General features: G+C 43.0%; 1 protein-coding gene and 1 non-coding gene across 6 annotated transcripts; one reads left to right on the top strand and one right to left on the bottom strand.

Annotated features, from left to right (window-relative positions):
• Positions 1 to 40307: 40307 nt before the first annotated feature.
• LOC137164637 (U6 spliceosomal RNA) lies at positions 40308 to 40409 on the bottom strand. Its single transcript, XR_010923142.1, has one exon. It is a non-coding gene; the product is annotated as a U6 spliceosomal RNA (small nuclear RNA).
• Positions 40410 to 54997: 14588 nt separating this feature from the next.
• ELOVL5 (ELOVL fatty acid elongase 5) lies at positions 54998 to 101261 on the top strand. Of its 5 annotated transcripts, XM_067565464.1 has the most exons (10): positions 58400 to 58477; positions 59639 to 59702; positions 60067 to 60150; positions 83958 to 84023; positions 86642 to 86829; positions 90551 to 90628; positions 93462 to 93633; positions 95476 to 95600; positions 97467 to 97601; positions 99381 to 101261. In XM_067565464.1, the coding sequence occupies exons 4-10, from the start codon at positions 83966 to 83968 to the stop codon at positions 99510 to 99512; spliced, it is 888 nt and encodes a 295-aa protein (XP_067421565.1). In that variant the 5' UTR covers positions 58400 to 58477; positions 59639 to 59702; positions 60067 to 60150; positions 83958 to 83965; the 3' UTR covers positions 99513 to 101261. The 5 variants fall into 5 exon arrangements, with proteins under 5 accessions (XP_067421563.1, XP_067421562.1, XP_067421566.1 ...); XM_067565462.1 differs by lacking the exons at positions 58400 to 58477; positions 59639 to 59702 and adding an exon at positions 54998 to 55481; XM_067565463.1 differs by lacking the exon at positions 58400 to 58477 and having other exon boundaries at positions 59607 to 59702.
• Positions 101262 to 131243: the final 29982 nt, after the last annotated feature.

Below are 131243 nucleotides of genomic sequence, written 5' to 3'. Positions count from 1 at the left end.
ACAAGGTTTGAGGCAGCCCTGGTGTAACCCTTTCTGGCTCACTGGGGTGCAGTGACATAAAATGGCAGCACCATGGAAAGGTTTTTGTAGGAGAGTAAAGAGTTAAAAGCTGGACAAGTAGGCAGGCCTAAATTACAGGGAACAGGGTCAAGGCCAGGGCAAATTTTGTTTCTGTGAATTTTAGTTAGTCTGTTATCTCTCTTCTCCTCCTCCCTTCCTGGCCATCTGCTCAGGGGATAAGTTTATTGGCAAGGTCTTTTGGTGGAAAGAAAGCATTATCTTCCTTTTCCCCCTGGCATGCCTTTACTTCAAAGAATGTTAGTGTAAAATTTATAGGTTTTAAGGTGATGTGCCTGACCTCTCTTTGGTAATCCTGTAAACAACAAATGGGTGGGTATAATTATATTCATTATGTAGTTGTTAATATTCATTTTATAGGTGTCAATGTAACCAAATAAGGGTCTATGGGGAGTTGTTGTTATGGATAAAAGAATTGTAAAGTAAACCCCTCGTTGCTCACTCGCAGCGTCAAGGTGGAACAAGCAGGCAATAAAGGGTTCCATCTCCCCAATCCACCCCTGGGACAACCTGTTTAGTTATTTCTAACAGTTTTCTTTGCCCCTTTTTCAAGGAAAGGCTTGGGGAGCACCTATAAAGTTCAAGACACCCACTGAGGGGAACTATCATAGTTTCAGGATAATGGCACCTGTATTCTCGTGCTGTGGTCCCTCAAGGTCACACATATTTAGACTCCTGACTCCTCAGTCATCAACTCTTCTGGGCAAAGGCCTGTCTCTCTCTCTCTCTCTCTCTCTCTCCTAACAGGGATCTTAAGGCTGCACAGCTCTCTGATTTACAGTGGTATTCCCAGCAAGCCAAACTGTACAGGCTGGTGTCTGCAGTTTGCTTTCTCACCAGAGGATCTGAACAGTGTGTTGCCAACAGTTACAAGTTACTGCACAGCTCTGTTTCAGCAAGCATGTTTATTGTTAAGTTGAAAGCATTACAGAGCATACACAACAAAAACCATAAAAGAACCTACACACCTACTAAAAAGCTTACCAGACATCACCCCAACACCAGCCACAGACCTCGTCCTTCAAAACCCACAACTAGGTTTTCACCATGGTTACAAGTGCATAACTGCCTCAGATTCAGAGCCCTAGGCAGGGCTATTCAGCCATTTCTTTATACTGCTCAGGCCTTTGACCTTCAATCTCCAGGACGAGGTGGTTAGTAGACATAGATCCTGTCCTCAGGGTATAGCTTCAAAAAGCAAGGCTTTTTGTATAAGCAGAGGTGGGGAATTTGCATTGACCTCGCCCTTGGTCTTCCCTAAGAAATCCATGTAATCTTTTATTGTCCTAAATGTCCATTCTTGTCTGGCACTTTCATCATAGTCCTTTAAACACCCAGGCCTCACATCACATCTTTCCCTTAGAGAGGTTATATGCAATCCCTTTGCACAGTAATATATACACTTTACATTTAATACAATGGACTCCAAAAACACTTAACCTTGATTCAATAAGATCTCCCAAGGCTATGCTGGAAATTGCCACATTTTCACTAAGGATTACATATTAAATGGGCAGAGCACCTCAATCTCTCCCATTGGAGGGAGGGATTTGCATATTATGCTCACTCAGTAACTGATCTATTTAGGAAAGAGTAAGACAGCTGTCTCCTAATACATCCTTTGTTTCCATCCATGCTATTGGACATCCTATTGTAATGGAAAGTCTGCAGATGCACCCATCTAGCATGTGGATTATAGTCCTGAGGGAAGCCTCTGTTATTGCAAACTCCTTCATTTTCTTTGTAGGCACTAATATATATATCCTCTGGTAGTTGAGGTAGAATTTGAAGTTGCTTTGCAGTAGAAAGTATTAATTTCTTGTTTTAGCTATTTAACCTATGAATTAAACTTTAATGCATCGTTGAAAGTAACTTTAACTTGCTGACTGGGTCTTTAGCAGTATGGCTCCCATCCTGCCTTGATTGATAGTGGTGATTTCTGTCTCCAAGGAGCTATAAGCACTAATAAAGACACACTGTCATGAATCTGTGGACTTTTCCACTAGCAGAAAGGAGATTTTTGGTAAGATAAGATGCAGTGTCCCAAACAATCTTGAGTGTCTACAGTCTGCTTCAGAAGCAAGTACAAAGCGCTGAGAAGACTTATCATCCAACTTCACTAAAAAGTTCACACGCGTTCAGGAAGGCTTCTCAAACAGCCTGGATCTGCTCCACCTGCACTCACCAACCTATAGTTTCCTGCATTCCTGGAGTAAAGTACATTCACTTACTAAGAAGCTATGGATAACCCAAAGGAATCTCACCCCAAGACTTATGAATTTGACCCCTGCCCTTACTGGCTTGTGAAAGCGTCATGAGTAAGTGGTGCCACTCATGACCAAAATAGCTAATGCCGGATTGAGAGAAGGAATCTTCCCTCCTTCTTCAAATACACAATAGTCTGACCAGCACTGACAAGATCTACCCTGGATACATAGGTTCTAGCCAGCTACCTCTCAATGTCAAAGCTCCCGTTCCTACACAAGGTTATAGAGAAGCTAGCCAAAGGCTAACTACAAGCTCATCTAACTAAAACTAACATGCTACATCCAACACAATCTGGATTCAGGCCAGGATATGGAACTAAACCACTTTAGTGGCATGGATGGAGACTCTCCTGCTTCCAGTGGATAGAGGACAGACGTCTGTTCTCATTCTCCTGGACCTCTCAGTGATATTCAGTAATTAACCAGGAGCTATAACTATCTTACCTGAGATGACATGAGCCAGGTAATGGACTAAAATGGTATGAGTCCTTCCTGGAGGGACACACCCAATGAGTAGTGATGGGAAACTGCACCTCCATTACTAAACTCTTTTCTTTTGTAGTACCACAAGATCAATTCTTTCTCTGGTCTGAGTCAGCATTGACAAACAGCCACGTAGATGAACTGGTAAGATGACGTGGACTCAAATGCCAGCAATATGCAGATATCACACAGCCATCCCTATCCTTCACCACATATGACCATACCACCACCACCAAGATGAGTCAGTGTTTGGATGAGATCATGGCTGAAGCTGATCCCAAGAAAGACAGAAGTGATCCTGGTGGGCAGAGGAAAGCACTTTGAAGCATTCACAACCATGGTGCAGTTTCCTTTGGTTGAAGGTACACATCCACAATTGTTCAATTCAGTCCATCACTTAGGAGTGCCTTCTGGAATTCTCACTGACACTAAGCTCTCGCATAGCAGCATCTCTGAGTAATTATTTCTACCATCCCTGGTTGGCAAGGAGACTCCATCCCCTCCTGAATGATGAACTGGTGTGATAACTTGGGGAATCGCTGTACAACTTATAAATTCTGGGTGATGTTATGAAATTGCTGCATCCTGGATTGCCTTAGTTTGTAGTGAGTCAGCCATGAATTGACAGGGACTGTAGCATGTTCCTCCCAGACCAGGTACAAGGGTCAGTTGTTAAATCTTAATGGCCACCTATTCAGGTGGAAACATCTTAAGACAATGGGATGGCCGAAACCTCAAGAAACCAGCATAGACAAGAATGTCTTCAGGGAAATGGCAAATCCCCAGCAAAAGACCATAAAAAACCAAGGTGTAGATGCTAGCCTTCAAACTACAGAGGGCGGGTGGGTCAGGGAAGACTTCAGAAGGCTTTGAGCAGGACAGAGGGATATGTTTTTGTAGCAAGGGAGAAAGTCCTATTTGACTGCAGGACCAGCTGGGGAAAAGGAATCAAGCTGATTAGGAGCAGAGAGAGACTACATGATTCAGAAAAGAAGCCATGTTCAGGAGGGGGAATGTGGACTCCTCAGAGGACTCTGCCCTGAGTCCAAAGAACTCTCCAGAGTGGTGAAGAAACTGAGGCAGGTAAATGCTTATAGGGTTGTTTATTATTTTGTCTAGTTCTGTTTCTCCCATGCTATATAAGTAAAGAGCAATGATGTTTTAGAATCCTGTGCAAAATCTATATGTGTGTCTGTTTGCTTTTACTATCATGTGCCCCTGAAGAGTTCAACTGCAAATCCAAAATGCCCTTATGGTTGTAGTTCTGGGAAAGTGTATGCTTAAGCTACAGGAAAGTCTGAGGGGGTCAGCACTGGTCCTGAAGGCCTATGGCAGCTGGACTGTGTAGTCCGAGCTGAACAGCCTATGCCCTGTAAATGTCCAGAGATGCCACAGCAAAAGACAGTGCTAGAGGCTACTCATATCAAGGGAAACTTAAAGCACATGAGTCCAGTGGACTGGAACCCAACATAGTAGCCTAGTGTGAGTGTCCTGCGGACTGTGATTTTACCAGGGCTGTGTGTGACACCAGGCCTCAGTTATTCGTGCCTTCGTCACCTCTTGGCTGGACAACAGCAATGCAATATAGCTGGAATCGATGCCTTCAGCACTTAGGAAACTCCTTCTAGTACAGGTCCTGCAGTGCATCTCAGCAACAATGGTAACTTGCTGCAAGTACATCAGACTTGTCCTCCACTCCCTGCACTATCTGCCCATAGAATATCGAGTCAAATTCAAGGACTCAGTCCTTAACTTCAAAGCGCTTGACGGTGTGAGCCCAGGGAATCTAAAATATTGATTTAAGCTCTGGGATGAAGACCATGGTCAACAACTTAGCACCTCTGACACAAAGGAATAAAGGTAAAGCTTTACAATAAAGGTAAAGCTTGTTTGTGCAACAGACAGAACTTTCTTGTGTGCTGGCCCAATACTGAAGAATTAACTCCTCAAGAAACTAAGGATCATCACAAATCTTACCGCCTTCTGCACTGCACATGCTTTTCTCCATGTGGAGAGTATGAGGGAACAAAAACGTAACTGATGTTAGTCACATTGCTTAATACATTACTGGAAGGTGCTCAGATACTACAGTGCTAAGGGCCATATAAGAACCTATATACAATAGAACTGAATTAAAAATGTAGTATAAATGGGTGTATAAAGTCCAAATCCAGAGGCATTTCAAACATAAAAACCAACAACACCCTGATAACTTCCTGGATTTTTTAAAAAAATAAAAAGCTACTTTGCAGAAGGTTATAGAAATGATGTATCTGCAAGTGACCATGTTTTTAAAAAAATCGGCAATGCCTTTTATAAACATAATAAATTAGCACCCACTAGTGATCAAATCAGGTACAATACAGTAGTATCATGTAAATGTACTATAGCTGAAACAGCAATTCAATTATATATTACACAATGGAAACAAATAATTAGGTATATTAGCATTATAACATTGATCACTCATTTAAGTTAAAGCAAAATAGGCTGTCATTCTTGGCATTTGTCAGCCCACATTTGAATTATATTAAAAAATATAAATAGAACAAAGTAAGTTAATTGTCTTGTGCTTTATTCAAACTAATCTCAACATTTGTACTTGGCAGGGTTGTGGTTGGTTTGGGGGTTTTTTGGATGTTCATTTTTTAAAAATGTGTTTAACTTAAACCACAGTTGACTAGATGTTTTATTCTACACTTTGGATTAGCGTTAACCCTGTTGGTATTTATATATTTGCTTGGAAAAAGAGTTTCAGATCATTACTGGCGTCTTCTAAAAGCTTTTCAGTATGCGGTCTGTCTCTGTTCTGAAGAAGATCATAACATATATTGTATATAATATTCTATAATGAATGAGACTTGGTTTCATTTAAATGAGGACTGATCCACAGTTACAGTATTCCTGTCCCTTAAGCTGAACCATTAACGGTTTGGAAAAGGTGGTCTCGATGTGGGACTGATGTACCTCTAATCATCAGAAATCTCTGGCATCGTGAACTTTTCCAGAGCAGCCCTGTTGGCATCCATAAATTGGTCTCTGTGGTCCACAAGGGCCTGCATAATAATGGAATAATTCCCTCTGAGGTTTATGTACTCAAATGCTCCTTGAGGAGCACAAGCTATGGGCACATGAGTCCCATTGATGGTCCTGTCACAGTTTGGAAACCCCATTCTCTCAAACCTAGCAATTACTTCAGGGTTATTGTTTATGCGCAACACCTTTAGGTAAATCACATGCCTGATTGCCTCAGAAACCTCCTCTACCACTTTACCTGCAGTTGACTTTCCAATGCTGAACTGGTTAGCAATGGAACTGTAGCAGTTTGGGTTAGGCAGTTTCCAGAGAGCTATAGCACCCTGCCTCTGGACCAGTAATGCCACCCTCATGTTTGTGTCGTGATGCTGAAGGATTGGGGCAAGCTACTCACAAAACTCCAGAAACGTAGTTTTCTTCATTCAGATGTTCTGGACCCAGTGTAGGCTGGTGTTCTGTGAGCCAGGAAAAATTCCCTGTGTTGTTAATTTGTTTCAATTCTGTTTACTAAAATGTTAGTGAAGGTTGTATGAATGAAGAATCTATAGTATTAGTGCCATGCGCAAAGTTTAGGGCCGAGTGCAGAGATTTAACGCACTGAGTGTAAAAAGGCTTAGCGTGCGGAGTGCAAAATTGGTGTCGTATGCACATATGGAAGTACCATGTGCAGAGGTGGGAAATTGATGCCATCTGATTGGCTAGATCAGGACTACTTAAAAATTGAGACAAGCCTCGCCTGCTGCTATCTGTGCCAGAGGTAGCGTTGTGCTCTGTTGATCTGGAGTGTGGTCAAGGAGTGACAGTGACAGCCACACCCGTGATACCGGCCTATTGCTGAAAGAAGCCTTCACTTACTGTTCCTGTTCATCTTCGTCTCCATTGTTCCTACCTTCGTGTCCGTAGCTGCTTTCCACCTGGTTTCATCAGTCTTCACCTGGGTTGCTTCCCGACTGCTGATTGGTTCTCAACACCTTTAAGGGAGAAACAAAATGGTGATGTACCAGACTTTTCCCCTTGTGGCCTAGGGTTGTGTTCTTACGTATGGAACCTAGGTTTCAAACCTGATTTGCTTAACCCCCAAGCGCTTTATTGTTTATGCTGGCCCTTAATAAAATGTACATGTTTACTTATACGTGCTGTCTGACTGATTGTTGTAACTAAAACTGTACTGGTGACTAAATACAATAAGGGTCTGGGCTTGTAGAGTGTTTGGGATTTAACCTATCCCCAGATTCTTTTAACCTTAATCAGTCTATTCCACTGTTTTGGTTAACATCAGTGCTGGTTATCCCAGGTCTGCATGACAATGTGATTCCACCAGTCTGTGCTTGTGGCCCTGCTCCAGATGTGCTGATCTATTTGGAGTTATCAGCACCTACACCAAGAGTCACGGGCCGCATCTGCCTAATCCATTCTTCCATGTCCTCCTCAATCAGGTGTCTTTGGTAGGTCAGAAACCATCACCAGAATGTCCACCAGCATTTCATGGATGCTCTGCCTGTTTGCTGAAACACGAGTGAAAGTACAAGCAAGAGAAATTCTTCAAATGGTGACTTCTACTTGTTGCTGGCTCCAGTTGCTGGGAGCTTGCAGACCTAAAAAAGTGGCTTGGCAGGATCTGTTGGGAACTGGAGAGGCTGCAACAACTTTCTGTAGCATGTGAAGCGGACAGTAAAATATACCCACACTGCACCACAAACCAGGGACTAGAGCGGCCACACCTGCAGAGGTTAATAGGGAGCCTGGGAAGATAGTGGTTTGACTTGGGTCAGCATACTTCAGTGTGGATGCTGGAGCTGTGGGTTTGTGACCCTGGTCCAGAAATTCTAAACCTAGGGTCAATATGTAGTGTGGACACTCAAACCCCAGACTTGCAAACCCAGAGTCTGCAAACTCAAATCCCACTAGCCCTGGGCTTGAATTGCAGTGTAGACATACCCTCTGTAACCTCCCTGAAGATACTGTCAGTTCCAGAGGAAGGATGCTGTAACTGTGCCACATCAAAGGTAAGGGACTGTTTGGAGATTGGTTGCCAGGTGGGAAATTTGCTAGGGCCATTGTGAATGGCTTGTGTTTGGAAGAATGAAAGCAGCTGTCAAAAAGCCAGTCACCCATCACAATCTAAACTTTAGAGCTGAATAGAGCTTTCTGTTTGGCTGTCAGTATCCAATCCACTTCAGTAACGCCCAATAAAAGCACCTGACCTTTCAGGAATTTCATTCCTTCTCCCAACTCCCCTTTTCATCTCACAATTCATGCTGTGCTCCAGGCAATATATACCGGAGCAGGAATATGATAATTCCTAGTTCTATAGAACTTGAGAAAATAATAGAGCCAACCCCTACTATGTTCTTTAGGTATCAACATGTAAGCAAGGCCTGAATGGCCTCTCTCGTGACATCCAGTGACGCACTGGTGGGAAAAGACTTCAGGAACAGACCGTGTTTGCCTAAGTGCCTACTCTGCCTAAGTGTGCAGCATGATGGAACTGTTTTGCCATAATGACCAGTTTTGGCTGGTTTTGGTTACAAGTCACTCTAATATTCAAATGCAGGGGAAACAAAATGTTATCTGTAGGAGAGTAAAGAGTTAAAAGCGGGACAAATAGTCAGGCCTAAATTACAGGGAATGGGCTCAAGGCCAGGGCAAATTTTGTTTCTGTTAATTTGTGTGAATGTTAGTTAGAGTCTGTTATCTCTCTTCTTCTTCTCCCTTCCTGGCCATCTGCACAGGGGATAAGTTTCTCTCTCTTCTTCTTCTCCCTTCCTGGCCATCTGCACAGGGGATAAGTTTCTCTCTCTTCTTCTTCTCCCTTCCTGGCCATCTGCACAGGGGATAAGTTTATTGCTATTTCTGTGCTAAGTCTTTTGGTGGGAAGAAAGCATTATCTTCCTTTTCCCCCTGGCATGCCTTTACTTCAAAGAATGTTAGTGTAAAATTTATAGGTTTTAAGGTGATGTGCCTGACCTGTGTATGGTAATCCTGTAAACAACAAACAGGGGCGGGTATAATTGTATTCATTATGTAGTTGTTAATATTCATTTTATAGGTGTCAATGTAACCAAATAAAGGTCATTGGGAGTTGCTGAAAATGTATACAGTTACATACTGTTATGGATAAAAGAATTGTAAAGTAACCCCCTCATTGCTCACTCGTGGCTTTGAGATGGAATGAGCAGGCAATAAAGGGTTTCGTCTCCCCAATCCACCCCCGGGACAACCTGTTTGATTATTTCTAATATTATCCTTATTGTATGAGTAAAGGGCAGCAGAACTGTGCTTAGCCTGGCTTGACTGAGGGGGGTCACCCTAAACTGAACCTCATTTGCTAAGCAGGGAATAGGCATGCCAAAGCCTAGAGAAGAGCAGGTATTCCTACTTGGTAGTGTGGACTCTGCCTAAAGAGTGCTACAGCCCATTTGACCTGCTCATCTCTGGCATTTAACGACAGAGCTGATTAGACTGAATTAAGAGTCCTTGCTTCTAGTTAGTTGATTCCTAGACTTGTTTTCACTGCTGAGCAAGTCTAGGGGCTAAGCCTTAGAGCTTGTTTGGGAAGAGTGAAATGCAACACTGAAACTGTACTAGCAATGAGGCTCCCACTACCTTCTGAAATCAGTGAGAGCTGGGTTAAGTGGTGGAACCTCAAAACATGATGTTGTGACGGTGGCAGCAAAGAGACGGTGAACAGCCGCAGCAGTGGTATAAAGCGGCAGCAGAAGGCAGTGGTGGCAGAGACAGCAGCAGCAGAGACATTGCTCAACACCCCGCCTCCCTGTGAATGCACCTCTGAACTCTGGGTCTTTGCTAAGCAAGGACTGCCAACTGTGAGTGGGGTGCCATGGAGGAAAAGGGGGACATGTGTTAAGGGACATTTGTTTGTTGGACTTTCACACCGCAAGGTGATAAACTGAGGCAAAGGACACTGCCCAGTGCACTGTGGGGTGCGTGTTTGCTTATAGTCATGTGCTTTTGAATTATGGATGTGGTGGTCTCCCAAATTAATGTCAGGTTCCCTTTTCTCTTTTAATACAAGTTGTATTTTGTTGCACGTTGTGACCCCCTAGCCAGCCCTCTGTCACACCAGCCCCAGCTAACTAAGTGCATTAGAGCTGGTTAGGAGGACCTGTACCTGATTAGGGAATAGGAGACAGCTGTCTGCCTAACTGGGCTGAGAGATTGTTCATACCTGATTAGCAGATAGGTGGCAGCTGTCAGGCTGACTAAGTAGGGTTTATATGCCAGCCGGGGGGGTGCAGAGGGAGTGAAGAGTTTCTGCTTGCTTCATAGGGAGGAGAGAAGTCTCAGAGGCTGCTAACCCTAGCCAGGCACTGTATGCAGGTGGTGGGTGCATAAAGGCACTGTAAATAAACTGCACTGGTGATAGCTTAAACTAGAGGGTCTTTGAGTTGTTTGTGAGCTAGAGGGTGGCAGAAGTGGAGGGGCTGCAGCAGAGAACCCTTACATACACAGGCTCAGTGCCTGTTAAAAGGGAAGTAGTGCTTCTTAGAGGTGCTCAGGGGTGGTGGTTAGTTTTCTTGGTTTGCTGGGTAGGAGCTCAAGCTGGTCCTATTTTCTGTTGTTAAAAGAAACCCCTAGACATTGAACCTGGGCCTTGTTGCTGCTAGTTTCCCCAGGCAGAAGGCTTCAATGCACTGAAAGTTCAGCCATCCCTTTGGAGAGCCACTTCAGTTCTCAGACATGATTACTTGAATTTTCCAAGGGAGGGGGAGCATTTTAACAGTGGTCAAGAATTCATTTAATTTAATCTTAAACTGATTTCAAACTATAGCCAGGATGAGCAGCCACCCAACTCTTTCTTTGGTGTGGGTGGAGATCATTTTAAGTGTAGGCAGCAGTTTTTCCTTTCTTTGTATTTGATGAAACAGCTTGTTTAATCTCAAAAGTTGTCTTTGCTACAGTTTTACTCTGATTCTTTTCATTTGACTGGTATCAAGATGTCTGATTTCTCCAGCTTCAAGGGGCTTTCTAGCATAGGCTTTACATTTTTATTTTGTTTTATTTTACTTTCACTTTCACTCAAGGTTAAACTCAAGGTACCTTATGATCCCAAGAATCTCCTGATGATGGCAGTAGCAGTTCTTGTTTACGGTGCTATAATAAAGCTTCAGGCATAAGCTTGGTCAGTTTTGTTTTCTCTTCCCCAGCCTCCCCAGGAAATACTGTATAATAAATTGTGAATAATTTGATGTGAATCATGAATATTTATGTCATACAAGTTAAATACCTACAGCCTTTACTCTTAAATTATCACTTACGTGAAGGGGGTCAGATTAAGTGATCCTTTTACATTCAGATGAGTAGCCTCCAGTTCAACATCCATTTTCAACAGCTTACACTCATGCCACCTTCTACTCTGATTTAGTCAGTGCTGACATGTCAACCAGCTGATTGCAGCTATTGTTCTTCTTCCAGTGCTTGCTCATGTCCATTCCACTATAGGTGAGTGCACGCCTCCATGCACGGCTACCGGAACTTTTTCCCCTTAGCAGATCCCGTAGGGCCGGCTCTGGCGCCCCCTGGAGTCTCACACACATGCCATGGTATATGAGGCGCTGCAGTCCCTATGCCCCCTCAGTTCCTTCTTTCCGCCTGTGACGGTTACTGGAACTGCCTGTGCTTGCACTGCAAGCGCTTAATTCCCCATGTTTTGAACTTTAAGTAATGATTTATTGTCTTAATTAGTTAGTTATCTTAATAACTGTTGTTAGTGGTAGTTAGAGACCTTGAGACAGTCTAGCTGAGACTTTACCAGGAGCGGGTATGCTCCAGTTTCATGGCTTCAAGCCGTGTGCTTCCAGCGGGAAGGCTTTCCAGCTAAGTGACCCCCACTGCCTGAAGTGCGGGGGGGAAACCCTTGTAAGAAGATGAATGGAACTGCAAGGCTTTCGGACCTCCAGAAAATCCACCTGAAAGCCTCGCTCATGGAGCCCCCGACTGGCTCCAAACCAACCCACTGCAGAGGGCACTGTTGGCACCAACCCGACTCAACACCGTGAAGAGAGGAAGTCGGCGCTCGGAGCGTGAATACTCTCCTGCACCATCTAAGCATGCGGGATGTAGCACCGATCCATACCGAGGTTGGATCACAGAGACCCGCTTCCTGAGCCAGCGTCTCCAGCCAGGGAGCCTTCCCCGACTCTTGGGAGTGGAGGAGCCCCTCGGCACCTACCGGCACCATCGAACTCGGAGACCATCGGGTGACAAGAGCCTTGTTGGCCGTGCATTCGCCACCGCTGCCCATACCTCCACAAGAGAGAAAGGGCTGGCGTTACAGGGGAAGCCCGTGTTGGGACCCCCTGAATGGCTCAGGAGATCCCCAGTACTGGGAGGAAGATCTCTTGCAGACTAGTTTCCTGGGGTAGAGCAGAAATGCTCCCCTAGAAGTTATCTCAGGTTGCGGTTTCCAGACCAACCTGCATCGAGGCGGAGAGCGAAGTCGCCTGCCCGACACCGGTCTCGATCCCCCGGCACTGGGTGAGGTCCATCCCACCGCTCTGGCAGCGGAGAGTTTGCCCGCAATGATGCGGCGCTGATCCTGGTCACTGGAGACAGTTTCAGTACTAAGGAATTCGCCGGGTGAGGCCGAACCCGGTTGCCGGAGACAGACTCAGCACCAGGAAGTTCGCCCCCAGCACTGAGGCAAGGCGAAACCCGGATGCTGGAGACAGACTTGGCACCGAGGATTTGCCCCGCACCGAGGCCGAGCAGAACCTGGTCGCTGGAATTTGACTCGGCGCTGAGGCATGCAAAGCGCAAAGTCCTCGGTACCGGGATGATGTTTGGGTCATCCCAGCTCGCCGAAGCGTTGTCCGTACACCTGATCTGGCCGTGGCACCCATGTCGAACCTGGTGGTCGAGGTCGTTGACGTCGAGGGGACGCTCTCTGGAGTGCACAGTGAGAACCTTTGGGGCAGCCTTTTGACGGTGCTTCAGTGTCTCTTTGGGGATGTAGTAGCTGGGAGATCCACCATCAATGAAAGGTGCCAGAGCTCCAGGAGCATGTAGCCCTGGATGGCCTCTGAGGCAATGGTCACCCCAATGGCTGTATGGAGGCCTATGGGGTTTCCCAGGTGGGGACAGGACCACAGTCCATCAACCCCTCGGGAATGCAGTCAGTGCCTCAGATACAGGGAAAGGGCCATCATTTGCTCTCGGACAATGACTTGGCCCCATGGGCAGGGACTCCTGTGGGGACTGCCTGTCGATGGGAAGAGGTGCTGAGGCCTGCAGAACCTTCACCCCCCCCTTCCTTCCCGCCGGTTGAAGCACGCTCCCGAGCCCTGGTTGATTCTAGGGCACACTGGGAACTGCTTAAGAAGTGGCCTCCACCTTGGGGCTGGAGGCGAAGGAGCTAAAGGGGCGTCAGTCAATCTCTTTAATGTGCTAGCAGTGGGCCTTCACAGTGCGGGTAGCTTTCCCGGTCTACAAAGGGGTGCTCAAGATAGTGAGGGCCTCGTGGCAAACCTCCTCCTACATAGCCTGATACCTAAATGAGCCGATAAGAGTATTACACCCCAGCCAAGGGGTTTGAATATTTGTTCACCACCCCACCCCAAGTCCCTGGTGGTGGTTGCTGCCAACCACAGGGATAAGCAGGGCAGCCGGGCCCTACTCCAGAGAACAAGGACGATTGAAAGCCAGACTTGTTTGGAGAAAAATTTTATTCAATAGCACTAGCAGCAAGTAGAAGGTGAGCCCTTGGGGGACTCAGTGAGCCGCTTTGCTGAGGCTCTGCCTGGTAGCAGGCACTGAATCTGTATACCTTTGCAGGAGAGGGTACCATGGGAGCTAGAGCAGCACTCCAGGCATCCTCACTTGCTGCTGATTCAGTGGGCAGAGCCATATCCCCCCCCATCGGCATGCTTAGAGGTTAGTGGCTGCAATCCCAGACTGTCCCAAAGGTCCAGCAGCCCATCTGGGGCCCTCCCTTGGACAAGTCAGTCTTGTCTTCGGTTCAGATGGATGTGAAGCTGCATGGTCGGAAGGACTCCAAGACCATGCTCTGTTCCCTGGGCCACTACATGCCACAGACCTTTAGGTGTCAGGCAGGTCCCCAGGGACAGCAGCAGCAGAGCTGTCAGCCATGGCTGTCTTGTGACCCACGGGCAATGGGTCAGAGTCAAGGGGTCTAGGAGACACCATCCATTCTGAGTGGCTCGTTAGGCCCTCAGTAAGGGTCATCTTGGCGATAGGGCAATTGAAAAAGGCCCTTTCTGCTGGTGCGTGCAAGGGCAGCGCCCTAGCCTCTACCCTCCTTCCAGTTCGTGTGGGCCAGGATGCCTGCGGGCCACTGGGTCCGTGATATAGTTCGGCAGGCTAAGCCCCCCGGTGGTCTCTGCCCTCCTCCCCCACCCCACAACACCTCCCCCCTTCCTCCCTCTCAGTGGTAATTCCACATCCAAGAGGTTGAGGCCGCCTCAGCCCGGAGCAGTGCGAAAGGTCCCTCAGGGCATGGCAGAAGAGGTCCTACTCCAGGTACTTCCTCGCCCCCGAGAGAAGGGGATTTAAGGACTGTGTCAGACTTATGTTGTCTCACAAATACCGCGAGGCAAGTCTTGCATGGTCTCCCCAGCTACAGTATTGGATACAGGTGCCTGGTATGCCACCCTGAACGTCAGAGACACATATCTTCAACGCTTCCTTCACCTCATAGTGGTTGGCTCCCTTTAATGCTTTACGGCTTTACCCTGTGGTCTGTTCTCGGCCCCAAGGGTGTTTACCGAAGGCTTGGCAATGGTAGCTGCACAAGTGAGGCAAAAGGGGGCGCAAGATTTGCCCATACCTGGATGATCGGATAATCAGAGGCAGGACCAGGTCCCAAGTCCAGAGCAGGGCGAGCCAATCAGGCGCCACTTGGGGCTGGTGGGTCCTGCCAGTAAACAAACAAAAGCTCACTTTGACTCAGGTGCAGCCTATGAAATGCATCAGTGTGACTGATTGCTTCCCGGGCCAGGCCTCTTTGCCCCAGCCACGCTGTGAGGCAGCGTCCCTCAGGATGGCGGACCTGCACAAATGCCCTACAACAACAGCCAAACGTTGCCGACAGCAGTTAGGTCACAGGGTGGCCTGCACCTATGTGGTGAGGCTAGCTAGCCTGACGCTCAGGCCACTTCAGTTACGGCTAGCCTTGGTGTACAGTCCAAGAAGGTAACTTCTGCACCGGGAGGCTACGGTCCCCTCTTCTCCCCTCCCACCTCCCTAGACTGGTGGACGACTCCTCGAGATGTGTGAAGGGGCGTTCCATTCATGAAGCAGGCTCCTCCAGTTATCCTGATATTGGACGCCTCGGGCAGAGGGTGAAGTGCCGTATCTGCGCTGACCTCGGCTCAAACAAGGCATCTGGCCAAAGGAGGAGAGGCGTTGGCACACCAATGTAAAAATCTGCGAAACGCTTGCAGGGTTTGCGGAAAGTCCCTCCGCTTTATCGAGGGCAGGGTGGTACAGGTGCTGACAGACAGTGCAGTGACCATGTACTACATTGACAGGCGCGGGGAGCCCATTCGTCAGGTTCCCTTCATAAGGCTATCGGTCCTTAGGACCTGGCGGTGATCACCTCCCGGGGCTTAGGAATGACGAGGTGGACCATGTCAAGGGTCACTTTCCCTCACCTTGAGGGGTTGCTGCGCCCACTAAGGGCGTCTACGACCGTCTGGAGGTGGGGATTTCCCAAAGGGAAGTCTGTCAGTATCGGACTGCAGCACCAGGTGTCAAGAATGCTGCTCTCTCCGTGGTCAAGGGGTGGGGGCAATCGTCAACGCCATCCGTCTGTACTGGTCAGAGAGCTTCATATTCACTTTCCTGCCTTTCCCCTGCTGCATACAGTCCTGCTCAAAACAAGGATGGGTTAAAAAGATGCCATCTCGATTGTTCCAGCCTAGCCACACCAGCACGGGTTCAGCATACTGCTGGATTTCTTGATCACCTGCCTCAGGAGCCTCCGAGACAGCGCGATCCCAGATCCCAAGATCATGGTCACTGGCGGTGCCCAGACCTGGACCCTTGACACCTCAGGGCGTGCTGGATCAGTGGCCGAGAGACGACAAGTGAGCCACTCAGAGCAAGTCCAGTGAGTCCTGCTGGGTAGCAGGAAGCCCTCCACGCAGGTTGTGTACCGGGTTAAGTGGAAGTGTCTGTTGCCTGCCTGGAGGAGTCCCGGGGTATTCTGCCCAGCCCCTCGCCAGTGCAGGCAATCTGGGAAATACTTGCCACAGTTAAAGCTCCAGGGACCGACTGCGGCATCCCTGAAGACCCACCTAGCAGCCATATCAGCCTTCCATCAGTCGCTGGAGCGGGGATTGCAGTTCTCCCATCCGATGTCGGTTAGGTTCCTGAAGGGGGTGGGAGGCTCTATCCATAGGTCTGCGACCCAGTGCCTCCCTGGGATCTGAACCTGGTCCTTCCTGGCCCATGGGGCCCCCCCACTTGGAACCCACGGCATCATGCCCTCTACTCCTGCCTTCTGGGAAGGTGGCCTTCCTGGGGGTGTTTACCTCGGCAAGGAAGGTCTCCAGGATCAGGGCTCTGACCTTGGAGCCCCTCCTTCATACTGTATTCTATAAAGATAAAGTTCAATTGAGGTCACACCAGGCCTTCCGGCCCAAGGTGGTTTCCCAGTTTCATTGTGACCAACATACAATCTCCCTATGTTTTCCCTGAACCACACGGTTTGGAGGAGGAGAGAAGGCGGCACTCGTTAAGAATGTGAGAGGGGCCCTGGCTTCTACATCAGGTGTACGAGGCCGTTCCGGAGAGCGATGCAGCTCTTTGTCGCAGCAGCCGACCGGATGAAAGGTTCACCGGTCTCCGCCCAGCGCATTTTCCTTGTGAATAACTTCCTGCATTGTGTTCGGCTACGAGCAGGTGAAGGCGCCGCTTCCGGGTGCCACCACAGGTCATCCTACAGGGCTCAAGCTCCATCTACAGCCTTCCTAGTGGAAGTGCCAGGGCAGGGTATCTGCAGAGCAGCTGCCAGGCTGGCGGTACATACCCTCACATCCCACCACACCAATGGGCGTGGGAAGACATGGGCTTCAGCAGAGCTGTGCTGCAGGCAGCTCACTGCTAACTCCGGCCCACCTCCAAGATACTGCTTGTTAGTCACCTACAGTGGAGTGGACATGAGCAAGCACTTGAAGAAGAAAACAAGGTTACTTACCAGTAACTGCTGTTCTTCGAGATGTGTTGCTCATGTCCATTCCACAACCCACCCCCCCATCCTCACCGCCGGACTTGGCGGAAAGAAGGAACTGAGGGGGCGAAGGGCCAGCAGCACCTCATATATTGCGGCATGTGTGTGGGACTCCACGGGGTGCTGGAGCTGGTCCTACGGGATCTGCTAAGGGGAAGAAGTTCCGGTAGCCATGCGCAGAGGCGTGCAGTCACCTATAGTGGAATGGACATGAGCAACACATCTCGAAGAACAGCAGTTACTGGTAAGTAACCTTGTTTTAACAGTTCCCAGTCAGCTTGAGAGAGAGAGTACCACACAATTTCGTAGGAAACAAACATTTAATACACACGAAATGCTGTAAAATAGAATTTAGAACACTTGTGAATAATTCCTAAACAAAATGTATTAGGTAGTAAATCTACTAGTCCTTATGCAAACCTCCCTACTTTCTTGCTATTACATGTATTTAAATGCAAGACATCAACATAATATTTATACAGCTATACTTCAGCACGCACATTCCCCTCTGATCTTCTCTGAGATGGTTTCTTAGTCTCTATAACATGGCCATAACAGGCAGTGTGTGTTATCTAGATTCTTCAGAGCTTGGGAAGAATGGCAGCATCTCAGTTCTTTTCCAAACACTTCAGAGCCTTGTCAGCAACCACATCCAGGGATTTAGCTAGCAGCTTTGGGCTAGTAGCCGCTTGGACTCTTCAGCTGCTGGGGAAACAGAAATCTGTAGGCTGTATCCAAAGTGGTGCAGGGTTAGGATCAACATACAAAATATCCATTCCCTGGGTTTCTATAAGGTTTTTCCTCTATTGGGCACTATCTTTTTCCCCATAAGCCCAGCTAAGTAAACTCACTCAGCGCTGCCTCTGTTCCCTCATAAACTGAGATAGAATCTCCATTCTCCACCCAGTCGCTGGAGGGGGGATTGCAGTTCTCCCATCTGATGTTGGTTAGGTTCCTGAAGTGGGTGGAAGGCTCTATCCGTACGTCTGCGACCAGGTGCCTCCCTGGGATCTCGACCTGGTCCTTTCTGGCTCACAGGTCCCCCCCACTTGGAACCCACAGCTGAGATTCCTGACTCTGAGGCAGCTCATTTGGTGGGTTGCCGTAGAGCTGGAGATCCTGGAAGCCATAGGAGCTTTGCGGCAGTCTGTCTGGTGGGCTGTCACAGAGGAATGGAGAGGGCGTGAGGAGGTCATTTTTAAACAATACTGGGGCAGAGGCTCACTGTGGACACAAACAGTTAACCATGGAAGGGGGAGGCGCTGGGGACTTCAGCTTCCAAAGAGCAAAGTTCCCTTCCCTGACTTTTCTGGGAGTGAGACAAGGCTTTTACTGTATCTGAATCTGCGTTTCAAACACTGTCCAGTAACCCCAACTACTGAGGACAGAACAGTTCTGTCTGTAATACCTCTACTCTCTTTCTCTCCATATCTCCCAGAGTTGATCAGTGAAGATGCAACTTTAACTGTGATATGGTCACTGAACTACAATAGTATTAACATTGCCTGAAAGGCAAAAAGCATATAGAAAAGGAAACACAAAATAAAAATGGAGTAATCACATTATTAGCACTAGCTGGTAGGCCTGTTCATACTATTGGAAAGCTTTTGTTACAGAAAATAATGAGACCTAGAAATACCCTGTGCAAACCTAGGGCCAGACCTAGATGACACCCTCGGGTTATGTCACAATCACGGGATTTGATTACAGCTTAAGTAAACAGTCCTGAGCTCACTTTAATCTAGTTAGCTCAGGTCCCAGAGCAGTGAAATCACAGCAGAGCATGCTTCAGTATGGGCTAGCTACTCAAGTAGTTGCTCAGGGTTCCAGTTGGGATTAAAGTTAGCTCAAAGATGGACTACTGTACCTTTTTTTAGATATATTTAACAACCACTAAATAATGTAACTAGAAAAACTAGAATGTTTGTGAAACCTGAAGGGGATTTTCAAAAATATCAAAGTGACCCTTGGAAGTCAATGGGAGGTATGCTCCTAAGTCACCTAGGTGTGTCTGACAATCCCACCTGATGTCTGTTTTAGCTCGAGGGTTTTCAAACTCTCAAGAGATTCAAGGTGGCAGAAACTGTAGGGCTGTGTGAGTTCTGCTGCTGTTTTTTCAGAGCTTGAATCTAGCTTTTGACAATGTCATTTATTTGACCACATACAGCCAGTTGATGGCATGTGACATTTCCCCTGGATACCAAACCAAAAGCTAATACAAAAAGTTGTTTTTCATTTTATCTTCAAAAGGCATAAACAAATGATACATGGGAAACCTAGAAGAGTAAATACATGTAACAAAGTAGCTGAAGAAAGGGAGCATGTTGCCCATGATTGTACTGTTCCTTCCTTGCTGGATTACAGAGATTTTTATATCTATATATTTTGGTAGCAATTTTAACTGTAGAAAAGGACACGCTGATCTCAAGGTAGGGAAAGGAATCCCTTCTCCAAGACTGTGCTATGTTTTAAGTAGTGTGGTCTATCGGTGGGGACAGGGAGGGATCAAGAAGTCAGAAGAGCTGGGCTGTTTGTCTTCTTTGTGCCTGTTTCCCAGCTGTAAAAGGGGATCATGATCCTCACTACGTTTGTAAAGTGCTTTGAGATCCTCAGATGAAAAACGCTTTATTGGTGTGTAACACCCTTTTATTTATACCATACATTATTATATATTTATACCATACAGCACTGCGCATTTGGGTCATTGCATTTTAGGGGGTCTTTGCTTTCCTTTGTAACATCAGGTATTTGCTACTGCCAAAGGCCGACTAGATACCTGACTAGAAGAACCCCCTGGCTAATGTGGAAAGGTGAAATTCACATTCCTTAACTTTAATACATTATACAATGTTTGATCTATTTTATCACTTGTACTGTTCTGTCTTTCTGATGGTCAGAACATATAATTCAGCAATACCCAAACTCTGGGGCACCATGATGTGTACGGGTGACATGCAGGACCCCAATGACTGCCCCACATTTGCATATAAATTCACATCTTTTACTAGAAATAAATGCACTGTCACTTTCTTTGCAAGTGTGGGGTGGGGAAGCCCAAAAGTAGAGCATTGCCCACATCTATCAAAGCCAATCTCCTTCCCATAGAATTCATGCGCTCACCTCGCTACTGCTCAATTTTCAGTCTCCTGGAAAATAGTAATAATACATGCAGGAAGGGGGTTTCTTTCACAAAGGAACTCAGCATTATTCAGTTGAATTCATCCTGCAGGACGGGAAACTCCCCACCGGATGGGAAAATTTTAAGGTTCCAGGGTTGTGGAGCTGTCCTCGATAGTACGTCTCCCTCTCAGAACCCAAGTCACATTTTACAGTTGTGGAGACTGTTCAAGCCTGAGAGTTCTAGCAAATGGGCAAAGCCTGGGAGACCAGGATTGGGAGGAGGACAGTCAAATTCTGACAAATTTGCTGGGTCAGGGTTCTGCCCTTTTATGTCCGTCTCTCCATAAAATGCCTGAAAAGCTGCATCTAGCCTTTGTGGCTGAAAATGAGAAACTCTCATGCTTGGAGGGTGTCTTGTATCACTGCCTGCCCCTTGGAGGGATGGCAGCAGCTGTTCTCTCTTACTAGAAAACCAGCTGCACAGTGAAAGTCAAAACCTAGCTTTCTGTTCTTCCAGCAACACTAGTATTCAACCAACTTTCCAGGGGTTGCCAACACTGCCCGGGGAAAACTACAGTTAAATCTATTGGATGTGAGTTTCACGCTGATCACAGTTCTAGAAGTGCTCAGCAGCACTCATTGGACACGCTTTCCAGCAGGAGTTAACTTTATGTGAAAGCTCAGGGCACCCTCTCCAGCGGGAGTTTACCAGCTGCAATAATTGTAATCAGCATTATGACACTTGACAGCGGTACTGGACACACTCTCCAGCTTGAGTTCACCTGCTGTAAATCTAGATCTTAATAGTCAATATACGAAGGAACCTTTAACCTCAGGTTTGTCCCCCCACCTGCATCTGTCATCAGGTGCAAACCCTTCTTAAAACCCAATTACACAATAAAAGGTAAAACAAATAAACATTTATTGAGGTGGACAAATAAAAGTATAAGCTCGGTGGTTTACAAAGGAAGGCTTGAAGCCTAGGTGCAATTGATGCCCTTGCCTAATACAAAATACAGAGAAAAATGAATACGTCACCACTCAGATGACTTCGGGACTAACAGGTAAGGAGAACAGGAGCACCAGGAAGGTCAGGAACAGGAACACCAATGAAATCTCCACTGGATGCGAACAGGAACACACGCTGGAACGCTTCAATGGACATGAACAGAAACACGCGCTGGAAACACAGGAACAGATGAGTTGGAAAAAGCAGGCTCTTGAGCCGATGTCTTAACGATGCAGACACTACTGCACTCAGGTGGACAGCCGACACTACTGGCTGTAGGATGGACAGCCCCAAGTGCTGGCACCCCCAGTCTAGTTATGCAGGCCTTGTTGCCGGGCAGAACATAGGTCAGGTAACCTGGTGGTTCCCCCCTCCTTTTCAAAAAGTGCGCCAAAGCACCATGATGAAAGCCATCCAACATGGATGCTAAAAAACAACATGCCTGAAACAAAATGGTGACTGCACAAATAGGGCCAACACCTCCTGGGGAGGGAATAAGGAGGGACAGAAACCTCCTGGTAGGGAAGGGAGGAAGGGGAATAAAGAAAGTGGCATCCCTAGGGGATCTCCTACTACCTCCCAGAGACATCCAGCCCTGACTGGGTGGCATTGCATTGCCTTTAAGTGCATGTAATGAGAGGCTTAGGACAACAATTTGCTTTCACTTGTATCAGAAACACAGCTTGTTTCACCTCAGAACAAGTATTGCCCCCAAAAGCCTCTTTCCTAGCTGTTCCCTCTGATGCCTTCTCTCCTTTTGGCTTGGTGCCTTTTTCCTGTTACCTGCTGTGCTTGGAACAGACTCCCTTTTTCCAAGGGCAAATTCACATCCTCTCCTCCTTCAGACTCTCTAGCTTTCCAATGTCTGGTATCTCTCCAGTGCTACTGACATCATAGTTTGCTTCTGAGCTTTTATCATTCCTATTGTGTTTATCTGAAGAAGACGGGGAGCATCCTGAGGCAGTGACCTGTCTTCTCCTATAATTGTACGGTGCAAAGTACACCTATGATTAATCTTTGTTCACAGAGTTTTATATCAAAATGAGGCAGGGGGCCAAATTCTGCTCACATCTATGTTGGTGTGAATCTGACTTTCTAAGGAGTTATCACAGATTCATACCAGTGTAGTTGAAAGCAGGATTTCTTCCAGGGGGAGGTGTATGTAATTGGAGTAGCTTATCTTCTCCTGTTATTGTCAGCTTATTCATTCACTAGCAATGTTATAGTTATGTTCAGGGTTCATTTAGACAACAGTAGCAGTGCTCATAAAGGTCATTGCTTACTTTAAGAAAAACTTGTTTGCTGATTTGCTTTTTTTGTGCTTAACATTTTGTAAGGAGAAGTGGAGCAATAGTAGAGCACACCAACCCACTGGCCACTCTTTAGGGAATTGGGAATAGAAATTAATGTCATTTGGATGGAACAATAGAAATATTTCTGATGAGCTCCTTTTTCCCATTACGATGCACCAAAGTGTACAAAATGGCATATCTGAGCAAAATTTTCTTTTAGCAGGGGAGATAACCCCGGAAACCTGAAAAGTTTTATTTTCACAATGTCCTCTGCAAAATTCAGGCTTTGGATGTGTTGTCAGTTACTGGCTACATGTGTGTTTTTCCAGTGTGTATGCTGTCCCAGCCTGTGCAGGTAACCAAGACGCTGCTCCACGATCACATTATTCAATGAGACCACAGATCCTTTCAGCAGTGAAGGCACCAGACCAGATTTATTGTCAAACGAGCATGGTAAAAAGCACCCTGTACATGCTAGAAGTATAGTATATACACTTAATACATGTATGCCTCTGACAATGGTACTGGCTCAGTAAAAGGCAGAACTTTCCAGTCCCACTCGACCAGACAAAGATGCTTCCTCTAAGACCTTCTTTTATACATTGATACAAACAAGTTGAATATTCCCCGCTGATGTGTAGTTGCCGCCCCCCTGGGCAAGGTACTACCCTTTGACTTGGTAAAATACCACCCATACCTTGTACTGGATGGTTCGGTCAAAACATCCTTATTCATCATATTAACAAGACATTTCCATCTATTATAGTGTCATTTGGAGAGGTCAGTAATTCCCCGTTATCTCTGGGGTATTAGGATATGCTGGTACCTTTTTGGAATGTGCTTGTGCCTAGCACTTCTTTGGGATGTGTATTTGTTATACCAGCTCTGTTCTTGCCAGTTACTGCAAGTTTGCCAGCATTCACAGCATAACTTCTGCTCCCTTTGCTTTATACCATTACTTTAGCTCAGGCCTCTTACCTGGCCTGTTATGCTAGGCCTCACATCTCAGGCTCTTACTTTCTACTACAGGGTGTATCTTGGGTACCCCTAGAACTTGTTTTTAATTGTCCTGTCTGCAAGAAATGCAAAAAAAGATAATTTCCAATCACTTCAACAACAAAATGATTATGTGGTTTGTTTAATAGCACCTGTTTGCATACACCATTCTGGTAGTGTAAAACACTCATGTAATGCAGTCGCACTATGAAGTCCCTTTATGCAGTTAGACAAGTGTAAAAAGGTATTAGTGTAAATGAGAATCAGACCCAAAAGTGTTTTAGATCACACCTCTTGGATTATTCTTTTCAGGTGTCATCTATTATTTAAGACTAGTGAGTAGCTCATGATGTTTAAGTAAGAATTGGTCAGTTGTGTATTTTCATAGCAAGACTATGGGGAGCAAAATTTCTTGTCAGGTCTTGAAGACAGAATAAGAAACCAAACAAGAGAATGCATATAAATAGTAGCAGCTCTTTGGGTTTCGGAAAAGTAGCTGTACTATGGACTCATAGAGACTTGTAACCAGATCTTATGTTTGGCTTCTGCAATTGCAGCCTGGCAAAACACACTGAGTTAGTATATCCCTTGTAGCATTATAAAGTGCTACTGCATCAGTTTTAGGAACATGTACAAGTAATATGTTGTATGTATCAGATACCCTTCATCCAAGGATCTCAAAGTGCTTTATAAACATGAATTCCGACATCTTCCCTGTGAGAGAAGGAAGTGTTTTTAATTAGAAATAGGAGCATGTTTAGATAGGTTCTGAATTATCATGTTATCTTAACCAAGGACAAAGAGTGAATCATTGACAAAGGGGGGAAGTTCTGATTCCTCTTTCCTTGCTCCAGGCATTAACCCTTGCTACTTTCCCCTTTGGATGTCATAGTTTTCAAAAACCTGTCTGGAAACAATAGGCAGTTGTTCTTAGTGGCTTAAAATACACAGCTTGCCTCAACTGTGGCAAAGTACTCGTATTCGTCTTGGTTAGATGTACTGTGTTTCTCTCCTGCTCATAAAAACACAGTTGCTTTTGTAGCCCAAGGTGCAGAATGCTTCATCAGCAGCAGCAGCAGTGGGAACTACAAGTTGTGGACTACAAACTGCGGCATGTTGGGAGAACTTCTGGGTCCTGCCAGGAAGCACCCTCTGCCCTCTCCAGCAGGTTGTTTCAACACTGACTGAGGCTGGGAGCATGTAGCAGACATGCAAAAAGGGGGCAGGGGGAGTGTCATCTTGTTCTAAGTTTCCTTGCAGGTAAGACCAAAAGGGGCTTAAAGAGCACCATGAGAGGAGTTTAAATGAGGCAAAAGGACAACGCTGGCTTGTCTGATTCAGGGTCCAGTTATTGTGGGAGTTAAGATCGGTTTGAAAGGGGGGTGCATTATACAAAGCACCTCTGCTCTCCCACCAGGGAGTTCTAGCACTGACCGAGGCTGGCAGCATGTGGCAGACAAGCTGAGAGGAGGCCATAGGACTGTAATCCTGTTCTGTGTTTCCTTGCAGGATAAAACCTTGTTCCTAGTGGTTGGTCTGAGTGGGTCTGGTCTGAGGTGAATACACGCTGACACAACGCGGAGCACACAGAGGAGCCTCAGGCCCAGTTTCCCAAAGCTGTGTAAAAAATCACAAGGCAGACTTCCCCTATCTCGAACACCCTCATGCTGGGCTAGCAGACAGGAGGGGCTTTACACTTTCAGTTTTCCAGTTTTTTTAATGCACTTGTTCCTTGCTAAAGAGCAGAAGAAGTAAAACAGTTTCAACAGTGTATTAAAAATAGAGAGACAATGAAACCCTTCAGATCAACTTGCCTGTACACGTCTGGTTTTTATTTTCCTTGTCTTTTAATGCAACTTGCAGCATGCAAAACTGCTTGAGAGTTTGGAGAATTCAGATGGAGCAGTTTTACAGCAGTAGCTATTGTGTCTGTTTGAAGATTATGGGGTGGATCCTGCCTCGCAGTGTGTGTGTGTACCTGAAAGAAGAACTCGATCCAGTATCTTTTAAAATCATATTCTGGTTGAACCCCATCAATTCAAGGCTGCCTCATCTTGAAATTTACTAGTCCCTTCTTTCCAGCAGTTTTCTCACTGTCCATATTAATAACCATGAACCTGGTGGCTAAAATGGTGGTTCCTCTTCCTTTAATACTAGATGAGATCTATCTGTATTCAGTGGTTTCACTGAAGCCCCTGGGAGCTGAGAGAACTCAGCTCTTCATAGAGTTGGACCCATACTTTTGTACTACTATAGTACATCCAAGAATCTCAAAGCATTTTTATAAATATTAGCTAACTAGCCCTCGTAACAGCCTTGTGAGGTAGGTAAAGGATATATTTCCCACCACTGAAATCCACCTCTTGGCTGGAAAGCAGCAGCCATTTAACAGTGCATAGCAACACTGCACAACAGTTTAGGTCAGGAAATGGGGAAAGATACGAAATCCAGATGAAACTGCTGGGGGCAATTTCTGCAGGCAGAATGTAATTATGCAAGTTGGAAGATAGCCAGGATGCCAGTTAGCACCCTACAAAGAATGCCATGGGATCTTTAATGACCACAAAGGATCGGAAATATTTGATTAAGTACCATCTCTTTATGATTACAGAGGTGCATATTCTCAATCAGGCCTATCAACTCTCCATTGCATACAGTTATGAATTACACAGACACATATTTTGTGCAGGCATGTCTACAGATCTATTCAGCACAAGTTCCTCTTCATGAAAAGAACAACATTAGGAAATGACAGATATTTTCACACATCAGTCTTGCAAAGCAAAATAGACAAAAAAATTCACAGTAAAATGCTGGAGGCGATGTTACAGAGAATGCCATTTCTTCTAAGCCTTTCCTCAGAGTTGCCAGCGTTTAGCTTTAGCCAGCTAACTCTTCATGCAGGTGCTGATTTCGTCTAAGCATTGAAAGAGCTGGGAGAGGGTGTCATGTATATTTGATGTAAAAGAGCTGTAGATCTGGATGTTGTCCACGTGCTGCTGGCATTGTTTCACCAGTTGAATAACATGGAGTGACAGGACTAAGCCTGGTGAGATTCAGGAACTGTTGCCCTCCAGAACCAGTGTTCCCATAATGATCTTCCCAGCTTAGTCTGAGTGAAAAGACCAGAGCCATTTCAAGGTGCTTTTGTTCATTCCTGCAGCTTCTGGAAGGTAGAACAGGAGCAGCTGTAGAACAACAGTATCCAATGCTGCAAAGAGATCAAATAAGAGCAGCATGGATGTATTTCCCTTTCTATGAACAAAAGGAGGTCATCCACCAGAGCAACGTCATTTCTCTATACCATGTCCTGGCCGGAAGCATGACTGAGAATGATCAAGGTGATCAGCTGACAGGTGGTGTTGTGTGTGCGGTGTTGCTGTAGCGGTGTCGGTCCCAGATGTTGCAGACTGTTTTTTGCTAGCTTTCCACTTAGCTTTCATAGAAAAGGGAGGTCAGACACTGAGAGGTAGTTTGTGAGGTCTTTTTTCCAACGTTGGTTGCATTATTAAATACTGGCAATAGGAGTATATATCCAAGTAACTATAGCTTAGAATTTCTGTTACTATTTGTAAAGAAGCTGATGTATTTTCCAGTATATATCACTATTATTCCACAAAAGAGAATTAAAAATGTACTTGATATGGTTCAGATAGTCAATCCAAAATTCCTCCCCTTTCCTGTGTAGTTTTTCCTTTTTATCACCCGTGTACTTGAAACTTTATGTAATTTCTTTATATTGTATTTCTGGTGGGCACATAATACCTTCTCTTCTATTGTCCTTCAGAGGTTTTTGCCTTCCGGTTACTCTACAGGTCTTGTTTTCCTGTGTATTTCTTCTAATTCTGCTTTTTTTCCTCTCTCCTGAGTCCTGTGTGTGTGGTTTCCTGTTCATCAGTCATCAAGCTTTCACCATCTAAGATTTTTTTCCCTCTCTTCCCCATTTATTTGAAAGGTGAACTGCAACCAACATCAGAATTATTCATGCTTTTTATTGTTCCTTTAGGATGTACAGATTCAGTGAGGTTCTGTTTTGCTTGTTTTTGTTTCTTCGAATTGTTTGTACATTAGAAATATCAGGCCCTGACTTCATTGGGTTTTTTTTTCCTGGATTGTTTCGAGGACTGAAGAAGTAAAGCAGTATAACAATATGCTAAAGTCTGGCAGCAGCTTTCCCAGCCCTCAGTTGTCTAAGGCCTATTCTATTCTATTCTATTCTATTCTATTCTATTCTATTCTATTCTATAGCTCTTTCATTGAGTTTGTAATCAGATAGGCTGCATCTACACTACAGAACTGAACTAATGGTACTACCACTGGTGGTTTAGCATTCCTGATGTAAATAATAATGGTGCAGTGTACCCACAGCAGTAAATAATAAAGGTGCTGCGTACCCCGGGTAGCTATCCTGTTTTACTTGCAGTTTTGCCTCTCCTCCCTTCATTCAATCACTCCCAGTTCCGGGCAGAGATATTTGAAGTAGTGGCTGGTGGGAGACTTCAGAAGGCCCTCTGAGAACCCAATAGAATTATGGGAGGAGATATCGTGATGGATCTGCCAAGCAGGGAACTACAGCCCCAGAAGTCCCCCTCCCCACTCCATTTCCCTATCTCCTGACCAGCTAAGGGGAAAAGTCCTGAGCCAGGAAGAGGCTGAGCTCTCTTTGGGAAACTGAAACCTCACAGAGGTTTGCATGTCAATGCATTGTCTGTTGTAGGGGTATGTGGTCACAGTGAACAGTGTGCCAGATATCATAGAGGGACATCTTGGGCTTCCCAAAGATCTGGACCTATCAATGTTACCTGTGTGCCCGTTCCATCTCCCGCCTTTTCCTTCCACAACCAACCCAAGCTTCCATCGCGATGTAGCCCCTAGTGGATCATCACAGCGGGTTCTTGGACATGCACATAGGGTGGGCAGGCGTGGCACAGAATGCCAGAATTTTCAAAAGCTCGGTACCTTCCAGTGCAAGCAGAGGAGTACACTCTTCCCATCAAACAACATGACCAATACCAGCTCCTCGTATATAGGTCTTGCATAGGCAGAGAGGTGGACCAGGTAATCCAATGGGACTTTTCATTTTCTAATTTCTCTGAGGGGGGTTTTGTGTTCATCAGAGATCTCTGTCTCCAGTTCTTACTCTTTTTTACCAACATTTGTTAAGCATTTTGCATCTCTTATTTCACCTCTATCTTGTTCTCTCTAAAAATATACACTTCCTGTATCCATCTTTCTTCTTTTTTTGTTTTTTATTTCACTAAAATATAAATTCACAGTCCGATTCTCATTTATACTAAGGACCCATGACAGAGCAATGTACATTTGCAGTGCTTTGCCCTTAAAGGGAATGCAAAAGGGCCTTAGTGCAAATGAGAATTGAGCCATAAACATCTGTTTTAACTTTCCTCTTCTCATCTCTGACTTAGGCTATGGCTACACTAGAGAGCTTACAGCATAAGTGCCCTAGTGGAGCCACTCTAAGCTGACGGGAGGGAGCTCTCCCATTGACTTAATTAATCCACTTCCAACAAGCAGCGGCAGCTATGTTGGCAGGAGACGCTCTCCTCCCACTGACATAGCACTGTCTACACTGGTGCTTAGGTCGGTGTAACTTATGTCCTCAGGGGTGTGGCGGCTTATTCACACCCCAAGTGCCCTGAGTTATACTGTCCTAAGTGGTAGTGTAGACGTAGCCTCAGTCAACACCTTTGCTCCCTCCTGGTCTGCTAGTGTTCAGTGACACCTGTGTGGCTCATTCTTTTTCCTCATGTCTGGTTCAGAAGCTATCTTGTAAAATAAATAAGCCTGTACACTTACACAGCAGAGGACAGGGGAGGAGCTGGGAGATTCTGGTAAGGAAGTTCCAGGTCAGGGGACCAGACCTGTTTTAGCTGCTGGATTTATGTTGAAGTGTAGTTTGTTCGTTTTTCATTTTGCAGTTGAGTTGAAAATTGTTGGTGCAACCAATAAATGGTGCTCTGAAGAAAGGACCCGAGCAGCCTGTGGGTGTGGTGTCTAATACTTCCTGGGATGGGGGGACAGGCCAGCAGACGAACTGGCTAATATTTTTGAAAATTGGCACACAAAATGTGAGCTTCCTGGCTCAGAGCATGTCCACTGGGTTTACACCTGAGAGACATAAATTCCTTCAAAATGAGATTTACGGTGGAAACCCTGACAGTGCTTCAGACGCAGCACCTAGCAGTAGAACGGGCATTGCCACAGTTACACACTGTTCTCACCTATCGGATTTTCATTTGCTAGGCTATTGTACTCTGGCTTCCAGCTTCAGTGATGCTGTCTAGTGACTACCTGGTTATGCTATAAACAAGAAATCCACTTCTTACTGAGGAGTTCCCAGAACTCCATGGAATATTTAGCACACTCAGTGCAAACTAGCCAAAAAGAAAGACTTTTGTTTGTCATATATGGTCTGGGCAGACCTGCCCCAGAGTGGTAACTTAAAACATTATTCATAGCTCTAGGAATGGATACAGTCAAATCCTTTTGTGTGAAGCTTTGTGTAATGGTAAACACTTGAGAATCTTTGGCAGATATTGACTGCGTACAGTTTGCACTTTGTTTAGTTTTAAAACTTGTAGAACCAGATTAGCAAAGACAAGTGATTTGTCTGTAAATGGAGTTGATAAACTTAACTTGTAACAAGCAGGTGGTGGAGTTGATTGTGCAGAGTGAACTTTGGAGGGTATGGGATGGCTCGGACAATTGGTAATGAAGTGCAGAGTATCTCACCTCAGAATCATCAGGCTGATTCTAGTCCAGGTTGGTATTGACAGTATGCTGTTATGTGAAGGCTATCTGGTGGTCTCAGTTCATTTCACGGTGGGTAAATCATGTCACAAAAGCCAGCACCACAACTGGCAAGAGTTGTTAGTGTTTACAGGGCGACTATACTCTCAACTACCATTTCAGTTTAGAGAAGGTCCCACCAGGTCACAAGTTGAAGTACACTGGCAAGGCAATATGAGGAAATTTGCACAGCTGTACCTCTTCAATGGATAAGCACTAGTCTTATGTCTTCTGCACCATTCAGACACAAAATACCAGTTAGCTTTAAGAAGAGCAAGCATGCATGTCTATCTTCCTTAGACCAGGGAGCTTCATATGGATTTTCTGGTATATTTAAATACATTTACTGACATTATTAATTTACTAACAAAATAGCCAAGAAATGAAAATACAAATAAATAAGAAATGCTATTCATTTTAGACAAGATTTATATTTGACTTTCAATCAGCATTAGAATTAATTGCTATTGCCCAGGAGTCAGCCCTGAATATCTTCTAATTAATTAGTCTCACAGACTTTAGTATGTTAAGAATACACCACCTTGACTCTTTCCCCCACGGAAAACCTCCAAAACACAGGCCCTGATCCTAAGCCTATTGAAATCAATTGGCGTCTTTCCATTGACTTCAATAGACTCTGCATCAGACCCCCAGTAAGGAAGTGAAGAAAAACAAAGCAAAGCAAATAAAGAAAATTCAAGAACCCCCACATTTGAACATACATGAGCCTGATTGTATCTATTGACTTCACTGGACTTCACTCATTATTTAGTGGTCTGAGTTAAATCAGAACCGATCCTCTGGGACGGTGTCTAGTATAAACTCCATCAAATCTTTAAGGCATCTAGAGAAGTGAAATAAAAGCACTTTCTTAGGAAATCCAGAGTTCTTGTTCATTGGTTATCATTCAACAGGATACACAATCCATCTTTCCATCTTCACAAATTATTCTCTCCCTGAAGGAGATGATGTGTCTAAAATTAAATCTGGTTTTGTGTTGTTTTTCACATATGTGATGTAATGTGTGCTGATTAAAAATTCTAAATGTTTGCATAAGAATGATTAGCTAAGTGAAATTTCCGGTTGTTGTTGTCATCCAGACCAAACTTGGGGCTTTGGTTCTGCTGCCCTTCAAGTCAGTGGCAATTTAAGTGTAAGCAGGATCAGGTCTTTGTTTTGCAGCAATACAAAATAGACAATAAATCATTTTTGTTTGTAAAAGAAAAACAACAAACTTGTGCTCAATTTTAAGTTTCACGTTGTCCTAAATACATCATTCTAAAATGTAGTTCCAAAGATATTTCATCCTTCCTACTCAATGTTTCCTTTATATCATCTGCCCAGTATTGCCACACCTATAGAGTTTCTGCAATGGCAAGTGAATTTTCCAAAGTAGATGGGAGAGGGTAGCTTCAATTAACGTTGTTTTTTTAATCATTGCCTGTTCTTTGGGGCTGTAGCCGCCTGCATCTCAGAAACAATCCTGAGCATGCCTGAGACTTTGAGAAGTTGAGCCATAGCTCTAACAGCCAAGGGGACTGTGCCGAGGATAGGTTCAAATTATGGGAGACAATCACGGTGCTCATTGGCTTTAAGGATTCCTTGGCTATTAGAATAAATGATTGAACAGAGGGTCTGAAGAGGCTGAGTTGGCTCCTTATTCCCCGTTCCATATTCATGTTATCAGCTCCTCGTTCATCATTCCTTATTCCAAGGCCCAAATTATTTTAAACTATTGATATATAATCTTGTATTGATATAAGATTAAATTTTTAGAAATGTCATCAAATTAATGAGATAAAAATGTAAAGTGGTTTGATGGGGTTTCTCTCATCACCTGCTACAGAAGGGAAAAAACCCAGTTAGTCACACGCTCCAGACCCATGTGGGGATTGATTGTCTCCTGACAGGAGGGGATGGAGCTGGAACTGGGTCTGGGTGATGATCTGTTAGATACTGGGCCTTATAAGCAGACTGAGGGAAGCTTACGAAGGGGAAGAGAGACTCCAGATGAGGATGCTGGCCTTTTAAGCAGTCTGGCTTACTGAGAATATCACAGAGCTGGCGGGCAACTGTCCAGCCTGGAAAAAACCTGGTCTCTACCCAAAGGAGGTGACAGCTGAGGAGCCAGGAGCCTAGAGTGGGTGCCCTGGGTGGACCACAAAGCAAGGGAGTTACCCTGAACTGTGACAATAGTTACAATTAGCAAGTAGTTAATTATCTGTTAATTAGATAATCAAACAAGGAGCTGGGTTTTAACTGACTGTACATGACAAAACAAGCCTAGAGTCACCCCAGATGACATGTCCCCTCAACCATCAAACTTTTCTAAACCAGCTGGGAGAAGTAACTCCCTGAGCCAAAACTTTTTTCCTGAGCAACATGGAGTTACATCTGACGCTCCTATCTTAATCCATTGTATATACAGAGTTTGAACAAGGAGCTGGGTTTTGACTGACCATAAGAGACAGTCCATCCTCTCTGCAAAGGCAGTGAACGAGGCTGTGCTGGAGGCCTGGGGTGGGGTGGGGTGAGGGAGAAGGCTGCACCCCATGAGTATTGGCCACCTGCTAGACATAGCCCTATCTGAACCCCAGCATTTCAGAGCTGCACCAAACTTAGACAGGAATTCTGTGCAAGAATTCATGAAGAAACTTCCCTTCATAAGAACATAAGAATGGCCATACTGGGTCAGACCAATGGTCCATCTAGCCTAGTGTCCTGTCTTCTGACAGTAGCCAATGCCAGGTGCTTCAGAGGGAATGAACAGAACAGGCAATTATCGAGTGATCTATCCCATCGCCCATTCCCAACTTCTGTGCAAAACAGGGACTTAGAATGCAAATCTTTAGGAACATTTAAATATAGGTGTCACCAATGATCAACACTAAGAGCAACAATTGTTCAATCAACAGATATTTTTATGATAAATAACTTCACTTATTCTACAACTTCAAAATCAAAGTGAACAAGCATAATGGATTAGGTCAGTTGAGTAAATGTCATAAAAAATTTGGCTATTTCCTTCAGAAACTGATGTGCACGATAGCAAGTAAGTAGGAAGTTGCTATATCCAAGAATTGAATGGCTTCTTTTCAAATGCCATCACCAACTAGTCAGAAAATGAAATGTAATAAACCCAGGAAAACCCTGCATCTGCTCTTCTGTGTAGCTCTTTTCAAAGTAATCTGAATGCACTAATAATTTAAATATTTTAAATATTGACTAGATGGAAGTTATTTGCATAAGCAATATATTAAAGCAAAGCTGTTGTAATTACAGATGCAAAGTTTGTTGGCATAACATACAATGGGGGAGGGAGGGAACCATTTTGTACGTTTCCATACATTTGGTCAAGTGCCAGCTGCCATTTTCATGCTGGAATTTTGGAGTTAAAAAGGAAAGGAAATGGAGATATTCCAGCCACAAATGAAGAGTTCTTCATCTGTTCAAGTTCCTTGAAAAGGAAAGTGTACCAAGCTACATTGCAGCTGTACTAGCAACACTAACGTTGATGCTAGCTGGTTCAACTCCTCATAGTGTATGGGCAGGGTAGTATCCCTTGAATTGGTTTGTAAGCCCTCCAGAGGCACTCACTGTGTTCTCTATTCTGGAAGCCACCAGGGAGCAGCAGTATGCAATAAGCTAATTCTTGGACGTTTGTACAAAGTTTATAAGCCTGGTTATCCAAATCTGCCTGGGTACTGTCTTTATACTACTTTTGTTGTATATAAAGGAAAGAAAAACGACACAACACTAATAATAAATGTATTTCTAACACAATAACATTTTGATAAATGTAGCCATTTTCCTGTTCTCCAGTTGTCTAAGAACAAACGAGTTCCTCTGGAATTCCTAATATCTAGCTTTCCATATCATTCCTCTGGAAACATTGCAGATGGATTTGCAACGCGTTACTTGATGATTGCTTTCGGTTAATTTTTACATGCCTTTAGAAAAGGAGGTACAGCATTTGGCAGAGTGCCTCAGCAATGAAGCACAGGCGATGGTTATGGCATATCCCGGCTGATTTCAGAACAATCTGATGGTCATGGGGTCATATTGCTTGGAGTGACCTCAGACTCATTTTGTCATGTTCCATCAGTCAAAACCAGTTGCTTGTTCAAGCCCTAGGTACAATGGAAGTGGGCGGGGGGATGACATTTGGCAGCATATTGTGCAAGAACTAAGCTTCAGGTCAGGGGATTCCTCCAGAACAGTGTTATAGTCATGGAGACATGTCACTCAGGGAGCCTAGAGAACAAGGGTGGGTACTTTTTGTTTCATAATATTAAAAAAAAAAAAAACAGATCCTGGAAGAGGAAGATTTAGTTTGAAAGACCTGTTGTGTGGTGTCCGAGTACCCCAGGGGCGCCGAAAAAGGGAAAACTAAACGGCACCCCAGACAGAGTACAGTAACCCTGTGAAAAAACAGTGCAATATATGGCCCCACTCCAGCAAAGCCTTAATACAGATGCTTAAATTAAAAGCTTTGCTGGCTTGGAGCCTATGTGAGCAGCACGGAGTGTATTCTGAAACAAATACACTATGCAAGTGTAACAACAGATATAACTAACACATAAACCATACAGGCATGTGGGGAACTGGGACTAGCGCCCTGGTTCCATAGCTCCAAGACATGGATACCCTATGATCTGAGCTAAGCAGAATTGTTGTAGTTGATGTAGTACTAGGTCAAGTAACTATAGAGAACAACATCAGCACTACTTAAGGCTTGAGGTGGTAAACTGTCAATAATGTTTTTTTATTAGGGATAGTGCAATAAAGACATTTGCTATGTAAAACCCCCATGATTTTAACCTAATAGAATCACTTTGAGTCCCTTATGATCATCTTTTATTTGTATTTTAATAGCACCTAGGAGCCCCAGTCATTGACCAGGACCCCACTCTGCTAGGTACTGCACAAACATAACTGAGCAATAACTGTGTGTAATACCAACGTTTCCTTGCTGTTCACACATCCTTGGGGCCAACACACAACACAGATGATTCTTAAATGTCAGGAATCAGCCATTCTAACCTGATGGCTCAGAATAATTGACCTTAAATTAAAAAAATGTATGTAGTCGTCTCTGTTACGAACAGCATGGGCTGCTGCGCTCAGATTCCCATAATGCTGCTTTCACAGACTGATCTGATGTCATTGCCATTATAACACAAGTTTTTTTGTTAACTGGATGGAAGCAAATAAATCTGCCATAGCTAATGAATAAGTAGGAGGTTCTTTGAAGGGTGGGGTTTTCTGGTGAGTCTTTGAATAAGAATATGCACAGCTATTCTACTCACAGACAGACGGGCCAGAAGTATATGACCAGTCTTGTGGTTTTTTTCACAGTCTGTTGTTCTCAGCACAGAGCTGGATCAAAAGTCTGATGTTTTGAACCGATATGATTAATGCTCCAAACAAGAAATGTACCAAGGCAACTACCTCGATCTTGGTCAAAGCAAGTGGAAGAACTAGAATCATTTTACTGAGGGTTTTCATTAACATCTGCCTGTGATGACACCTGTGGAAAAACTCTGTATCCTGGCTTCCATTAATAAGTGAGTATATTCTCTGAAGAGCCTTCATTAAATCTCTTGTTATATAATAAAATACAACAAATACTCTTTACTAATAGCATCCACATGCACTAACTTCACATTAAGAGCAACGTTCAAGTAAAGGGTGGAAGTGGTCTGCTTTAGCAGAGAGTACACTGGAGCAGCAGGTTTTGAGTTTTTAATGAGCCAGCAATGACTGTGTTCACAATTTACTACATTACAGCAATAAACTGGAGCATAACACAATTCTTAACTTGTGTAATGATAGCATCAGGTAGTGATGCTACAATTATGAATGCAGACACTTTCACATATTGTCTAGAAGAGCTTCTGGTACCAACCAGGATTGTCTGCAGCTATGAGATTTACACTTTCCTCCATAACTCTAGTCCTTTTGTACAGGTATTTAGGGGACAATTATACATGTACTGTTGCTTTTCTGTAGAAGAGGCTAGGTTGGAGGGGGTGATGTTCTAGAAAGAAGCTCTAAAGTGAAAAAGATACAGAGACACAGTAGCTGTATTGGTGATGCTGTTTTCCTGAGTCTAATAAAGCTTCTTTGTCAATGTTACAAGAAAGTAACTCCTTCTGTGAGCCTCTACTTGTGTCATGAAAGTTATGAGTTCTGTACAATATAAACAGGAGATTCTAGCTTTGCACAGTTGTCAGATTGAAATAAACTATCAGTTTCAATACATCTTGGATTCTTCAATCAACCTTCATGAGGAAAAAGCATCACAGAGCCCCATTTTGGTTTTTGTTATAAAATTTTTTTAGAAAGCACATCCCAACCTCAATACTTTACTTTATTTCAGTTTTAGAAACTGCCTTTCGTGAGTGCCAAAGTATTGTACATTAAATGACACAGAACAATATAATGAGACAAGTCTAGTAAGTAGAACAATAAGTTTTAAGCCTTTTTATTAAATTGGGATAACCAGCCAACTATTTATATGTCAGGAGATATAGAACACCACTAAAAGGGAATGGATAAAAAGCCTGATGTTTAAGGCCAGCAAATGGTAAAAATGTAGGTGCTAGATGTAAACCAGAAAATGAGAACAAGTTCTGAGTAATATACAAAATGTGAAGTGCTTAGCCTCAAATGCGAACTAAACATTATACTAAATACACAGAGAAAGCCTGTTAAAGGCCTTTAAATAATGGAGTCACATGCGAGAAATAAGAACAGTCAAAGATCAAGGACTAGATTGTATAACATTTATTCCTCTGGCAAGCACCTGCTCACGTGAGTGGTACTATTAACTTTTCACCAGCAAGAGTAAAATTTATACTCTGAGGCCCCAGATGAGCTGTATCCTTTTTTAAAAAACTACAGTTGTGCATGTATAAACACTGATGCAATAGTCCAGTTGCTAGCTTACTGTCCTAGTCTTGCCAAGAAGGAATCAGGTCATGCACCAAGGTCCTGATCCTGCAAACACTTACACATGTGCTTAACTTTAAGCAAAAGAAATCCCATCAGTGGGATTTCTCAAATGGTTAAAATGAAACTTGCCTTTAAGTGTTTGCAGCGTCTGGGCCAAAGATTGTGATGGCATAAATTTCTCAGATGTTTAATGAAATAGACAGGTCTTAACAACAGACTAAATGTAGGCCTGAAACCTAGAGCTAGAGCTTGGATAGAAACTTTTAATAAATCTAAATAAGCTGAATAAACAGGAAGTTTGAATGATCAAAAGCTACACTCTAAACGCTGTGTCACATGACCAGGAGAAGTGTCAGGAGCACATACCTTCAAAATACCTCAAAGTGGAAAGATGAGCAAGAGATCTGAAAAACTGGATTTCGATCTTTAAGTGTATTGGTAATGTAAGATTAGGATAAATTAGATGCCACTTGGACAATAAGAAATACAAAGAACCTCAAAGTTCAAAAGAGTGTATATCAGTGTATTGTATGCACACATACAGGATAATTATGTTACAGAAGTGTTATGTGAACCAATTCAGGGTTATTGTTGATTACTTTTATTAATCACTCTCTCCTCAGGACACTGACCCAACTCTCTGTCCACCAGGTTTTGATCTGCCAAGGCACCTGTGGTCATCTCGGAACCATTTTCGAACAGGACAGGGAAACTGTGCAGCCAATTTCTTTATATGGGGTTTTTCTAAAGACCCGCGATCATGGGCGCCGGGTTTATAAGGCCAGGGAAGGCTTAGGCAGGCATGGCCCCACCCACGCTCGGTCCCAGCAGTGGTGGCAGCAGTCTTAGCTGGCCTCTCTGCTGAAGCGGGCTGGGGCTGAAGTACAGGTGGCCACCCAGCTGGGCGGATGGCCAGCCCACGGCCAGAGTGGGTCAGTGCTGCGCCGCTGGGGCAGACTGGGCCTGCAGCTATTCCAGCAGTGGGGGCAGACCGGACACCGGCCAGTCTGGGGGTGGACTGGCACTTGGCGTTATGGCAGGCCTGCACCGTGGCACGGTGCAGACTGGTGGCACTCCGGGGCCTGGGGCAGACCCAGTCAGCCTGGGAGCGGGGTGGGCCAGCGCTGTGCTGTGGCGTGAGCCGGTGGCGCTTTTGGGGCTGGAAGCGCTTGGGTCGGTGGCACTCTGGGCGCGACGGAGGCTGGCGGCGCTCCGGGGGCTGGGGCAGACTGGCCAGCCCGGGGCTGGGTTGGGTCTGCGCTGGTGCTGGGGCACGCTGGCGGGGGAGAAGGAGGGGGGGCGCTGGGGCACGGGATGGCCAGCCTGGGGTCAGGGTGGGTTAGGGCAGGGCAGGTCTAGGGACTCTTGGGGCGCTCCCGCCCTGGGGCCACCCGGCCAGCCTGGCTGGTGCTCTGGCTGCCCAGGGTGGGGCTCTGATGGGAGGGGGGTGGAATGGGTGTGGCTTCTGGCAGAAGGGGCGGGGCTGGAGAGGTTCACCAGTCAACCGTGCCCGCGATGCAGCTGCATCAACTCCAGACTATGTCACATATTGTTGTCGAGTGACCACTGACTTATTTCAGTGGTTGGCTACCAGCTCTCCACCTGGTGGATTATGACGCCATTAAATGGCTGGGCACATTGCACATACACTGATATTATGACTGTTGCCCCTGGCTCTGTGGCAGCCAAACTTTGGATTTCTCTTTAGGTGAGAAATCAGTGACATGGTAATTTGTAAATAATGTAATTTATTTACAAAAAATATACACCAGCCCTGTTTCCTTGAACAGCAGCAGGAGCAAACTATGCACAGGCAGCCCTCTTTTGCAGAAACCCCAGATAAGGTGCTCCGACCCTGTCCCAAGACACAACTGTCTTTTTGCCTCTACTTCTCTTCAGGGATGCACAGAAACTCCTTCTGCTCGCTCACTGCAACTGCTTAAAACACAGCCTTGTTGCAGCCCCCAAACACTGCATTTGGAAGTGGAAAACCTTGTTAGCTCCACACTCCTCCTCTGAGGCCAGGTGGTCTCCAGGGATGAGCTAGGCTGCTTCTGGTATCCTCCGGCAGCTACTTGCATTACACCCAGTCTTTCTATAGAGAATTTCTCCCTGGGTGACTACTTCAACCATCCATAGAGTTTAAGGCCAGAAGGGTCCGCCAGGTCATCGCACCTAATGGGCAAGCCATTCCATACCTTTTTCATAGTGTTGCAGTGCCTAGAGATCTCAACCATAATCAGGGCTCCAATGTGCTAGGCACTGTACAGATACATTGTAAGAGACGGTCCTTGCCACTAGAAGCTTACTATCTAAATGGTCAAGACAGACAAAGAATGAGAAGGAGAGGCATATGCCTTATTTATTATTTATATGTATACACACTCACATATTAAAAAGGAGCACTTATCTCTTGATCTTTGCCTTTTAACAAATAAACTTATACTGAAACACCTTCTATCCAAAATCATCCTGGATTTCTGGCAATGCTGCCACGATGCACATTACTTTTTGTAGACTCAAATGCAACTGTAACAGGTGAACTAGGCAGCTCTTGTTTTCAGGGGTGATATAAGCAGGGTGATCACAGTTCTACAGAGGTGGATTGGGCCTAAGTTATCAAAAGTAGTTATGGGAGCTTCACTTTTTGGCTGCCCATCCTAAGACATTATCTCAAGCTGAGTAATGAAAAATTGAAGCACCCAAAATTATTGGTCATTTTAGAAAGTTTAGGCCTAAACCTACTACTCCATTTCTAACCTGTATGTGGGCCTTTCAATATGTGTGGCATTGGATGGCTTGGTTTTTAAGAGGGTTCAGCTGCAGCAACTACCTGTGCTTGCTGTCCTCCCAGATCATGTACCAGAGGTGACAACAAGGTCTGCTGAGAAAGAGAAAGCAGGATATAAAAAGACAGATCCTGTCCTCCAATATGGAGAGAGGGGTATTTGGGAGTTTCTCCAATGGGAAAGGGCTAAGGAAAGGGTAAAAACTTCCTGGAACCCTGAACCTTAGGAGAAGGACTTTTGAACCTTTGATACAAAATTAAAAGGTCACTTTCACCCTAGTGAATATGTGTCATCCTTGTGCAGGGGCCATACTAACCTTCTTGGTCTTGTTCCAATTTTCATAGTAAGCTGAGGAAGCGTAAGAGGCATTAGAGAGAATTTGGGCAAGACAAGTGAAGAAACTCTGAGAAGACGCAGGTGAAAAGGGATATATTTTGTGTATTAATGAGTCTTTATTACACCAGACCTCAGGAAGGAAGACATCGGGTTTGTCTGAATGGAGAAGTTATTCCAAAATAAGATGGAATGAATTTAAAATGCAACAGCTTTCCTGAATAACTCCCCGTGGAATAAGAGTGTCCACACAAAGGGGGTGTTGGAACAATTTTTAGAGTGGGGGTGATGAAAGTGGAAACCATATATTTGGTTGTTATTACTACTTCAAACCAGGGGATGTTGCCAGACCCCCAGCATCCCTAGGTCCAACATCCCTGTCCATATAGGGAGCAATTGCAGAATACTTACTCTGGTCAATTTCCCTGTGTAGACAAGCCCTTTGTTTTGGAACATTAGTCTTCTGTGATTACATAAGACCCAGGAAGGAAAATGAGGCATGCCGCACTAGGATGTTGGAGAGGGAAACAACCCCTTCACAACATGCTTAGTGATAAGGATATATGTATAGACAAGAATTGGCGTTGGGAAGTTAAGAACAAGGCAAATCTGAAAGCATTTGACAGCTGTTCTTTTGTCTGACTGGTTTCCATTCCTTTTGGCTGCTGTTCCTTGTTGGTATTATGTACATGCTAGGTTTTTTTACAATGAATAAATCAGACCATTTACAAAAATGCTTTTCCCCTAACTCTTCACGTTTAATTGGCATGATTCACTGTTTTCTCCAAGAAAAGGTACTGTCTCGGATAATTTTACAATTAGCTGTGGTTACAAAGAAATGAATGGGAATCAACAGCCACAGACAGTGGCTTTTTTCAGAGATGTAGCTGCCATTGATTTTAACTGAAGATGAGGGTGCTCAGTGCTTCTGAAAATCAGCACTATTACTGTCTCCAGGAATAAATATCCAAAAGTTAGACAGTGACCATCTGGAAAATCTTGGAAAAGGTTGGGTACAGAAGGAAATCTTTCTGATCAGAAAAACAGCATTCTCCCTAGTTGGTGAGGTATTCATTGCATTATGAGCCTGATCCTATGCCCATTGCAGTCAGTAGCGTTGATTTCAGTGGTGCAGGACTGGGCCCTCTATGTCTTCCTCTGTTTTAATTTTTTATCTCCACTCCTCCATCCCTTTTTTGTGTTTGATCTCTTACTGAAGTGTTTTTCTCTGAATTAGACTATAAAGGCAAGGATCTTGTCTTCATAGGTATCTGTAAAATACGTTCACCTATAGCATTGTATAACATGAGTAGTAATACAATATATAGTGCATATGGTTTCAATTTGTGATGTGTTTGTTAAAAGTGAATGCTATAACTTATTGCTCCTGGAGAATGAATTAGAATAGCTGATATTCTTAATGGAAATATAGTGTCATATTCATACCTACCCAATTATTTTATATAATGCAGTAGACGAATCCTACTTCAGCAACTGTTGTGAGCTGAGGAGGTGAAAAAGATGGGGAAGTGCAGCAAACTTGACTGAATTTCAGAGTCTGCCAGGGAAGGCCTACACAGGCACCATTTAGGGAGCCAGAGAGGGGGCTCCTGCCTCTCTCTCCCGACCCCCAACTTTTGTATAGGAAGTCTGATCACAGCACAAGTCCTAGTCCCAGGCAGAACTCTGAACTGCAGCGCAACCTGAGTGTAGAATGCAGAGGAGAGGTGCTGCTCGCAGCTTGTGCCCCTGGGGCAGGGAGTCAGTGTTTTGTTTACTAACGGAGGCAGGGTGATTAAGATAAGAAACGTGATTAAATTAAGGATCTGGAAGTCCTTAGATGAACCTGGGGGCCTTGAAGAGACAAAGATGGAGACTCAGAAAAGATACAGCCAAGCCCTCTGAGCCAAGGTTACATTCAGAAAAGAGGGAGATGTGGAGTGGGGGGTAGGTGAAAAGAAGGGGCCAAAACCAAGGGAAAGAACAGCCGTGGTATAAGTTCCCACTCTACCTATGGTACTTACGTGGCCCCATCATCGTAGTATCTGGCACCTCACAATGTCTGACCTATTTTGCCTCACAGGTGAGGTAGAGCAGTGCTGTTATCCCCATTGTACAGATAGGGCACTGAGGCACAGAGAGACTAAAGGCCAGATTTTCAAAGGTATTTAGGAACCTAATGGGATTTTCAAAAGTGCTTAGAAGGTTGGGTGCTTTGTAAATCCCACTAGATTCCTAGATGCATCTTTGGGTGTCTAAAAACCTAGGAAACCCTGTCCTAAGGCTCTGGCCTGAGGTCAGACGGGAAGTCCTTGGAGGAAGTAGAACCCAGGACTTTCAGGGCTAGTTCCCTATCCACCAGACCAGCCTATCTCTCTGCTGCATGCTGCAAAAACAAGAGGACTCTGACAGATGGGAGCAAAACCAAGAAGGGCAGTTCCCTGAGACAGCTAATGGTCATGGGATTGGGAAGGATGTCATGACTGACAGCATGAAAAGCAGCACAGAGGCCAGGAAGAATGAAGAGAGAGAATGAGTCAGATGAGAGGCGATCACCAAGCGGGGGCACGGTCTATCCCATGCTGGGTTGTAGAGCAATGGCTGCTGTGAAATTTTAACTGAAAACCATTTTGTTTTGTCATTTTTTGTTCTGAATTTGAGAAAAGGAAAGAATGAGAAACTGTCATGTGAGTATCAGATGTGTTTATGCCTCAAATTCTTAGGGTTTCAGCTGTATTCAGGCCAATTCCAGAACAAAGAACAGAAAATGCATCCACAGAGTCCATAAAGTCGACAGTTATTGTCATGGTTTGTATTATTCACTGGACATCATCTGATCTGTGTGCTCAGCACTGTTCAGAATATGCCAGAAAATGTAGTCCCTGAGCTAATGCATATAAAATGTGTAGTCCTGGATAAGATGGCTCAGATATTTAAGTATGAAGTGTATAGTTATTGAGCACATGTTAATGTCTATGAGTGGAGGCACTGATGGCAATAGAAGTTTTACCTGATTAAGGACTGGAAGATTTGACCCTCCTACTTTTTTTTTCAGAGGAGAAGCTGCCCAGAGCACTTGTGCCTGTTTATTTTCCTTTCCTGCCTGCAGTGGCCCTGATATACCTCAGAAGACTCAATTTTTTTCTCAACTTTAAAATGTGGAATTTTCTTGGTGTTTGGTTTTAAATATTCTCCTGTGAGAACCGCAACTCAGGCACTGTAGTGTTGTATTTAAGAGTCTTCTGGAGAGTAAATAGCCTTTAAACAGAAGTGCTGTGTTACCAACTCTCATGGTTTTGTCATGAGTCTCATGATAATTATTATTTTTCTTAAAGCCACAGCTTCTGGAGACAAGTGGATATGTGATTATTCCAGCCTTCATTTTTAAAGGAAAAGTAAGTTTCTAGCCCTAGTGGCTGTGGAGAAAGTTTCAAAATGTGCCTCCAGTTCACCCTAAAGGCTCAAAATGCAGAAGGGAAATAAAAAGAACATCAAATCTAGTATTTTTATATAATCATGATTTTTAAGCCAATCTTATGATTTTTGGTGAGTCTGACTCATGATTTTTGAACATTTGGGGTTGGCACTGTGAAAGTGACTTGAAAGTGTCAGTTTCATTCCTGCTTAAAGTCAGTTTCTAGTTTATTATTTGTAGTATGGAAACAGCCCCTATAAATCCAGGCAGGTGCAGTATAAACTCGCAGGACCTTGCCCTAGTAGAATGTGTCCAAAAGTTAAATGACCTATCCCAAGTTTAGAGAACTGCAAAAAGTAAGTAGACTAAATGACAGAAAGTAATCTAGATTTTTCTACAATTGTTTCAGTTGTTATATTCAAGAGTTTGTAACAAAGTAAGAATGTACATTAAAATTGTATACCTAACTAGTGTCCCTTAAGTGACTAGACACAGATGTCAGAACATGTTAGTATTAGAGGTGAGTGGGTTTAATATTTATTTAATTTTCTTTTTTACATAGGAATCTGATACAGTGCTCCTGTCAGCTAATTTCTAAGTTATTATCTGCAAAACAAAACCTAGAATTTTCAGGTGCCTACGTAGCCCTTGGAATCTCAGCTAAAACCCCCTCTCCCCAATCTGAAATGGCACCCTTGAGAAGTAGGACAAAGCTTCATGGTCTTTCTGCAGTTGCTGCACACCTTCTTCAGTGGGTGGGAGAGGGGTGAAAGAAAGGTTATTTACTGTAACTGATGGTTCTTCAAGATGTGGCTCCCTGTCTGGATTCCAAACGTGCGTGTGCATGTGCCGTGCGCTGGAACTGTTTACAGTAGTGTCTGTCGATCTGCGTGCACACCTTGCATCAGCCACGTGGTACATCCGAGGTTTTATGTGGCTGCGCGGGTCGATACTCCCTCAGTTTCCAATTACTGACAGGCATTGAGCCCGTAGCAGAGCAGATGGGGGACAGAATTAGGAATCCAGATAGGGACCACACATCTTAAAGAACCATCAGCTACAGTAAGTAACTTCCCTGTCTTCTTCGAGTGCTGGTCCCAGTGTGGGGGTGGATGCTAGGGCTCCGCCGATGTGAGAGTTTGTAGGACTGCACAGCGTACTGGTGCATCCATCGCTGACGAGTTGGCTATGGCGTAATGCGCTGTAAACATGTGAATAGAAGCCCACATTGCTGCCTTGCAAATGTCATGCCATGGGATGTCTGATAGGCCAGCATGGTGGCTTGTGCCTTTGTGGAATGGGCTGTAATGCCCAGTGGTGGGGAAACTCAGGAAAGAGAGTAGAATTCCATGATGTAGTGGAAGATCCATTTTAAGATGTATTAGAAGGACAAAGCACAGCCTCGGCTGTGCTTCACTTTCAAAATAAAGAGTCTGGGCGAGGCTTACAAACCTTACAAACGTAGCTGATTCTTACCACAAGCTGGCTGGTTTTCTTTCAGCCAGGCTCTCCCCTTTGGTCAGCACTTCAGTTGCTTCATGGTGTTTGTAGATGGAGGTGGAAGAGAGGGAGAATGATAAATGTTTCCCCTTTTAAAAATGTTCCTTCTCCCATCTGGGGCTATGCCCCCGCCCCCTTCAAGGTCAGGTGACAAACAATGTCCACATATGGTTTCATCCATGTCCTGAGTCAGTGAACATTACCTCATTGTGGTTCTAAGGTAAGGGAGGTGGCTCACTCTTGATTCTTTGTTGATGCTTAAGCCAGTCTTTTGTTCCTGGAATGCTGAGTTGGGTTTGTTCTATACATGCCTTAATGAAGCCACTCTGCTCCTGGAGAGTTTTACCTGGATATGTTTAAGCTATGATGACATATCTTCGGGAATATTACATAGTGAAATCTCATAACCATGCACATGACATTGCAACAAACATATTACTATAGCAATAATGCTCAGTGCTTCATAAGCATTCCAAAAACATCTTACATGACATATTTTACATTAAACAATACACAATCACACTATAATGGTGACCATGGGGGTGCATGCCCATTTTGCCCATTTGGGAACAAGTACTGCTGTGTCAGTATGAGACTTCTTACCTGGCTGAATTCAGCTTGGGGAGTGAACACAGCGCTTAGAGGTGGCCCCTCTCGGGGATCCACCTTTGTGCCTATAACTGTGCTTCTTATGAGCACAATGGGTCTTGATTGGTGCTGCTGGTGTTATCGTGGTGGGGGACGCACTCACTGCCAGCGTGGATGGGCGTTCCGGCGGATCCGGCAGTGCCACCTCAGGGTGTGCATGCGGCTGCATTGCTTCCTCCATGAGATGTTTCTTTAGCCGGAGTTCTTTCACCTCGCGGATTCTCGAGGGGAAGGAGCAGCAGATAGAGCACCGTGCAACAACATGGGTCTCACCAAAGCAGTAGGGATAGTGTTGGTTCTTGTTGCTCACTGAGAATGATTGTGGGCATGTGACGCAGTTCTTGAACCCGGCTTGTCTGGGCATAATCCCCCAAAAAGGGTGGACTGCTGAGGAAGGGGATAACTTGGAGACTACAGAGTACTAAACGCGCTAACTTTATCTATAAAAGCCACTAACTATTCTAAAAGTACTATGACCTATTTTAGCTATTAAAGTACTATAATTCTTTTTTTTTTTTTCCCGCTATGTAGCTTTTCTGAAGGAGAAGAGGAGTAAGAGGAAACTGAGGGGACATCAACCTACGCAGCCACATAAGACCTCGGACAATACCACATGGAGGACACAAGGCATGCACGTGGGTCGATGGACACTACTATAAACAGTTCCAGTTCCGATGCATGGCATGCATGCATACCCACATCTGGAATCCACATAGGGACCAGTGCTCAAAGAAGAAGGGAAAGCTCCATGAGGATCCTGTGCCTCAGAGCTGAGGTACCCTTAGAATCCAGCCCTCTCCACTGTTCAGTAAAACAGCAGAACAAAATCAGTTCTGCTACCAAGGGAGACTCCACAGTTTATACAAGATATGATTTTCCCCAGAGAGAGAGGGGGGCAGGCTGAGCACAGGCCTATGAGTTAGAAGTTCCTGAATGCCAGTAGCAGTGGAGATGTTGATACCTTGCCTAGGCGAGGTCACTTAACCTCTCTGTGCCACTTCTGTAAAATTTGGATAGAAAAACTACTGATGATACCTCCAGATCTCAGAGGGGTGGTGGGAAGTTTAGTTTATTATGTGTAAATGTGTTGATGATGATGGTATCCTTATTTGCCTTTCATCCTTTCTGTGTCTGCAGGCTTGTTGCGTCTTTTTCTGGCTCTAGCTACTCCTTCCTTTTAAAAGTCCTCCTTCTGCATTTTCTACAGACAGCTTTTCTGGCTGCCAACAAGGGCAAGGGGGAATGATATCTGAAGGAAAGATCCACAGAGCTTGCTGTTTTCTCTAATCAGGGCAATCATGAGGTGGCAGGGCTAACATCAATGCCAAATAAATATGTATGTTCCCCTGACTGGCTAGGATAAGAAGTGTTAGTACTGGGAGGTTTTTAATGACAGTTTCTGCCTGAAATGGTAAGGCAGCAAAACATGAGAGGAAGATGTACTAACAGGAATGGTAGAGAAGACTTTAATTATTTGACATGGATTTTAGTTGGCTTGAAACTAAGTATTTTCCTGTTGTAAGGTACAACCTGTTCCACCTACATAGTAGAGCTAGCTCTGGGAATCTACAGTAAATTTTATTTCAACCAGGCTTGAGCGACATTAGCTAGGTCAATCTAATATTTAGGTGTAATCCAGGGCTTTGCCTACAACACTGAGTGCTGCAGTGAGATGTAAAAGAATAAGTGAGAATGAAAATCCTATTACAACCTGTCAGTAGATCTTCAGTTTCTTTTAGGGCAGCAGCTTCTGTTTTAATGTGAGTCACAGGAACTGCATTAGATATATTCAGACAGGGCATGATGATATGTTGTAATGGATGGGAAATTGGCCACTGATTTCAAAGGAAGCAGGACTGGCCCTGACATGAATTACATTGCAATGAGATGGATAACAAAAGCACCCTCAAGAAACAGAGTAAATATTAAAGGTCTAAATGTCAGTAATTGCTCATCTGTAGTAAAGGAGGGTTAGTTTGTTCACAACTGGTCTTGTGCTGTGGTGTTAAAATAGTCGGAACAAAACTTCAGCCAATCATCTGTTTATAATACCTGCCAAGCAAGAAAACCTGAATAAAAAGAAAGTTGGTCAGAAACTTTTCCCACGAGGATCAAGTGATTATGTAGTTGGACACAGTTGTACAAACAGCATGAAGAAACGCATTTGTGGTTGGTACAAAAGAAGAAAATACCGTATTCGGTAAAGAGAGTAGATATTGAAATTTAAACCTAAGACTTTTAGTACAATATTTTATTTAAAGGGAGCTGTAATCAGATCCCTGTTATCTTGCTGATAAAAAATCTGAAGCTGCCTCAGTAAGCCTGGACAGAAGCCAATGAAACACAAGACTGAGGATTTTGCACTAAATAAGACAAAGTGGAAAATAATGAAAGGTTATGTCTAGGACCTTCTAATCAAATAAAATATAGTAATATTTTTAAACATTTCTTTAGCATTTAATGTGATCCATTGCTATCTAGCAGTGCCTAGGGCTTCAAACTGACAAAATTGTAGCAGATGTAAAAGATTGATTAATCCATCTCCATACCAGTGTAGGGTTGGTCCCTGAAATATATCTTTTGATTCTTTGTCCAACCTATTTTAAATATCTCCAGGGGTGGGGCTTCCTCCACTTCTTTAGGCTGTTTCATGGTTTTATAGGTCTTATTATCAGAGATTTCCCCCTGATATTGACAAATTTTTCCTCTCCTTCCTTGGTACTTATACCCTTATTTATTATGCTCTCCTTACTCATCATGTAGCCAAGCTATATAGAACATATTTAAGGAGGGAGTGTGCCTAATGACTACAGAAGTAGACGGCATGTCATGACTCTAGTGTTCTTCTTTTCATCTGGGATGATTTCCTGATTTCCATAAGTGCTCAGCGCTTTGTATAATTGTTATGAGAACAAATGTTTACGAAGTACTTTGAGATCCTTTCATGAAAGATGCTATATGCATGCAAAGGATTATTTTAAACTTCCTCAAGTCTGTCTGTCCAAGTCCCTGATCACTTTTGTTGCTCTGCTCTGAACTTCTCCTACTTTATCTACATCTTTCTGATAATGAGATGCCAAGAACTTACTGAACCCGGCATTCCAACTGCAGTGTCACTAGACTCTTGCAGAAAGGAGCCATCATCTTTAATAAGAATAATAATATCCTCACTCATGGTGCAGTTCTGATGCGTGTTCCACACGCTTGATCTATGATGTCATGCCTCAGTATACACAGTCCAAAATCACACTGACCTCTACCTGACCCTTTGGTTAAAGTATTACTCCTAACTCCTAAGTTACATTCCAAATCCGAAAAGCTCTTAAGTAATTAAAGCACAATCTGTTTGATTGCTTCATTCTGATTACCAGGTAATTCTGAGATTGTATTTCACTTTTAATGACCTTGCCCTCTTTTCCCAACTGATGACAGGACACCCTCTAGAGATGTCTGGGTGAGCAGGGAAACAGCTGCTGATAGACCATTTGCAAACTGTCGCACTGGGAACCTGCTAGCAAAAACACAACCCCTCTGCCCTATCTCCCGCCTTCCCTTCACCAATAATGGTCTCTTCATGCCCTGAGAACTGGCAATTGTGGGAGAACCAGTCAGTCCATAGGCACACAGGGCCTAATGCAAAGCCCAATGAAGCCAATGGAAAAACTCTAGTTGACTACAATGGGTTTTGAGTCAGCCCAAGCTGGTGTATGCCAGTTTTTCACCAGCATGTGTCAGTTTAGTGCCTTTATATCACAGTGACTGGGCACTTGATGGACATGGAGTTCACACCTCATATACCTGCTATGGAAGAGTCCCATTAGCACCTTCATCCTGCCCCAGGAGGCACCACAGAGCTCCACCTATCTACAATTGGAAGCGGTATCTCCGCTCTCTGGCCTTCTGCTTCTCTCCTTTTTACATGCAGCTCTGGAGTGGTATTTTTATTATTTTTAAAAAGCCCACTAGATTGGGTCTTAATTATTTTTCAGATTTTCCAGATTTAGAAAGCTGTTTTGACTATGAAAGTAACACTTTAAGGAAACGTAACTCATCCATAAACCAGAGACCCAAATGTGTTAGACAGAAGCCTGTTGCGGAGTGAGTTTATCTAAAGCACATTTTCAAGCCAATTTTAGCTCTACAGATGTGAAAACGCCTAATACTGCTCTAATTTTATAAGCATGTACAGACAATTTAGCTTAAGTGGAAAAACAGCCCTGCTCCTTCTCCCATTAAAGTCAATAGCAAAACTCCCATTGACTTCATTAGCAGCAAGACTGAACCTATAATGAATAATGAATATTCCTCCAAGGTCTAAAAGAAATAGATTTCAAACTTCACAGCATTTTAAGTGGCAACTCATTTGGGGTGCAGCAACTGAGACATCTTGAGCTTGATTTATCAAAAATGCTGAACATACAGAGTTCCAGGTGAATTCAAGGAGAGATGTGAGTGCTCAACCCCTTGGAAATTATGACCGAGTCTTAAGTCATGCACCAAAATCATTGGATGCTTTTTAAAATGTAGGCCTTGGTCTTTCAGACATAAGGTGCCATGGGAATTTACGGTTCAAGACAAAATTCTTACTCGGATGACAACATTCTCTATAGATTCCTATTAACTTTTCATTATGATGATGCTGTTAATATGAGGGTGGTCAATAATTCAGGAGCAGGTGATACATATATATATATATAGATAGAGAGTATGGAACCTTCAAAGGGAAGATGTCATCCACCCCCCTTTTCTCTTCTACACTTCTATTCATTCTATTCATCTATTTAATCTATTCATCACAATAAAATACTAACTAAATTTGAAATCCATATTACTTGGGGCAGTTTATTTAATAAAGAGATCTACAGTGATATTCCAGTCCAATACCCAGACATGAATTGGCAGATAAAACTTGGACTCTTACCAATGTGCAATTTATATAAATCATCTAGCTAGGAGCCATGATAGAGAAAGTGTTACTGTAAACTGGCTGTGAAGGGCATTTTATAATTACAGTACTAATGGAAATAGTCCAGTACTAACTTACTTCAAAATTTAAGCTGGGTAACAGAATCACAGAACATGATATAAGTAAAACTACTTCAATAAATATCCTATTTTAGCAGATTTTCAAAATTACAGATTTTGGTTTTTTAGAAGCTTCTTAACTAGTAATAAGCAGAAGATGCAGTTGCTATCTCCCTTACCATCCACACAAATCCTAGTTTTTGTTTTGAAATAGTCTGCTGATGATCAATTTGTAGATTATAATAATTGGTTGTCAGAGTGATTTAAGACTGAAAAGTTGAATGATTTAGGTCCTCCCTTCACAGGGGCAAAACCCAGTTTAAAGCTAATTGTGGCCACCAAGGTTAAAACCCCATACGTCCTTTAACCTTTATTTCGGATAAAGCAGTTTTGTTGCTGTTTATTTTTTATTTGTTTTGAAAATGATTGGCCCTTGCCACTCTAGCCAATCAAAATGTGTTAATCTTATTTGTCAGCAAAGGTTTATACTTAGGCATTGTTTACAAGTGGAACTATGTCATTCTATGAAATTATGTAATTATGACATAGGCTCAAACATGATTCCTTAGTGGCTCTATAACCATGTTGTCCCATCCACATAAAAAACTATGCCAATCCAGATGTCCAGCCCAAACTAGTCTTGTGCTTTAAATGGGCCATTAAAGTTGTTTTATCTGTGTAGACTCTGTGCTAAAGGGACTGAATAAAACAGCAAAAACCTTTCTCCTCCAACTTCCTGGTCCTCTTAGTCTGTGGCTTTAACTCAGAGATTCACAAACATTTTGAACAGTGTGGATGTGAAACATTCTCTATTATCTCCCTTTTTACTGTAATTGCATGGATCATTTCACCTCCCATTCATGATTGCATAAAATCATAGCGACTATAGTAATTGCTTCTATGGAGAAGAGCACAGTTTGAGAATCTCTAGTGTAACCACTGAATAACTTCCTAGCCTAGGAGATGCATTTTCCCCTGTACCTGCCCATATTTTCCTGATTTTTCATTATTATTTTCTAAATGCTACAGTGTATTCTTTACTTTGCCCTTCAGTTTTGCCACCATTTTTATGGCTTCTCCACCCCTCCTATTCCTCTAAAAACTGAGCCTCACGAAAGCTTATGCCTGCTAAAATTAAATGTGTTAGTCTTTAAAGTGCCACAGAACTCTCATTGTTTTTTCTAAAAACTAAGAGTTTTCTAAATCACGGCTTTCTATCTGTCTTGGGGATGTAACTCACACCCACCACCCTCATAATGAAGGCCCAGAGCCAAAGGTATTTAGGCTCCTACCTGACTCTTTAGGCCACATTTAGGCACCATTGACATTCTCAAAACTGCCACTCAACTGTTACTTAACCCTGTAGGCACCTAAATCCCGAAGGTGCCTTTGTTCCTGCTGGTCAGCATTACCAAAGCCATCTAAGTGCTGACTCCTCCCCACAGCTACAGGGCTGCCTGGAGTGCTAGTACGAACCAAAGCCCTGAAGGCTCCACAGTGGGATTCTCAAACTGGATGGTGGTGGGGGACGCCTATCTTGTCCATGGGGCCCAGTCCTGTAGTGTGCTCTGGACACACCTAAAACCTAATATCTGTCACCCCCTGAAGCAGGAGGGCTGGATGAAGACCACGGATGGGAGGAAGGAGGGCATTATAGCGTCTGTACAAAAGACAGCAAGAGGCGAGCAGGCCTAGAATTTTTTGGGAAAATGCACATGCACTCTAGTGGTTAGGGCAGTCACTGGGATGTGAGGGACTTGGGTTCAAGTGCCTGATCCAGACTTCAACCCAACATTCACATCCCAGATGACTGCCCTAACCACTAGGCTATTGGGTATTCTGGGGTGGGTCTCTCTCAGCCTTTCCTGGTGGAGCTGTTCTGTCCTGTATAAATAATAAAATATTTACTGAAGCAGGAACTTAAACTTGAATCTTCCACACCTTAAGTAAATGCCCTAACCAGTGGTTTTTCCATGAGGGTTCTTGGCTAAGGAACTCGTCTGGAAGGAGGCAATCTATCTCTGATCCATCAGTAAGATGGCTAATACCCTGATCAATGGGAGTTAGATTCCTCAATGTCCTTTGAGGATCTGGGCCTAAGCCCTGCTCCTTTGCTCAGCATTGCTAGCATTTTGCTAGCTACTGAGAATCCCTTCCTTAGGTGCATAACTCTTGTCATACATGGTAAGGGGATCTGGGGTGCCTAATTTGCAGCTGAGAATTCCACTAAGGAGCAGGAGATGTAGGGGTTAGGCATTGCACCAAGTACCTTTTTGAATCTGGACTTAAGTGCTTCTCAGGTAAATTAGACCCTTAGTGAACTTCATGAAATGTTCTGCTCCTCTTCCTCCCCTGATGAAGTGAAACTCTTCTTGGGATGTGCAACTTGTTTTACTAGGTAAGATAAATTAAACAAAGAGACTCAAAACATACCCTTTCATATAATTCAGGGGAGCTCACTCACCACTTACTTCCAGCTGGCTGGCTGGAAGAAGCAGTCATTTACTTTCATTTGTGAAAATCCTTTTTGACAAGGGAGAGATACATCGGATAAATGTTGATCTCCAAATTTTAATTATATTATTACCAAAGGGATAGCTACAGATTACTAGTGGAGAGAAAACAGTTAGCTAGAATTGCATTTATTATACAAAAAAAACTACATTAAAATTCTGTAACGTTATTAAGGTTGCAAAGTCAAGCACTCAAAGGTTAAGAAATGGTAGAATTGCAACCTTAATTCAACCTTTGAGTGTATAATGATGGTCTTTAATTATATGACCACGTTTTTCCACAGGACCTAATGCCTCATTCAATGCACAGGTACAGCATTTCAAATAAAAAGTCGCCTTGGTTAACATGGGCAAGATAACATTTTTCCCTAGCCTCAGTCTCAGAAACAGCTAACCTGTTTTGACTGAAATTCTCCTCCAAAAGTTCAGCCTGAGTCAGACACCTGGCATGGAAAATTAGAGCCCAGACGGTTGAAGTCGGGCAACTGAAAATGGGGTCTTAGGAGGTACGAATGCGAGTGAAGGTGTGATTGTAGTACAGGTAGGCACTAGGCATACCCTTGCTTGTTTTTAATCTAGATAGCACGGGTAACAGCAGTATAGATGTGTCCGCAGCTTAGCAACTAGAGTACAAGCTCTCCGGAGACTGGTGGGGAAGGGTCAGGCAACTTAAATAACAGGCTGTTCTAGCAGCCCTCGATTTAGAAGTGCTAATGCAATCAGAAAACTCCCAACAGGGAGACAGTGACAGAAAACAGGAGGTTACTGCCAGGCTGGGCGTCTAGGACAAAGTCCTGCTCTGCCCTGTAAGCTGAGGGGAGAAATGCAGCCACCACTTTGCTCTAGACGTTGCCCGGCCAGCGCCCAGGGGTTATTAACTCCCGCGCAGTTTTCTGTACACAGGCCGCGCTCAGTGCAGCAACCTCATTGCAAGGCCCCGCTCTGCGATCCGCTCTAGTCACTGTTCACTGCGGGGGCAGGCCGGGGACAGGCCGCGTTCCGGGCTGACCTCCGCCTGCCCTGGAGCTGCCTGGTCAATAGCCTAGAGACAAGGGGGGCCAGGCCCAGCAGCTCCGCCCCACAGCGATCCTGATTGGCCGCCTCCGCCGCCGGCTGATTGGGGTGAGCGGAGACTTTGGGTTTCTTTCCAGCGGGAAACAGCGGTGACGCTCAGGCCAGGCCAGACCCGCCCCCCCACACCGGGAGGGCGGGGCAGACTCTGAGCGCGGCAAGGGACCCGGCCCCCGGTACGGCTCCTATCCTGGATCAGACATAACGGTCCTAGCAGGCGGGGCTGTGGGTGCAGCGCTCCTCCTCCTCCGGGGCCGGGGTCAGCTAGAGGAAGGTCGCGACGGGACGCAACCAATCCCGCGCCCCGCACCGCGCCGCGCCGCGCCCTTCCTCCGGGTCGCTGACCCCGCCAACCCTCCTCGCCCGCCCAGCCCCACGCTAGTCCCCTTCTTCGTCCCCATGGGCCCCCGCCGCCCCTTCGCCCAGCCTCACACCGCCCCTCCTCTGGACCATGCTTCCCCATCCCGGTTCCCATCGGGCTCGGGCTCGGACTCTGCCCATCAGCAGGCGAGTCTCTGCCCTTCGTTCTCAGAGCTCCCGCCCCCCACGCACTGCCCCATATTCAGCCGCCCGCCGCCCAGGCTGTCTCTTTCCTGCCCCTCTGGCCTCCCCGTCCCGAGCCCCGAACGTTCCATTGTCCCACTCCCTGGATTGGCCCTCGCGATCATGACGTCATAGCACCCCCCTTTCCAGGCAGCTTCTCATTTGTCCCTAGCACCATTGTTACGTCACAATCAGCCCACGATTTACTCCAGGGACCGTACTTCCCTCCCTTCCCCCCTCCTTCCTCTGCGCGGCGGCGCCCGCCCGGCTCTTCCCTCCCCGCCTCTGCAGCGTGACAGTACCGGCTGCTGCCGCTACCTCGCCGCCTCCCTCCCCTCAGCACCAGCCGCCGCTGCCCGAAGCTGCTCACCGAGTGACCAGAAGGTGAGAGTCCCGCAAACTTCCCCGGAGCCTGGGGGCCGGGTCCCTGCGCTGCGGCCCCCGCTGCTGCCTCTCGAGGGGGAGCCATAACTTGTGCTGCCCGGCCCGCGCCGCGCCTGGGGAGCGGCGGCCCATGTGGGGTGTTGGCGAGCTGGGCCCCCGCGGGCGCCCAGGCGAGCGGCGGCCGGTGGTTGGTTGGTTGGCTGGCTGGGAGCCGCTGACAGGCACTGCGGGAAGCGGCGGCGGCCGGGTGGTGGAGGGAGCCGGGTGCTGTTTCCAGGCAGCTTTCATGCAAAAAAAAAATCAGCACATTAAAGGGCGGTCTCTGCATCCGCCGCGCATCCCTGGGCTGGCCGGCGGGGCGGTGCTGCCTCCAGGCCCGGCGGGCTGCAGCGTTCCGCCCTGAGCTCGCGCTGGCTCTGGCCTGGGGAACAGGGCTGGGGTGGGAGCAGCTGGCGCTTTTTCGACGGCTGGGAGAACCGCAACAAGTGCTGCTCTTGGTGTCCTGCTGCGACTTGCGGGCATTTCTGCCCCTGTGGCCAGGAACCGCTGCTGCACCGACAGCTGCTTCGGACTCCTCGCCGGTGCCTTGCTCCTGCGGAGTGAGGGGATCGTGCCCATTTCCTAGTTCCGAACGAAGGGCAGCCGTGGTCTTGTGGCCAGCGCACGGTGGCTGGGAACTTGGACTAGCCTAGGCGTTCCGGCTTTTCAGCTGACTGGCTGTGTGGCCTCCGGTTAGCCCCTGCACCTCCCTGGTGGGTCTTGGTTTAAATCCCCAGCTGTAGCATGGTGGTTAGAACGTGCCCCTCATTCCCATCTGTGTGAGATTAACCAGCGTTTGCTGAGCACGTTGGGCTCCTCAAATGGATGGAGCTGTAAAAGTGCAAGGTGGTGTTTCAGGCTGGTGGGTCAAATGAACTTCAGAGAGAAATTTGCTAGATTGACTATTACAGGGGATTTATTACTGGTCTGCAAATAGATGGCCATATGAATGTAAATTGTGATGGTTGGGAACTCTGAAAGTTCTTTCATTGTATGAAATTTAATTAAGTGAAAGAACATGGGGTGGGGAGCGTATAGACCTTCACTTTAAAAAAAAAAAAAAAAAAACAAGCTTAAACACAACCGCTCCAGTATGAGGAAATTTCTCATTACCATGACTACTGCATCCTCTTTAACTTCAGCAGCAGTTGACTTCCTCCTTTCACTTGCTTGACACATAAGTAGAGAAAGAGAGGAAAATATAGAACAGAAAGCAGGGAAGAATTGTTCCCAGAAGGTGTTAATCATGAGGGAATTGTAATCGTTTATAAAATATCCCTAAAGGTGCCCCTGAAAGAGTTAGATAAACGGCTCCTGAGGGAGAGCAAAGTCCCATTATGGTATAAGAAGCTTTCTCTGGAGTTTTCCCCTCATGTGATATAATACTAATCCATGATGTATTTGGATGGAAAGAAACACATTTCAGATTGAACATGCTCAGTGAATAAGAACAACACAAAGATTTTTATTTTAAGGACACACCACAGTGCTTTAGTATCACATGAAGTACGATTTGAGTAGCGGTGACGGGATATGAATAGTATTATGACAATGTAGGTTAGAGCTGGTGGGGAATATTTTGATTAGATGTTTTTCTGCCACAAAATTCCAATTACTCAAAACTGAAACTTTATGTGGAAATGAATCTATTTCTCTGAGAATTTCATTGGGACGGTTTCTTAGGTCTAGGATGGAATTTCTGGTCAAAACAAGAGAGAGACACCAGAATAGCTTAAAAGCCAAGTGGTTAGGGCACTTATCTGAGATGAGACAAGTCCCTGCTCAGAATCAGTCAGAACAGGGATTTATTAAACATTCCTTGGGCCAGAGAGAATCAGGCAGAGCAGGGATTTGAATCCTAGGCAAATTCCATGCCTGTGTGTGAGAGAGAAATGTTTTTTCATGGAAATAGTTCGAAGGTTTTTATTATTCTGCATCAGAATTTAAAAAAAAAATAAAAAAAATCGAAGATCTAAATTTTTTGGCAAACAGGAAACCTTGTTTTCCAGCCAGCCCTAAGACAGATACAGATTAAAAATGGAACAATAAGTAAAATTTAAGGGGAAAATTCTAGGTTAGTGTGTGGCGCAAACCATTATTATATTGCATTTATGCAGAGCCATGGAGGTGTGCAGTCCATTTAAAAACAAGTGGAAAGACTAGGTACCTGTCCTGAATAATTTAAAATCTAAATTAGTTAACTAACACAAGGATTAATAATCAGGTGAAAGAGCAGACAGGATGGTCTACATGACTGAAAGTCATTGGTGTGTTTATGGAAGGTGTGGGGGCATTTACAAAAATACAGACATAATGCCTTTGGTATTGTACAAAGTATTTCAGGGGAAAGGAAAGGGTGTCAGCAACACTATGCATTAAAGTTTTGTGGAAGCCAACTAGTTCTATGTCTTCTCCAGTTCTCAGTCTTTCCATAAACACATTAGTCTTCAAAGCCCCTAATCTGACACTTAAGTATACCCTCCCAGCCTATGTCCCTGTTTGGATTCTTGAGACAAAAGTTCCCATATTACAGCGAATGTCCTTTCAACTTAGGAGGAAAAGTAACATTGTTGCTGTCAAAATACACAAGTCGTATCCTCTGCAGAGATGAACATGTTGGCTGCATGGCACTCTCACCCAGGGCACAAGAGACTGGTATACAGAGCCTAACCAGTTGTGGGGGAGTGCATAATATAACCATTACAACCTGCCCTGTGTCCTAACTGACATCTGTTGGTGGGGGAAATAGTTAAATGCCTGTCTCTGATCAGCAGAGTGTTGATGGCTGCTGGTAAAAGTGCAATGCAAGAGGCTCAGTACGGTTATTACTGACTAGATGAGGGGGGAGGGGTAGACTGATGCTACTATAGAGAAGGTGCTTGTCCATAGAGTAGGAAGCCACTGAAAATGAGTCTGTGCTACCTGAAGTACAGCTTTGCAGCTGAAGCAAAAAGAAGGTAGGTGTATCTGTTTGAGGAAATAAGTACTTGTATTACAATAAATTCCACCAAGGCTTTGTCTAGAGTAGTGTTTTCAACAAAACCTCCCACCATCACATTATCTGTGGTGGCAGCAACTGTTGGAGCAGTAGTGTGTACAGGCTGTTGGCAACTGCTAACATTTTAATCATTCAGTTTATGCTAGCACTGGTGGACTTGACCTGGTGGTGGTTTATGGCTGTGAAGTTCTAATGTAGATTCAGATCAGCGCTGTAGCTTTTTTGGTATTAAGCTGTTAGTGTATACAGGGGCCAGGTATTTAGATTTTCATGATGAGGTAGGGGTTGGTAAAACATCTGAGCTTTTTCTATACTAGTATTTACACCATTGTGCTGCCTCATTGGGTCTTGTGTATGCTAGTAAACTTTATGGCTGTAAGATACCACTGGTGCAGCTTTGCCAATGGTAGCAGTGGTGGAAGCTGTAGTAGAGACAGGAATCGAGTGTTTACCACTGTCATCTAACCCTGTTCAGCAACTATGCCTGAAGTTCTGTAATATAGGTGCTAATCTCTCTAGGACAGTGGTTCTCAACCAGGGTTACACGTACCCCTGAGGGTATGCAGAGGTCTTCCAGGGGGCACATCAACTCATTTAGATCAGTGTTTCTTAACCTGGGGATCATGAGCCCCAGAGGATTCGCAGGACAGGTTTAGGGGGTTGCAAGTGCAGGGGTAGTGTTAGGGATGACAAGCAAGGCACTTGCTTTGAGTCCCATATTATAGGGGGCTCTATGAAGCGAAGTTACATGCCTCAGCTCTGGACAGTGGGGCTCAGGCTTCAGACTACTGAGAAGGGTACAGTAGTCTGGAAGGGTTGAGAACCACTGCTCTAGGGCAGACTAGATAAAGTTGGGGTGGGGAGAGATCAGCATCTTTTGTTGGGGAATTGGGACAATTGCCAAATGAGGACTTGGTGGTGGGGACGGCACCTGTGCTAATGGGATGCAAGCTAGCTGCAAATGTCTGAGTATCAGTGTTTTTCTGAAGACTTTTGATGCCTTTAAACTGCATTGGTTAGTCTAGTGGAAATAACTTTCCACCTTTGTGTAGCATGCCTGAGGCTAATAAAAGGACATTGCACCTAATTTACCAAGTTTACATTTTACGAATGTTTTTAGAGGTGAAGACTTCATTACTGGATAGCAAGACTCATAGGTCAAGTAAACTGAAACAGAAGCCAAGGTATGCTTATGTACCCTTCAAGTAATTCAGTTAAACATTGCTTAACAAAAACACACTGAAAAACTCTTCAAGTATCTTTATAAGTGGCTGTTATGCTTAATGTCTTTATTGAAAATTAGTTAATACAAATCTTTTGCATTTCAATGTGCAAATGTAACTGCAGACAAGGGTAGTAGCAAAAATAACTGACGTGAATTCTGTTGTGTGAGGCTAGGAAGAGACTGAAAAATGGACCTTTTGTTCTGTTATACAGTGTATGCTCTGTTTTAAAATTGTTACATAGTATTTGACACTTTGTATTTTGTATTTTATATGTCCCATCTATTGATATATCAAGTATCTTGCTTGTTACATTGTTTCACAGTTACCGTAATACATTGATGTGGAGAAGTTTAAACAAGGTCAGAGGAATTCTCCTGTCACATACCTGGTCCCTGTTACCACAAAGGTCAGAATCAAATATTCAAATAGGAATTTCCCCTTGTCTATCCATTTCTTTTCCTCTCTGACCTTCATTTTATGTTATCTAAAAGAGGAATTAAATAGAGATGAAGTGATTAATTGAGTTGAAATATGCAATTATGTCAATTAAGAAATATCTAATTTGATAAGAATCCCAAATGGTGGGGCTCCAGACAGACCAGAATATTTTGAAGTGGGTAATCTTTTGATCCTCACTACTTTTGGTGGTTTGGAAATGGAATGGTTTGGTGGTTTGGAAGACTCATGATTTTAAAACTCAGAAGTAGCTTTTGTAAGATTCCAAATCTATTTCATGTGCTTGCTGAGGTTCCTAAAGTAAACATCTCTGTTTTCAGAAATAGGCATTACAATGTTTAGGCCTGGGAAGTTTAAAGTAGCTGGGCTGTATTCTGAACTGCCTGTTGAGGGGAAATGTTTTTTTTGTAAATTACGTTCATGTGATAACTGGGCACCTTCCAGCACTGAACAGCCTCTTTCAATGTCTTCATCACTTTGCTGTCCTGACGTTTGTGGCCTGTTCCTGTCTCACTTCTGCTTCAAAAAGGATTGAAAAAATTACCCAACACCATGCCCAAAGACTAAGCCTACTTACCAGATTGATAGATATAAGTGCCCCATGCTCCATCTCCCAATGGTCAGGTATAACATTCCTTGGTCTATTGCTGGCTGAAATGTGAGCTCCCAATTAATGCCATCTCCTCTGCACAAACACTATCTAAATCAACTGCACTCCGTGTGAATGTGTGTGTCGGGGAAGGGAAAGGGGGTTGAAAAATGATTACTCTGATGCCTGTAAATACATTAACTAATGCTGGGCCTACCATGCACATACAAACCCCTCTGCCCCCAAATGAAATTAATGCTGGGCAGCCCTCTAGCACAGTAAAAACATTTGTTGTCTGTTGGGGTGATGGGGGCTGAGGTTTCCCTCCTCCTGGACTGGATCCCATCCCATGCAGAAACAGGCAGTAATGCAGTGAGGACTGGAAAGGCTCTGGCCAGCCTGAAGAGGTGTGATTGCGAGCCCTCTGCCTGTCTCCCTGATAAGGAGAAGAACCACCTTATCAAGCGGAGTGCCCGTATGTTGGGGGAGGGAAGCTGCCAGCCACCCCATCAGAAGATTCTGAGGGAGGTGTACTGCCACTGTCCCAGTCAAGACCTCTCTTGGGGTGATGGGATCCCACCCCTCCCCCACTTACACAGAATCTTCTTCTGGGATGGCAGAGCTTTTGGGTGGGAGCTGGAGCTCCTAGTGTTCCTTGTTCCACATGTGGTGGCTGTTTCAACACTACCCGAACAGTTGGCAGCCAGGCGCCCTCCTTTCCTAAAGCAGTGGTGGCAGCGCTGCAGTTGTTTCTCTGCAGATGTACAACAATGCTCCGTATTTAATTCCACACTGCCTTTGTAGGTGGAATCTCCACCTTGAGCTGGTTCCCAAGGCTACCAGACTCCATCAAAGTTCCACTTAACGATGTCTACAAGAAATTGCCAAACTAGGTACCTATATATTTTATGATAAAAGTAAGTTTTCTTTACTCGGTCATGCTATGATGTGCAATAGTAGAATAGTGACACTGAGTAACCAGGTAATCTTACTGGGATTGCCTTTTCTGACTGGTATCTTCTCTCAACCTTTCCATACTGCTTTTGTTGTCTCCCTTCATTGTTATTGTCTGAAATTAGTTTGTAAGCTCTTCCTTTCTGTATTGTGAGATTCTTAGTGTGCTCTGGAGAACAGTGAAATATTAATGATGGGGAATGTCATGAAATTGATGATACTTAGTACTTTTCATTCATAGATCTCAAAATACTTCAAGATTGACAATATTCACAGATTGACAATATCCTGAACAAACTGTATGGAATTAAGATAAACTTTATTGAATTAAGTTAACTTTATTGAATTAGGAGTAATACCTTTGGAGTACATTGTATTAAAATGCATTTGTATATGTTTTATTGAGGAATTGTATCACTTCCATGAGAAGGGTAGAAAAATCTCCCGAGAAGCCATCCCCATGGAAAAGGTGTGCATACACTAATTAAAATTGGATTCTCCAGAGACAAAGAAAGGATTTTTGGATAAATAGCCTAGTTTTAAACTGGCTTAGGGCCTTCTTTCTGATCAGGACCCCTGGTCCACAGAGGTCCCTGATCATTTGGGAAAGGTTGAAAGAACTTGGCTTACTGAGGTTCGAGAAGATTGTGTGCTTTTGTGAGTGAAGCCGTGATGAATTTTTTTAATCGCAAAGAATCCCCCTTGTTTGGGGGTTTGAAGGACCGTTTCTGCCAGAATCATTGTTAGGGCTGGGGGTTAACTCTGGTAAGCTTATAAGCATGAGTGTAGTTTAAATGTCTCAAGGAGAGAGCAAGCAGGTGTCCTTGAGCAACTGGTCTGTGCAGGGAATAACACAGCAAAGGCAGGGAACTATACAGCTTGGACAAACCCAGTCAGAAAGGAGAGAGATAAAGGTCTTCACACAGAAAGGCAACAGCAGGGGGCCTAGAAGCCTGAGAGTGGGTGCTGTTGGTGGACCTTTGAGGAGAAATGTAGGTGCAGTTGACCTGAACTGTGATAGCATCATTATCTCCATTTTACATGATGATGATCACTGTACAATTGTAAAATATAACAATTTGTAACATATGATAAATTCTCCTGTTTGCTTTAGGCTTTTCAAATAGCTTGTTGTTGAGAACCTACAAAATCCCTTCACCCTGCAGGTTCTTGCAAACTAATCCCGCACTTTAGCTTTGGAAATAATTGCCATAATAAAATAACATTAGCCAATGCCTACATCTAAAGAACTATTTATATTTTCCAAATTTAGAAGAGTTTGTTTTGCATTCAAATCATCTTGATGAGAGTAATTAAAAATGGTTCATCTAAGTACTGGACTATTTCAAGAAAATGATTAATGGAATGACTTCTACGAGAGGAGGGGGAGAGAGTTGCCTAAATTGTCTTATTTAGGGTTCACTGGTATTGATCACTGTAAATGAGATATTTCTGTGTTTTTAAATACAACTAAGATTGTTGATAAAACTTTGTAGCTGCTTCCAGTGTTTGTGGTTGAATTAAGTTGTTGACAGTGACCCGAATTGCCTTCTGATTCTTACAATGAAAATAACACTTCCTCAAAATCTATTCTAAAGATAAATTGAATAATCCTTGTGGTTTACATATTTACACAATTAGAATCTCTCTATTTAGTGAAATTAACTCTCTTAAAATACATTCCTTGTTTTCTCTGATTGTAAAATAAGAGCTCAAGAACAGACTAGCTGAAAGTAAATGAGTTGTGAAAGCTTCTCCAGTGCACTTTGGTGTATATTAAAAAATTACTTGTATTTCCTTAAGATAGTTACATTAAACGCAAAGTTCGAAGACATTTAGAGAGCAAAACAGCAGTCTAACCTCTCCTTTACTAGCCTTTCAACCTTAGCAGTTAGTTATATAGAATATCTAACTCCGCTTAAAATTGAATTAGACTTTCTGTTTAGCTCAGTATTGCAAGTTAAAACAACAGTGAGTCAGTCTGGGCACTGCATCCACTCTACTGTATCTGGGGATTGTGGTTGCTTTTTAGAAAACAGAACTTTTACCTCAGTGTCCATGCTTCATTAATGGTAGCTGCTTCGATGACCAATGACATTTCTAGATAGTAGGAATAGAAATATTTTACATGGACTCTAGTTTCTCTGAATTTATTAATCTTTCATTTAAATTACTACACCAAACACCTGTTCAACAGATGGGCTATTTTTTTATGATAGTTTGGTTTGTCAGGTTACATGAAGCTTGCAGTAAATAAAGCTGACTTGTTGCTTTTTTGATCTAATGTCAATCTATGGATTAGAGATCTTAAATTTTTCCTGCCATGATCTAAAATCCAACCACTTTGTCTCTGTGATCCCACATCCCAGTATTCTTTGTACCACTTCTGCAGTGATTTAAATGAGGTGCTAATTCTATTGTTACCTCAAAGGGACTCCACTCACTTGTCTCTTCTGCTCACTTCCTTGAGGAGGAAAGTAGCACTCTTCTATCTGTGATTGGAAGAGCAACTCCTCTTGCTTTCTATCTACAGGGTTAGAACTCCTGTTGTAGAATTAAGGCGATAGACTTCAACTCAAATGATGCTGTGGCTGCTAAGGAATATATGGCATAGGGGACTTTTTATTACAGTGTCACAGTTCTTATGGATATTGCTGATGCTTTGAAGGATTTAAGGCAGAAGTCCCCAAACTGTGGAGCATACCCCCGGGGGGGCGTGGAACAACATTTGGGGGGACACAGTGGGGCCCAGGTCAGCCCCCATGAGTGGCAGGGAGGGAGCACCACCCAGCCCTGCCTCCAGCTGTGGCCCCAGCTTCGGCCTCTGGCTCCCAGCCATGGATCCACACCCGACTATGGCCCTGCTTTGGGCCGCGGCCGCCAACCCCAGTTCTGCTTCCAGTCCCAGACACAACCCCAGCCGCGGCTTCAGCCTAAGCCCTGGTCTCCTGGCCAAGCCTCAGCTCCAGCCTAAGACTCGGGCCACAGCTCTGGCCCTGGCTCTGACCATGGCCCTGCTCTCGGCCCTGGCTCCTAAGGGAAGGTAAGGGAGGATGCAAGACATTAAAAAGTTTGGGGACCACTTGTTTAAGGCAAATGGCCATGTACTGAGATAAGGAAGTAAACATTTAATTTCTTAAACCAGCATAAGACTTACAGTATCACTTGGATTTATGCCTTTCATTTCAATAAACTATTGATGAGATAAGTGGCTTTCCTTTGCTTCCACTTTTAATGTTATGTTACATTTCATGTTCCTTTTTTATTATATTTAAAGTGTTAAAACTGAATCTTTAAGTAGCAGGTATTTACAATGAAAGTCTAATTGTGTGTTTTTCTTGAACTACAAGCTTGTAGCATTTATTCTCTCCTGACCACAAATGCACTTGCTGGTACCAGCTCTGAATTGTTTGTCCCAGACTAGGGCAACAGATCTGTCGATCAATCCATCCTTGTACAATGGCTTTTTAGTTTCTGTTAAGCTTTACATTTGTCATGTGATGAGCACAGTTCATTGCATGCATCAGTTCCTGATTATAGGAAAGGCAGCTCTGTTTGTTACAGCGATCAGAATTTCCTGTTCACATTGAAAATATGTATTTTCTGTGTAGGAGACTGACACTTAGTCCAACAAGCCTAGGTTTGTATCTACCATTTTCCTTTTTTGTCACTCTTTCATCATTTCTCTGTCTATAAAAATGTATAGCTGTAAACTTATCTATGTGATCTGCTCAAGTGGCTTTGACAATTTCTTCCATGTTCATTATTTTAGTAATAATTCTAATTGATGTTCACACTTTCCCTTATTCTTTAAGGACATTCTACACAGTAACTGTAACCAGGTTTCATTATCCATTCACGACATTATAATTTGAACCAGCTGTGCCCACACAGCTGCTCTTTTTGCAACGTGGTCGCATTTCTGCCTCCATACCCACTATACTGCCTACCAGTGTTTGTGTCCATGCATTCTCAGAAAATCTGGGCAGCTCTCCTATAGTCCCTTGACCGGGGAATGTGCATGGGAAACACACACATAGAGAGCAGCATCAGGAGCCCATGGGACAATGCACTCTGGCACTCCCTACCACACAGAGCTAGGAAGTAGTGTTACTGGCCAAACTGGCTACATATGCATGTCCAGGAAACCCAGAATGATCAGTTTATAGGAGGACAATCCTGTTTCAGCCTAGATCAATGACAAGGGTAAGCATTAACTGCTACCTTTATTTATGGAATATTAACTATATTGTGTGGGCAAAAACAATGTTTAGTGTCAATTGTGTCATTGAGGCTATACACTTTGTTACGTTATAGTGAAAAGAGCACCTACCACTATCCTGACTTTTGACCCTTCGCCAGGTACCTATATAATTCTGAAATCTTCAGAACAGTCTCCCGAGCAAGACAAGGTTCAAATCTATTGTGACAAATTCCTGAAACCTATATCTTCATTGCCTTTTGTTTTGTCCTTTCAAGGGCAATAATAATCTTACTTTGAAACAGAATCCAAAAGAAGAACTTGGCACTTTAGTTTAGGTCTGACAATAGAACAAAAATAGCTTGTGTAGGTATTAATTTTTTATCCTTCTATTGATTTCTCAGTTTCCCATTACTGGGTGGTTGCACTGGAAGTGGGGAGGAGGATGTGTGTAGGGAAACACTAGCATTATTTTCAAGGTTTTTTTCTATAACTCTACCTAAAATCAACTGTCTAGTTGGCACATGTCTACTCTATTCCAGTCACTATATTATTTTTATTATAAAAATATAATCATGGAGCAGTTGCAAGACCATAGCTAAGGTTGCACAGGGTAATTTGTTCGTTCATTCACTCATTCACTCACTAACTCTTTATTGCTGGAGAGAGGGAAAGTGAGGGAAAGAAGAGACGATAATATTACTCAGGGAAGAGGAAAGGGATACAAGACCACTTCCCTGTTCAAGAACTTATTGCTGTTGTTCACTTTATTTATATATAAAATGTCATTGACTGATGCCAAGACTGTAAGTGAATGGCCAGTTTGAGGTGATTTAGGGAGAGATACAGATTATCCTTCTCCCCTACCCCCTCCCCCCCTTCATCTTTTTCCTGGCTTTTCTTTTCCTGCTTTTATGTCTGCCAGTCCTGTCCCATGACTGTCTGTCAGTCTCTCTCTCAAACGTTTATTTTTAAAAGCCATTTTCCCAGTTACAGGAAATTCTTTGGGAGTTTGTCTTGCAAAAGCAGATAGGCCAAGGTTGGGTTGTGTGCTGAGCTGCAGCATGGAGAGCCCCATCTTTGATCTGGGAGCAAAGGCAGGGATCAGGAATGCTCCTTAATGCAGTACAGATTTTTATCAAGCATCCCCAGCCAGGCTGCACCTAAAATCATTGGGGTGCAGCTTAAAAATTCTCCTCCTATAGTTCATTTAAATAAAACTAGGGACAGTTTTGGTTTTTCTCTTCCATGTTCTCCAAATGATCAATTCTTGTGTGGGGGTTAGTGAACTCCGGAAGGGCGATTAGCCCTAATTATCTAGAATAACACTATTATTTTCTAGCATGTCTGTTTTATAAATAGCACATAGGTGCACAGGGATTAGGTACCATAGTGATGGGCACTTTTTAGAAAAAACTTTGATAGTTGGAATTCCTTTTTAATTTTTATTTCTTGATAAGCAAAATGGTTTGGACCAAAAACATTTTTTTTGCTTTTGAAAAGTGGTAAGCATTAGAATTGCAGTGATGGGAAAGGGTAAATGGGAACGTTGAATGAACAGTAAAGTTTTAATTAAAAAAGTCCCGTTGTCTGAAATAATACAGCATAAAAGTTGTCCAGTCAGCTGCAAAATCTATAGTGTATACAAAGTAGGCACATGAAAAGGGAAGTGGTATTTTGGGTACTTGGAGTATTTAACTATGGCCAGGTCTACACTACAAACTTGTATCAGTATAACTATATCACTCAGTGCTGTGAAAAATCCACACCCCTGAGTGATGTAGTTATACCAACCTAATCGCCTGGTGTAGACAGCGCTATGTTGATGGAAGAGCTTCTCCCCTCGACGTAGCTACTGCCTCTTGCAGAGGTGAATTAGCTTCTCCTGTTGGCATAGTAGCGCTTCACTAAAACTTCACTGGTGCAGCTGTGCTACTGCAGCACTGTACATGAAGACAAGCCCTGTGTTTCCATTGCTATAATAGACCTGAATAAAAGTTGCATGTAATTGCTATGAATACATAAATGATTTTTGTGGATAAGATTAATGATTTAGGTATGAGCAGAGAGTTATGATACGTGGTATGATCATAACAATACCTCAGACTCCCTATCAAATTTGGCCTTATGTAGATTGCTATTTTTACAGTTTGGCTTAAATCACTGCTGTGGATGTCGATTTTCATTTTATTAAGGTCTGTATCATAGGGCACAAAGCTAACTCCTATAAATACAACCCCTTTGCTCCAGGGTCCTCCATTTTTGGTTAGTCTGAAAGAGGTGAGAAGGTATCCTCACTGATTCAGAATGATCTGGATCACTTGGTAAACTAAGTGCAAGCAGAACAATGTGTTTTAATATGGCTAAATATAAATATGTACAGCCAGGTACAAAAAATGTAGGCCATACATGTACAAGGCCTTTATTGCAGTCTATAAGTACCTAAAGTGGGGAACAAATATTTAATGGGCTCTTCAATCTAGCTCACATGATTCAATGATTGGAAGTTGAAGCTAGACAAATTCAGACTGGAAGTAAGGTAAACTTTTAATGGTGAGAGTAATTAACCATTGGAACAATTTACCAAGGGTCATGATCAATTCTTCACTGAAGACTGGATGTTTTCTAAAATATATGCTCTTGGAGTTACTTTGCATAAGTTCTATGGCCTGTGTTATACAGGTGGTCAGACTAGATGATCACAATGGTCCTTTCTGGCCTTGGAATCCATGAATCTGTTCTGTCATGTTTGGCTGAATCCCTATATTTAAATTTCTATTATTATTTTTTTCTGTGTACTAGATTTTCATCAGTCATGTTCTTCTCGGAATGTGGTATGTTGTGTTTGGGTTGCACCAAAACACTGGAAGTTAGCTTTCTTTGAGAAGTCTTACATTATATTTGGTCTTTTCACAGCTAATATTCTCCTGTGCACGTTTCTGTCCTGTCAAAAATCTGATTCTTGAGTCAGATCCATCTTTGTTGTCTCTTGTTCAAGACAGAAGCAAAGTAAAATACCTTTTTAACAAATCAGCAATTTCCTTAGTCTTTTGAACACTCAACCAGGTTTGTCTTTTTCTTTGTTTGTGCAACATTTTGGTTCACCTTCTGAATATAGTCCCAGAAAACAGAACTCCTTATAAACTTTACTTGACTATGTGTTTTTTATTTTTTCCAATTTTTATTTTTAACATTTTTGCTCTCATGATTTTACAGTTCTTGCAGTCTGCACCAGATCATCCATATTTTTAAAGATATGCATATAACATACATCTGTTACATGCTATTAAACAGATGCTAATGTGGTTATACAGACATCTAGCATTTGTCTAGTGTATATTTATCCTCCTTTTTGCTATAGTATCAGAGCTAGTCTTTGCTTAAAACGTAGGTCAATATAGCTACTGGACTCAGGGGTGTGAAAAATCTGTATCCCTGAATGCCATAGCTATGTCACCTTAGTCCAAGTGTAGACACAGCTAAGTTAGTGGAAGAATGCTTTTACCATTCTACCATGCTTTGACCTAGCTACCACCACTCAGATGTGGTGTTCTTACAGTGGCAGGAAAAGCTCCTTCCATCACTCTAGGCTGGGCCTACACTACAGGGCTATGCCAGTATAGCTATGGTGACGTACCTATGACGCTATAGTGTCTGCAGTGTAGACACAGTCTCATTATCTCTTAACGTCAGACTAGTGGATGTGGTACCTTAGATTTATGTAGCAAAGCTTATGCAGAGGTGTTTTAGCCTGGTGTACCTTGTTTTAACTAAAGCATGGAGACTGCCTTTCAGAACACAAGATGGCTAGAAGATGAAGTTGAGGTCTGTCTTCTGCTTCTTAGATAGGTGTTTTAGTTTTTAGTGTCTTCCTTTTTGAGCAGACTTTTATTCCAAAGGGCAGTGTTTATCCCATCAATCATTGAATTTTTGGATTGATGCATTAAAAATAATAAAACCTTTATCTATCCAAACTTTAAAACTTGGGTTTTAGTATAATTGGCTTTTTCGTGGAAATATGACACTTTTTTTTTTAATGGAAATGATAATTTTGTACTTGTTTTGGGTAATTGGATTATCTTGAAACTCTTGTCTGTTTTGTGGTGCTGCATGATTAAGACAAATTATTCGTTGTTACCAAAGCATTTGACCCCACTTACTGGAAGGAAAGACAAACTGCTGCATTTCAGCTTGCAGAAACTAAATTTTGGGGAAACCAAAAAATTACCCTTGCATAGTGCCAGAGGCTTCACCAGTGGACCTCTGTGAATGCCCATCCTGTGTCTGAAATCTTAACTTCTGGGGGTCACAGGAAGACTGCAGCACATTTTGCAAGTTCAGGGTTTCCCATAAAGCAGCACTTTCCAAAGTGTGGGGAATGAAAGACTAGCTTGGAAGATGTTAAAAGCCGACATTCATACAACACTCGGCAGTGTTGCAGCATGTGACTAGTTGGCTTTTTTTGTGAGGGAGGAGGGGAGTCCAGTTTTCAAAAGCTTGGGAAATGTTAAAATGTAGTCATTGTATATTTCATTTTGAACACCCCCATTTTCATTGAAAGCCTCCCCCACGGCTTGATCCAAAAATCTATTACTAGCAAATATAACTTAAGCTTCTATTAAACTTATGCACCCCAGGAGTGAGAGGAGAGGGAGAGGAATGGAAAATTTTATCAGCTATATCCTCCACCTAAAAAGACCTCAGTGGTTTTTTTAAATGTACAATTTGTGGCAAAGTTTCAATATTAGGATTGCACTAAGCATTCCCACAGGTTCTGTTGAGTCAGTTTTTCCCTCTAGTTTATTCATGCCGTCTCTTGCCTGCTGATCTGTGATCACTGCACAATACAGGATGTTGCAGTGTTTGATGCATCTTGGAGCAGAGGTCTCTGATGAAAAATTGTCCTGAAGCACAGTCAACATCTGCATAAGGAGATCTGCAGATGAAAATATTTCTGTTGTTACTCCACTGTTGAGTGTACAGCTTTCAGTGGGGTAATTGATGGAATTCAGCATGGAAAATCCCATGTCAAATCAAACTATTTGTTTAGTTTCCCACTTCTGGCAGAAGCCAATATCATGTGCTTTTGATAAAGGTGAAGATCCCCAGTAACCCATCTACTGTAGCCAATTTTTCAGTGGTAAAGGGAGAAAACATATGGGTGAGAATTCCTGGTCCGCACAGGTGATCACCCTACACCTGGTATTATGAGATTAGACTATTTTATTATCTTGCATAGCAACCGATGTTGGTTGATAATATTCACCCCTCCTTAAAAGTCCAACCATAGTCATTGATTCTGAACTGCTGTGACAGTAAATTTCATGAGTTGATACATGCTGCTCCAAGTAGTATTTCCCTTTCTTGTTTTCAAATTTACACTGATATTTTTACATAATATACCGACACTTGATGAAGAGAACAAAAAGGAGGAAATGATCAGTTTCATTTTGGCCTTTATAACTTTGAACGAATTCCACAGTTAAGTCCCTTCTAGCTGATTTTTAACCACTTTACTGGGTTAAACGATCTTAGTTTTTGATAGTGAGTGCCAGTCCTGACGTACCTGTATTCATGATCGTTGCCCTTCTGCCGATGGGTTTGATCTGTCCTGTACCTTTTTGAAAAAGAGCTTGTGACAGGGCACATTGTTCCAGAAGCGTGTGTACCATTTTTCAAAATGACACAAATTTTTGGTACTTTAGATAAAAACAACTTTTTTTTTTTAAACTTCCAGCTCTAGGGTTACGTTTTGAGCAACATTTGGTGATGTCATAAAGACTGTTATTGGACTCCTAATTCTATTTTCCTTCTTCCCTTCCCACTCCCACAATTACGCCATCATGTTTTGTCTGGGGTTGGCTGAGGCATTCATGCTTCCTTTTTAACAGTACAAAGGGTATATGAGAATACTTTTCTCTATTGTTCAGTGGCCAGGAGCGAACAGTGTCCATTGGCACAATGTCAACATCTTAGAAGGAAGCCTAGCAAGCAATGGTGCAACCCAGTTTATATGGTCTTAAATAGTTATATCTTACAAGAACTCAGTGTTGGACTATTAAAGAGATCTTAAATTTAGTCTCTCAAAGTGTTCTCCTGTGTCCCCAGCCACAACTGGGGATGCTGTGATGCTGTAACTGGTGTTGCTATATATCCCTCCGTGAACACATTATCAACCTCCTCTCTGCTCTGTCACCCTTAACTACCTTCCATGCCTCTTCCCATTTGTTTCCCTGCTTTTTATTGGATTACAGTATCTAGTCACCATATAATCCCTGGATAATCTCTTTATAACTAATCTGGTTTATTGGATGGCTATCTGCTGAGCACTCTCTTGCAAAGCACAGTATTTTGCTTGTCCAATAGGAGTATAATTACTCTTATCCTCTGACCGAACAGAAAGTTCAGACTTTGAACCAGTAAATCAAAAGACATGAGTAAGGCAGCACCTAAAATCAAAGCTAGTTCCTATAGGTTCTGGTTTTGTCCTTGACTGTCACTTTATAAGATATTTTTTCACAGTTCTGTTTCAGACTTGGCAAGATGCCATTCAGAAGCTGCAAGAGCAGGATTTGTACAAGAATAAAAGGGTATACTGGTAATGAATGTCCTTTTACAGCTGTTAGACAGTACAGTTCTGCCCAAGCTTCTCAGGCATTATGTAGGAGTAATCTTCCTCCCTTCTCATCCCCTTCCTTCCCCCCCCCCACCCACCCACCCAATCTTCCATCTGAAATCCTTTACTAGTCCATTAGGCAACCAAAGATGTAGATTTCTTATGGACAAAGGGCATAAGGGCAATTCTCTTCTTGTATGGCAATTCTCAATTCTGCTGTTCTTTGTAGATTTCTGGATAGGCCCAGAACTCCCATTGATGGTAGTGGGAGTTGTGCTTGTAGGGAGAATGCAGAGCAGAGAGGATGCTATCCAGAGCATACCTTCCAGGTACATGAATTTTCTCGGTATTTTAGGAGTGGCCACATGATTGGACTTGTCACCTTTGGACCTTTAAGCTTTCTTTTCAGTAAGTGTTTTCCATGAATACCTGTGACTTGCAGCCATGGAACTGAGTGCCTTCTGGGAGAGGACAGCTTAGCCTGTGCACTTTTGACCATGACTTCAGGACACACTTTTTCACTACCGTGTTGGAGGTTGAAGAGTGAGAGGTTTTGTTTGGAAATTCACAAATAACCTGAGACTCAAGTGGTCTAATTGATTTAAAGAAGAGAGAGCGAGAGATTAAAAGTGTTTGCGAAACATATCAAGCCTTACACTCAAAAAAAGCAGAGCTTGCTAGGAACGGGGGAGGATAGAATAGTGAGTTTGGGCTCAGACCACAGCCCTAAAATATTAAGAGGAAGAATTTGTGATGGTTTTAAACACACTGAGAAGCTGAATAAAGACCTAAGAACCTCAGTGACTGATTGGACACAAGTCTTCAGTGATAGAGTGGCTGCAATTTTCTATCTAGAAGAAATATGAGGAATAATTAGATGGCGATAAGCAGATGAAATGCCTCCTTTTCATAGGTAAATTATTTCATTATATTATTCGATGGCATCTTGGAAGGCATGCAGAGGCAATTTAGGATTGTGGGGGGAAGTACGATGGCTCGGTAATATTAAAATCAGCAACAGTCGAACAGTTAGTGTTGATTATTGTATTTTTAGGTTTCAGTGTTAATCAATTGAGAGATAAATGGGGCAGCCCATCTCTTGGCTATTATTTTAGGCTGTTGGCAAACTTGGGAAGGTAACACTACAACAGTTTTTACTTCACTTGTATTTTGAGGGTTATCTTTGAAACCATAAGTGCTAGAAACATCATTTTAAAAAATTAGGCCAAGATTGTTAAAATTAGGTGCTATTATTTATTTACAGGGTCTGCTCTATGCCCCAACCTGAAACCAGTCCTTTTCAAGTGACCCATTTGGTGTGCTGAACCCCAAAGGTTCACAGAGTTCCACAGGGGCAGACCCATGGCCTCTGGGACTCTGAAACTGGATCTTTGGGCACCAGCAGTTCCTGTCTCTCGCTCTGGCTCCCTGTAGAGTCCAGCCATCAGACTTGTGCTTTACCCCATCAGGGCGCAATGCTCTGAGTAAGTATTTGCAGTGACAGCAAGCAGCCTTTTCAAAACAAGGTAATAGTTTATTAGTGCTCTGGCATACAGAATTTGAAAGTCCTTAAGTTGGTATTGAGCAGCAAAGGTTAAGATCGGGGTGTGGACATTGCCAGGGCTCCCTTGAGCCATGCTGCTGTAGGAACTATCTCCACTTCCTTTCTCAGTCTCTGTTTGTTTTCTTTTTCTTTAGTCCCAGGAGAGAGCCCTGTGTCTTTATGAGCTCAACTTTGAATGCAGCTCTTCCCTTTGATCTCCAGCTCGGGGCCTTTGCTCTGCTTCCATGTGGAGAGCTATGCGGAAATCTCCTTCCTCTTGGCTGTTGGTTGCTACGTGTGAATGTTTTGGCCATTGATGTTTCCATTGCCTCTTCCAGAGCCTCCATTCACATGTGTAGACTTTACTCTGGTCTCCAACCACGTGGCTGTCTGAATCCAACACCTTCTTTCTTCCCCTTACACTCAGTGCCTAGCAATGCAAAGCCCAGAGGGAAACTGAGGCGCACAAAGGAATCATAAAAATATCAGCAAAATTCCCACATTTGTCACAGGTGTCCACGGTTAAGTTCCTAAATCCCAATGAAAGGGCTGAATAAGTGGCATGGTTTTTAAAAGTGCTGAGCAGCCAGATACTCTCACTGATGTCGCTGAGTGTACATCTAGACTGCAGCTGGGAGTGTGCGTCCCAGTTTGGGTAGACAGACATGCACTAGCTCTGCTTGAGACCCCCAGGTATGTACTCGAGCTGCAGCCCATGTTTCCCCCAGCTACAGTGTTATTTGTAGTGTGCTAAATTGAGCAGAGCTAGTGCATGTCTGTCTAACCGTGCCAGGAAACAGGCCCTCAGCTGCAATGCAGATGTACCTTGCCAATGGCTGGCTGCTCAACATTCCCAAAAGTCACTTGATTTATTTAATTCCTCAGCTAGGATTTAGGAACCTAACTTTAGTCACCTAATTTTGGAAATCTTGTCCTTTGACTCCAAAGCATAATTCTGTGGCAAAAGGAGAATTCTACTACTCTGCAGAATGAAGAATACACAGGGCACTGATTATAAGTTCTTAAAGCAGGGACTTAACTCTTGATGTTTGGGATGTCCAGCCGCAAATGCATTTAGCTTTTTAAGAAAAATTTAAGTTGACAATTAATCTTTGGACCTGGAAACACTAACTAAAGTAGTAAATGTATAATAATTTGATCAAGAATGTTTAGAATACAGCTTGTTTGACATAAAAAATACATACTTTTGATTCAAAATAGTGGGAAAGAACTTGTTTTATCACACTAAAAAATTTGGGGAAGGATACTTTGTCACATTTAGTGTAGTTCCTAGTCAGGGACATATAAGGAGGGAGTTAAATTCTGTAGCTAGATGGATTGGAAGAAACCCAGCTGCACTTTGAATTGTTGCAAAGTGTATTGTTGATGTTATCCCTGCTGAGTGAGATTGTTCATAAAGTCTATGCACAAAAGTCAGAGTACAAAAACAACTGGTGATCACTGTGCAGCCTTTCACCTGGATTTTTATTTGGTGTGTGGATCAAGGTGAATCAGTGGTCATCTGTTCCTGGATTAAATTGCAGAGTAGCATTAATCCCTTCACAGATGTACGAGGTGACATTTTATCCTGATTTTAACATCACACAGGACAATAGAATGAAACCATTCAAAATGCTTCATTGGACATATTTTACATTATTTTCATTGTCTGTCTGAATGCACTGCAGAAATCACATGACTTGGAACTATATCCAAGCTGAAGATTTGTTTGGAAGGGTTATCTGCCTGAGACAAAGCATTTATTTAAAAGGGAAATCTCCCAAAGGCTACACCTATTCATTCAAAATACATTTTTTTAAAAAATATCTGGGTAACTTTTTAAAGATTGATGCTTCCCAAAGACAGTAATAGCTTTAAAAATGCAAACAATAAAAGGATGGCCAAAGAAACATGATCCATTGGAACATTTGTTATGGTGTTTTTTTTAATAATACACTATATTAAAGAAGACCCATACTTAAAATCATCTGTAGTATGACATGTATTTAAATTATGGTATTAGCATTACCTTCTGTTTGTAGTTCTACAGGAATTACTTATGACACTAAACACTTACGTGCTTTTTGCTTAAGCCTGTACCAGCATGAATTATGTGTTGTGTGAATGTAAAATTGCAGGATGGAAAATTAAATTCATAGTGTGATATTAAGATTAATTTAAGATGTGGCATACAACAAAAAGAAAATAAATATTACCTCCTTGGAGTTTTGTCATCTGTTCCCCATCTGTGATTTAAAGAGCAGAAGGAAACACTGATATGGAATGGAATTTTAGAAGACTACATCCAAAATAGCCTCCCTTTTCACTTGTAATCTGCTTCATTAACATAGAGATTTGGAAGACTGCATGAGAGGAGCTCTATCACCCAAGATCTTTCTGTCAGAAATATGCCAGATTTAAAACAATCCAGTGTAAGAGCATACTCATAGTACAGGTCACTATGGATTTCATGGGACCTACCACAGGTATCAATATTTCACTTAAGCAGGGAAGGGTAGTAGTGGGGAGGGAGTGTTTAAAAACATTGGGTCATGCCCTCCACGAGTGTAAATCAGTGTAACTCCCTTCCAGCTAATGAAGCAATGTTGATTTATGCTAACTTGAGGACCTGGTTCATTCTTTCTAATGGAGAAGAGGTTTGGAGCATTAATCGTTGTAGGGGAATATTAAAAAAATAAATAAAAAGCTGAAAAGATTTGAATACTCACATCATTTGGGTTAAGGTCCGTAATCTGTTCCAAGTCTTTCCTACTGATCAGTTTTCATGTCGACATATCATCTCCTATTGATTGGGTAGAGTTTGATGCTGATTGCCACTTCTGTCAGTAGGTAGAACAGTAGAAACTGTCATGACCTTGATCTGTCCTATCTCAACTGGCTTGAGTTCAAGTTTAGTCTTCTTTTGAAAAGCTAATGCCTAGGTTGAATTTTAGATTGCATTATCTCATGTCCCATTTATAACCTGTCTGGATGAAATTGTTCTGTAGAGTATGACAATACTGCCACTCAAGATACAGAAAGCAAATAATCATGAACCATGGAGTTCATGTATAAGTAGAGAGAACTGCACTGGCCAAATTGGACTACCTGTGTCAGGGCTGTAATGATAACACTTTGCTCTGGGAAGAGGAAACTAGAGTGTTTATATAGAGTGTTCTGGCAATACAATGAGGGAGATTACTACTTCCACCCCCATGATCACACAGCTGGCTTCAGCCTTTCATCATAGTAGAGTCTTTCTGGGCCTTCTTCCCTATGCATCCAAAACTGGCTGTGCTATCCCAGATGAGGTTTCAAAATGGTGGTAATACCCTTCTGATGCAATTTAGGAACCTGTTTACTGCCTTTGGTTCAACTGAACAATGCATTCTCATCTTTACATTCCTGCCAGCTTGAATCTTCATGTTTGTTAATAGACTTCGGTTCTTCATTCAGCAGTGTGCAATTCCCATAATTATTTTATGTTTTATATTGTCAAGCATTTTTTTACATTGAAGTCTATCAGATGTTTCATAGACTACTTATGAGGTGTTCACATATTTCTGAAAACTTTCACAACTATTGCAAATGCTGCTGTCTTTGGCCAGTTTTGCCACTTTACAGGCACAATTTGAGAACAGATTATTTGTGGCACTCTATCCAATGGTCCAGTGTAGTTTAGATAGATCTCCTATAAATATTGTTAGTAGCCCTACTGATATTTAAAAATTAAAAAAAAAGATATTGCTAGATCACCAATTCTTCTAAAATTTTACTATTTAACTCTTTGGAAATGCTACTTCTGGTGGTATTGACCGTTTCACCCACCTTTCCCTTATGATAGTCACCCAAATTATACCTTGCTCTTGCCTTTCTTTTTGAAAAGTTCAGGAGCCTTTGCCACCCATCAGTACTGTGCCTGAAAACCTGATATTAATGACAGGTTAACTATATGCATACCTTTGGTCTTTGCTGATCTCCCTTCAGTAATCTAGGATATAACCATTTCCAGTTCAAGAATTTGTTTGGACTCAGTATAATTTTGTGAGGACCCATGCTAGTGGTTATCCCCTGCCTACATGTACAGTACAGTTTTTATTGGCACATGTTCAGTCTCCCTTAATATGAATGTCTGGGAACTTTGCTGTAGAAATCTATTGCATATGCCTATTGAAGAATTTCTTGTCTCTCTAAAAATTATATGTAAAAAAAACTTAGCGTCTCTTGACTGTTCTTAAAAAGACCTTGAAGCTTAGCAAAAGAGATCAATCACCTTCAAGTGTGTAGTCAAGAGGGCTTAGTATGTTTCTGGGATCTAATTCAACTCCCTCTGGTTTGGGGCCTCTCTCTCCATCTGGAAAATGGTGATAGAATCTGTTTGCCTAAATCCATAGGAGACTGTAAAAACATAAGATAGTTAGGAAATAATTAATGTTTGTAAAGCTCTTTGAAGATGTAAAGTGCTATATATGGGTTAAGTATTTTGTATCTCTAGAGAGTTTTATCAAGATGTGGTTTGCCCTGGATTTGCAGTTTCTATGCTCAGGAATAATTCCAGAGGGGTAGCCGTGTTAATCTGTATACAGCAAAAACGAGAGTTCTGTGGCACTTCAAAGACTAACAAATTTAATTTTTGTAGGCATAAGCTTTCGTGAGAATCAGCTCACTTCGTCAGATCTATCTCTACATCTGACAAAGTGAGCTGAGTCTCACGAAAGCTTATGCCTACAAAAATTAAATTTGTTAGTCTTTGAAGTGCCACAGAACTCTTGTTGTTTTTGCTGTATACAGGAATATCACTCATTTCCTCTATTTAGTGCTTATATTTGACAAATTGCTGCTCCAACCATGATTATTTTCCAATGCTAGAAAATATGCCTGTTACAAGATCTTGAATATCACACAGATAGAGTTTTTACAACTTGCTTCATATCTCGAGGAAGCTGTTGTTCTGAGTTGGTGGAACACTTTTTTCTTAATTAAAGAACTTCTGTAGTAACTGCAGCAGTTGAAGCAGTTTAATTTTGTATAGTTATTGGCAAGAAACTTGAAGAATGTTCCCATGACCGTCTGAAACAAAAGCTGACTGTTTGAAAAGAAATTCATTTGTGTAATAGAAAAACAGAGTGAAACAATTTGTTTCTGCAGATTGACACCAAGGCTAGTTCTTCCTTCATTTGTACCCTTTTATTCTACTACCTGATGATAATGGAACAAAAAAAGGTTACATTAGAGAAGCTAACTTGTGAGACTTCTGCAGTAAGACTTACTGTGGAATTAGTTTCTGTTCTGTTTGTGAATAGATGGAAAAGTAAGTTCACTTTGTGTTTTCCTTAGTTACCCACCACTTCAGTACTGTGCAGTTTTTTAAATTCCTTCGCTGTTTCTGCCTTTTTGCTTAAAGAAATGATTGACACTATAAGTGTGACAAATCAGTTTTGTATATGAATTCAAAGGAACTAATGACTGACTTTTAATATTTCTCTCGTATTCTTTAGCTTTTTTCTTTAAAGAAAAATAGCAGAATAAGAAGTAGATTGTGGTTTAGCCAATGATAGTGTTATATAACTGAATCAATTGCTGTTATATCAAAGTAATGACTAATAAGATGAGCAAATGGAGATTTCAAAGATAAAATTGATGTCCCGCTAGGGAATATTGCTCCTGTGGGGCATCTAATAACAGAAGGACAGAAGATTTTTCCACATCAGCTGATTATCTTCTGGGCACTTAAATTCCTGGCCTTATTATGTACAGTCTTTAGAGTGTTTTATGTTTCCAATCTGAACAGGGATATTGCAGCATAGCCTTTTCTGTTCATTTTTATTATTCACAGGATACCAGTATATAAGGGTATCCAGGACATTTATATGTGCATTGGTAATTTGTTTAGATCCAAATTTAATTTAATTTTAAAATTGTTGCATTCTGAGGGAGAAGCCTCTGTGGTTTGTTTCAGTAACATTGTTTAGTTAAAATTTTTTAAGAAGATTGCATTGAAATGTAAAAATGTATAAAAAATAGTAATGGAAAATGGAGAAACTAATGCCGCAATGGATTCTAAATACCCAAAATTATTTTAATCAATCACTTTATCCCAAGTGGCTAAATCCCAAGCAGACTTCTGCATCTGAATATGATCCAATGCAGAGAAAATATTGTCTATGCTGCATTGGAGATCCTGCTAAAGGGACTTCAGTAGTGGGTCTCTGCAGAGCAATGAGGGAAAGATTGATGGAGTTGGGTGGGTGGGTGTGTGTGTGTGTGTGTTCCCTCCCAAAACGTGTGTATAGAAGTGGGGGAAGACCTGTGATTCCTTCCAAGTCTTCTGTCATGGAGTGGAGAGGGGTATGGAGAATAGAAAATACAATGTAATTAGAAGTAGACACATTTTTTTGTTTTCTTTGCAACAAGGGAAGTAGAAGCTGCCTTATCAAAAATGAAATTCCAGGTATTAATGTCACTGTGCACATGGGGAGTATCCCACAAACCATTATTGAACATGGTGAGATGAGGGATGCCTTTCCCCAGCTGAGGGTGGTGGTGGAGGTAGATATTAACCTAAATCACTGAAGGGTTTCTTACCACAGTACGTTAATCTTTTTTGGGTTAATAGCCTCACCTATTTTGGAGGCGTACAGCTAAAAGAACAAAGAGATGTTGCCACCTGTTAAGACTTGTTTTAATATTTAAATTAAAGTTCTGTAAACTCTACAGTTTACACGGAAATGTAAACGCTTGAAGAAAAAAAAAAAAAAAAAACACATCCCCGGAAGTGTAAATGTTCTATCAGCTTATTTAGAAATTCTCTTGCCAGAGCTGTTTTGGCATCAGCTCTCAGCATTTGCCCTTGAGCTGCCTTTTTTTAATTGTTTCAAACTTTCTGTGCACTGTTCAAGTAGGCTTTTGTCTTGGACATCAAGCAGTGAGATTAAACCATATCTGATAAGGCTGTTAAAGTTTTCGTTAGCTAGGGACCAAGTGTAACTTGTATAGTTGCTTCAACCCACTGTAGAAATATGCCATGTGAATAAAAATTAAAATATTGTTATGGGTTTCACTGTGGTTTTTTTCCCAGAACCTGAGGGTTAATGCTAACATTGAATTTAAGAATATATTACATATCAAGGAAGAGACTACTTTAGCAAGCAGGTAAAAAGTGGGCAAATTACACCCTCATGATCAAAAAGACCATTTTTGCACAATTGACTATGGCCAGTAATAAAACTGATAACTATCTTTTGCAGGTTTCAGGCTTTGTACTTTGACTTTTAGAAGTGTAAAACACTTAAGCAGTGCTGCTTTGCGATAAGATGCCAGTGACACTGTCTCTATATTTAGGAGACTGATTACTTTTTGACCCCTTCCCAATGCTGTGCTTTTTGGTACAGTTTATTTTTTGATTAGTTTTGCCATTGTACAAATATTTAGAACTGGAGCTTTAATTTGTTCCATTAGGTGATGTCTTACTTTTTCCCTGCCCATCCCCCAATCCTCCACATCCTATTCTTTCACACTTTCAATCAGTTAGTTTTATGCTGCTGTCCATCACTGGAACCTGAGCACCTTCCACGTAAAGTTGATAGCAATAGCAAAGGTTGTAGTGGACTCCATGGAGTCTTTGGCTCTTCCTTTAAGTTGTGAAAATTCTGTTTGGAAGGGTGTTTTTGTTCAGTCAGTTTGTTTGCTTCATGGGTTTTTGGTGGGGTTGTGGTAGGGTACAGAGGATTGGCAATGTTGTGGATGCCTCTCACTGCAAGAAAACTGCTCCTCATTAACTGAAACCGTATGTGAAGTTATTAAAAATTACACACACACCCATACATGTTACAATTCATAACATACAATTTAACTTGCTTTTCTAAACCAAACGCAGTACTTAATATCGCCAACTCTTGTGACTTTATTGTGAGTCATGTGATATTTGAGAGCTTGCATAAAGCCGCAACTTCTGGAGAGTAACGATCATGTGAAAATATTGCCTTTTTAAATGAAAGTTTCTAGTCTTTGTGGTTGCAGAGTAAAGCTTGAAAAGGTGATCTGAATATACCTTACATACTAGAAAACGAGAATCCCAAAGTTTGTTTATTTCTTGGCTTAAAAGTCGTGAGAAAAATCTCATAACCTTGTGGGGCTGGACTCAGTATTTGAATATTGGGTTTGAGAATACTGCACTCATAACTTTCTGCAAAGGTAGCAGCTCTTTGGGGCTAGGACAGCCTTTCTATGGGCTTATCTACATGAACATTTTGTTTGTTTCTGTGGGCTTATCTACATGAACCTGCCCCACACTAGCCTGCCATGCACTAAGGGTATGTCTGCATTTCAATAAAACACCCACGGCTAGCTCGTGTCAGCTGACTTGGTCTGCAGGGCTATAAAATTGAAATGTAGATCTCTGGGCTCGGGCTGGAATCTGGGCTCTGGGACCCTGCAAGGGAAAAAGGGTCCCAGGCCCAGACATCTACACTTCAGTTTTATAGCCTTCAGCACAAGCCCCATGAGCCTGAGTCAGCTGACACTGGCTAGCCACAGGTGTTTTGTTATAGTGTAGACATACCTTAAGTGTCTGGACCCTGCTGATGCAGTTTCAGTGTGCTTCAGTCTGCTCAAAGCAGGATAGATCAAAGCATGACAGGGAATTGTTAGTGCCAGTCAGCAGAGGCCATGTGGACACTTCATTTGCTGCAGGCTAGTGCAGGGTGGATTGGTTAAAATCAAGGCTAATTGAAATCTGCGATTTAAATCACCAAGTGGAAAGCTTCAGTTTGAATACTTAATTTTTAATTTCTGTTTCCGTTTGTACTTCAGTTATTTTCTAAAGAAAAGTGCATTCTCATTGCTTAATATAACCATTAAAAACATTGATTTACAGCTGAATAGAGCCTTTACACTGGACATGGTAGCTTTTTGCTACCTAGGAGGGTACACTGTTATATACATTTATTTAAGCAATTGTATAATTTAATATTTTAGGAGTCTGATTATTTGTACATTTTAGTATGTTAGAAAATGGTGAATATATTGCTTATTTACTGGATAATTACTTTTTTGCTTATGAGTTGTGTAAAGCTGCATTCAGATAGTAACTGGGATTTAATTAAACGAACACAACAGCATATAAAACTTATTTTTATTGAACAAAGCAACCTTAAATGTTTGGTATACATAAACTTCACTGTTTTTCCCGTGTGCTGGAGAATGTTTTCTTGGTAGGCTGTCATAAATATTTATAATCTGAGAATCTGAGCCAATCAGAGTTCAGGTAGGAAGAAACTATAAAACACCCATCCCTCCAGGTGGGATCAGTGGATGATCCTGATGAGATACATGCTGGTGTCTCTGGAATCTGAGGCTTGGTCACAACACCAGTGCCAGTCTCTTGCAGCCCCTGGGTCCCCTACAGGATCAAGCCCTCTATACAGTACACAACCTTTGTGCCATATTTATCAAGCTTGATCTCAAAAGTTAGGTATATTTCCCCCGATTCTTTCTTTATATCGAAAAGCAGTCTTTAACCCAAAGTTTTTCATAGAAGCTCATGGATTCTGTTTGTTTTTATTGAACTATTTTGAGAGGTTCTAATAAGATTATGCCTTAATATATTTTGTATTACATTCAGGTTTAATCTTAAACAGGTTGATTTTTAAAAAGAAAAATTTATTATAATTTAAATAACAAAAATCCAATTTAAATAAAATCTAGGGTTTTTTTGTGGGGGTGTTTTTTTTTGTTTTTTTGTTTTTTTAAATCATGAAATCCAGCATGGGCTGGTTCGGGTAGGTCTACACACCAGCTTGCTGTGAATGTTACCAGCTGCAGAAATAACTTTTGTCGCCCCCCATTTTTTATAGGTTGTACGATGGAATCTGTGGATAAAACACTCAATAGCTACCTGGATGTCTGGCTTGGGCCAAGAGGTAAGTTGTTCATTTTATAAATACGTATATTTAATTTCTAGAACCAAAGCTCAAATGCAGATATTGGAGTATAGAAAGTGCCCCAGTGGAAGAGACTGGCCATCTAGTGTCCTGAATCTGACAGTAGCTAGTGTGCAAAATGTTCAGAGAAAAGTGCTGCTTATGCTAAGTAATCTGCATATGATTTGAAGAGTGAAAAATGACTGATCTTGTAATTTTATCAGCGCTAATGTACTGAGGATGCTATTCTGATTCCTATAAGCATCAACCTGGTTTTTTTGGTCTTACTCAGCTAGTTGCCTCAACAATACTCTTCAACGTGAAATTCTACAAGTTAATTAAATGTTGAATGAAAAATACCCTGTTTTTAAGTTCACTCTTCATCAAGAACTCTCTTGTAATGCAGGAGAGGATAAATAGGAGTTTCTGACTGGTCTTCAGTAACATTCATTAATTAAATTAACGGTCATATCATTTCCTTTTCAAATGAATTAGTTTTGATCTTCTAAATTTCTTATGTCACTACTACTTTATGCCTCTAATCAGTTTTGCAGGCCTCTAGTTCTTTTTTTCTTTCCTTTTTGAGATGAGGTGAGGAAATTAATGCTATATTCTAGCTGAGTAGAGTCTATCTGTTTTATGTACTGGCATTATAATATGCGACATATTTATTTGTTATGTTTTGAAAACACTGATCTGAAAATAAAATAAAATAAAAGCTTATCTAAACAGTTTGCAGGGTTTCCCTCTCAACCCCCCCACCAAGCTTTAAAGTTTCATTTTAAGATCAGTCTACACTAGAGTCATGGGGTCTGATTGAAACTCGCATAGGCATACCTGAGCGAGCTTTCATGTAGCTCGCTCAGGTACCAGAGCCGTTCAAACTGTAGCTGCGTGAGTGTCCACGTGGGCTAGGTCAGTGGTTCCCAACCTGGGGGGCAGGACCTCCTCGGGGGCAGGACACCCTTGGGGAAGCACCAAAGATTCCAGGGGGTCCATGAGGCTTCAGTAATAGAGGTCATTTAGCCCCCCGAGATCCATGCCGGGTGCAGCAGCCTCGAGCTCCGCACCGGCCAGAATGGAGGAGTAGGGCCCCTCCCCCCCCACACACACACACTGGCCAGGCACCTGGCCAGAGAGGAGCAACCCCAGCTGGTGGGGGCCTGGAACCAGAGCCTGCCTCCATTACCCTCAGTCCATGAGGGACGGGAAGAGACAGGGCCACATGGGGTGTGCGATGGCAGCTGCACCAGGAAAGGCTTAGCTTTTTATTCAGGTGAGAGTCATTTATTGTTGTTGTTGCTATAACTGTGTGTTTATAGGGGTTATGTGTTTATGGCTGGTGAGGAGGTGGGATGGGGGGGGGAAGGGTGCGTGTTTCAGTGTTAACCAGTGGGGCTTTCACTCAGAAAGGTTGAGAACCACTGGCTAGATGCCTGAGTAATTGCTGAAGCTTCTGGGTGGGCTTGTGCAGCATGTGCTGCTGTGGCTCCCAGTTAAAGCAATCTCAGCTAGAATTTACATGGGCTCAGTCTCCACCCTGTGACAGCAGTGTAGATGGCCCCTCAGACTACAGTATGGCTTCTGAACTCCACTAAAGTAGAGCAGGAACCTGTTCACTGGTACAGAGTGTCTAAAGTGAATTGTTCTGAGCTTGTGTTATATTTTGACAACTGTGGTTTTAGCCCCATTATAGACAGGCCTTTATGGGTGGGGACAAGCTGCCACTTTCTCCATGACTATTTCCTTATGTGTATTTCAGTCCAAAATGTGATTTTTGTAAAAAGGGCATCATATTTGTCTGAATATTTTATATCCATATCAAATTTGTTCTGTTTACTGGTTAAAAATGTCTTTTTTGCTTGCTAGTCTTGCGAACTCCCCCTGGGACCAGACTGTCAAACTGGGCTGTTTTTCCTTCTCATGCATCATCACAAATAAAAAGGTTCCCAAAAAAAAATTATGCTGAGTAATACTTACGTAAAATCAGTGTCCTCTGAGTTTGCACTGGTGTAACTTACTGATTGGAATATAGGATGTGATGCACAGTAAGGAATCCAGTTCCCTCTCTTAGCCATGCTGGTTCCCGCTTTATTCCTAGCAGGAGTAAAAACAGTAAGAATGTACTTTTGTTAGTACAGTAAGCCGATATGACTGAAAACTAGCTACATTGCTGATATATAGGCGCTTTCGGGGAGAGAAGAAGAAACAAACAAAAACAGCATGGTGAAGTTTATCCACTTTAAAAGTTATTCAGAATCTTCTCTCCCAAATATAAAGATTGATTTCAAGTAATAGTTTAAAAAACCTAGCAGCAATAACTCCCTTTTGAAAGCAATGTTTTCATTAGGAACAGCATTACTTGCATTTTGCTTAGCAACATGTGATTAAATGAAACCTTGCTATGTCTGAAAGTTTTGTGTAGTTCAGAACAATTGTCACTTCTAGTAAGTTTATTTGCTGTTAGTCCTTCAAGCATTTTCTTCCATTTACATTGGTTCGTGTTAGGTGATTGTTGCTATAAGCCTTGTCAGGAAAATATTTTTCTCAATGTTTTTAAATACTTACAAAAATTATCACTTTGATTTAGTAAATGTATTTTTTTCACTCTATTTCAGATCCCAGAGTAAAAGGGTGGCTTCTTTTGGATAACTATACACCTACTTTTATCTTCTCTGTCTTATACTTATTAATCGTATGGATAGGACCAAAGTACATGCAGAAAAGAGAACCATTCTCATGCAGAGGAATTCTAGTGGTCTACAATCTCGGACTTACACTACTGTCTCTTTATATGTTTTATGAGGTAGGAGGGTTTTTTGGTTTTGGTTTTGCAGTACCCTATTTAACCGCCACTTACACCAAAAACCTGTCTGTTGTACATATTGTTATCCTAAACTTGGTAATATAACTGCAGAAATTCTTCAGTGGTCACGTCTCCAAAGAAAATCACCATTATTACTAAGCTTACATGAGCACTTCCGTTAATACACTAGAGGATGGTGTACAAAATCTGTACAGATTCAACAGCAGAATAAATTCTGAAATATGCAGCTCTCCCTCAGCACACAATGGAAGAGGAAAATTCAACTTGCTTGATTTATTATAGTCTGCAGGTAAACCTTGGTATTATTTGAGAAGCTCCTAAAAGAGAACCTCAATCAGCTTGTTCTAGTGGATTGTTCAAAGAATGGGGTAGCAACATCACATCTCACTAGGATATGTGGAATACAATTTTGTTTAAATGTATTAGATACACACCTTAATCTTTGCTTTTCTTTAAACTTCATATCTATTAAATAATTGTATATATGTGATAAGTATGTGTATTGTCTGAGATGCTATGCAAATATGTTTAGTGACAAATTAAGCATAAGCATTATCACCACAGACTTCATCACATCTTAATCTATGGCACATGTACAACTACATATTTCTTTGGCATTCTAGTAAGCGTAGATAAAATTCCCATTGCAGTTGATCTCTGCTCCTCTAGCATTAATACTCATTTTCCACATGAAGATTTTGTAGAAGGGTAAGAGGATGGCCTAGTAACCACAAAGAAGTATTTTCCATCACTGAGTCTGTGAATTTAGAGCACTGGATAGGGACTCAGCAGACCTGGGTTCAGTTCATGAGTCTGCCACTGGCCTACTGGGTGACCTTGGGCATGTTACTTTCCCTTTCGGTTAGTCAGCTTCCCCATCTATAAAATGGGCACAATGATACTGACGTTCTTTATTAAAGTGCTTTGAAATCTACTGATGAAAAGTACTATACAAGCTAGGTGTTGTTATTGTTTTGTTTTCTTACTTAAACTTATTTTTTTCCCCTTACATCTGATGAAGTGGGTTACAGCCCATGAAAGCGAATGCTACAGAAATTAAATTTGTTAGTCTTTAAAGTGCTACAGAACTCTTGTTTATTCTATATACAATATTCCATAAACTTTATATGATGTAAAGCCTTTGTAATTATATTACAGTTGAACTGCCTTTATTTTGCATAGCAATCTCCCCACTTACTAAGCTTCATTTGTCTTGTCAACTCTGCAAAACAAATGCATGTTTATATCTATAAAATACATATAATATAAATGAACATTTGCTTGTCATTACTCATGTGGCTTAGAAAACTGCCTTAAATTCACACAGTCAATGTGAGTTCTTTGATTTCATAGAATCATAGATTTGGGTTGGAAGGGACCTCAGGAGGTCATCTAGTCCAACCTCCTGCTCAAAGCAGGATCAACCCCAACTAAACCATCCCAGCCAGAGCTTTGTCAAGTCACACCTTAAAAACCTCTAAGGATGGAGATTCCACCAACTCCCTAAGTAACCCATTCCAATGCTTCACCACTCCTAGTGAAAATTTTTTTCCTAATGTCCAACCTAGACCTCCCTCATTGTAACTTGAGACCATTGCTCCTTGTTCTGTCATCTACTACCACTGAGAACAGCCTAGCTCCATCCTTCCTGGAACCCCCTTTCAGGTAGTTGAAGGCTGCTATCAAATTTCCCCTCTCCCACCCCCTTCTCTTCTGCAGACTAAACAAGCCTAGTTCCCTCAGCCTCTCCTCATACGTCTTGTGCTCCAGCCCCCTAATCATTTTTGTTGCCCTCCACTGGACTCTTTCCAATTTGTCCTCATCCTTTCTGTAGTGGGGAAGATTTGGTGAAGGGAAAAATAAAACCTCATTTGCAGGCTACATGATTAGTGAAAAGAACTTAAATTTAAAAACTAGAACATCATTGATCATAGTCTTTGCTACTGCAAATATATAATGCAACTTGATTTTCATTGTTAGCATTACATTAAGTGATCTTGTTATCTGCGTGAAAATGTCCATTTGGTATTGTCCAGCCAGGCCACAACTTTATTCACTTAAAATATCTGGAAGTGCCCAATAGTAAATTGTACAGTGCAGCTCAATGTACTTTCCTTAATCATTTCCAAATAATCCCCAACCGGGTCCCAGCTATCCTGCTGCTGGGGTCCCACTGCCCTCCCCTTGCTTGAGGTGAAAGGGGGCCATAAAAGGAGGGGGGTTGCCTCTGCTGTTCCAGACGTATGAGCCCCCTAACCCCACTTCCTTAGCTCCCTTAAGGGATGTTTTTCTTCAAATCCTTTTCCTATCCATTTTATCCAATAACTTTATCCTTTCCATACAGAGTACCTGCATTGGTCATCTGGGATGGGATGATTTAGTTGGGGTTGGTCCTGCTTTGACCAGGAGGTTGGACTTCACTTTGGCCAATCTGGCAATGAGGGAAAAATTCCTTCCAGGCCCGTGAGGAAAAAGGCAACTAGCAAAATGCCTGCAACGGATCAAAAGGGAACCTGGTCATTTGTCAAGTTCATGGGTGGGTAGGGTGACCAGATAGCAAGTGTGAAAAATCAGGATGGGGGTGGGCAGTAATAGGCGTCTATATATGTCCCTGTAAAATAGGGAGATCTGGGCAACCTATGCGAGGGTGGATGCTGTCAGCCTGATCCCCGTGAAAGAGGTCCTCTCTGGTGCTGAATGGCGTATAATGCACACTCACACTCACACTCATACACTCTTACAATCAGCAGGAAGGGCAATACAGTGGCCTTCTCCTGGCCTAGCCCCAGTTATATATTGCCCTTTCTGTCCATCCCTGTAAACTTTCCTTCTCTTCCCTACCTGTTGTAGAGGAGCCCTTAAAGGGGCAAGACTCCTTTTCTTCCAGCTAGCCAGACAGAAACCTCTTCCCATGAGCACATGAGGGGGCACAATATAACTACTTTTATTAACAGGCACATAAAAAGCTATAATGTTATATTAAATGTGAATCATCTCAGTAACCTGTCTATGTTTTAGTAAATACTAAATTTTGTGACTTAGCATTTTGTAACCTAAACTGCATTATATGTGTATAATGCATTTCTGTTCAGCAACTCAAAAAACTTAAATCCCCTGGATAAACGCTCTTCATTTAGACTCTGCATTGTGTCCGTTATGTAATCCTAAAATGGCAGACTTGAGGGCAAACATAATAATGGTGTGCCAGCTAAGAGGCTGATCCCGTGAAAAGCTTTCACATGGGAGGAGTCCTACTGACTTGGATCAGACTACTCACTTGCATAATTTTAAGCCTGTGTATGTTTGCTTCATACCACCGATGCTGACCATTCACAGTTCCACTCCAGGAGAGCATCTCTTTTTTTTTTCTAATGAGAAATATCAAAATCATCCTGTCCAGCATCCTGTTTGAAAATGTGGTGCTTTTATATGAAATTTGGCAGCAATGAGCTATGGACATTTCATTACATATTCATATTTGACACTTAGGTCTACAACTCAAGCATAAAACATGTTAGTAGCTTGCAATTACTGTACCTCATACTGTATTTGGAGTCTTGCTGCAATTTTAATAATGGCTGTAACTCATGAGAGGAGCACTATTTGGGAGATCTGTGAGAATAAAGCTGCTGTCATGATTCAGATGTACTATAAAGTCCATATTTTCATCAGATGATACATTATTCTTTCATCTTGTCAGCTGGTGACAGGAGTATGGGAAGGAGGATACAGTTTCTTCTGTCAGGATACACACAGTGGAGGTGAAGCTGATATGAAGGTAACATTACTTGTTATAATTCTCAGTTGTTACTTTAAATGTTCTCTTTTGCATACCAGTGAAGAGCAGAACAGGATACATCTGTATCCATATTAAACAAGCTCTCCCCTATTTTATTCAGTGCACAGAAAGTACATGTTGAAAGTTGGCACTTAGTCCATAATATGATCTAATCATATTTGGTATTTGAAGAGACCTCTTGAGACTGGGTGTATGTTTCACATATATTATGCCCATTACTGCAGCATCTGGGCATACTTAATTTTTTTTAAAGTTGATAACCGCTTCCCCCACCACCACCCAACCTCACTGCTGTGAACTGCTTTTCCCTCATGCTCAGAAAAAATATTACTATGATATGTAGTGGAGATTCTCTTATGATTACTGTTCAGACTTGTTTTTCCACAGAGAGCATAACAGAAATATGTTAGAACATAAGAACAGTCATACTGGGTCAGACCAACAGTCCATCTAGCCCAGTATCCTGTCTTCCAACAGTGGCCAATGCCAAGTGCTTCAGAGGGAATGAATAGAACAGGTAATCATCAAGTGTTCCATCCCATTGGCCATTCCCAGCCTCTGTCAAACAGCAATCCCTGCCTATCCTGGCTAATGGCCATTGATGTACCTTATCCTCCATGAACTTCTCTCGTTCTTTTTTGAACCCCATTTTAGTCTGGGCCTTCAAAACATCCTCTATCAAGGAGTTCCACAGGTGGACTGTGCATTGTGTGAAGAAATACTTCCTTTAGTTAGTTTTAAACCTACTAATTTCAGGCTAATCTATTAATTTCATTTGTGACCCCTAATTTTTGTGTTATGAGAAGGAATAAATAACATAACCAGTCATTCTGTTATCTTTTGTGACTGCTACACATTGAGTAGATGTTTTCAGAGAACTATCCACAATTACTCCAAGATCTCCTTCTTGAGTAGTAACGGCTAATTTAGATGCCATCATTTTATATGTATAGTTGGGATTATGTTTTCCAATGAACATTACTTTGCATTTATCAACATTGAATTTCATCTGCCATTTTGTTGCCCAGTCACCCAGTTTTATGAGATCCCTTTGTAACTCTTCGCAGTCTGCTTTGGACTTAACTATCTGGAGTAGTTTTGTATCATCTGCAAATTTTGCCACCTCTCTGTTTACCCCTTTTTCCATATCTTTTATGAATATGTTGCACAGTACTGGTCCCAGTACTGAGCCTTGGAGTACACCACTATTTACCTCTCACCGTTCTGAAAACTGACAGTTTATTCCTACCCTTTGTTTCCTATCTTTTAACAAATTACTGATTCAGGAGAGGACCTTCCCTCTTATCCCATGACTCCTTACTTTGCTTAAGAGCCTTTGGTGACTGACCTTGTCAAAGGCTTTCTGAAAATTTAAGTACAGTATATCCACTGGATCACCCTTGTCCACATGCTTGTTGACACCCCCTCCCGCCCCCCCCCCCCCCCCAAAAAAAAAAAAAGAATTCTAGTAGATCGGTGAGACATAATTTCCCGTTTTCTAAAACCATGTTGCCTCTTTCCCAAGAAATCCTATTCATCTGTGTCTGGTAATTCTGTTCTTTACTATAGTTTCAACCAATTTACCTGGTACTGAAGTTAGGCTTACTGGCCTGTGATTGCCAGGATTGCCTCTGGAGCTTTTTTAAAAAATTGGTGTCACATTAGCTATCCTCCAGTCATCTGGTACAGAAGCTGATTTAAATGATAGGTTACATACCACAGTTAGTAGTTCTGTAATTTCACATTTGAGTTCCTTCAGAACCCTTGGGTGGATACCATCTGGTCCTGGTGACTTATTACTGTTTAATTTATCAATTTGTTCCAAAAACACCTCTAATGACATCTCAATCTGGGACAGCTGCACAGATTTGTCACCTAAAAAGGGCTCAGGTTTGGGAATCTCCCTCTCATCCTCAGCTGTGAAGACCAATACAAAGAATTCATTTAGTTTCTCCACAATAGCCTTATCTTCCATGAGTGCTCCTTTAGCATCTCGATCGTCCAGTGGCCCCACTGGCTGTTTAGCAGTCTTCCTGCTTCTGATGTACTTACATTTTTTTGCTGTTACTTTTTTGAGTCTTTGGCTAGCTGTTCTTCAAATTCTTTTTTGGCTCTCCTATTTGTATTTTTATACTTCTCAGAGTTTATGCTCCTTTCTATTTTCCTCAATAGGATTTAATGTCCACTTTTTAAAGGATGCCTTTTTGCTTCCCACTGCTTCTTTTATTTTGTTTCGCTACAGTGGCACTTTTTTGGTCCTCTTATTATATTTTTTAATTTGGGGTATATATTTAAGTTGAGCCTCTATTATGGTGTCTTTTAAAAGTTTCCATGCAGCTTGCAAGGATTTCAGTTTTGGCACTGTACCTTTTAATTTCTGTTTTAACTAACTTCCTCATTTTTGTGTAGTTCCCCTTTCTGAAATTAAATGCTGCTGTGGTGGGCTGCTTTGGTGTTTCCCTACCCTCCACAGGGATGTTAAATTTTATTATGTTATGGTCACTATTGCCAAGCGGTTCATCTATGGTAAACATTTGTGTCTTGTGTCTCAGTGCACCCTAGGTGCACTCTAATAGCCTCCTGAAACATAGTCTTGTCATCCTTCTGTCTCAATTATAGCTACCTCTGTAGACTGTGCCTCTTACAGAAAAACTGATGCAAGGAATGGGCTGAGCTTTCCAATGGATCACCATGAATATCTAAAAGTAGTGAGATGTGCTTTGTTGACATGAGAGCATTGCAGGGTAAAACAAACCCAAACGCTGTAAAATAAGTCCTGAATTTATTATTTTTTCTTCTCTTCTCCATCTAGATCGTACGTGTCCTTTGGTGGTACTACTTCTCCAAACTCATCGAATTCATGGACACCTTCTTTTTCATTCTGCGAAAAAATAATTACCAGATCACTGTTCTTCATATCTATCACCATGCAACCATGCTGAATATTTGGTGGTTTGTTATGAACTGGGTGCCTTGTGGTCATTGTAAGTACAGCGGAAGAGATAACTTACAGCAGAGACTTAGGTTGTTTTACTTAAGGCCAAATTCTACCACAGGCTGCATACAAACAACTCCTGTTGACTTCAGTCTCAGGATCTGGTCCATCTTGCTTAAAATTCACCCAAAAAATTAAGTTGCTTTATTAAATTACAAGCAATACCAATAGTTGCAGGTATTAAGCTGCCTGTAGGCCTTTACTGCTATAATTGAACAGTGGAAGTGTTTAATTGTAGATAGAGAATAGGTTTTGCAGGAGGTACAATATATTCACCAGCTGCTGCTGAGTGGCTCTGACACCTGTGTCAGCTTTGCTTACTTGTTTTCATAGCAGATGCAAAGCTCCCAAGGAGAAACAGGTTTCCAAGTCAGACTTGGAAGCCTGTTGCAGGTATGTGTAAGGCAGCTAATAATAACTGCTAGAAATCAAACCATTGTCTTAGAGTTCATCAAACTTTGCTCATTCAGGGGGTCTTTCCCTTTACTTATCCCATTACATAGGTGACAATGATAAATTATTTCAGTTAAAATCTTTGTCCCCTGGGCACTCATGAACTTGACTGAATGCTTTTTTGCCTCTTCCCATCTCTCCTCTTGTATAAAACAGTATTAAATGCTGCTGTCCTCTGGCAACCTCACTTGGATTCTTTTCATTTCAGTTGCTTTTAACTGACATTGTTTCCCAAATGCGTTAGCAGAAAAATATGGGGGAGGCAACAATAATGTAGAAGAATAGCATAGCTTACTTGTGGGTCAGTGATCTTGTGGATGGACATTAGCATAGCTTTGCTGAAGGAAAGATTGTCTAGGATCAGTCTGTGTGTCACCAGTGTGGTGTGCATAAGAAATACCAGTTATGTGGCTAGAAAAGCTGCACTCCTCAAAACCCTTCTTAGAACAGTACAGAAACTGCATTTATTTTGTACTGTCAACATACGAACAAGTAGTAAACGTTAGAAGTGTGCATGTGTAACTGTTGTTCTAGAGCAATGGTTTTCAACCTTAGTTTTTTTTCATTTGTAGACCCCTAAAAAACTTTGAATGGAGGTGCGAACCCCTTTGGAAATCTTTTATCTGTTTATCCTTATGGGTCTAGAACCACCATTCTAGAGAGAAGTCAAGCATCTATTTATGCAGCTTTTACTGTTGTAAATCTAAGACAATCACACATTTAAATGGTCTTGAAAATGCTTGATTACTCCCTGTTGACGTTGGGGTTTTTTTCAAGCTAGCTGTTCTACTTGGACCTTTGATAGCACTGTGCAATTTAATGATAGGCAGCTAAAACGTAAAATCTTTCAGTGACTGAGAAGCCATTATAAACAAAGGCAAATAAAATGGGTAAACTGATGTGTTTGAAAATCCTCAGAATTTTGTGTCTTCTAATCAGAAGCAGACTCCTTGTTTCAGTGGAAGTGCCTGCCAAAGGGGGATAGGCCTAAAATTAGACCTGTGAAGCTTTCTGATTTGTGAACATGTTTGTGCACCTCCACCCCTCTTGCCTCCTCAATTTTTCTGAGCAGACAGGGCATTGAAATTATCCCTAGTTGGATAAGTGGAGCAGACAGGTAGGAATGGAAGGCTGGCACAAAATGCACTGATCATGTGCACAGTTACAAAGGGCCAGGGCCCCTGAGCTTATTTCCCATTTCTCTACTTGAGAGACTGACTCTTTTAGCCTTTTCTTTTGGGGAAACTGATGTTTTTAAAGGTCAGCAGGACCTCTTTAATAGTGACCTGTGGCTGTCCATTTTAGCAATATTCAGGTTCCGTCTGCCCAACATGTGTTCAGTAATAAAATGCCCTCTTTTTTCCCCTCTCCATTTTAGCATACTTTGGTGCCACTCTTAACAGCTTTATCCATGTCCTCATGTACTCCTACTACGGATTGTCTGCTATTCCAGCTATGCGTCCGTATCTGTGGTGGAAGAAATACATCACTCAGTGCCAGCTGGTGAGTTATTCAGTCTCTCGTTCCCTCCCAGACCTCTCTGGAGCTGAAGGAGCTGTTTTTCCCCGCTTGTAATAAAGGGAGGGGATTTTAATTTCTTGAGTGAAGCTAATAAACTAAGGGAGGGCATTTTGTATTGTGCTCAGCATAATGCGGACTTCTTGGCAGTCATTGTAACATAATAGTAGTTTGCAATGAGAAGGTTAGCAATGCATCTGTCCCGTCTTCTCTGATTTGCAGCTAAATTTATTCCTGTGTCATAACACTGGGTTTTCTGTGATTCTGTAGTGAGAATACAGGGGAAAAACCAAATTTATTCTCAACCACGCTGAACCAATGCATTTTTCTTAAGCATTTGTTGGCCAATGACTGATGCTGCGATGACAAACTAGCAGCTGCATGTGACTCAGTCACAGCTAACGAGGCCCTTTATTCTAATCCTGAAAAACAATTGTCTTCCTGCCTGATGTTTGTGTGCAGTTGTAAATGGGTCTCTAAATACTGTTAAATACCTCTTTCCTTCAGCTGCACTTTAAGTAGGTGGATTTAATCACTTTTGTATTGGACTCCTTGTATCCCACATCCATTTGTATTGTTTCCTTATACCCACTGCTAGCGCCGAGATGGTTTGTGTACATCATGTGACAAAGAAGAAAAAATATAGTTGGAGCCATGTGTTTATACGTGTAGTAACAGTAATAAGACTTCGCTCTTATGTAGCACTTGTAAGCTGTGGATATCAAAACCCCACATAAAGGATGGCAAGTGTTAGCCCCACTGTATAGAAAAGGAACTGAGGCCCAGAGAGAAGTGGTTTGCCCACGCAGGTCATTGGCGGAGCTGCGAATAGGTTCAATTTGATGAGACTTTATTGGCATGGCAGCGTATCCAAGTGTTGCCAAAATGGGGGGAAAGGACACATGCGCACCCCTCCGGTTTCTCTTAGAGACCGGTATAATATGTCAGCTATGCACTGTTGGGAGTTTGATTTCCTGTGTCCATTTGTCAGCAGCATTCATCCCTGATCCAGTGACAGGTTGCTGTATAGCGTGAGGCTGGCTGTGCCATCTTTCTCCCAGGACTAGACACCGTTTCTCCTCATCTTTTTTATGACAATAGAACCCAAGTCTCTGGATGCCCAGTCCAGTGCCTACTGCCTAATGGTAGCCTGGAAATGCCTGCACTCTGGGGATGCTCTGTTTCCCTGCAAGACAGACAAAACTATCTTTCTATTTTGAAATAAATTCTCCTTAATCTTTCAACCTCCCTGTAAGGGTGAAACTTGCTTACGGTCCTTTGCAGCACTTAATTCCTGAATAGTGTTTGCACGGAGGGATCTCGGGCTGAGGAAGCGAAGCAGAGGTTCCTTTGCTCCTGCTGCCTGGCTGCCAAAAGGATCTCCTTGGTGGCCTTGGATAGGCCAGCACAGATGCCCAGGGGGTGGGGCCTACCGGAGACCCTCTGCAGAGTCCCAGGTGGACTGGCATTGAATTTAACTTCCCACACCACGTTGAGCCTGAATACTTCATTTGTATGCAAGTGGGAGTGGATTTTACCCTTTAATCTGTTTAATTAAAAAAAAAAAAACTCCTGCACAGGATTCACTCAGTGCTTTGAGGTGAAGCAATATTTTTAAAATAAAGACCTTTTAAAAATATTGTGGTCTGAACAAAGGTCTGTCAACAAATGTTTATTAAGATCCTTATGACTGGCATAAAGGCAAACTCTCTTCAGACTCACTTTATTGACCATTTTGACGTTTAGAAATTATTTCACTAATTCTTGGTGTGTCGTCCCGTCCCATTCCATTCCCCCCCACTCTCTCCATCTTGTCACTACTGTGCTCTATTTTTTTTCCCCATCTTTCAGACTCAATTTGTCCTGACAATCTTCCAGACAAGCTGTGGTGTGGTTTGGCCATGCGCCTTCCCTATGGGCTGGCTGTATTTCCAGATCTCCTATATGATTACTTTGATTATCCTCTTCACAAATTTCTACATACAGGTAAAAAAAAAGTTTGTTCATTTTTTGCACCAATCTGATTTGAAAGCTGCTTTGTAAGCCTTGAAACATATGGTTTTCCCCTCTTCAGTATGAATGTTTTTTTCACTACTGGCACTTCTCAGCTCTTCTTCATGTTGGGGTCCTGTGTGCAACTCAGGAAGATTAGTAATATAAAGTATAAGCATGTAGGAAATGATGCTCTACTCAAGGAGCAGCTTTCCATTTTGAAATACAATAGCGACCTGTAAAGTTTGCATTCTGTAATTGCCTTCTGTGATGAGACGACGGGCTCTGTGGATGTGGGGAAAGTGGTGGACTTGATATACCTTGACTTTAGCAAAGCTTTTGATATGGTCTCCCACAGTATTCTTGTCAGCAAGTTAAAGTAGTATGGGTTGGATGAATGGATTATAAGGTGGATAGAAAGCTGGCTAGATCATAGGAATCAATGGGTAGTGATCAATGGCTCGATGTCTAGTTGGCAGCCGGTAACAAACGGAGTGCCCCAAAGGTTGGTGCTGGGGCCTCTTTTGTTCAACATCTTCATTGATGATCTGGAAGATGGGATGGATTGCACCCTCAGCAAGTTTGCAAATGACACTAAGCTGGGGGAGTGATAGATACACTGGAGGGTAGAGATAGGATGCAGAGTGACCTAGATAAATTGGAGGATTGGGCCAAAAGAAATCTGATGAGGTTCAACAAGGACAAGTGCAGAGTCCTGCACTTAGGGCATGGGATTCTTCTGTCCTGCTACAGACTGGGGACCGACGGGCTAGGCAGCAGTTATGTGGAAAAGGACCAGGGATTACAGTGGACAAGAAGCTGGATATAAGTCAATGGTGTGCCCTTGTTGCCAAGAAGGCTAACAACATATTGGGCTGTATTAGTAGGAGCATTGCCAGCAGATTGATGCCACATCTGGAGTATTGTGTCCAGTTTTGGGTCGCCCACTACAGGAAGGGTTGGGAGAGAGTCGAGCTGAGGGCAATGAAAATGATTAGGGGACTGGAGCACATGACTTTTGAGGAGAGGCTGAGAGAACTAGGCTTGTTTAGTTTGAAGAGAAGAATGAGGGGGGGATTTGATAACCTGAAAGGGGGTTCCAGGGAGGATAGAGCTAGGCTGTTCTCAGTGGTAGTAGATGACAGAACTAGGACCAATGGTCTCAAGTTGCAGTGGGGGAGGTCTAGGTTGGATATTAGGAAAATGTTTTTCACTAGGAGAGTGGTGAAGCACTGGAATGGGTTACCTAGGGAGGTGGTGGAATCTCCATCCTTAGAGCTGGGATGGGGTTGGTCCTGCTTTGAGCAGGTGTTGGACTAGATGATCTCCTGAGGTCCCTTCCAACACTAATCTTCTATGATATAAGTTAATTTGCAATGTACTCATGTAAAGAAGTATCCTGCATTATCTTTGTTGCAAAAATAATGGCTCAATGTCACAAGTGATCATAACAGCTTTTGGGAAATTGCTCCAAAACTTGACTTGTAAATTTATCCTTTCCCAGAAATTCATAAAATTATTTGGAACTGTTTGCATTGCTTTTTTTCCAGTACAGAACTCTAGCATGCTAGATTAAGCCTCTGGCTCAAAAAATCAGCATAAATTAAGCTTTTCAGTAGCTATTATCTCTGAACATGTTCAGGACTTAGTGTGTATCGCAGTAATCAGCATCCTGTGCTAGGAAGTGCAAGTTAGTGCACGTGTCTAATTGCTGAGGGAACAAGCCATTTATATCTGATTTAAAACAAAACTGTGTGCATCTATGTATTTTAGACTTACAAAAAGAAGGCATCTTCCAGAAGGAAAGAATATCAGAATGGTTCTACAGCCGCTGTGAACGGGTACACAAACAGCTTTTCTTCCCTCGAGAACAATGTGAAACAAAGAAAACAAAGAAAGGATTGAAGACCAAACTGAGAAACCATTTTGATATCACAGACAACAAAATAATCTGATTGTAAGCACAATAAGAGTTGTGCACTGATACCCTAACAGCTACTGTAACTATTCCTGCCTAGAATAGTGCGATTTATGTAAGACTTAACCTGTGCAAACACCCTAGAAACTGTATACAGAATATAAAAGTAGGTTAAAGTTAATAATTCTAGGCTGTCACTGACCCCGCTATAGACTGTGGAAGGGAGTATCATTGTAGTTTGACACTGCTGTTGCCTTACTAGTCAATATGATAGGTGCTGAATTATTATTCACAGTTTCAAAACACTGTAATCCAAACTCATGTTTTTTACTGTAGATTATGCATGTGATTGTAAAAGTAATTTGTACAATGTTGGTTTCAGTAGGTAAACACACATGCCTTAAAAAAAAAAAAAAAAAAAAATTAAAAAGCAGGGCCCAAAGCTTATTAATGGTTTGCAAATGAGGGTACGTTTCAACTTTTTTTTTATTTGATTGACTTTTTAATAAAAGTCATTTAGAAAAATCCATTGATCGTTTTACTGTACTGTATGTGATGCCTAATGTTAAGTATCTCCTACATGTTACAGTGAAATTGGAAATAGCGCCTTTAGTTTTGTATATTTGGCTTTAACTGACTAAGCAGTCACAATCAAAATGGAAGTTATTTTACCTTTTTAATAAATCTTATTTTTTTTTATTTTGCATGTATCACTAATGCTTAAGCAGTCTAGCAAGACTTAAATATTAATTGTCTCAAAAGGTTAGGGAATATACAGGGAGGGTACATCTTGGTTTTTTATTTCTGTGAATTGCTAAATTGCAAAGCAGTTTTAAATACTGGAAACTGCCAGTTTCAAGCATTGTGGTACTATAGCCATATTCATGTTTCAAAAGTGACTGGATAGTCTATGACCTTAAAGTTCATTTAAAAATGAAGATGATAGATGTTTTTCAAATGTAATTATTCATAATTAAGTTGGCATTTGTATTGCTAATTGTGTAGCATACTCTGTTGTTTTTAAAATGTGCCTAGCTCACAAAAATATTTTTTTCCAAAAAGTAAAATTAAACAGACTGACACACACAGCTCAAAAAATAAACCCTTGGAAATGTGCTGGAGACGAGTGTTTGTTTCCTTAGTGTAATTTGTGTAGATCACATGTAACTTTTTGGCTTATCTACAGATTTGTTTAGAAATGCTTGTTAAAATTACTGTTAATGTAAAATCTTGCCTTGCACACATGAGGAGTCAGTTGCAAAGCCAAACATATAGCTGGTATGTTATCGACTATGGTGGAGTTTAGATTATGAATACTTTATTCATTGAGCTCTGAGACCATTTAACTAATCATGCAAAACATCCTGTTGGCCATTTACTTAAGTTTGTATTGTTAACTATTTTGGTTTGATATTTATATAAATATCAGTTTTGCCTGTTTAACTCTTTAATTTTTTGCACATCTGTTAAGGAAATAATGAGTTCTATTAGCCTTGGGTTTTCTTTACTTGTTTTAAAGGAGACACAGCATCTGTTTACATTTACATTATCAAAGCTTGTGTGTCTTCATTTCTAGGTACTGGTTTGCACAGTCTTTACATATTTCAATACAGCAGCTGTAATGTTCAAAATATGCTGTCTAAGTGTGCTAAAATAAACCCTTAGCTCATCTGAATTTACCTACATTGTTAATGTTTGACATTGTTTAACCATTAAAACATTTTTGATTATCTCTGCCTGAATTTCAGTGGGTTTTTTTTTTATGGATTTGATACTGCACCTTATTTTGTATAATGCCAAGTGGGAAATATCACGGCCCATAGAAATAAGGGGGAACTGCAAACACTTATAGAAATTTAAATAACAAATTCCTTACAAGAATCATTGACAGCTACCAACACTTACAGCCATTCCTTGGCTGTAATTGTAGAAATGATTATCCACATGGGTGGATTAATTCTGTCAGTGGAATAACTACCTCCTTACATGTAGAATGGGGGGTGTGGTTTGAGCACAGGACAAAAATTGTAGTTCCAGCCATAACACCTAATCTTCCTGACTCCGAAACCCAAGTTTCTAAAATGGGAATAATGCTTATCTCAAAAGCAGTGAGGAATGATTTACTGTTCATAAAGCCTTCCCTAGGCTCTGCTGCCTTTATTATCATCTCTATGCCCTAACAATACCAAAAGCATTCAATTGATCTTATACCAGGCCCACCACCGTGGTATCTGAGCACCTTACAAAATCAGAAAGTGCACACAATGGCTATGCTTGTTTACACATGGAGTTATTCAGGAATAGCTGTTCCTGAATCACATGTAGACAAGTGCTAACTCTCTTCCCTCCAGTCTGCAGGCTGTTATTGTGAGATGCCTGGATCGAGGAAGTAGGCTTTGCGTTTTGCAAAAGTCTTTTGGAAAAGTCCAAGGTTATTCTCATCTCTTCCAGGAGTGAGTTTCAGTTTTATGAGCCAATGACCAAGCAAGGTATATATCTCCTGCGTGCATTAATTTAATTCTTGAGGTTGACAGTTTCTTTGAGTGGAATGCAGCAGTTCTGAGGGCCTGTGATCGCCCGGAGTGATGCAGTCCCTCAGGTAACAGGCCACTTCCATGGAGAGCTTTTAAGATGAAGGTTAAAATGTAAACTAAACCTGGTATTCCCTCGGGAGTCAGCAGAGACAGTGGAGTACTGTGGTGATGTGCCATGAGGAGCATTTGTTGCTGAGCAGCTGGGTTGCTGTGTTCTGAATAATACCTTACGGAGCTACAAAACAGTATAATAATCAAGCCTAGCAGTCTTGACTGCATGGTTCCCTGTGGCTGCATCCAAATGCAACAAGAGAGGATGCAGTCTTGTGACCAGCTGTCAGTTGACAAAAGGTGGAATGTTCCACCTACAGACACTCAAGTTTCCTTACACGAGCAAAATCATAAGATCCACACTGGATCTCTAGCTGTTATGTACCATATCTGTAGCCCAATAGTAAGTGAAAGGTTTGAGAGTGTGTGTAGAGTCTATCAGCCTTCACTCTACCATACTAATCAATGAACAGATTGGGGGGGGGGAGGAGGGGAGAAAGCTTAGCCCTTTAATAGAGAGTGGAGAGAGTCAAGAAACCTAGTATCCTCAGCTTCTGTGTGACTATTGGCATGTCACATCCTGTCTGCCTCCATTTCCCCACTTGAGACATGGGGATAATATTTAATTTCATTTGTAAAGCACATCGATGGATGAAAAATGCTATAGAAGAGCTAAGTTCTATTTTAATAGATGCAACTATGATTGCTGCCATCTTGGCAGGGAGTGAACTGGGGACCTTTAGGAGCATGGACTGGACACAGTGGGGACCCACAACAGACACTCCTATGGGCTCCCATGGTGCTTTGGTATCTACTTGAAATTGTACTGAATGACCTAAATCACATCTGCTGGGCTAGGATTCAGAACAGCCAATAACGTGTTGTGTGCTTGCCACACTGCTTCAACAGCATTCAGACTGTGGTGCATTTCAGGTTAGAGAGTGTCAGAGCTGGATATTTTTTGTCAATAAACCGGAAACGGATAGAAGGGCTGATGGATCCTTACAACATGCCATTCTGAGTAATGCCAGTTTCAATCTGTGGATATCCCTGAGCGTTGAGTCATTCGTGCAGCTGCTGCTACTGCCTCAGGGAATACGCTATTGTTCACTTAGATGCTAGGATGGGGGGATTCACTCAGGGTGGGGGCGGGGGGGGGGAAGAGGGAACAAACTCTGGAAATGAAAAGAAGCAGCTTGTTAAGCAACAACAGACTTTGCATCTCTGCTATTGGTTCTAATATTCACCTTTATCATCCGGTATAGAAGAAAGAAACGAGTTGGCAGGCAGCCTGGGATATGCCTTAGCATGTAGGTGCTATGAGGACTGCAGGGTGATTATCGTTATGTGACTCATGTGCAGAATGGTATGAGTTTAAAGAGAGGATTGCTATGCCTTTGTCTTTACAGCAGAATTAATTGGGGTCAGCTGTGGGTTTTCCCTGTAACATGTTCTCTGTTCACACATCACACACCCCAATCTATGCCACGTGGAACAAGGCAGACACTCAGCTTATCCTGTGTCTGGCTAATCCAACTGAACTGCCATGAAAATGTACGTGATGGTCCTTCAATCCCTTCCTAGAAAACCCTTGGGTACCCTCCCCTGTCTACTATCTACATGTGCTCTGACCCTTGACGAAATGGTCTGCCTTCATATCCCGCTGTGTTGTGTAGTGTCCTCAGTCTGCCACTGCTTGCAATTTCTCTGGCTTCGCCCATCTCCAGTAGCGGAACAATGGCCAGTAAAAAGCCCACGTAACAGCATGAAGCCACCTGGCTGGAGGGTCACACCAGAAACTCTGGGCCGAACAAAGCAAAAGGTACAACTATAACTCCTCAAAGAGGAATATTGAACTGTATGATGGTATGTGCCAGCAGTGGCTGGCTGATGACAGGATCAAGTGGCCTGGACAGCAGTATAGGGGCTCAAGGTGAGGTAGCAGAGCACAAAGGGTAAGCATTAGGTTACAGGAGCAGCTCTGGATTCCTATCTGAACTTATAACTGGACCATGTTCTGAGCAGTGCGATGAACACAGAGCCCCTCTCACAAGATACAGAAAGATTTCCCTAGTGTAGACAGAAGGTCTCCTCACTAAGGCCTGGACTAGCGGTCCTTCTTCCATTCTGGAATCTGAAGCAGCATGATATCTTGTAAGGCTGCAGCATCCTCAAACAGGTTTAACATAATCACTGTTGCTGCTCCATCTCCCATGACCTGACTCCAACCCCATCGTCCCAAACAAATTTCTGGGAGAGTTGGGGGGGGGGGGAAGGCAGAGCAGAGAGGGGGGTTCTGGTGCTCAGTGCCCAGTTTTCACAAATTAGAAAATTGGCCACCCTGCTCTTGGTAGCAGCTTCTGCAGAGGCATGAAAAAGAAACACTGCATCCATAAAAAGCAGCATCTGCCAGTTCCAGTTACGTGGGCAAGCAGGATCAATACCTTTAGCATATAACAGCACACCACCCCACCAGCTTGAGTCCTGCCAGGATGTGAATTTCCCAGCCTAGCCAATTTCCTCCCACAATCGCCAGAGCGGGCAGACAAGTTGCCCACTTTGCAAATGAGCATAGAGCGAGGCAGTGAGTTGTGATGCTATGAATTATGGGATGTGTGCCCAAATGTATTGCTTCTCATGGCCAGATACAGGGCTGGTGCAGAAACAGGGCATGATAGCAATGTGCTGATGTCACCAATGTGGTCATGCTGCAGCAGGTTAGACTATCAGGCATTAACTAACCCATGACTGCCAAATCCGTTGCTAGCATGCAATGAAGCTATAGCGTAAACTAAATAGCACCTGCTGGGATGATGATGATGCAGCTGTTTGCCACACCCTATGTGAAGGGAGCCATTCTAACTATCTGGGATGAAAGGAGAGTTTTGTGTGTAGAGATAACAATAGCAGTTGCAGGGGAACGTGTGGACTATGGGGAGTTACAGACATCGTGGTACGACTTGGGCTATTGTATCCAGAAGTATGTACAACTGGGTGTGAAACCACTTCCTATCAACAGGCTGATGGCTTTATTCCAAATGAGTCTATCTAGCCTGTTGCAAGTAGTAACAATGTCTTTCTGCCGGAGGAGGGACTATGACAACTTGTCTGTGTTGCTCATGTTTGAAACAAGCGTATGACTGGTGAAATTGTATCTCAGTAGAATAGATAACAAATTGTATTATTCAAGGCATTTCCTCAGGCTGGCAAGTCTGTGCAGCCTGGAATTCAGTTTCCCCAGCTGCAGGACGGGGAACAGGACAGACAGAGAATTAGCTGAACATTTCAGAAACTCCAAAGAGGTTCCTTTTGAGTTTGGTTTAGAAAATGGATACAAGTTCACAGGGAACAGAGAAAGGAGGGTTCTTATACCCTTATGGGTTCTTTTATATGAACTGATTCACACATCCCTGATACGGCACCATCTGCGTTTATGACATTATGTAACCATAGCTGTCATCTTGGGCTTATCTGTGGTTCTTGATTTACTGCAACAGATAGCATCCTTGCATTTTCAGCCAGCTGTCTAGTGTCCACCAACACCACAGGTAACGTTCTGTAGCAAAGTGATATCTAGTAATGGTGACGTTGTTTAGAATGAAGCAGAGTGAAAATCCCAAATGGCTTCAATGATTTATGTTTAGCCTTCATTAATTCAAGGGGGACCTTTTTTATTGGTGCTAGAAACTCTTCTAAATATTATTTATACTTGTTCTGGGGTTCTCCACCAGGTAATCTAGGAAAATGGAAGACTCAAGTGTTACACTTGAAGGGGGAGAGTTTGAGAATCTCCCTTTTGTGCCTTTGCAGAATTCCTCCCCTCCCCCCCCCACACCCACACAGACTTTGAAGAATTCCTCCCCAGAGGCTACCCATTATGCTAGGTACTCTTCAAGCTAAGTAGGGCCACGTCGTGCTAGGTACAGTTCAGTTGCATGCCTATAATAAGAGGCAGTTCATGCCCTGCAGTGCTTAGTCCAATTGCAGAGAAGATGCAACAAGTGGGTTTGACAAACAGAAGAAACAAAGAGAAACTGGGGGTGACAGAGTAGGAAACACATGGTTCCATAGATTAGATAGGTGCACAGCTAGATGGATTAGAGATTTCAACTCAAAAAAATCAGATATAAATAAAACAATACTCTTTAGATTTTAAAAAAAAATCTCTATTGGTCATGGACCTAGTCACGTAATGGCAGTTTCCTGTAGGCAACGTGATTGAAATGGGTCTTCAGTACAGATTTGAAGAAGGGTGTTCTAGGGGCTTTGTGGATAGCGTTAGTTGGGGATGGGCCTGCTTTGACCTCCTGAGGTCCCTTCCAACCCTAATCTTCTATGGTTCTATGATGAGACGGGGAAAGGCCTCCCATATGTGACAGGGGGCCTAGAAGAACATTTATGGATTAATATTACCAGCCTAGTTTCCATTTCATTGAAAGATTCATGCAAAGCATCTGGAAATGGCCTCTTCCAGCTTCTTAAAAGGATTTGTCACTAGGAGGGTAGTGAAGCACTGGAATAAGTTACTAGGGAGGTGGTGGAATCTCCATCCTTAGCGGTTTTTAAGGTCTGGCTTGAGGAAGCCCTGGCTGGGATGATTTAGTTGGGGTTGGTCCTGCTTTAAGCAGGGACTTGGGCTAGGGGACCTCCTGAGGTCCCTTCTAACCCAAATCTTCTATGATTTACTAATGCAGTTAAGGAATTTCCTTAATTTTCCCTGCGGTTTATGTGCTAAGTGCTGTGCTCCAAGAAATGCTGTAAGGAGCTATTCACTGCCTCCTTCTACCATCACTAGTGGGAGGCCTGGAGACAAGCTGGGGAGACTGTCCAGTGTGAAAGCTGTCTGCTGGTGGAATCTCTCAGGAAGCAAGTGGTAGAGCTATAAGAGAAGACAGCTAGGCTGAGGAGCATCCATGCACATGAGGAATTCATTGAGAGTATCAGTCTGGAGATGTCCAAGTCTGAGGAAGCTATCCAGCTAGAGAGGTCTGCTGTCACACCACTGGGGGAGATGGATACAGCTCTGTCACAGGGAGGTCACTGACTGCTGGGTACTTCTGGCAGCAGGCAGTGCTCCACTCCTACTCTCAACTCATCCACCTTAGCGATGAAGGATTGCCCTGGCAATGAGGGATGAGGAGTCTCCCCCAAAGATGGAGAAGGAGAAGCTCTATACTCTCAGTACTGGGGGGTTCATGGCCACCACTCCCAAGAGGAAATGTAGGGTAATGGTGGTTAATGACTCCCTTCTGAGGGGGATGGAGCACTCATCTCTCAGCCTGAAATGGCATCCCGGAAGGTATGCTGCCTGCCATGGGCCTATATTTGAGAGGTTACGGAGGGATTGTCAAGGATCATCCGCCCTCTGACTACTACCCCATGCTACTCATCCATGTGGGCACTAATGACACTGCGAGATTAAGACCCTGAGTAGATTAGAAGTGACTACCAAACTCTGGAAATAAGGGTGAAGGTATTGGGGGTGCAGGTGGTATTCACTTTGATTCATCCTGTCAAGGGTGGCGGCCCAGGTAGAGACAAGTGCATCCTGGAGGTGAAATGCCTGGCTGTGCAGATGGTGTCACCAGGAGGGCTTCAGTTTCCTTGACCACCGGATGCTGTTCTGGGAAGAAGGACTGCTTATTGAAGAAGGAAAAGAGCATATTTCAATACAAACTTGTTAACCCAGCGAGGAGGGTTTTAAACTAGGTTCGATGGCGGCACGTGACAAAAGCCCACAGGTAAGTCAGAAAACATGGAGACCTGGGAGTAAAGTTGGAATCTGGGGGGATGTAGTGAGGCAGTGTGGCTCCCCTCTGACCCAGTGGTGGTCAGTGAACACCCGACCCTGGCCTTCGTTGACTCGAGTTGCAGCCAGAGACTGGTCCACCAACACCTGGCCCCATGGGTGGCGGGTGAAGCTTCCCCTCAGAAGGCTAGCTCCCTGTCCCGCCTCTTCTACCCCAGGCCCTGCCCATGCTCCACCCCCACCTCACCACCACGTGCATCTCTGACTGAGAATGGGGGGCAAGTGAGGGAGGAGACAAGGGACACACGTGCAAGCGACAGAGGGGAGGAGGGATGCGGGGAGCAGTGGCAAGGAGGGGAAGGCAAGTGGGAGAGTAGAGGAAGGAACCGGGGAGCAGCAGCAGGGGGGCGAGAGAGGGAAGAGAGGAGGGATGCGGTGTGGGGGGGAGTGGGGAGGAGAGGAGAAACCGGCAAGCAGCAGTGATGAGGACCGCCGGAGTCCAAACTCAGAGATTAAGGACAGGGTTGCTGGTGGCCTGGCATGCTGGAGAGGAGCAGAGCAGCCACCCAGACAGGCAGTCAGTGACAGGCAGAGACCGGAGGAGAATGCTGCCTGCCTGCACTGAACTTTTATATGTACCATGCAGGTTCCCAGGTGGCTGAGGAGGGCTACTCGCTTCCTGGGTTCATCAATAATCTCCCTGGGGAGTCCAAGGGACCCGGGAAGCTGAGTAGCAGATACCATCTCCTCAGCTGCCCAGGGACCTTCAAGGCGCATAAAACCTTCTGCTCTCCCAGTTGGGAGGGGAAGAGGCAGGACCACCATGGCCTAGGGCTTCCGACGGTGCGGCAGCGGTGGCTCTGACAGGGAAGGCTTAGCTTTCCCTGGCCTTTGAAACCCTCTGCCTATGCCTGGCCTCCTCAGCAGACCCCCACCTCAGGGTGGTCCACCTAGTGTGTCCACAGGACGTGAAGCCCTACCCCAGTACCCGGGTCCTGCTAACTGTGATCAGGGTGACCCAACTGATGGCAGTGGGACTAGCTCCTAGACTTGCTTACCCCGTAATCCTGCGATGGTACTGTCCGGACTTCATAGAAGTCTTGTATACTGTGAAGCTGGAGAATCCCCTCGTCCCAATGGCCATGGAGGCGGACCGGGTTTGGAGGAGGACCCGGACACCAGCAGCCATGGGGAGGAAACTGGGGATCTCTCATCAGGGCATGCAGAGGACTCCACCCCGACCACTGACTTTAGCTAGGATCAGAGGGAGATGCTTAGCCGACCATATGAGCAGCTGGTGGCAGTCAGTGGAAAAATAACAGATCCCCAATGAGCAAACCAGTGGCCCTGCTTTGAATTAACCCTAGACTGAGACCCCCAAACCAAAGATCCTCCAACCCAGTTGATAGTGCCCAGGTGTCATTGTCGAGCTATGTTGAAGCTAGGCCATGATGTGCCCGCGGCAGGCCCCCGGGGCACAAAAAGACACTGGCATGAGTCCTGATGCAATTCTTTTGGCCTGGAGTACATCAGGAGGTTAGAAATTACTGCAGTTCCTGCCCAGAGTGCCAGCTGGCAGCCCTGCCACAGGTACCCAAGGCGTCCCTGATTCTCTTGCCGGTGATGCAGCTTCTCTTCAAGCAGGTCACCATGGACCTTGTGGGACCCCTCCCAAAAAGTGCCACCGAGTTCTGGTACATGCTTGTTGTTGTAGACTATGCCACCAAGCTCCCCAAAGTGGTCCCACTGCAAAACCATCACAGTCTGGACAATTGCAGGGAAACTCCTAAATGTTTTCACCCAGGTCGACCTACCTCGAGAAATACTGAACAACCAGAGTACCTATTTCACCTCCCAGCTGCTGCGGCACGTATGTGGACTCTTAGGGGTTAAACAATTGCACATATCGGTCTACCATCCCCAGACGGACGGATTAGTTGAGCATTTTTTTCAGACCTTGAAGGGGATGATGCGCAAATTCCCCCTGAGGCAGCTGCACCAGTGGGATCAGCTGATTCTGTCCGTTACTGGCAATAGAGAAGTACCTTAGTCCTCAATCTTAGTCCTCCTCCTTCCCAAGAGAGTTACTTTATGGGTGCCAGCCAAGGGGTGGGTAGGAAGTAGCCCAGGGAAGTCTGACTGCAATTTGGCTGTTTTGGGACCTAAGCACCAATCAGTATGTTGCGGACAACTCCGCCATTGTTAGGGCTCTGGGCTGGGACTCAGTGGATTTGGGTGGATCCGGGTCCCCCTACCCTCTGCCCTTTCCCCTGGGGTGGCTACACCCCCACCATAGGTCAAGAGGCCTGCATTCATCTGTCATGTTCATGAGCCAAGACCTCAGACAATAGACTGCTGTTTGGCTCTGCCCTGCCTGAGGGCTTGAGTTTCTGAGACTTGATTTGGCTAATTTCCCTGCCATTAAACTGCAGTCCTGATGACATAGTGAGAGACAACCAACACCCTACTACAGGGGAACATGGGCTATTATAGCAGGGAAAAAAAAGAGACAAGATGGAACATAGAGGGGAAATCGAATCTATATCTTAGATGTCTGTATACTAATGCAATAAGTATGGGGAATAAACAAGAAGAACTAGAAATACTAGTGAGTAAACACAACCATGAGATAGTTGGCATCACAAAGACTTGATGGAATAATACACATGACTAGAATAATGGTATAGAAGGATACAGCTTCTTCAGGAAGAACAGGCAGGGAAAGAAGGGATGTAGTGTTGCCTTGGCCTGAGGTTGAGATTGAAATAGGAGACAGATTTGCTGAAAGTCTCTGGGTAAGAATAAAAGAAGTAAAAAAACAAGTGTGATGACATGGAAAACCAGTAGAAGAAGAGGTGGATGAGACTTTTTTTTAACAAATTTGATTTAACAAAATCATCCAAAGCACAGGACTTGGTGGTAATGGGAGGCTTCAACTAGCCAGACGTCTGTTGGAAAAATAACACAGAAGGGCACAGATTATCCAAGAAGTTTTTGGAACGCATTGGAGACAATTTTTTATTTCAGAAGTTGGCGAAAGCAACTAAGGGAGAGGTTGTTCTAGATTTCATTTTGACAAATAGGGAGGAACTGGTTGAGAATTTGAAAGTGGAAGGCAACTTGAGTGAAAGTGATCATGAATGGTAGAGTTAATGATTTTAAGGAATGGTAGGAGGGAAAACAACATAATAAAGATAATGGATTTCAAGAAGGCAGACTTTAGCAAACTCAGGGACTTGGTAGGTAAGATCCCATGAGAAGCAAGTCTAAGGGGAAAAACAGTTCAAGAGAGTTGGCAGTATTTCCAAGCAACAATATTAAGGGCACAAGAGCAAACTATCCCACTGCGTAGGAAAGACAGGAAGTACGGCTAGAGACCACTCAGGCTTAATCAGGAGATTTTCAATTATCTGAAACTCAAGAATGAGTCCTACAAAAAGTTGTAACTAGGTCAACTTATGGAGGATGAATATAAGCAAACAAACAACATAAGGATGTTGGGACAAAATTAGAAAGGCCTAGGCACAAAATGAGATTACATTAACTAGGGACAATAAAAGGTAAGAAGAAAACATTCTACAAATACTTTAGAAGCAAGAAGACGACCAAGGACAAGGTAGGCCCATTACTCAGTGAGGGGGGAAAGATAATAACAGAAAACGTGGACATGGCAGAACTGCTATATGATTTTTTTTTTGTTTCAGTTTTCACCAAAAAGGTTAGAAGCGATTGGGCGTCTAACATAGTGAATGCCAGTGAAAATGAGGTAGGATCTGAGGCTAAACTAGAGAAAGAACAAGTTAAAAATTACTTAGACAAGTTAGATGTCTTCAAGTCCTCAGGGCCTGATGAAATATATCCTAGAATACTCAAGGAGCTGACTGAGGAGATATCTGAGTCATTGGTGGTTATTTTTGAAAATTCATGGAAGATGAGACAGATTCCAGAGGACTAGACGAGGACAAATATAATGCCAAACTATAAAAAGGGAAATAAGAACAACTTGGGGAATTACAGAGCAGTCATCTTGACTTTGGTACCTGGAAAGACAATGGATCAATTAATTAAGCAATCAGTTTGCATACATCTAGAAGATAATAAGGTGATAAGAGTCAACATGGATTTGTCAAGAACAAATCATGTCAAACCAACCTAATAGCTTTCTTTGACAGGGTAACAAGCCTTGTGGATTGGGGGAAGCGGTATATGGTGGTATATCTTGACTTTAGTAATGTTTCACATGACCTCACATGTCTCACATGACCTTCTTGTAAACAAATTAGGAAGATACAGCCTAGATGAAGCACTATAAGGCAAACCATTCCCAGAGAGTAGTTCTCAGTGGTTCACAGACAAGCTGGAAGGGCATACAGAGTGGGGCCCCTCAGGGATCGATCCTGGCTCCGGTTCTGTTCAATATCTTCATCAATGATTTAAATAATAGCATAGAGAGTACACTTATGAAGTTTGCAGATGATACCAAGTTGAGAGGGGTTGCAAGTGTTTTGGAGGATATGATCACAAGCCAAATATGAGTGTAACACTATTGCAAAAAAGCAAACATCATTCTGGGATGTATTAGCAGGAGTGTTGAAAGCAAGAGACATGAAGTAATTCTTCCACTCTACTTTGCACTGATAAGGCCTCAGCTGGACTACCGTGTCCAGTTCTAGGTGTCACATTGAAGAAAGTTGTGGACAAATTGGAGAAAGTCCAGAGGAGAGCAACAAAAATGATTAAAGGTCTGGAAAATATGACCTATGAGCAAAGATTGCAAAAAAAAAAAAATGGGTTTGTTTAATCTGGAGAAGAGAAGATTGAGAAGGGACATAAGTTTTCAAGTACCTAAAAGGTTGTTACAAGGAGGAGGGAGAAAAATAATTTCTGTTAACCTCTGATGATAGGACAAGAAGCAATGGACTCAAATTGCAGCAGAGAAGGTTTAAATTAGACATTAGGAAAAAGTTCCTAACTGTCAGGGTAGTTAAGCACCAGAACAAATTGCCTGGGGAGATTGTGGTATCTGTCATTAGAAGTTTTTAAGAATAAGTCCGGACACACAGCTGGCAGGAATGGTCTAGTTATTATGTAGTCCTGCCTTGAGTGCAGGAGGCTGGACTAGATGACCTGCCGAGGTCCCTTCCAGTCCTACACTTCTATGATTCTTTGTGAAGATCTTACACAGTAAAGCAACACTGAGGTAGAGATGAGTCAGGCTGGTTGTATATCAATGCATTTTTCCTTTTATTGCTTTTCCTCTAGTATAATTGTGATTCTTTTGGAAGCTTACCCTATTCTTTGGTGAGGAGGGAAATGAGGCCATGGTATTTACATACTCACTACAAACCAATGTGCACTGAGTGACTAAGAAGCAGCTGGTCAGGATTATGTGCAAATATACTACATACTGAATCAACCATGTATTTTATGAAGACATCACCAATTTTCCTGTGTCCCAGAAAAAAGCTCTGGCATGAGCAGTATCCTCAGTATTTCTCTCTTTGTTGGGAGAAAAACTCAGGGAGCATCTAAAATAATTTAAACCTCAGGTAGATCCTGATTGAACTTTCCCAAAGAGCAGGTATATTCAAATCCAGGGTTGGTTTGAGTCCATAGCAAATGCTAAAGAGCAGGTGTAACCCATGTGCCCAATCAGGAGATATCTCTTTAAGAGATCTATTAGTGGGGAAGGGATAGGAGTGAGTTGTGTCTGCTATGCATTGTTGCCAGACAGATACACAATTAGCAGGCCACATCCAGAAGTTTCTGGAATTGGGTGTGGTAGTTTTGTGTATGCTCAATAGATTCCCTGGCCTGTAGATGACCTCAAACTCCGTGAGGGCAAGTAGTCAGGGCAGCTGCTTTGCAAAAGGCCATGTGCACTGTGTGAGTTGAGAGAAGCTGAGCCACAGCACCAGAGAAAGCAGGTGATTTTCCCTAACACTGAGCATTTTGCAGCAGGTTTTGGGTTTTCTTTAATCTATATCCTTAACTGAGTGGTTGGTTAGTTGAGTGAGTTCAGTAGAGGAGGAGGAAGAGTCTCCATGGTTTCCAACTGAAGATTTCTGCAAGCCACTGGAGGGGAGACGTTGCTTTTGGCTCAGCAGACTGTATAGAGTTAGTGATCAATGACTCTAACTGAGACTCAGATGTCCTAAGCTTTTTTCTGTGGGGATAGACCTGTTCAGATTTAATTTGTTTTCTTCATTTATGTATAACTGTGAAGATTATTCATGTGGCTTATAAAATAGCCATGTTATTTCTTTCTTTATCATAAGATTTTATAAAGTTGGTACTTAAGAACTAAGTTAATTCCTTTTGTTCTTTTGGATTTGATTCTGGGGAGGCTGGCCCTGTGCAATCCCTGCTGAAAATCCTCAGTGACTGAATTCTGGGTCTCCAGGTGCTTTTCTATGGGAATTGGGGTTTTCTAGGCACTGGAGAAGGGCAATGGAATAAACTCTAGTCCACTTTTACTGTAGTCCAACGTTACCAATTGGAACCTTGACAGACAGACAGGGACAGTACTCCTCTCTGATTTTGTTTTGAGGAGTTTTGCAGGAGATAGTTACAAAAGAATTTAGTGTTATTGTTCTTTAATTTGTACACTGTATTAATGTTACAATCATGCAGACGTGTACACAGCTTGGGTTAGACCCCTATTGGGCCATTTTGGTCAGTGAAGTGTCCCCCTGTTGATAGCATAGCTGAAAATAAGAGGGTTGGTAGAACCCTTGGTCATGTGACTAATAAGAGGCGGGTGAAGGGAGAGCAAAAAGATATGATCCTTTGTGAATCTGAAGATCCTGTTTCTGTGATGCACACATAAGGAGGAGCTGTGTGTTGCATAAGCTAAGGCAGAAATAGGAAGAGACTTCTATTCATTTTGAGGTTTTTGCCGTTTGCCCACTAGTTGCTTGCCCAGAGTACCTCCGTGTAGGGATCAGGGACATTCTGTGTGTAAGCAAGGTCTGAGTGTCTGAGTAAAGGGGGACACATTATTTGCATGGGCTTTGTATCTGCATGAGTACAATTAAGTACTTAGCATAATTTACCTAGGTGCGGAGCATAATGGGAAATGGTTAGCAGGGCTGGGTTTGGGTTACAAACCACTTTTGTGTTAACTGTTGGGGTAATGAAATGTTGTCCTTCAATTGTATGAACAGATGTCAGCACAACTGTGCTTAGTCTGTTATGATAGAACACTTCACCCCAAACTAGACAGAGCTCCCCAAGGGTGGCAGGCCGATGTTTCAGCCTGGAAAAGGTGGAGGTGGAGGAGTCTTCTATTGGGATTTGCAGGGGCCAAGCGAAAGGGCTGCCTCGAGGCAGGGAGTGATTCTCGCCTCCCATTGTTAAAAGATAGACTTAATGACTCACTTTGGAGTCTTTTGTTTCTTGAAAGCAGGGACATTTCCTGTATGACAGCAGAAGTTTACCTATGAGCTGAAATCATTAAGAGCTGAAATCACTAAGAGCTGAATCAGTAGAGGAACTGGAAAACTTTGCCTGATCACTAACAGAGCTGAGTGGGCAACAGGCAATTCTGGTGGGAGGCTAGCACAGTCGGTGCCAGCCCAGTCAATGGAGGGGCCGGCACAGTCGGTGCCAGCCCAGGGCGGCCAGCGGTCGGCGGAGGGGCCGGCACAGTCGGTGCCAGCCCAGAGCGGTCGGCGGAGGGGCCGGCACAGTTGGTGCCAGCAGTCGGTGGGAGATTGGCGTGGTCGTTGCCAGTGGTGGGGGACTCAGTGAGGCCCACAGGCGATAGGAGACAGCAGCAGAGGGGGCCTGGACGAGCCTGTGTTGGACCGGTGCGGAATACGGGGCGGAGCCACACCTGAGAGGTGGATATTGCAACTACGACGGTCAGTACAGGGGCAAGAAGGAAAGGAGAGGCGAAGGACACGCCCTGTACTCTGGGATGGGTTTGGGCTTATTGAGTTCATGGACTCTGTTTGCACTGTTTCCCAAACCAGTGCGGTGTTCTCTGTTTTGCTATTAAAAGGTTTCTTTCTACACTCAGGCTCTGTGCTTGCGAGAGGGGAAGTATTGCCCTTTGGAGGGCGCCCAGTGGATAGTGTGTAATTTCCCAGGTGACTGGGTGGGGGCTCAAGCCAGTTTGGTGTTGTATCATTTACAGGGACCCCTAGATATAGAACCCGGCCCTGGCTGCTGCCGACGCAGTCTGGCGGAAGGGTTACATGTGTATTCTGACAGAGGGTTCAAGACTGAGATGGGGGCTGTGGTTACAGAGCTGCAACAACAAGTTAGTGTGTTACTCTGACAACAGAAGGGCTGTAGAACAAATAGTAACAGTGAGCTGGGGCAAGCAATTCCTTCTAGCCCTCGGGAATGAAGTCACTATGTAACTACACCCTCTGGTGGTAGAATATAAAAGTACAGATAGTGATGGGGTAGAGGACATGCATCACCTATACAGCATAAAACAAAGGACTTTAATAAGTAACCGCTGCTGAAATAAATGGCAAACACATTGTCCATTTGCTGACAACTAGTACAAGCCAGACTTGTGTACAAGAATGGCCATACTGGGTCAGACCAACGGTCCATCTAGCCCAGTATCCTGTCTTTGGACAGTGGCCAATGCCAGATGCTTCAAAAGGAATGAACAGAACAGGGCAATTATCAAGTGATCCATCCTTTGTCACCCAGTCCCAGCATCTGTCAGTCAGAGACTTAGGGACACCAAGAGTATGGGGTTGAATCCCTGATCATCTTGGCTAATAGTCATTGATGGACTTATCCTCCATGAACTTATCTAATTATTTTTTTGAACCCCATTACAGTTTTGGCCTTCACATCATCCCCTGGCAATGAGTTCCACAAGCGGACTTGTGTGTTGTGTGAAGAAATTCTTCTGTTTGTTTTAAACTTACTGCCTACTATTTTTACTGTGTAATCCCTGGTTTCTGTGTTACATGAGGGGTAAATGATGTTTCCTTATTCATAATTGTATAGACCTCTATCATATCCCCTCTTAATCATCTATTTTCCAAAATGAACAGTCCCAGTCTTTTTAATCTCTCCTCATGTGGAAGTTGTTCCATATCCCTAGTCATTTTTGTTGCTCTTCTCTGTATCTTTTCCATTTCTAATATGTCTCTCTTGAGATGCGGCAACCAGAATTGCAAGCAGTATTCAAGATGTTGGCATGCCATGGATTTATATAGTGGCATTATAATGTTTTACTGTATTCTTATTATCATCTATTCCTTTCCTAAGGGTTCCTAACATTCTTAATTTTTTGGACAGCCCATTGAGTGGCTATTTTCAGAGAATTATCTATAATGACTCCCAAGAATTCTTTCTTGAGTGGTAATAGCTAACATTAGACCCCATCATTTTGTATGTATAGTTGGGATTATGTTTTCCAATTTGTATTACTGTGCATTTATCAATATTGACTATGTATAGTCACAGAACACTAAATTTCACTATATTTAATTAAACACTTTTATCTCCCCAGCTATACAGGACTTGTTTTGGTTTTTGGGTTTTGTGTCTTTTTTTCCTTTCTATTTTCTGTGTATTTTGGATAGAACGATATAGAAAATATTTTGGTGAACAGAGTTGTCATCCGTTATTTGCAGGGTAACAATTTGAAATGTCCTCAAAACAGATTCTAGTAATACTGATGACCAGAATATAAATTCACCTGACAGGGCACTGAACAAAATAATATATTCCCCCTTTGTTTCACCTCTGCTGTACACATACAGAAGAGAATGTGTAAATCAAAGCTACCATTTTTTTCCAATATGAGAATAAAGTCTTCATACTGTGGCAAGGTGGGCCTGTTTGGCCCAGTGGGTCTGCGCTCTCTTCAGCTATGCTGGTGGTGTGGCTGGGTAGGAGCGGCAGGGGGAGGAGGGGACCGGTCCCTCTACCCCGGGCTCCAACCCAGGGACCCTGCGAGGAGTAGCCTCAAACAGCTTAGTCCAGGGGCTACTACCTTTCCTGGGTCACTTATCTGCAGCCCTCCCTGCTTGTGGTCCTCCTTCAGGCTCTTTGGGGCCGGCATCCCCTGGTCTTGCCTGGACGGGCTCGTTCTTAACTCCTGTGGCTGGGTGCTCTCGCAACACCCCCACTAGCTCCAAGCCGTGTAGCAGCTCTGCTCTGCTCCGCTCCGCTCCACTCCTCCACCGCCATGCCTTGTAGCAGCTCAGCTCTGCTCCACTCCTCCACTCAACTCCCTCTCAGCTGCCCCTGCCTGCCTGAAACAGAGGCTTTTACCTGCTGTGGCCAACTCCCTAATTGGCTTTAGGTGCCCCAATTAACCTGGAGTAACCCTGGCTGTGTTACCCAGGGAACAGGGATTTGCGAAGCCTGGGGCTGATATATATGCCTTCCAGCACCCTCCTATAGCCGTCAGGGCTGGCCCTGTCACAATACAAACTAAGAAGGAGATTAAAAGAAAGCAACATGCTGTATAATGGATTGTGATACTTCTAATCTTCATTGTACCAATGACCTAGGGCAGTGTTTCTCAATTATATTTTGCCGCGGAACCCTTGCGTGGCCATGCCATACCCTCCGCCGACAAGTCCAGGAAATCTTCCCCTTTTCGGCGGCGCGGTGTAGGTTGCGTGCTCTCTAAGCAATTTTCAGCGGCAGACCTCCAGCTGTTCGGCGGCGCGCGATTTCTCTTAATTTTGCCGGCGCGGTTCCACTTTTTCACGGAACCCTTCAACTCAGCCCGCGGAACCCCATTTGAGAAACACTGAGCTAGGGAGACAAACGTTTTGGAACGAAATAAGAGCTGTTATAACAGAAATGGAGAGAGTGAAGATCTGTGTATTTTGGTATCCAGGAAATCTGGTATTTTTATGTCAGAAAGTGTTATAGTTAGAGGTGAGCAACCATATTTAAACAAAGGGGGGGTGGGGGAGGCAAAAAACTCAGCCTAAATCTCAAATCAAACTTTCTGTATATTCATCAGTCAATTGCTTTTAGCACAAGACATCTTGTAACTCTTGGACAACTGGAAATGTCTGATGATTATTTAGATACTGTCATCAGTGCATTCTGTGCTTCACAAGTAAAACGTGCCAAGCAAAGCAAAGTCTGCACTGGTGGATATGAATCAGACAGAGATTGTAAATGCCTTGAGCCAAGAAATGTCTTTTTGTTCTGTGTTTGTACAGCACCTGGCACAATGGATCCTGGTCTGTGACTAGGCTCTACAAAATACAATTATTAATAACACAGGAAAAAAAGGGAACATATGGGTGCTCACACCCAAAGGAGGTGTTCAACATCTTACGGGGATAGGGCTTTGAGCTATGTGTGAGTGTAGGGCTGGAATGCTCTCTGGAACAGGTGGATTGTCAGATTTTTCAGACATGGAGGACTTGGCCTAATTAGGAGGGTGCTTCAAGCCTCTAGAGAAAAGCAGAACAGAGAAAGGGAGCTACAGAGACAAAGGAAGCAAACCGGAGAGAAGTTTGGACAGCGTGTAAGGCAGTAGAGGAAGAGATGAGAGTACAGTGTGATGAAGAGCTTTAAAAGTGAGCAGGAGAAGTTTAAACATTCTGAGGAAGAAGCCAGTGAGGAAAAGGAGAACTGGCTTGGCAGGAAAGGAAGGTTGCCTTGATGATTGTGTTCCGAAGAGAAGAGAGACAAGAAAGGAGATTACAGAATATGTACTAAATCGTTCATGTTTTCAGCAAGCCAAGGGAGAGATTCTTCATGGCTTCTAATATGGCACTTGAACTGTGCTCTGATCAGTTGTATTTAATATCCAACTCCAACATGGTTACTTAATGCAACTCCTAATGCTTGATAACCCTTCCTGTCTCATTCTCATCAGTTGCACCTTTAGCACAATAGGTGCAGGTTCCTTTAGAGTGGCAGCAAGAAATGGTACTCTGTCACCTTCAGTCCTATGGTTCACTTGCCTTATTATTTCAAACAGGCATATTAAGAATCCTTCACAGATAACTGGTCTCTGAATTGATTGATTGCGCAGATCAGCTGTGTTGGAATCGCTAGTTCTTGTGCCTAGAAACTTGGTGATAGATTCCATATCATATATAGCAACGTCACAACTCTCCTAATGGGACTTACAGGATCTTAATCACTGAAGAGCAGCTGGAAGTCTCTTTCCATCTAAAATATTTTCTTTGCCTTCTAGCTCTTCTCATAGTTTTTGATGGTTCACTCAGAACTTTTCTACATCGGGAAATTGACTGTCAGCGATAGCGCAATAAGCTGTCCTAATGTGGACACTATATTCCAGAACAAAGTCACTTTAAGCTTATTCCGCTATAACTATGCTGGTCAGCTTCCCCATGTAGACAAACCCCAAGACTGGATCTCATTCGTTCTGTACAGAGTTGTTTTTGATCTGTTTTTCTTCTAATGCTGTTGACTTCTTGACAGATTTAATTTCAAAGATTCAGAGCTTTTCAAGTGAAGATGGGATTTGCTGTTATCACCTTCTGCTATTTGTGTCTGAGCTGCCTCATTTCTTCTTAGATAATTTGTTGAGCCTTTCACTTGGACTTGGCTGACTTTTGACACTCCTTTTACCTCATCATTTATTTTCTCTTGTCTGACTTCCCTTGTCCTTAGCTGGCTTAAGTCTGGTCCCGCTGGTCTTTGCTTCCATCACTTGCACAGTCTTGGTGAGGTTTGCTTCCCTTTGGAGTTTGAGCTGTTTGCCATCTTCGTGCTTTCTGGAATCTCACTTACACCCACTGTTTCAAACCAGCTGGACTCTTTAGTCCTTCAGGGGATTCCAAAAGAAGCAGTCTCTTAGTTTTACATTAAAACAAATGTGTACCGTCTGAGTAAAAACCAAAATCTTTCTAACAGAGCCTACATTTTTTCGGGCCTGCCTGTCTATCAGGGCAGCTTCAGAAATTTACACAGAGGTGATGCGGGGAGTGGGAAATATGGTAGGACAAGTGTGGCCTCTGAAGCTCCTCTGCCTCCTAACTCTGGGATGCTCTAGCTAAGTGCATGCAGAAGGAAGAAAGGGCCTTTTAGCCCTAATCAGCCAGCCTCTAAAACTGTAAGTCCACAAGGGCATGTGCCTTACCTTGTCTCTCAAGAACATGAAGCCTAGCCCATCCTAGGGGGAAAATCAAAACAACTTCAATCCTGCTGAGCTCAAGTAAAGAGTGTCCCTGAACGTTTGTGTGGGGAGAGGGTGCAAGAAGCCTTTCTGTCCTCCACCCCTGCCCGCCTACCCGCCACCCCGTTGCAGTGCCTATGTTCAGAGGTGTGCAGGGACTGCTCCCTTCTAGTGCCTCCAAGATCAAAAGCCACCTCAAAGAGATCTTGGCTCATCTCTACTGAGCGACACTCGCTCCCAAAGCTGTCCCTAGAGTGGTGCAGCTCAGTATCACCTCCTGTCTGGCCATTGTGTTAATAACAGGCGCATTTCTATCATTCATCCATTATGTGCTAGAAATTGACTTATCTCCTTTGATGTTTTCCTCCCATTTTTTCCCAACACTTTGCATGTTAAGGTGACTAATTTTAACAGTAACACATTTATCCAAAGTGTGGTATTGGGGGGAGGGAGAATCACACAGTTTCTGAGATTTTAACCTGAAATAACTAAGCAATAGATCAATAACTGAAATATTCTCATCTTCCCTTCCACCCTACCATGGGATTTTTGTAAGTTACCATGCATCAGTTTCAGGTTTTCATTATCCACCCTTGGTGATGCTAACAATTCCTACATTTTGCTACAGTGGTTTAACGATAAAGCTTTTCCTTACAAAAATAAAATTAATGACAGTGGATTTAATTTGATTTCATCAGAGTCTTTATTAAAAAAACAACTTGCTAGTAAATTGTGGGCAAACTTTTCCAAACTCTCCAGTGAGTTTAAATGTCTCCATTTTTGGGGGTCAAACTTGAGATGTTTTTTAAAGGGTTTTGATTTTTAGAAAATGCAGCACCCACCCATTCTCTGAAAATCAAACCCCGTAAAAAGGTGCCTCAAATCAGGCACGCAAAAATTGAGGCATGTGAAATCCTGGTGTCTCTTGAAAATCTTGACCTAAAGTTTAGCTTTTACTTTACAAAAGACAATGGGCTAAACCCTAAGGTTTCCCCTCTGTCAGCTTTGCCTGATTTCAGCAGGGGATTTGCCAGAATAAAAATTGAGTACAGACGTTAGGATATTACTCAGTGAAAGATAGAAAATAGGGCTGCTGGTCAAAAATGTTCCCTTCACACACACAAATGTTCTCTTTTTTGAAAACAGTATCTTCTTTTCTTAGAAAATGTTGACTTTTTATTTAAAACCAAACATCTTAAAAGTGAAAAGCTTCTATTCAGAAATGCAGTCACATTGCCTCAGAATACTTATAACTCCGGTGCCTCATGCTTCCATTCTCCTCTGGGGGTTCCACAGCTGAACTCGAGTACAAACTCCCATGATGCACTTGGGTGGCTCAGCAGGAGGTGAGATCATGGTTCATCATAGGACGTGTAGCCTGGCCTAAACAGCAGAAGCGGGGATTTAAACACCTGAACAACAGCTCTCATTGAGATGCTACAATGGCATTTTCTAACCAATTCTATTAGTTTCAGCTGAAATTTCAGGTTTTGATTTTTTCATTTATTTTTTCTCAAAAATCAAAGGTTGAAATTGTGGAAAATATGGATAAGATATATTTTTTTTCTACTTGTGTCAAAATTATCCATGGGACAAAACCCATTTTCCGACCAGCTCCACTAGAAAATTACCGGAAAAGAGAGAGATCTGAGTTTACATAAAATAACTTTTCAGAGTAATGTGCTTTTGACCTTGCATTTCAATGACTACTAGCAAATATGACTTTATAATTTGTTGAAACCCCCGTGTATCAAATCCTTTGTGGACACAATCTTAGGAATCAGGAAAGACTGCTTGATGTTTACCACACTACAGCAACCACCTACAAAGCAAGCCTTTCATCAGCCTCCAGGACAAAGATCAAATCACATTAGTGCAGTAACATTCTATCAAAATAATGATGACAAATGTTCTTGACTCAGAAGTGTTCTTCAGTTGCTGAACTGCAATAACATTTCTGGCTGTTGAGATACAGGTTAATCATGAGGGAAAGGTTATACGTTAATCATTCATGGTACAATGTGAAGAAATCGAGTCATACAGAGCCTGAATGCATTCTAAAAATAATGTAATCCTGTTAGAAAATGAAGAGGTCTGCAAAATGCAAACTTAGAGGACTCTGGCTTGACTCATTTGTCCTCTGAAACTGAAGATCCTAGATCAAATCCTGTCTTGGCCTTTTACAGAGGGTCACATAATAACAAATGAATTAATCACAAAAAAGCAGTGTTCTATGCTTACCTTTTAATGAAGTGAGGTCTGTTTCACAACCCACTGAAGTCAATGGGAGTCTTTGCAGCAAGTCCACTGGACTTTGGATCAAGCCCTGTAAGAGCATCATTATGATAAAATTGTCTAAAATTGTATAGAAAGTGATTTAACAACACAATGGCTGAACTCCTTAAACATTTTCCTGCAAATTGTAGAAACGCGTTCATCTTTGCAACGTGATCATAGCAGCAGTGTCATAGCAGTGTCATAGCAGAATGTTTTAGGCACCGAATTACTGGTAGATGAGCTGGGCTCTTGCTCTTTCTTAGCATAGCATGGAAGACTAGTTGTGTGTGAGGCTGTGTAGAAGCCAAACTCAAACAGCTTAATAGGACTGAATTGGGGGGTCCCAGAGAATCTCCATCCGAGAATATTAAAGGAACTGGCACGTCAAATTGTAAACCCATTAGCAAGGAATTTTAATGAATCTGTAAACTCAGTGGTTGTGCCATATGACTGGAGAATAGCTAACATAGTTCCTATTTTTAAGAAAGAGGAAAAAAAACGATCCGGGTAAGTATAAGCCTGTTAAATTGACTTCAATAGTATGCAAGGACTTGGAAAAAATTTTGAAAGAGAAAGTAGTTAAGGACATAGAGGTTAACAGCAAGTGGGACAAAATACAACATGATTTTACAGAAGGTAGATCATGCCAGACCAACCTAATCTCCTTCTTTGAGAAGATAACAGATTTTTTTAGACAAAGGGAATGCAGTGGATCTAATTTAGATTTCAGTAAGGCATTTGATACAGTTCCACATGGGGAATTATTAGTTAAATTGGAAAAGATGGGGATTAATATGAAAATTGAAATGTGGATAAGGTACTGGTTAAAAGGGGAGACTACAACGGGTCATAGTGAAAAGTGAACTGTCAGGCTGGAGGGAGGTTACTAGTGGAGTTCATCAGGGATTGGTCCCAAGACTGATCTTATTTTACCTTTTTATTACTGACCTTGACACAAAAAGTAGGAATGTTCTAATAAAGTTTGCGGATGACACAAGCTGGGAGGTAGTGCTAAGACAGAGAGGGATTGGAATATCATACAAGAAGATCTGGATGACCTTGTAAACTGGAGTAATAGAAATAGTATGAAATTTAATGATGGAAAGTGCAAAGTCATGCATTTAGGGATTAGTAACAAAAAATTTTGCTATAAACTGGGGGCGCATAAATTGGAAGTGACGGAGGAGAAGGACCTGGATGTATTGGTTGATCACAGGATGACTATGAGCCGCCAATATGATGTGGCCATGAAAAAAGCTTATGTGGTCCTAGGATGCATCAGGGAAGGTATTTCCAGTAGAGATAGGGAACTGTTAGTACTGTTATACAAGGTGCTGGTGAGACCTCATCTGGGATACTGTGTGTGCAGTTCTGGTCTCCCATGTTTAAGAAAGATGAATTCAAACTGGAACAGATGCAGAGAAGGGCTACTAGGATGATCTGAGGAATGGAAAAACCTGCCTTATGAGAGACGACTCAAAGAGCTTGGCTTGTTTAGCCTAACCAAAGGAACGCTGTGGGGAGATATGATTGCTTTCTATATATACATCAGAGGGATAAATACCAGGGAGGGAGAGGAGTTATTTGAGTTCAGCACCAATGCGGACACAAGAACAAATAGATATAAACTGGCCATCAGGAAGTTTAGACTTGAAATTAGATGAAGGTTTCTAACCATAAGAGGAGTGAATTTCTGGAAGAGCTTTCCAAGGGGAGTAGTGGGGGAAAAAACCTAGCTTGCTTCAAGACTGAGCTTAATAAGTTTATGGAGGGGATGGTATGAGGGGACAGCCTAATTTGGCAATTAACTGATCTTTGATCTTGACTGGTAAATATGCCCAATGAATGGCCTATGATGGGATGTTAGATGGGGTGGGTTCTAAGTTACTACAGAGATTTATTTACAGGCATCTGGCTGGTGAGTCTTATCCACATGCTCAGGGTTTAACTGATCGCCATATTTGGGATCGGGAGGGAATTTTTCCCCAGGGCAGATTGGCAGAGGCCCTGGGGGTTTTTCACCATCCTCTGCAGCATAGGGCACGGGTCACTTGCTGGTGAATTCCCTGTATCTTGAAGTCTTTAAACCATGATTTGAGGACTTCAGTAACTGACTCATAGGTTAGGGGTCTCTTACAGGAGTGAGTGGGTGAGGTTCTGTGGCCTGCATTGTGCAGAAGGTCAGACCAGATGGTCATAATAGTCCCTTCTGACTTAAAGTCTATAAGTCTATGAGGTCCAACCATAATTTCTAATCTATTAATGTTTTTTCAGGCCAGTTCCCCCACTAACAGAGGACAGGGGGGATGGAGGGGAAGATGGAGGGCACACATGAGGGTTGTGCATTCTTGGGATTCTAAAACACAACCCTGTTCCATTCATACTGACTCTCACCCTCTCTCCTGCCAGTGCCAACCTCTGGAGGAGATGAGCCACTCTATAGAGAAACCTACAAATTACTGATTCACAGGCCTGTTTTCTCCCTCCAGTTCCTATCATTTTAAGGCTTTATGGAGCATAATCTCAGTCTTTTAACCCCATTTTATTTAGTTCTTTTACTGCCATTTTAAAATCTGAATTCAAATACGGCATGGTTGTTCATGTCTAGGGCCCTACCAATACCATTGGTCCATTTTGGCCAAATTCACAGTCGTAGGATTTTTTTAAATAGTCAATTTCACGGTTTCAGATGTTTACATCTGAAATTTCATGGTGGTGTAACTGGGGATCCCAGCCCAGAAGGGGGTTGTGGGGATTACAAAGCTGTTGTAGGTGAATTGCAGGATTGGCACCCTCACTTCTGTGCTGCCTACGGAGCTGGGTTCTGAAGGCAGCAGCCGCTGCAGAGCTTCCTGCAGCCGGGGAGTTCCTGGTGGTGGGTCTGATTTCCCCCGTGCTGTTGGGAGCACCCCCGTTGGCAGCTCGTAGCTGCTAGTCCTGGTGGGGTTGGGGAAGGATGGGACTTCCTCTTCCCCTACACGGCTGCTCTTGGTGGGGGGATCAGACCCACTTCCAGGTACCTCCCCTCAGCTGCTTCTGAAGCAGGTTGCTGTGAACCTGGGTCTGGAATTTGAGGAACTTAGAGACATCTCACAGCTTGGCTGCAGCAGCTCCCTCCAAGGTGTCACATTTCCATAACAACCAGGTCATCTTTCTACCCGTCTCTTCCCAAAACCTCACAAACACTCTGAGGAATGTCAGCTTTATACCTTGGATGTTAGGCAGGCTCTCACCTTTTATATTGAGAGAACTAAGCCCTTATGCAAATCCATGCAACTCTTTGTAGCAATAGCGGAAAGGATGAGAGGGCTACCTGTGTCAACTGAAAGAATCTCGTCCTGGATCACTGCCTGTATTCGAGCTTGCTACAAGCAGGCAAATGTCCCACCTCTGGCCATCATGACCACACATTCCACAAGAGCCCATGCTTATGTCAGCAGCATTCCTTGCACAGGTACCAATCTAGGACATCTGCAGAGCCCACAACCTGGTCGTTGGTTCATACCTTCATGTCCCACTACACCATCATCCAACAGGCCCAAGATGATGCCAGTTTTGGGAGAGCAGTGTCGCAGTCAGCACATCTATGAACTCCGAGCCCACCTCTTGTGAGTCACCTAGCATGGAATGGACATTAGCAAGCACTCGAAGAAGAAAAAAATGATTACTAACCTTTTGTAACTGTTGTTCTTTGAGTTGTGTTGCTCATGTCCATTCCATGACCCACCCTTCCACCCCTCCGTTGGAGTCATCTTCTTCTTTCATATGGTTGGTGTAGAGCAGTAACTACAATTTCACCTGAAGCTGATCGAGCCAGATGGCTACATCAGGAGTGGCAGAATTTATTGCAGTGATGCCTCCTTCATATTTATAAATTGGGCAATAGGTGGTGATATGTTTGATGGTCTGTTGTGGGGAGCCACACTCGCATGCTGGGGAGTCCTCGATTTTTCCATTTGTGCATTAAATGTCCTCATCTGTTGTGGTTGGTTTGGGTTTGGTTCAGAGTTGACCAAGAAGTCGGTGGGAGGTCGAATCCTCGAATCTTCTGCATGGGATCTGGCACTAGGTGCTTATCTTTTGTCTTGTTTAGCCCACTCTGCTTTCCAAGTCTCCTTCTGATCATAGCCTGATTGCATGAGGCTAAGCAAATATTCCCAGAAAGGCTTATGGGACTTAAGGGGTGGGGAGCATTGTCGAGGCCTTCGTGGATAGGAAGACATCTGTTTTCCTGGATTCACTGAATTTTATAGAGTATTGCAGCAGTTCACCATATTAGCAGGGGAATGATGTTAGACAGAACAGGTAGCCATGGTGTTGGAGTCGACTTAAGGGTTCCAATGATGCACTGCTCTGTCAGAGTTACTAGCAAGAAATGCGGGACCGGCAGTGCCCTTTATACTGGCGCTTATATGTGTGTGACTCCTGGGGGCGCTAGAGCCAGCCTAATGGATAACACTAAGGGAAAAATCTCTGGCAACAGTGCACGCAGCACACTTACATCTAGCGTGGAATGGACATGAGCAATGCATCTTGAAGAACAACAGTTGTGAAAGATTAGTAGCCATTTTTAATTTGTAATTTTTTCCTGCATACTCATTACTAAAATAACATTCCCTCATGATTCTTCTCTTTAAGAGGCAGCCATAGAATACATGAATTCCCAGCTCCATACACCAGCATTCCCATGAGGTTTTTTCATTTGGGTTGATCTATTTGTTTTCAAACAGGCTTCTCTTTACTTTCAAAGCCCTCCACAATCCAGCCTGCTCTACCTATCCACCCGAATACTTTATGACAAGTCAACTCCCACATTTGTCTGCTAATGATGCCAGCTTGGATCATCCAGTTCTCTGCTTCTTTGATGAGCACTTTCATGCTATTTCACAGCTCACCCTTTGCAAGCAGGAACAGCTCCCGGTTAAAATCTGTGAAACCACCCCCTTGCCTTCCTTCAAGTCCCTCTTCAAAGCTCACCTGTGTCATAATGGATACAGAAAACTACAACCTGATAATGGTAAAAATCTGTGCGAGTAGTGCTACTGTCTCATTAAGCATTATACACTATGCTATAATTGTTGCTACCCCATCACTCCTGTCTTCACCCCAGAAGTGTGATTGTCTCATGTCTCTATTATGTCTTGTCTTTTAGACTGCAAGTTGTTTGGGGCAGGGATTGTTATTTACTATATGTTTGTACAGCTCCTTCCACAATGGAGCCCAACCTGGTTGAGGACTCTGGGTGCTATCAAATTTCATAATAATCAATACATTACATCCTTGTGTACTCTGTCTCACAGTGTTCAATTCAAATAGAGAGCTGAGCTTTAAAATACAAGGCAAGTCATTAAGGTGAAATGATAAAAAAAACCCAGAAAGCTAAAGCCTTTGTACAGTGCTTCTAGGAAGTTTGGGGGAGCTATAGAATTATAACACAGAGAAAACATTGTGGAGGTTTTTCAGGCAATGATTTGAGATTTGCTTTGTGTGTGGGATTGCTCTGCTCCCCTATCAAGGGAGTCCAGGCCCATGTGAGCTCTTGCCTTGAAGGGATGCATGGGCCTGCTTAGCTCATTGGAATCTGTTGATTTGCATCTCGGGGAGTCTGTAGAGTTATGTGATATAATACAATAGAATCTCAGAATTACAAACACCCAAGTTACAAACTGACCAGTCAACCACACACCTCATTTGGAACTGGAAGTATGCGATCAGGCAGCAGCAGAGACCAAAACCAAAACAAAAAAAACCTAAAACAAATGCAGTACAGTACTGTGTTAAACATAAATAACTAAAACAATAAAGGGAAAGTTTCAAAAAAAGATTTGTCAAGGTAGGGAAACTTGCTGTGCTTGTTTCATTTAAAATAAGATGGTTAAATGCAGCATTTTTTTTCTGCATAATAGTTTCAAAGACATATAAAGTCAACGGTCAGATGTAAACTTTTGAAAGAACAACCATAACATTTTGTTCAGAGTTACAAGCATTTCAGAGTTACAAACAACTTCCATTCCTGAGGTGTCTGTAACTCTAGGTATGTCGACACTGATGGCGGCAAAGTCGCTGCCGTCAGATCGACTTTTTTGGATCGACTGAGTGGTCAGTGTAGACTCACTCAATCGATCAGGAAGTCAACACAGTAAATCCACCCCCTCAAGTCTCATAGCGCTGCGTCGACTTGAACGTGTCCTGTCAGCGCAGTGCTGTGAAGACGGCACGCAGAAGGGAAGCACAGCAGTCAACAGCAGTAGCTTGCGTAACTCCCATCGATTGCCGCCGAATCGCTCGGTAAGTGTAGACCAGTGCTCTGTGGTTCTACTGTAGTTGCCTTTGTGATCCAGTGGTTTTGTTGTTTATTGATTTTTCTAATAAACATGTCAGTCTAATTATGTGACTCTCTCTGAACTAACATGTCTTTAAAGGTTCTTGACTTCAAATGCCTGCAACTTCTGTTTTTGAGCTGAATGCAACTTCTTCTCTGTCCTGGGATACATCATACATCTGTTCTGTCTGAGGCCATAAGAAAAACTGCTAGTTAGTTCTTTTTATTGTCTTCTAATGGCAAGGCTCTAATCCCTCTGAGCAGGGATTCAGAGAATGATGGAACCTTTTCTTGTGTTGTTCTGTCTGGAGTGCTGCATGATGTACAAATCTTTTTAACAGATAAACAGCTTGCAGTGTTGTATGCAATGTTGTAGCTGTGTTGGTTGCAGGATATTAGAGAGCAAAGCAATACCTTCTATTGGACCAACTTCTGATCATGAGAGAGAAAGCTTACCTTACCCATCTTGTCTCTATAACGGATTAAAGAAAAAAGAAAAGAAAACATTGTTACACAGCAGGTTAGGTATGGAAAGGTATTGATGAAAGTCAGGTTTAAAATGACAAATTTAAAAATCAACACAGAGGCTCAAAAGCAAGAGAAATTTCGCAACAAATTATTTAGAGCAGTGGTTCCCAATCTTTTTGAGCGAAAGCCCCACTGGCTAACACTAAGTAAAACAAGCACTCACCTGGCCCACCCCCTCACTGGCCATAAATACATATAACCCTTATAAAGACATATAATGATAATAATAATACTAAATTATAGAAATAATAATAAATTACTCTTACCTGAGTAAGAAGCTAAGTCTTCCCTGGCGCAGCTGCCACCGCACAGCCCATGTGGCCCCGCCTCTTCCTGTCCTTCATGGACTGAGGGTAATAGAGGCGGGCCCTGGCTCCGGATCCCCACCCACTGGGCACCTGGCCAGCGAGGGGCTGGGGGGGGCTGCTCCTCTGCTCTGGCCGGCATGGAGCTTGAGCTGCCTGGTGCAGAGCTCGGGGAGTGGGGGCTACATGACCTCAATATTACTGAAGCCTCATGGACCACCCTGGAATCTTTAGCGCCACTCGAAGGGGGTCCTGCCCCCAGTTTGGGAACCGTTGATCTATATCTTAAGGAATGATTAAATAAGAGAACAACCAGGGGCTTGGGTTGTGAGTAAAGTTAGAGAAGCAGTGTGGCCCAGTGGATAGGGAATGATGTGGTATTCCGAATACCAGAGATCTCTTCCTGGCTTTGCTACTGACCTTGTCTCAGACAACTATTTTCCCCTCTCTGTGTCTGTTTTTCCTCCCATCCTTTTCTGCCTCAGGACTTTAAAAAGGCCTCGGTTTTAGTATGTTGCCATTGAGGCCAATAGTAGAATGCACACCCAAGGTGCACAGTGTTTGTTTGCTAAGTAAGGGTGTTAGTGAGAGCCTTAAAACTGTATCAATTTGAGACTCTGGTCTGAATTTTTTCATCTTGTAACTGCAAATGTTTCCACATACCAGGGCACCTCAGAAAGATACCATGGCACTGAGGAAAAAGGAGAAGCTTCTCCCAAACTTCTCTGAAACAGAACTGGAAAAACTTGAATCTGTTTCAGCACTCACGCAAGAGCCCCGCACACATGCACAGGTGCTTCATTTGGATACGTGCGGAGAGATGTTATTCTGCTGAGCAAAGGAAGTTAGGTGA

The sequence above is a fragment of the Emydura macquarii genome, unplaced genomic scaffold, assembly GCF_026122565.2.
Source record: "Emydura macquarii macquarii isolate MOO-44397 ecotype Brisbane River unplaced genomic scaffold, CSIRO-AGI_Emac_v2 contig_2680, whole genome shotgun sequence".
Taxonomy (NCBI): domain Eukaryota; kingdom Metazoa; phylum Chordata; order Testudines; family Chelidae; genus Emydura; species Emydura macquarii.
Note: the sequence above shows the minus strand (reverse complement) of the source record. Positions and strands in the feature narration are given on the sequence as shown.

Bases quoted from the DNA above. Each gene is read 5' to 3' on its own strand.
- ELOVL5 (XM_067565461.1), top strand. From the start codon at position 83,966: ATGGAATCTGTGGATAAAACACTCAATAGCTACCTGGATGTCTGGCTT. The intron at 90,629-93,461 runs GTAACATTACTT...TTCTCCATCTAG, and splicing joins GAGGTGAAGCTGATATGAAG to ATCGTACGTGTCCTTTGGTG. The intron at 93,634-95,475 runs GTAAGTACAGCG...TCTCCATTTTAG, and splicing joins CTGGGTGCCTTGTGGTCATT to CATACTTTGGTGCCACTCTT.